The sequence below is a fragment of the Mesoplodon mirus genome (genome assembly GCF_964341445.2).
Source record: "Mesoplodon mirus genome assembly, contig: SUPER_3_unloc_19, whole genome shotgun sequence".
Classification (NCBI taxonomy): Eukaryota; Metazoa; Chordata; class Mammalia; order Artiodactyla; family Ziphiidae; genus Mesoplodon; species Mesoplodon mirus.
This window is the reverse complement of record NW_028295568.1, coordinates 234391-378569: the sequence shown is the minus strand read 5'-3', so window position 1 is coordinate 378569 and position 144179 is coordinate 234391. Positions and strand designations below refer to the sequence as shown.

Here is a 144179-nt window from a genome sequence, read left to right as displayed (position 1 = left end):
TACATTGCTATAGATTTCATCCAGTAGCTGAATTTGGGGGAGGAAAAGAAAAAGGACCCACACAAAACTTTCCCACTTGAAGACATTTTTATTTTGGTAACGCACCTGAGTCCCTGGCAGGATGGGCCTATCCTCCGTGGGGGCAATGGGGTGTTTGGGAGAGGATGGGGGCCCTGCCCTGAGGGGGCAGCTGGGGGATGAGGCAAAGGGCTCTGTGACAGTGATAGGTCACAAAGGGCTTTGTGACACTGATAGGTCACAAAGGGCATCAGAGGATAAATAGGCTGTGCCAGGGGGTTAGGCTGACAAAGTGGTTACTTCTCTCACTAGGACGGAAGTTCACCACAGCCTCTTGGGGAGATAAAAACCCAGAAGCAGAAGTGAGGTGAGGCGGAGGGGGAGCCTACCGTACCTCTCGACACACTTGAAGAGATTCAGCCTGGGCTCCAGGCGCCCTACAGCGTCCCAACTGTGATCATCTGTGCCCCTACACACACCCCTGCCTCTGGGAGACCCGGAGGCAAACGTGGGGGCCTGTGGGGCGGGCTTGGAAGACCTGCCACAGGGCCGCGTGTGTGACGCAGGAGTATCACAGCTCGCTCTTCTGCCAGTGAGGCCGAGGGAGGGAAGGGCCAGGGAGCCGCCTTAACCGCGCTGCCTGTCGTGATCAAAGACAGCCATGAGTGGGGACTCTCTGCTCCCGTATCACACGGCCCGGAGCAGCACCTGGGTGGACCTGTTCAACACCACCACGGGGAAGCTACAGCAGCAACTGCACAAGGGCGAATACGACCATTTCAAGTACGCGTCGATATTCGAGAGCGACTTCATCCAGGTCACGAAGAGGGGAGAAGCGATTGACGTGCACAACTGGGGCAGCCTGGTGACCATGGGCATCACATCCACCAGCCCCGTCCTCCCGCTCCCAGACATCATGCTGCTGGCCCAACGGGCCACCGGCTGTGAAAAGCACGCCGAGCGCAGCCAGGCCACCAAGGGCAAGAGCCACAAGGCTGCAAAGACCTTAGAGCTCACCAGGCTCCTTCCCTTGGAGTTCGTGAGGATCTCCACTCACAATCGTGAGAAACAACAGCTGCGCGTGAAGCTTGCCACTGGCCGCTGCTTCTACCTGCAGCTGTGTCCCCCTCTGGACGTGCGGGAAGACCTCTTCGCCGAGTGGGAACAGCTGATTTACCTCCTGCGACCACCAGTGGACAGTGAAAGCAACACCTATGCCGTTCCCGTCTGGGACATGCCCTGCATGCCTGTGTTCGAGGAGGAGCAGGACGGGAGGAGCCCGGCCGTGGAGGATTTCCAAGGAAAGGGGCATCAGGACCAGGTGAACGTCAGCAGCCTGCACACTTGCCCTGAGGTGGCCGGGGCCACGCCTGCAGCTTTTGCTGGGGGGCACGGAATCCAACTGGACTCCCACAAGCCCGATACCATGCCCGATGTGGCCACTGCGAAAGCAAAACCTACTACAGGGCTCGACAAAGCGTCAGCATCGCAGTCAACGACAAAGTTGGAGACAGCAGGGATGGCAGGAGGCACCGCAGCGGGTACTTTGAGCACGGCAGTGATCAAGTCTCCTGCCGCTGAAGAGCGGAGCACGGCCATAGCAGCCACAGCCAGCGACGGGCCCGGAGGAAGCAAAACCAACAGAGCCACTGGGGACACTGCCACAACATCCCTGAGGAGCGGGAAAACGGCCTTGGCAGGTGCTGAGAACAATTCAGAGTATGCTTCCAGCACGTCCACCAGCCTCTCCCCAGGGGCCGGCATGACTGTGGTCGGAGCAGAACCTACCAGCAAGACTGTCAAAGCAAGAGCCGACAAGGACGATGAGGGGACCCTCGTCTCAAGCTTGCCACAGGAAGGCAAAGTGAGCGAACAGGATGGCAGCTCACAGAGAGTGTCCCAGGCCCGCAAGGGAAGAAGGGAGAGGAGGGAGCACTGGGGAGAGGACAGAGCTCTGACGAGCCCCAAGCTCTGCAGTTCCGTGGAAAGCCACCACAAGGCAGCGGGGAGCAAGACAATCCCCAAAGCAGCTGGCCCGTGCTCAGGTGGCCGCAGAGCCACTAGAGAGGACCAAAAGGCCAAAGGCCACGGCAGCCCGGGAGGCAGCGAGCAGGGCGCTTCTCCCAAAGGCATCAGCCGTGCTCCTATCACCAGTGAGTCCAAGACCTCGCACAAATCGGGCAGGAGCTTATCTCCAGCGCGTTCAGGTCCCACCACCAACATACTCAGCAGGATCAGCTCTTTCTTCAGGAATGTGAGAGCCAGACTTACAAAAAAGACAGTGGCCTCATCACGAAATAAACATGGGAGCATCCTGGCGGAGCCAGTGGAAGGGACCCGAGTGGAGGCCATGACAGAGACAGCAGAGAGTGGCCAGGGCCTGGAAATCACCGGTGTGACATCTGAGACCATGGAGCCAGTGACCGTTGAAGCCCATCAATAGGACCTAGAGCTGGGAGCTGCAAAGGGGACCAGGGCTCTGGGAAATACCCCTGGAGAGCCCATTTCAGCTTCCTTACTGCAATTTAAATAAAAAAACATACAGTCTGAGAACGCATGCAGTGTTTTGTCTGAATTTCTAGGTCCCGAAGCCCAGCCGTAGCCTCACAGTGGATTCTGTGATGTCAGCTGTGCCACAGTCTGAGACCCAGTGTCCAGGCAAGGGCAGCCCCGCCTCACACGCATGCTCAGCGCCAACAGCACTGCTCCATCTGGCTTCCACTCCTTTCTGGCTTTGCCCCCCAGGGCCATGGCTCAAAGTCAGACTATGGTCTGGGAAGCTCTCCTTCACTATCCCGCTATTCTTATTTTTTTTTTTTTTTTTGCGGTACGCGGGCCACTCACTGTTGTGGCCTCTCCCGTCACGGAGCACAGGCTCCGGACGTGCAGGCCCAGCGGCCATGGCTCACGGGCCCAGCCGCTCCGCGCCCTGTGGGATCTTCCAGTACCGGGGCACGAACTCATGTTCCCTGCATCCTCAGGTGGACTCTCAACCACTGCGCCAGCAGGGAATCCACCCCCTATTCTTTTAATAAACACTTATTCCCACTGAAAGTCTGTGAACAGAGCCAGAACAGGACTCATGTCCCCTCGGGCTATTCAGTGGACAGAAATAAGGGCGGCAGTATTAGCTAGCAATCAGAACAGCAAGCACTCTCATCTAGACTTAGCCGTTCCCTGCCCAGGTATATACCCTGGAGAAACACACATGGTCTAAGAAACAACTCTGAGAATGTTCAGAGCAAAAATAACTTAACAGCACAACACGGGCAACAGCCCAAATTTCCATCAGCAGAATTCATACAGCAGGATAGGATGAGATTGGCATATTCAATAGTGAAAAATAAATGAGCTACACACATTAGCATAGATCAACTTCTCATGGTTTTTAAAAACATCAAAAGAATGGGATACAGTTCCACTCATGGAACCATTCTGAAACAAGCTCAAACAACGGATTGCATAGGGTCCATGTTTAAAAAAACGGTAGCTAAACCTGAGGGAAGAGTAAACACAAAATTGAGGACAGTTTACTCTAGGGTGGAAAGGCTAGCTCAAGGAGGTTGACACAAGGCTGTTAGTGCTGCTGGGAATTGTTCTGTCTCTGAAGCAAGATGGTAGGTACACAGGTGTTGTAGTTTTCACATTTTACTAACTCTGAAATCAGGATGGTCCTACAATCACCGTGGCAGTTGTGATGAAGTTATTGGCCAATGCCTTTCTCTTTTAATCACTTGTATTTATGCACAAAAATGATGTCAGAAAGGCTTGGCATCTTTAAAGGACATTTATTTAAGGTAAAGTACAAGAACACTTGTTTGGTTATTAGGAAAAGAAGGAACGATATGCCTATTTTACAGATGAGAACACTGAGGCTCAGAGAAGGTAACCTGCTGCAGTCGCACAATGGGATCTTTGCAGAACAGTGACCCACCAGCCCACTTCTCTATGCAAAGCCCTGTCTGTAGTATGCGAAGGAAGCAAGCAAACAAGCCTGAGCTAGGACCAGCACAAGAACCCGCGGCACCACCATCCTTACCATCATGTTCCAACACTACAGAGATGAGCATCAATTTTACTAGATTGAGGGGAGGGAGGGGTGGGGGCCGGGAGCCGGTTTTCGAACTTCAGTGAGCTCACAGCTCTTAGCTGGCCTTATCTCGAGAGCATCCAGTCCACCCTTGAGCTGTGTCTGGCTCCCAGGCTTCTACCTCTAGCCTCTGGCATGACCCGGGCTGCGGCCAGAAACAGGCTCCCACCTGGAATTCCAGCGTTCACTCCTGGAACGTCCAGCATCCAGTCCTCCTCCAGCCACTAATTCAACTTTTGAATGCCCTGCTCACAAGGGTTTCTCCACACCAAATCTGCAGGAACTTTTTTCTTCTGGGGCTCCAAAACCAAATCCTTAAACCTCACATGAGGGAGAGTATTTGTTAGGTCAGAGCATCCTTGTTGATTGGACCTCCAGTTTGTGACTTCCACAGACCTCATCACGGGAGGCTGGGGAGAGGTCTCTTCTGTTGGTGGACGGAATGGTGGGCACTTGGTGGGGAGCACTGATGAGAAAGGGAGCCAGCCCAAGACCTACACATATGCACTGTTTCCCCTGGCCAAACAAGGTTCCTGACCCCAGAATTAACCCAGAGTTTCCCAGAAGACTAGGAGCTGCAGGGAGCCGCAATTAATGCTTTACTCTCCACCAGCTTTTCCTTGGACCCAAGGAGGAGAAATTACAAAAAGATCACATCACACTCCTTTGATCTCATGATTTCCACACAGGCAAGTGCAGGGAAACACTAGTCTGAAGGAAGAAAATGCATTAAAAACACGTGCACAGGGACTTCCCTGGTGGCGCAGTGATTATGGATCCGCCTGCCGACGCAGGGGACCCAGGTTCGAGCCCTTGTCCAGGAAGATCCCACATGCCACGGAGCAACTAAGCCCGTGCGCCACAACTACTGAGCCTGTGCTCTAGAGCCCGCGAGCCACAACTACCGAAGCCCGCACGCCTAGAGCCCGTGCTCCCCAACAAGAGAAGCCAACAATAAATAATAAAATAAATTTACGGGGAAAACAACACGTGCATAGCCCTTAGCTGTTTATAAAGTTCTTGAATGTGTGTGCCCCCTTCCAATTCTCACGTCTTTCCACTTTGCGGATAAGCAAGCGGAAGTTCAGAGCATTTGAAGGACTTGCTCAAGGTGGCAGGTGATGGTGCAGAGAGGGAGCTACCTCGGTGCAACAACTTTCAGACAGTGTGCCACCCCGGTCCCGCACAGAGGTACACAGATGGTGGAGGAGACAGGACAGCACGAGTCATGATCACAACTCTGAGTGACAAATACAATGAGAGACGTGTGTTTGGGGACTGGATCTATTCAGAGGAGGGGGTCTGGGGCGTGGGAAGGAGTTCTGGGTTAGGGAAGGCTTCACAGGGGAACTGGCACTCACCATCGTCCACGTTTACTGAGATTTTATGAAAGGACAGAGTAAGGACCGCCACTGCCAACTCTGCCCTATTCGATACAATTAAACCATGAGCTTAAATGGTTCAAATTGATCCCATCGTCTTACATTGCTATAGATTTCATCCAGTAGCTGAATTTGGGGGAGGAAAAGAAAAAGGACCCACACAAAACTTTCCCACTTGAAGACATTTTTATTTTGGTAACGCACCTGAGTCCCTGGCACGATGGGCCTGTCCTCCGTGGGGGCAATGGGGTGTTTGGGAGAGGATGGGGGCCCTGCCCTGAGGGGGCAGCTGGGGGATGAGGCAAAGGGCTCTGTGACAGTGATAGGTCACAAAGGGCTTTGTGACACTGATAGGTCACAAAGGGCATCAGAGGATAAATAGGCTGTGCCAGGGGGTTAGGCTGACAAAGTGGTTACTTCTCTCACTAGGACGGAAGTTCACCACAGCCTCTTGGGGAGATAAAAACCCAGAAGCAGAAGTGAGGTGAGGCGGAGGGGGAGCCTACCGTACCTCTCGACACACTTGAAGAGATTCAGCCTGGGCTCCAGGCGCCCTACAGCGTCCCAACTGTGATCATCTGTGCCCCTACACACACCCCTGCCTCTGGGAGACCCGGAGGCAAACGTGGGGGCCTGTGGGGCGGGCTTGGAAGACCTGCCACAGGGCCGCGTGTGTGACGCAGGAGCATCGCAGCTCGCTCTTCTGCCAGTGAGGCCGAGGGAGGGAAGGGCCAGGGAGCCGCCTTAACCGCGCTGCCTGTCGTGATCAAAGACAGCCATGAGTGGGGACTCTCTGCTCCCGTATCACACGGCCCGGAGCAGCACCTGGGTGGACCTGTTCAACACCACCACGGGGAAGCTGCAGCAGCAACTGCACAAGGGCGAATACGACCATTTCAAGTACGCGTCGATATTCGAGAGCGACTTCATCCAGGTCACGAAGAGGGGAGAAGCGATTGACGTGCACAACTGGGGCGGCCTGGTGACCATGGGCATCACATCCACCAGCCCCGTCCTCCCGCTCCCAGACATCATGCTGCTGGCCCAACGGGCCACCGGCTGTGAAAAGCACGCCGAGCGCAGCCAGGCCACCAAGGGCAAGAGCCACAAGGCTGCAAAGACCTTAGAGCTCACCAGGCTCCTTCCCTTGGAGTTCGTGAGGATCTCCACTCACAATCGTGAGAAACAACAGCTGCGCGTGAAGCTTGCCACTGGCCGCTGCTTCTACCTGCAGCTGTGTCCCCCTCGGGACGCGCGGGAAGACCTCTTCGCCGAGTGGGAACAGCTGATTTACCTCCTGCGACCACCAGTGGACAGTGAAAGCAACACCTATGCCGTTCCCGTCTGGGACATGCCCTGCATGCCTGTGTTCGAGGAGGAGCAGGACGGGAGTAGCCCGGCCGTGGAGGATTTCCAAGGAAAGGGGCATCAGGACCAGGTGAACGTCAGCAGCCTGCACACGTGCCCTGAGGTGGCCGGGGCCACGCCTGCAGCTTTTGCTGGGGGGCACGGAATCCAACTGGACTCCCACAAGCCCGATACCATGCCCGATGTGGCCACTGCGAAAGCAAAACCTACTACAGGGCTCGACAAAGCGTCAGCATCGCAGTCAACGATTAAGGTGGAGACAGCAGGGGTGGCAGGAGGCACCGCAGCGGGTGCTTTGAGCATGGCAGTGATCAAGTCTCCTGCCGCTGAAGAGCGGAGCACGGCCATAGCAGCCACAGCCAGCGACGGGCCCGGAGGAAGCAAAACCAACAGAGCCACTGGGGACACTGCCACAACATCCCTGAGGAGCGGGAAAACGGCCTTGGCAGGTGCTGAGAACAATTCAGAGTATGCTTCCAGCACGTCCACCAGCCTCTCCCCAGGGGCCGGCATGACTGTGGTCGGAACAGAACCTACCAGCAAGACTGTCAAAGCAAGAGCCGACAAGGACGATGAGGGGACCCTCGTCTCAAGCTTGCCACAGGAAGGCAAAGTGAGCGAACAGGATGGCAGCTCACAGAGAGTGTCCCAGGCCCGCAAGGGAAGAAGGGAGAGGAGGGAGCACTGGGGAGAGGACAGAGCTCTGACGAGCCCCAAGCTCTGCAGTTCCGTGGAAAGCCACCACAAGGCAGCGGGGAGCAAGACAATCCCCAAAGCAGCTGGCCCGTGCTCAGGCGGCCGCAGAGCCACTAGAGAGGACCAAAAGGCCAAAGGCCACGGCAGCCCGGGGGGCAGTGAGCAGGGCGCTGCTCCCAAAGGCATCAGCCGTGCTCCTATCACCAGTGAGTCCAAGACCTCGCACAAATCGGGCAGGAGCTTATCTCCAGCGCGTTCAGGTCCCACCACCAACATACTCAGCAGGATCAGCTCTTTCTTCAGGAATGTGAGAGCCAGACATACAAAAAAGACAGTGGCCTCATCACGAAATAAACATGGGAGCATCCTGGCGGAGCCAGTGGAAGGGACCCGAGTGGAGGCCATGACAGAGACAGCAGAGAGTGGCCAGGGCCTGGAAATCACCGGTGTGACATCTGAGACCATGGAGCCAGTGACCGTTGAAGCCCATCAATAGGACCTAGAGCTGGGAGCTGCAAAGGGGACCAGGGCTCTGGGAAATACCCCTGGAGAGCCCATTTCAGCTTCCTTACTGCAATTTAAATAAAAAAACATACAGTCTGAGAACGCATGCAGTGTTTTGTCTGAATTTCTAGGTCCCGAAGCCCAGCCGTAGCCTCACAGTGGATTCTGTGATGTCAGCTGTGCCACAGTCTGAGACCCAGTGTCCAGGCAAGGGCAGCCCCGCCTCACACGCATGCTCAGCGCCAACAGCACTGCTCCATCTGGCTTCCACTCCTTTCTGGCTTTGCCCCCCAGGGCCATGGCTCAAAGTCAGACTATGGTCTGGGAAGCTCTCCTTCACTATCCCGCTATTCTTATTTTTTTTTTTTTTTTTTTTTGCGGTACGCGGGCCACTCACTGTTGTGGCCTCTCCCGTCACGGAGCACAGGCTCCGGACGCGCAGGCCCAGCGGCCATGGCTCACGGGCCCAGCCGCTCCGCGGCCTGTGGGATCTTCCAGTACCTGGGCCCGAACTCATGTTCCCTGCATCCTCAAGTGGACTCTCAACCACTGCGCCAGCAGGGAATCCACCCCCTATTCTTTTAATAAACACTTATTCCCACTGAAGGTCTGTGAACAGAGCCAGAACAGGACTCATGTCCCCTCGGGCTATTCAGTGGACAGAAATAAGGGCGGCAGTATTAGCTAGCAATCAGAACAGCAAGCACTCTCATCTAGACTTAGCCGTTCCCTGCCCAGGTATATACCCTGGAGAAACACACATGGTCTAAGAAACAACTCTGAGAATGTTTAGAGCAAAAATAACTTAACAGCACAACACGGGCAACAGCCCAAATTTCCATCAGCAGAATTCATACAGCAGGATAGGATGAGATTGGCATATTCAATAGTGAAAAATAAATGAGCTACACACATTAGCATAGATCAACTTCTCATGGTTTTTAAAAACATCAAAAGAATGGGATACAGTTCCACTCATGGAACCATTCTGAAACAAGCTCAAACAACGGATTGCATAGGGTCCATGTTTAAAAAAACGGTAGCTAAACCTGAGGGAAGAGTAAACACAAAATTGAGGACAGTTTACTCTAGGGTGGAAAGGCTAGCTCAAGGAGGTTGACACAAGGCTGTTAGTGCTGCTGGGAATTGTTCTGTCTCTGAAGCAAGATGGTAGGTACACAGGTGTTGTAGTTTTCACATTTTACTAACTCTGAAATCAGGATGGTCCTACAATCACCGTGGCAGTTGTGATGAAGTTATTGGCCAATGCCTTTCTCTTTTAATCACTTGTATTTATGCACAAAAATGATGTCAGAAAGGCTTGGCATCTTTAAAGGACATTTATTTAAGGTAAAGTACAAGAACACTTGTTTGGTTATTAGGAAAAGAAGGAACGATATGCCTATTTTACAGATGAGAACACTGAGGCTCAGAGAAGGTAACCTGCTGCAGTCGCACAATGGAATCTTTGCAGAACAGTGATCCACCAGCCCACTTCTCTATGCAAAGCCCTGTCTGTAGTATGCGAAGGAAGCAAGCAAACAAGCCTGAGCTAGGACCAGCACAAGAACCCGCGGCACCACCATCCTTACCATCATGTTCCAACACTACAGAGATGAGCATCAATTTTACTAGATTGAGGGGAGGGAGGGGTGGGGGCCGGGAGCCGGTTTTCGAACTTCAGTGAGCTCACAGCTCTTAGCTGGCCTTATCTCGAGAGCATCCAGTCCACCCTTGAGCTGTGTCTGGCTCCCAGGCTTCTACCTCTAGCCTCTGGCATGACCCGGGCTGCGGCCAGAAACAGGCTCCCACCTGGAATTCCAGCGTTCACTCCTGGAACGTCCAGCATCCAGTCCTCCTCCAGCCACTAATTCAACTTTTGAATGCCCTGCTCACAAGGGTTTCTCCACACCAAATCTGCAGGAACTTTTTTCTTCTGGGGCTCCAAAACCAAATCCTTAAACCTCACATGAGGGAGAGTATTTGTTAGGTCAGAGCATCCTTGTTGATTGGACCTCCAGTTTGTGACTTCCACAGACCTCATCACGGGAGGCTGGGGAGAGGTCTCTTCTGTTGGTGGACGGAATGGTGGGCACTTGGTGGGGAGCACTGATGAGAAAGGGAGCCAGCCCAAGACCTACACATATGCACTGTTTCCCCTGGCCAAACAAGGTTCCTGACCCCAGAATTAACCCAGAGTTTCCCAGAAGACTAGGAGCTGCAGGGAGCCGCAATTAATGCTTTACTCTCCACCAGCTTTTCCTTGGACCCAAGGAGGAGAAATTACAAAAAGATCACATCACACTCCTTTGATCTGATGATTTCCACACAGGCAAGTGCAGGGAAACACTAGTCTGAAGGAAGAAAATGCATTAAAAACACGTGCACAGGGACTTCCCTGGTGGCGCAGTGGTTAAGGATCCGCCTGCCGACGCAGGGGACCCAGGTTCGAGCCCTGGTCCAGGAAGATCCCACATGCCACGGAGCAACTAAGCCCGTGCGCCACAACTACTGAGCCTGTGCTCTAGAGCCCGTGAGCCACAACTACCGAAGCCCGCATGCCTAGAGCCCGTGCTCCCCAACAAGAGAAGCCCAAAATAAATAATAAAATAAATTTACGGGAAAAACAACACGTGCATAGCCCTTAGCTGTTTATAAAGTTCTTGAATGTGTGTGCCCCCTTCCGATTCTCACGTCTTTCCACTTTGCGGATAAGCAAGCGGAAGTTCAGAGCATTTGAAGGACTTGCTCAAGGTGGCAGGTGATGGTGCAGAGAGGGAGCTACCTCAGTGCAACAACTTTCAGACAGTGTGCCACCCCGGTCCCGCACAGAGGTACACAGATGGTGGAGGAGACAGGACAGCACGAGTCATGATCACAACTCTGAGTGACAAATACAATGAGAGACGTGTGTTTGGGGACTGGATCTATTCAGAGGAGGGGGTCTGGGGCATGGGAAGGAGTTCTGGGTTAGGGAAGGCTTCACAGGGCAACTGGCACTCACCATCGTCCACGTTTACTGAGATTTTATGAAAGGACAGAGTAAGGACCGCCACTGCCAACTCTGCCCTATTCGATACAATTAAACCATGAGCTTAAATGGTTCAAATTGATCCCATCGTCTTACATTGCTATAGATTTCATCCAGTAGCTGAATTTGGGGGAGGAAAAGAAAAAGGACCCACACAAAACTTTCCCACTTGAAGACATTTTTATTTTGGTAACGCACCTGAGTCCCTGGCACGATGGGCCTGTCCTCCGCGGGGGCAATGGGGTGTTTGGGAGAGGATGGGGGCCCTGCCCTGAGGGGGCAGCTGGGGGATGAGGCAAAGGGCTCTGTGACAGTGATAGGTCACAAAGGGCTTTGTGACACTGATAGGTCACAAAGGGCATCAGAGGATAAATAGGCTGTGCCAGGGGGTTAGGCTGACAAAGTGGTTACTTCTCTCACTAGGACGGAAGTTCACCACAGCCTCTTGGGGAGATAAAAACCCAGAAGCAGAAGTGAGGTGAGGCGGAGGGGGAGCCTACCGTACCTCTCGACACACTTGAAGAGATTTAGCCTGGGCTCCAGGCACCCTACAGCGTCCCAACTGTGATCATCTGTGCCCCTACACACACCCCTGCCTCTGGGAGACCCGGAGGCAAACGTGGGGGCCTGTGGGGCGGGCTTGGAAGACCTGCCACAGGGCCGCGTGTGTGACGCAGGAGCATCGCAGCTCGCTCTTCTGCCAGTGAGGCCGAGGGAGGGAAGGGCCAGGGAGCCGCCTTAACTGCGCTGCCTGTCGTGATCAAAGACAGCCATGAGTGGGGACTCTCTGCTCCCGTATCACACGGCCCGGAGCAGCACCTGGGTGGACCTGTTCAACACCACCACGGGGAAGCTGCAGCAGCAACTGCACAAGGGCGAATACGACCATTTCAAGTACGCGCCGATATTCGAGAGCGACTTCATCCAGGTCACGAAGAGGGGAGAAGCGATTGACGTGCACAACTGGGGCGGCCTGGTGACCATGGGCATCACATCCACCAGCCCCGTCCTCCCGCTCCCAGACATCATGCTGCTGGCCCAACGGGCCACCGGCTGTGAAAAGCACGCCGAGCGCAGCCAGGCCACCAAGGGCAAGAGCCACAAGGCTGCAAAGACCTTAGAGCTCACCAGGCTCCTTCCCTTGGAGTTCGTGAGGATCTCCACTCACAATCGTGAGAAACAACAGCTGCGCGTGAAGCTTGCCACTGGCCGCTGCTTCTACCTGCAGCTGTGTCCCCCTCTGGATGCGCGGGAAGACCTCTTCGCCGAGTGGGAACAGCTGATTTACCTCCTGCGACCACCAGTGGACAGTGAAAGCAACACCTATGCCGTTCCCGTCTGGGACATGCCCTGCATGCCTGTGTTCGAGGAGGAGCAGGACGGGAGGAGCCCGGCCGTGGAGGATTTCCAAGGAAAGGGGCATCAGGACCAGGTGAACGTCAGCAGCCTGCACACGTGCCCTGAGGTGGCCGGGGCCACGCCTGCAGCTTTTGCTGGGGGGCACGGAATCCAACTGGACTCCCACAAGCCCGATACCATGCCCGAATATGGCCACTGCGAAAGCAAAACCTACTACAGGGCTCGACAAAGCATCAGCATCGCAGTCAACGATTAAGGTGGAGACAGCAGGGGTGGCAGGAGGCACCGCAGCGGGTGCTTTGAGCACGGCAGTGATCAAGTCTCCTGCCGCTGAAGAGCGGAGCACGGCCATAGCAGCCACAGCCAGCGACGGGCCCGGAGGAAGCAAAACCAACAGAGCCACTGGGGACACTGCCACAACATCCCTGAGGAGCGGGAAAACGGCCTTGGCAGGTGCTGAGAACAATTCAGAGTATGCTTCCAGCACGTCCACCAGCCTCTCCCCAGGGGCCGGCATGACTGTGGTCGGAGCAGAACCTACCAGCAAGACTGTCAAAGCAAGAGCCGACAAGGACGATGAGGGGACCCTCGTCTCAAGCTTGCCACAGGAAGGCAAAGTGAGCGAACAGGATGGCAGCTCACAGAGAGTGTCCCAGGCCCGCAAGGGAAGAAGGGAGAGGAGGGAGCACTGGGGAGAGGACAGAGCTCTGACGAGCCCCAAGCTCTGCAGTTCCGTGGAAAGCCACCACAAGGCAGCAGGGAGCAAGACAATCCCCAAAGCAGCTGGCCCGTGCTCAGGCGGCCGCAGAGCCACTAGAGAGGACCAAAAGGCCAAAGGCCACGGCAGCCCGGGGGGCAGCGAGCAGGGCGCTGCTCCCAAAGGCATCAGCCGTGCTCCTAACACCAGTGAGTCCAAGATCTCGCACAAATCGGGCAGGAGCTTATCTCCAGCGCGTTCAGGTCCCACCACCAACATACTCAGCAGGATCAGCTCTTTCTTCAGGAATGTGAGAGCCAGACTTACAAAAAAGACAGTGGCCTCATCACGAAATAAACATGGGAGCATCCTGGCGGAGCCAGTGGAAGGGACCCGAGTGGAGGCCATGACAGAGACAGCAGAGAGTGGCCAGGGCCTGGAAATCACCGGTGTGACATCTGAGACCATGGAGCCAGTGACCGTTGAAGCCCACCAATAGGACCTAGAGCTGGGAGCTGCAAAGGGGAACAGGGCTCTGGGAAATACCCCTGGAGAGCCCATTTCAGCTTCCTTACTGCAATTTAAACAGTCTGAGAACGCATGCAGTGTTTTGTCTGAATTTCTAGGTCCCGAAGCCCAGCCATAGCCTCACAGTGGATTCTGTGATGTCAGCTGTGCCACAGTGTGAGACCCAGTGTCCAGGCAAGGGCAGCCCCACCTCACACGCATGCTCAGCGCCAACAGCACTGCTCCATCTGGCTTCCACTCCTTTCTGGCTTTGCCCCCCAGGGCCATGGCTCAAAGTCAGACTATGGTCTGGGAAGCTCTCCTTCACTATCCCGCTATTCATTTTTTTTTTTTTTTTTTTTTTTTGCGGTACGCGGGCCACTCACTGTTGTGGCCTCTCCTGTCACGGAGCACAGGATCCGGACGCGCAGGCCCAGCGGCCATGGCTCACGGCCCCAGCCGCTCCGCGGCCTGTGGGATCTTCCAGTACCGGGGCACGAACTCATGTTCCCTGCATCCTCAGGTGGACTCTCAACCACTGCGCCAGCAGGGAATCCACCCCCTATTCTTTTAATAAGCACTTATTCCCACTGAAGGTCTGTGAACAGAGCCAGAACCGGACTCATGTCCCCTCGGGCTATTCAGTGGACAGAAATAAGGGCGGCAGTATTAGCTAGCAATCAGAACAGCAAGCACTCTCATCTAGACTTAGCCGTTCCCTGCCCAGGTATATACCCTGGAGAAACACACATGGTCTAAGAAACAACTCTGATAATGTTTAGAGCAAAAATATCTTAACAGCACAACACGGGCAACAGCCCAAATTTCCATCAGCAGAATTCATACAGCAGGATAGGATGAGATTGGCATATTCAATAGTGAAAAATAAATGAGCTACACACATTAGCATAGATCAACTTCTCATGGTTTTTAAAAACATCAAAAGAATGGGATACAGTTCCACTCATGGAACCATTCTGAAACAAGCTCAAACAACGGATTGCATAGGGTCCATGTTTAAAAAAACGGTAGCTAAACCTGAGGGAAGAGTAAACACAAAATCGAGGACAGTTTACTCTAGGGTGGAAAGGCTAGCTCAAGGAGGTTGACACAAGGCTGTTAGTGCTGCTGGGAATTGTTCTGTCTCTGAAGCAAGATGGTAGGTACACAGGTGTTGTAGTTTTCACATTTTACTAACTCTGAAATCAGGATGGTCCTACAATCACCGTGGCAGTTGTGATGAAGTTATTGGCCAATGCCTTTCTCTTTTAATCACTTGTATTTATGCACAAAAATGATGTCAGAAAGGCTTGGCATCTTTAAAGGACATTTATTTAAGGTAAAGTACAAGAACACTTGTTTGGTTATTAGGAAAAGAAGGAACGATATGCCCATTTTACAGATGAGAACACTGAGGCTCAGAGAAGGTAACCTGCTGCAGTCGCACAATGGGATCTTTGCAGAACAGTGATCCACCAGCCCACTTCTCTATGCAAAGCCCTGTCTGTAGTATGCGAAGGAAGCAAGCAAACAAGCCTGAGCTAGGACCAGCACAAGAACCCGTGGCACCACCATCCTTACCATCATGTTCCAACACTACAGAGATGAGCATCAATTTTACTAGATTGAGGGGAGGGAGCGGTGGGGGCCGGGAGCCGGTTTTCGAACTTCAGTGAGCTCACAGCTCTTAGCTGGCCTTATCTCGAGAGCATCCAGTCCACCCTTGAGCTGTGTCTGGCTCCCAGGCTTCTATCTCTAGCCTCTGGCATGACCCGGGCTGCGGCCAGAAACAGGCTCCCACCTGGAATTCCAGCGTTCACTCCTGGAACGTCCAGCATCCAGTCCTCCTCCAGCCACTAATTCAACTTTTGAATGCCCTGCTCACAAGGGTTTCTCCACATCAAATCTGCAGGAAGTTTTTTCTTCTGGGGCTCCAAAACCAAATCCTTAAACCTCACATGAGGGAGAGTATTTGTTAGGTCAGAGCATCCTTGTTGATTGGACCTCCAGTTTGTGACTTCCACAGACCTCATCACGGGAGGCTGGGGAGAGGTCTCTTCTGTTGGTGGACGGAATGGTGGGCACTTGGTGGGGAGCACTGATGAGAAAGGGAGCCAGCCCAAGACCTACACATATGCACTGTTTCCCCTGGCCAAACAAGGTTCCTGACCCCAGAATTAACCCAGAGTTTCCCAGAAGACTAGGAGCTGCAGGGAGCCGCAATTAATGCTTTACTCTCCACCAGCTTTTCCTTGGACCCAAGGAGGAGAAATTACAAAAAGATCACATCACACTCCTTTGATCTGATGATTTCCACACAGGCAAGTGCAGGGAAACACTAGTCTGAAGGAAGAAAATGCATTAAAAACACGTGCACAGGGACTTCCCTGGTGGCGCAGTGGTTAAGAATCCGCCTGCCGACGCAGGGGACCCAGGTTCGAGCCCTGGTCCAGGAAGATCCCACATGCCACGGAGCAACTAAGCCCGTGCGCCACAACTACTGAGCCTGTGCTCTAGAGCCCGTGAGCCACAACTACCGAAGCCCGCATGCCTAGAGCCCGTGCTCCCCAACAAGAGAAGCCCAAAATAAATAATAAAATAAATTTACGGGAAAAACAACACGTGCATAGCCCTTAGGTGTTTATAAAGTTCTTGAATGTGTGTGCCCCCTTCCGATTCTCACGTCTTTCCACTTTGCGGATAAGCAAGCGGAAGTTCAGAGCATTTGAAGGACTTGCTCAAGGTGGCAGGTGATGGTGCAGAGAGGGAGCTACCTCAGTGCAACAACTTTCAGACAGTGTGCCACCCCGGTCCCGCACAGAGGTACACAGATGGTGGAGGAGACAGGACAGCACGAGTCATGATCACAACTCTGAGTGACAAATACAATGAGAGACGTGTGTTTGGGGACTGGATCTATTCAGAGGAGGGGGTCTGGGGCATGGGAAGGAGTTCTGGGTTAGGGAAGGCTTCACAGGGGAACTGGCACTCACCATCGTCCACGTTTACTGAGATTTTATGAAAGGACAGAGTAAGGACCGCCACTGCCAACTCTGCCCTATTCGATACAATTAAACCATGAGCTTAAATGGTTCAAATTGATCCCATCGTCTTACATTGCTATAGATTTCATCCAGTAGCTGAATTTGGGGGAGGAAAAGAAAAAGGACCCACACAAAACTTTCCCACTTGAAGACATTTTTATTTTGGTAACGCACCTGAGTCCCTGGCACGATGGGCCTGTCCTCCGCGGGGGCAATGGGGTGTTTGGGAGAGGATGGGGGCCCTGCCCTGAGGGGGCAGCTGGGGGATGAGGCAAAGGGCTCTGTGACAGTGATAGGTCACAAAGGGCTTTGTGACACTGATAGGTCACAAAGGGCATCAGAGGATAAATAGGCTGTGCCAGGGGGTTAGGCTGACAAAGTGGTTACTTCTCTCACTAGGACGGAAGTTCACCACAGCCTCTTGGGGAGATAAAAACCCAGAAGCAGAAGTGAGGTGAGGCGGAGGGGGAGCCTACCGTACCTCTCGACACACTTGAAGAGATTCAGCCTGGGCTCCAGGCACCCTACAGCGTCCCAACTGTGATCATCTGTGCCCCTACACACACCCCTGCCTCTGGGAGACCCGGAGGCAAACGTGGGGGCCTGTGGGGCGGGCTTGGAAGACCTGCCACAGGGCCGCGTGTGTGACGCAGGAGCATCGCAGCTCGCTCTTCTGCCAGTGAGGCCGAGGGAGGGAAGGGCCAGGGAGCCGCCTTAACCGCGCTGCCTGTCGTGATCAAAGACAGCCATGAGTGGGGACTCTCTGCTCCCGTATCACACGGCCCGGAGCAGCACCTGGGTGGACCTGTTCAACACCACCACGGGGAAGCTGCAGCAGCAACTGCACAAGGGCGAATACGACCATTTCAAGTACGCGCCGATATTCGAGAGCGACTTCATCCAGGTCACGAAGAGGGGAGAAGCGATTGACGTGCACAACTGGGGCGGCCTGGTGACCATGGGCATCACATCCACCAGCCCCGTCCTCCCGCTCCCAGACATCATGCTGCTGGCCCAACGGGCCACCGGCTGTGAAAAGCACGCCGAGCGCAGCCAGGCCACCAAGGGCAAGAGCCACAAGGCTGCAAAGACCTTAGAGCTCACCTGGCTCCTTCCCTTGGAGTTCGTGGGGATCTCCACTCACAATCGTGAGAAACAACAGCTGCGCGTGAAGCTTGCCACTGGCCGCTGCTTCTACCTGCAGCTGTGTCCCCCTCTGGATGCGCGGGAAGACCTCTTCACCGAGTGGGAACAGCTGATTTACCTCCTGCGACCACCAGTGGACAGTGAAAGCAACACCTATGCCGTTCCCGTCTGGGACATGCCCTGCATGCCTGTGTTCGAGGAGGAGCAGGACGGGAGGAGCCCGGCTGTGGAGGATTTCCAAGGAAAGGGGCATCAGGACCAGGTGAACGTCAGCAGCCTGCACACGTGCCCTGAGGTGGCCGGGGCCACGCCTGCAGCTTTTGCTGGGGGGCACGGAATCCAACTGGACTCCCACAAGCCCGATACCATGCCCGAATATGGCCACTGCGAAAGCAAAACCTACTACAGGGCTCGACAAAGCATCAGCATCGCAGTCAACGATTAAGGTGGAGACAGCAGGGGTGGCAGGAGGCACCGCAGCGGGTGCTTTGAGCACGGCAGTGATCAAGTCTCCTGCCGCTGAAGAGCGGAGCACGGCCATAGCAGCCACAGCCAGCGACGGGCCCGGAGGAAGCAAAACCAACAGAGCCACTGGGGACACTGCCACAACATCCCTGAGGAGCGGGAAAACGGCCTTGGCAGGTGCTGAGAACAATTCAGAGTATGCTTCCAGCACGTCCACCAGCCTCTCCCCAGGGGCCGGCATGACTGTGGTCGGAGCAGAACCTACCAGCAAGACTGTCAAAGCAAGAGCCGACAAGGACGATGAGGGGACCCTCGTCTCAAGCTTGCCACAGGAAGGCAAAGTGAGCGAACAGGATGGCAGCTCACAGAGAGTGTCCCAGGCCCGCAAGGGAAGAAGGGAGAGGAGGGAGCACTGGGGAGAGGACAGAGCTCTGACGAGCCCCAAGCTCTGCAGTTCCGTGGAAAGCCACCACAAGGCAGCAGGGAGCAAGACAATCCCCAAAGCAGCTGGCCCGTGCTCAGGCGGCCGCAGAGCCACTAGAGAGGACCAAAAGGCCAAAGGCCATGGCAGCCCGGGGGGCAGCGAGCAGGGCGCTGCTCCCAAAGGCATCAGCCGTGCTCCTAACACCAGTGAGTCCAAGATCTCGCACAAATCGGGCAGGAGCTTATCTCCAGCGCGTTCAGGTCCCACCACCAACATACTCAGCAGGATCAGCTCTTTCTTCAGGAATGTGAGAGCCAGACTTACAAAAAAGACAGTGGCCTCATCACGAAATAAACATGGGAGCATCCTGGCGGAGCCAGTGGAAGGGACCCGAGTGGAGGCCATGACAGAGACAGCAGAGAGTGGCCAGGGCCTGGAAATCACCGGTGTGACATCTGAGACCATGGAGCCAGTGACCGTTGAAGCCCATCAATAGGACCTAGAGCTGGGAGCTGCAAAGGGGAACAGGGCTCTGGGAAATACCCCTGGAGAGCCCATTTGAGCTTCCTTACTGCAATTTAAACAGTCTGAGAACGCATGCAGTGTTTTGTCTGAATTTCTAGGTCCCGAAGCCCAGCCATAGCCTCACAGTGGATTCTGTGATGTCAGCTGTGCCACAGTCTGAGACCCAGTGTCCAGGCAAGGGCAGCCCCACCTCACACGCAGGCTCAGCGCCAACAGCACTGCTCCATCTGGCTTCCACTCCTTTCTGGCTTTGCCCCCCAGGGCCATGGCTCAAAGTCAGACTATGGTCTGGGATGCTCTCCTTCACTATCCCGCTATTCATTTTTTTTTTTTTTTTTTTTGCGGTACGCGGGCCACTCACTGTTGTGGCCTCTCCTGTCACGGAGCACAGGCTCCGGACGCGCAGGCCCAGCGGCCATGGCTCACGGCCCCAGCCGCTCCGCGGCCTGTGCGATCTTCCAGTACCGGGGCACGAACTCATGTTCCCTGCATCCTCAGGTGGACTCTCAACCACTGCGCCAGCAGGGAATCCACCCCCTATTCTTTTAATAAACACTTATTCCCACTGAAGGTCTGTGAACAGAGCCAGAACAGGACTCATGTCCCCTCGGGCTATTCAGTGGACAGAAATAAGGGCGGCAGTATTAGCTAGCAATCAGAACAGCAAGCACTCTCATCTAGACTTAGCCGTTCCCTGCCCAGGTATATACCCTGGAGAAACACACATGGTCTAAGAAACAACTCTGAGAATGTTTAGAGCAAAAATAACTTAACAGCACAACACGGGCAACAGCCCAAATTTCCATCAGCAGAATTCATACAGCAGGATAGGATGAGATTGGCATATTCAATAGTGAAAAATAAATGAGCTACACACATTAGCATAGATCAACTTCTCATGGTTTTTAAAAACATCAAAAGAATGGGATACAGTTCCACTCATGGAACCATTCTGAAACAAGCTCAAACAACGGATTGCATAGGGTCCATGTTTAAAAAAACGGTAGCTAAACCTGAGGGAAGAGTAAACGCAAAATGGAGGACAGTTTACTCTAGGGTGGAAAGGCTAGCTCAAGGAGGTTGACACAAGGCTGTTAGTGCTGCTGGGAATTGTTCTGTCTCTGAAGCAAGATGGTAGGTACACAGGTGTTGTAGTTTTCACATTTTACTAACTCTGAAATCAGGATGGTCCTACAATCACCGTGGCAGTTGTGATGAAGTTATTGGCCAATGCCTTTCTCTTTTAATCACTTGTATTTATGCACAAAAATGATGTCAGAAAGGCTTGGCATCTTTAAAGGACATTTATTTAAGGTAAAGTACAAGAACACTTGTTTGGTTATTAGGAAAAGAAGGAACGATATGCCCATTTTACAGATGAGAACACTGAGGCTCAGAGAAGGTAACCTGCTGCAGTCGCACAATGGGATCTTTGCAGAACAGTGATCCACCAGCCCACTTCTCTATGCAAAGCCCTGTCTGTAGTATGCGAAGGAAGCAAGCAAACAAGCCTGAGCTAGGACCAGCACAAGAACCCGTGGCACCACCATCCTTACCATCAGGTTCCAACACTACAGAGATGAGCATCAATTTTACTAGATTGAGGGGAGGGAGCGGTGGGGGCCGGGAGCCGGTTTTCGAACTTCAGTGAGCTCACAGCTCTTAGCTGGCCTTATCTCGAGAGCATCCAGTCCACCCTTGAGCTGTGTCTGGCTCCCAGGCTTCTATCTCTAGCCTCTGGCATGACCCGGGCTGCGGCCAGAAACAGGCTCCCACCTGGAATTCCAGCGTTCACTCCTGGAACGTCCAGCATCCAGTCCTCCTCCAGCCACTAATTCAACTTTTGAATGCCCTGCTCACAAGGGTTTCTCCACACCAAATCTGCAGGAACTTTTTTCTTCTGGGGCTCCAAAACCAAATCCTTAAACCTCACATGAGGGAGAGTATTTGTTAGGTCAGAGCATCCTTGTTGATTGGACCTCCAGTTTGTGACTTCCACAGACCTCATCACGGGAGGCTGGGGAGAGGTCTCTTCTGTTGGTGGACGGAATGGTGGGCACTTGGTGGGGAGCACTGATGAGAAAGGGAGCCAGCCCAAGACCTACACATATGCACTGTTTCCCCTGGCCAAACAAGGTTCCTGACCCCAGAATTAACCCAGAGTTTCCCAGAAGACTAGGAGCTGCAGGGAGCCGCAATTAATGTTTTACTCTCCACCAGCTTTTCCTTGGACCCAAGGAGGAGAAATTACAAAAAGATCACATCACACTCCTTTGATCTGATGATTTCCACACAGGCAAGTGCAGGGAAACACTAGTCTGAAGGAAGAAAATGCATTAAAAACACGTGCACAGGGACTTCCCTGGTGGCGCAGTGGTTAAGGATCCGCCTGCCGACGCAGTGGACCCAGGTTCGAGCCCTGGTCCAGGAAGATCCCACATGCCACGGAGCAACTAAGCCCGTGCGCCACAACTACTGAGCCTGTGCTCTAGAGCCCGCGAGCCACAACTACCGAAGCCCGCACGCCTAGAGCCCGTGCTCCCCAACAAGAGAAGCCAACAATAAATAATAAAATAAATTTACGGGGAAATCAACACGTGCATAGCCCTTAGCTGTTTATAAAGTTCTTGAATGTGTGTGCCCCCTTCCGATTCTCACGTCTTTCCACTTTGCGGATAAGCAAGCGGAAGTTCAGAGCATTTGAAGGACTTGCTCAAGGTGGCAGGTGATGGTGCAGAGAGGGAGCTACCTCGGTGCAACAACTTTCAGACAGTGTGCCACCCCGGTCCCGCACAGAGGTACACAGATGGTGGAGGAGACAGGACAGCACGAGTCATGATCACAACTCTGAGTGACAAATACAATGAGAGACGTGTGTTTGGGGACTGGATCTATTCAGAGGAGGGGGTCTGGGGCATGGGAAGGAGTTCTGGGTTAGGGAAGGCTTCACAGGGGAACTGGCACTCACCATCGTCCACGTTTACTGAGATTTTATGAAAGGACAGAGTAAGGACCGCCACTGCCAACTCTGCCCTATTCGATACAATTAAACCATGAGCTTAAATGGTTCAAATTGATCCCATCGTCTTACATTGCTATAGATTTCATCCAGTAGCTGAATTTGGGGGAGGAAAAGAAAAAGGACCCACACAAAACTTTCCCACTTGAAGACATTTTTATTTTGGTAATGCACGTGAGTCCCTGGCAGGATGGGCCTGTCCTCCGTGGGGGCAATGGGGTGTTTAGGAGAGGATGGGGGCCCTGCCCTGAGGGGGCAGCTGGGGGATGAGGCAAAGGGCTCTGTGAGAGTGATAGGTCACAAAGGGCTTTGTGACACTGATAGGTCACAAAGGGCATCAGAGGATAAATAGGCTGTGCCAGGGGGTTAGGCTGACAAAGTGGTTACTTCTCTCACTAGGACGGAAGTTCACCACAGCCTCTTGGGGAGATAAAAACCCAGAAGCAGAAGTGAGGTGAGGCGGAGGGGAGCCTACCGTACCTCTCGACACACTTGAAGAGATTCAGCCTGGGCTCCAGGCGCCCTACAGCGTCCCAACTGTGATCATCTGTGCCCCTACACACACCCCTGCCTCTGGGAGACCCGGAGGCAAACGTGGGGGCCTGTGGGGCGGGCTTGGAAGACCTGCCACAGGGCCGCGTGTGTGACGCAGGAGCATCACAGCTCGCTCTTCTGCCAGTGAGGCCGAGGGAGGGAAGGGCCAGGGAGCCGCCTTAACCGCGCTGTCTGTCGTGATCAAAGACAGCCATGAGTGGGGACTCTCTGCTCCCGTATCACACGGCCCGGAGCAGCACCTGGGTGGACCTGTTCAACACCACCACGGGGAAGCTGCAGCAGCAACTGCACAAGGGCGAATACGACCATTTCAAGTACGCGCCGATATTCGAGAGCGACTTCATCCAGGTCACGAAGAGGGGAGAAGCGATTGACGTGCACAACTGGGGCGGCCTGGTGACCATGGGCATCACATCCACCAGCCCCGTCCTCCCGCTCCCAGACATCATGCTGCTGGCCCAACGGGCCACCGGCTGTGAAAAGCACGCCGAGCGCAGCCAGGCCACCAAGGGCAAGAGCCACAAGGCTGCAAAGACCTTAGAGCTCACCAGGCTCCTTCCCTTGGAGTTCGTGAGGATCTCCACTCACAATCGTGAGAAACAACAGCTGCGCGTGAAGCTTGCCACTGGCCGCTGCTTCTACCTGCAGCTGTGTCCCCCTCTGGACGCGCGGGAAGACCTCTTCGCCGAGTGGGAACAGCTGATTTACCTCCTGCTACCACCAGTGGACAGTGAAAGCAACACCTATGCCGTTCCCATCTGGGACATGCCCTGCATGCCTGTGTTCGAGGAGGAGCAGGACGGGAGGAGCCCGGCCGTGGAGGATTTCCAAGGAAAGGGGCATCAGGACCAGGTGAACGTCAGCAGCCTGCACACGTGCCCTGAGGTGGCCGGGGCCACGCCTGCAGCTTTTGCTGGGGGGCACGGAATCCAACTGGACTCCCACAAGCCCGATACCATGCCCGATGTGGCCACTGCGAAAGCAAAACCTACTACAGGGCTCGACAAAGCGTCAGCATCGCAGTCAACGAGAAAGGTGGAGACAGCAGGGGTGGCAGGAGGCACCGCAGCGGGTGCTTTGAGCACGGCAGTGATCAAGTCTCCTGCCACTGAAGAGCGGAGCACGGCCATAGCAGCCACAGCCAGCGACGGGCACGGAGGAAGCAAAACCAACAGAGCCACTGGGGACACTGCCACAACATCCCTGAGGAGCGGGAAAACGGCCTTGGCAGGTGCTGAGAACAATTCAGAGTATGCTTCCAGCACGTCCACCAGCCTCTCCCCAGGGGCCGGCATGACTGTGGTCGGAGCAGAACCTACCAGCAAGACTGTCAAAGCAAGAGCCGACAAGGACGATGAGGGGACCCTCGTCTCAAGCTTGCCACAGGAAGGCAAAGTGAGCGAACAGGATGGCAGCTCACAGAGAGTGTCCCAGGCCCGCAAGGGAAGAAGGGAGAGGAGGGAGCACTGGGGAGAGGACAGAGCTCTGACGAGCCCGAAGCTCTGCAGTTCCGTGGAAAGCCACCACAAGGCAGCGGGGAGCAAGACAATCCCCAAAGCAGCTGGCCCGTGCTCAGGCGGCCGCAGAGCCACTAGAGAGGACCAAAAGGCCAAAGGCCACGGCAGCCCGGGGGGCAGCGAGCAGGGCGCTGCTCCCAAAGGCATCAGCCGTGCTCCTATCACCAGTGAGTCCAAGACCTCGCACAAATCGGGCAGGAGCTTATCTCCAGCGCGTTCAGGTCCCACCACCAACATACTCAGCAGGATCAGCTCTTTCTTCAGGAATGTGAGAGCCAGACTTACAAAAAAGACAGTGGCCTCATCACGAAATAAACATGGGAGCATCCTGGCGGAGCCAGTGGAAGGGACCCGAGTGGAGGCCATGACAGAGACAGCAGAGAGTGGCCAGGGCCTGGAAATCACCGGTGTGACATCTGAGACCATGGAGCCAGTGACCGTTGAAGCCCATCAATAGGACCTAGAGCTGGGAGCTGCAAAGGGGACCAGGGCTCTGGGAAATACCCCTGGAGAGCCCATTTCAGCTTCCTTACTGCAATTTAAACAGTCTGAGAACGCATGCAGTGTTTTGTCTGAATTTCTAGGTCCCGAAGCCCAGCCGTAGCCTCACAGTGGATTCTGTGATGTCAGCTGTGCCACAGTCTGAGACCCAGTGTCCAGGCAAGGGCAGCCCCACCTCACACGCATGCTCAGTGCCAACAACACTGCTCCATCTGGCTTCCACTCCTTTCTGGCTTTGCCCCCCAGGGCCATGGCTCAAAGTCAGACTATGGTCGTGGAAGCTCTCCTTCACTATCCCCCTATTCTTTCTTTTTTTTTTTTTTTTTGTGGTACGCAGGCCACTCACTGTTGTGGCCTCTCCCTTCACGGAGCACAGGCTCCAGACGCGCAGGCCCAGCGGCCATGGCTCACGGGCCCAGCCGCTCTGCGGCCTGTGGGATATTCCAGGACCGGGGCATGAACTCATGTTCCCTGCATCCTCAGGTGGACTCTCATCCACTGCGCCAGCAGGGAATGCCCCCCCCCTATTCTTTTTATAAACGCTTATTCCCCCTGAAAGTCTGTGAACAGAGCCAGAACAGGACTCATGTGCCCTCGGGCTATTCAGTGGACAGAAATAAGGGCGGCGGTATTAGCTAGCAATCAGAACAGCAAGCACTCTCATCTAGACTTAGCCGTTCCCTGCCCAGGTATATACCCTGGAGAAACACACATGGTCTAAGAAACAACTCTGAGAATGTTTAGAGCAAAAATAACTTAACAGCACAACACGGGCAACAGCCCAAATTTCCATCAGCAGAATTCATACAGCAGGATAGGATGAGATTGGCATATTCAATAGTGAAAAATAAATGAGCTACACACATTAGCATAGATCAACTTCTCATGGTTTTTAAAAACATCAAAAGAATGGGATACAGTTCCACTCATGGAACCATTCTGAAACAAGCTCAAACAACGGATTGCATAGGGTCCATGTTTAAAAAAGACGGTAGCTAAACCTGAGGGAAGAGTAAACACAAAATTGAGGACAGTTTACTCTAGGGTGGAAAGGCTAGCTCAAGGAGGTTGACACAAGGCTGTTAGTGCTGCTGGGAATTGTTCTGTCTCTGAAGCAAGATGGTAGGTACACAGGTGTTGTAGTTTTCACATTTTACTAACTCTGAAATCAGAATGGTCCTACAATCACCGTGGCAGTTGTGATGAAGTTATTGGCCAATGCCTTTCTCTTTTAATCACTTGTATTTATGCACAAAAATGATGTCAGAAAGGCTTGGCATCTTTAAAGGACATTTATTTAAGGTAAAGTACAAGAACACTTGTTTGGTTATTAGGAAAAGAAGGAACGATATGCCTATTTTACAGATGAGAACACTGAGGCTCAGAGAAGGTAACCTGCTGCAGTCGCACAATGGGATCTTTGCAGAACAGTGATCCACCCGCCCACTTCTCTATGCAAAGCCCTGTCTGTAGTATGCAAAGGAAGCAAGCAAACAAGCCTGAGCTAGGACCAGCACAAGAACCCGCGGCACCACCATCCTTACCATCATGTTCCAACACTACAGAGATGAGCATCAATTTTACTAGATTGAGGGGAGGGAGGGGTGGGGGCCGGGAGCCGGTTTTCGAACTTCAGTGAGCTCACAGCTCTTAGCTGGCCTTATCTCGAGAGCATCCAGTCCACCCTTGAGCTGTGTCTGGCTCCCAGGCTTCTACCTCTAGCCTCTGGCATGACCCGGGCTGCGGCCAGAAACAGGCTCCCACCTGGAATTCCAGCGTTCACTCCTGGAACGTCCAGCATCCAGTCCTCCTCCAGCCACTAATTCAACTTTTGAATGCCCTGCTCACAAGGGTTTCTCCACACCAAATCTGCAGGAACTTTTTTCTTCTGGGGCTCCAAAACCAAATCCTTAAACCTCACATGAGGGAGAGTATTTGTTAGGTCAGAGCATCCTTGTTGATTGGACCTCCAGTTTGTGACTTCCACAGACCTCATCACGGGAGGCTGGGGAGAGGTCTCTTCTGTTGGTGGACGGAATGGTGGGCACTTGGTGGGGAGCACTGATGAGAAAGGGAGCCAGCCCAAGACCTACACATATGCACTGTTTCCCCTGGCCAAACAAGGTTCCTGACCCCAGAATTAACCCAGAGTTTCCCAGAAGACTAGGAGCTGCAGGGAGCCGCAATTAATGCTTTACTCTCCACCAGCTTTTCCTTGGACCCAAGGAGGAGAAATTACAAAAAGATCACATCACACTCCTTTGATCTGATGATTTCCACACAGGCAAGTGCAGGGAAACACTAGTCTGAAGGAAGAAAATGCATTAAAAACACGTGCACAGGGACTTCCCTGGTGGCGCAGTGGTTAAGGATCCGCCTGCCGACGCAGGGGACCCAGGTTCGAGCCCTGGTCCAGGAAGATCCCACATGCCACGGAGCAACTAAGCCCGTGCGCCACAACTACTGAGCCTGTGCTCTAGAGCCCGTGAGCCACAACTACCGAAGCCCGCACGCCTAGAGCCCGTGCTCCCCAACAAGAGAAGCCAACAATAAATAATAAAATAAATTTACGGGAAAAACAACACGTGCATAGCCCTTAGCTGTTTATAAAGTTCTTGAATGTGTGTGCCCCCTTCCGATTCTCACGTCTTTCCACTTTGCGGATAAGCAAGCGGAAGTTCAGAGCATTTGAAGGACTTGCTCAAGGTGGCAGGTGATGGTGCAGAGAGGGAGCTACCTCGGTGCAACAACTTTCAGACAGTGTGCCACCCCGGTCCTGCACAGAGGTACACAGATGGTGGAGGAGACAGGACAGCACGAGTCATGATCACAACTCTGAGTGACAAATACAATGAGAGACGTGTGTTTGGGGACTGGATCTATTCAGAGGAGGGGGTCTGGGGCATGGGAAGGAGTTCTGGGTTAGGGAAGGCTTCACAGGGGAACTGGCACTCACCATCGTCCACGTTTACTGAGATTTTATGAAAGGACAGAGTAAGGACCGCCACTGCCAACTCTGCCCTATTCGATACAATTAAACCATGAGCTTAAATGGTTCAAATTGATCCCATCGTCTTACATTGCTATAGATTTCATCCAGTAGCTGAATTTGGGGGAGGAAAAGAAAAAGGACCCACACAAAACTTTCCCACTTGAAGACATTTTTATTTTGGTAACGCACCTGAGTCCCTGGCAGGACGGGCCTGTCCTCCGTGGGGGCAATGGGGTGTTTGGGAGAGGATGGGGGCCCTGCCCTGAGGGGGCAGCTGGGGGATGAGGCAAAGGGCTCTGTGACAGTGATAGGTCACAAAGGGCTTTGTGACACTGATAGGTCACAAAGGGCATCAGAGGATAAATAGGCTGTGCCAGGGGGTTAGGCTGACAAAGTGGTTACTTCTCTCACTAGGACGGAAGTTCACCACAGCCTCTTGGGGAGATAAAAACCCAGAAGCAGAAGTGAGGTGAGGCGGAGGGGGAGCCTACCGTACCTCTCGACACACTTGAAGAGATTCAGCCTGGGCTCCAGGCGCCCTACAGCGTCCCAACTGTGATCATCTGTGCCCCTACACACACCCCTGCCTCTGGGAGACCCGGAGGCAAACGTGGGGGCCTGTGGGGCGGGCTTGGAAGACCTGCCACAGGGCCGCGTGTGTGACGCAGGAGCATCGCAGCTCGCTCTTCTGCCAGTGAGGCCGAGGGAGGGAAGAGCCAGGGAGCCGCCTTAACCGCGCTGCCTGTCGTGATCAAAGACAGCCATGAGTGGGGACTCTCTGCTCCCGTATCACACGGCCCGGAGCAGCACCTGGGTGGACCTGTTCAACACCACCACGGGGAAGCTGCAGCAGCAACTGCACAAGGGTGAATACGACCATTTCAAGTACGCGCCGATATTCGAGAGCGACTTCATCCAGGTCACGAAGAGGGGAGAAGCGATTGACGTGCACAACTGGGGCGGCCTGGTGACCATGGGCATCACATCCACCAGCCCCGTCCTCCCGCTCCCAGACATCATGCTGCTGGCCCAACGGGCCACCGGCTGTGAAAAGCACGCCGAGTGCAGCCAGGCCACCAAGGGCAAGAGCCACAAGGCTGCAAAGACCTTAGAGCTCACCAGGCTCCTTCCCTTGGAGTTCGTGAGGATCTCCACTCACAATCGTGAGAAACAACAGCTGCGCGTGAAGCTTGCCACTGGCCGCTGCTTCTACCTGCAGCTGTGTCCCCCTCTGGACGCGCGGGAAGACCTCTTCACCGAGTGGGAACAGCTGATTTACCTCTTGCAACCACCAGTGGACAGTGAAAGCAACACCTATGCCGTTCCCGTCTGGGACATGCCCTGCATGCCTGTGTTCGAGGAGGAGCAGGACGGGAGGAGCCCGGCCGTGGAGGATTTCCAAGGAAAGGGGCATCAGGACCAGGTGAACGTCAGCAGCCTGCACACGTGCCCTGAGGTGGCCGGGGCCACGCCTGCAGCTTTTGCTGGGGGGCACGGAATCCAACTGGACTCCCACAAGCCCGATACCATGCCCGATGTGGCCACTGCGAAAGCAAAACCTACTACAGGGCTCGACAAAGCGTCAGCATCGCAGTCAACGATTAAGGTGGAGACAGCAGGGGTGGCAGGAGGCACCGCAGCGGGTGCTTTGAGCATGGCAGTGATCAAGTCTCCTGCCGCTGAAGAGCGGAGCACGGCCATAGCAGCCACAGCCAGCGACGGGCCCGGAGGAAGCAAAACCAACAGAGCCACTGGGGACACTGCCACAACATCCCTGAGGAGCGGGAAAACGGCCTTGGCAGGTGCTGAGAACAATTCAGAGTATGCTTCCAGCACGTCCACCAGCCTCTCCCAAGGGGCCGGCATGACTGTGGTCGGAGCAGAACCTACCAGCAAGACTGTCAAAGCAAGAGCCGACAAGGACGATGAGGGGACCCTCGTCTCAAGCTTGCCACAGGAAGGCAAAGTGAGCGAACAGGATGGCAGCTCACAGAGAGTGTCCCAGGCCCGCAAGGGAAGAAGGGAGAGGAGGGAGCACTGGGGAGAGGACAGAGCTCTGACGAGCCCCAAGCTCTGCAGTTCCGTGGAAAGCCACCACAAGGCAGCGGGGAGCAAGACAATCCCCAAAGCAGCTGGCCCGTGCTCAGGCGGCCGCAGAGCCACTAGAGAGGACCAAAAGGCCAAAGGCCACGGCAGCCCGGGGGGCAGCGAGCAGGGCGCTGCTCCCAAAGGCATCAGCCGTGCTCCTATCACCAGTGAGTCCAAGACCTCGCACAAATCGGGCAGGAGCTTATCTCCAGCGCGTTCAGGTCCCACCACCAACATACTCAGCAGGATCAGCTCTTTCTTCAGGAATGTGAGAGCCAGACTTACAAAAAAGACAGTGGCCTCATCACGAAATAAACATGGGAGCATCCTGGCGGAGCCAGTGGAAGGGACCCGAGTGGAGGCCATGACAGAGACAGCAGAGAGTGGCCAGGGCCTGGAAATCACTGGTGTGACATCTGAGACCATGGAGCCAGTGACCGTTGAAGCCCATCAATAGGACCTAGAGCTGGGAGCTGCAAAGGGGACCAGGGCTCTGGGAAATACCCCTGGAGAGCCCATTTCAGCTTCCTTACTGCAATTTAAATAAAAAAACATACAGTCTGAGAACGCATGCAGTGTTTTGTCTGAATTTCTAGGTCCCGAAGCCCAGCCGTAGCCTCACAGTGGATTCTGTGATGTCAGCTGTGCCACAGTCTGAGACCCAGTGTCCAGGCAAGGGCAGCCCCGCCTCACACGCATGCTCAGCGCCAACAGCACTGCTCCATCTGGCTTCCACTCCTTTCTGGCTTTGCCCCCCAGGGCCATGGCTCAAAGTCAGACTATGGTCTGGGAAGCTCTCCTTCACTATCCCGCTATTCTTATTATTTTTTTTTTTTTTGCGGTACGCGGGCCACTCACTGTTGTGGCCTCTCCCGTCACGGAGCACAGGCTCCGGACGCGCAGGCCCAGCGGCCATGGCTCACAGGCCCAGCCGCTCCGCGGCCTGTGGGATCTTCCAGTACCGGGGCACGAACTCATGTTCCCTGCATCCTCAGGTGGACTCTCAACCACTGCGCCAGCAGGGAATCCACCCCCTATTCTTTTAATAAACACTTATTCCCACTGAAGGTCTGTGAACAGAGCCAGAACAGGACTCATGTCCCCTCGGGCTATTCAGTGGACAGAAATAAGGGCGGCAGTATTAGCTAGCAATCAGAACAGCAAGCACTCTCATCTAGACTTAGCCGTTCCCTGCCCAGGTATATACCCTGGAGAAACACACATGGTCTAAGAAACAACTCTGAGAATGTTTAGAGCAAAAATAACTTAACAGCACAACACGGGCAACAGCCCAAATTTCCATCAGCAGAATTCATACAGCAGGATAGGATGAGATTGGCATATTCAATAGTGAAAAATAAATGAGCTACACACATTAGCATAGATCAACTTCTCATGGTTTTTAAAAACATCAAAAGAATGGGATACAGTTCCACTCATGGAACCATTCTGAAACAAGCTCAAACAACGGATTGCATAGGGTCCATGTTTAAAAAAACGGTAGCTAAACCTGAGGGAAGAGTAAACACAAAATTGAGGACAGTTTACTCTAGGGTGGAAAGGCTAGCTCAAGGAGGTTGACACAAGGCTGTTAGTGCTGCTGGGAATTGTTCTGTCTCTGAAGCAAGGTGGTAGGTACACAGGTGTTGTAGTTTTCACATTTTACTAACTCTGAAATCAGGATGGTCCTACAATCACCGTGGCAGTTGTGATGAAGTTATTGGCCAATGCCTTTCTCTTTTAATCACTTGTATTTATGCACAAAAATGATGTCAGAAAGGCTTGGCATCTTTAAAGGACATTTATTTAAGGTAAAGTACAAGAACACTTGTTTGGTTATTAGGAAAAGAAGGAACGATATGCCTATTTTACAGATGAGAACACTGAGGCTCAGAGAAGGTAACCTGCTGCAGTCGCACAATGGGATCTTTGCAGAACAGTGATCCACCAGCCCACTTCTCTATGCAAAGCCCTGTCTGTAGTATGCGAAGGAAGCAAGCAAACAAGCCTGAGCTAGGACCAGCACAAGAACCCGCGGCACCACCATCCTTACCATCATGTTCCAACACTACAGAGATGAGCATCAATTTTACTAGATTGAGGGGAGGGAGGGGTGGGGGCCGGGAGCCGGTTTTCGAACTTCAGTGAGCTCACAGCTCTTAGCTGGCCTTATCTCGAGAGCATCCAGTCCACCCTTGTGCTGTGTCTGGCTCCCAGGCTTCTACCTCTAGCCTCTGGCATGACCCGGGCTGCGGCCAGAAACAGGCTCCCACCTGGAATTCCAGCGTTCACTCCTGGAACGTCCAGCATCCAGTCCTCCTCCAGCCACTAATTCAACTTTTGAATGCCCTGCTCACAAGGGTTTCTCCACACCAAATCTGCAGGAACTTTTTTCTTCTGGGGCTCCAAAACCAAATCCTTAAACCTCACATGAGGGAGAGTATTTGTTAGGTCAGAGCATCCTTGTTGATTGGACCTCCAGTTTGTGACTTCCACAGACCTCATCACGGGAGGCTGGGGAGAGGTCTCTTCTGTTGGTGGACGGAATGGTGGGCACTTGGTGGGGAGCACTGATGAGAAAGGGAGCCAGCCCAAGACCTACACATATGCACTGTTTCCCCTGGCCAAACAAGGTTCCTGACCCCAGAATTAACCCAGAGTTTCCCAGAAGACTAGGAGCTGCAGGGAGCCGCAATTAATGCTTTACTCTCCACCAGCTTTTCCTTGGACCCAAGGAGGAGAAATTACAAAAAGATCACATCACACTCCTTTGATCTGATGATTTCCACACAGGCAAGTGCAGGGAAACACTAGTCTGAAGGAAGAAAATGCATTAAAAACACGTGCACAGGGACTTCCCTGGTGGCGCAGTGGTTAAGGATCCGCCTGCCGACGCAGGGGACCCAGGTTCGAGCCCTGGTCCAGGAAGATCCCACATGCCACGGAGCAACTAAGCCCGTGCGCCACAACTACTGAGCCTGTGCTCTAGAGCCCGCGAGCCACAACTACCGAAGCCCGCACGCCTAGAGCCCGTGCTCCCCAACAAGAGAAGCCAACAATAAATAATAAAATAAATTTACGGGGAAAACAACACGTGCATAGCCCTTAGCTGTTTATAAAGTTCTTGAATGTGTGTGCCCCCTTCCGATTCTCACGTCTTTCCACTTTGCGGATAAGCAAGCGGAAGTTCAGAGCATTTGAAGGACTTGCTCAAGGTGGCAGGTGATGGTGCAGAGAGGGAGCTACCTCGGTGCAACAACTTTCAGACAGTGTGCCACACCGGTCCTGCACAGAGGTACACAGATGGTGGAGGAGACAGGACAGCACGAGTCATGATCACAACTCTGAGTGACAAATACAATGAGAGACGTGTGTTTGGGGACTGGATCTATTCAGAGGAGGGGGTCTGGGGCATGGGAAGGAGTTCTGGGTTAGGGAAGGCTTCACAGGGGAACTGGCACTCACCATCGTCCACGTTTACTGAGATTTTATGAAAGGACAGAGTAAGGACCGCCACTGCCAACTCTGCCCTATTCGATACAATTAAACCATGAGCTTAAATGGTTCAAATTGATCCCATCGTCTTACATTGCTATAGATTTCATCCAGTAGCTGAATTTGGGGGAGGAAAAGAAAAAGGACCCACACAAAACTTTCCCACTTGAAGACATTTTTATTTTGGTAACGCACCTGAGTCCCTGGCAGGATGGGCCTGTCCTCCGTGGGGGCAATGGGGTGTTTGGGAGAGGATGGGGGCCCTGCCCTGAGGGGGCAGCTGGGGGATGAGGCAAAGGGCTCTGTGACAGTGATAGGTCACAAAGGGCTTTGTGACACTGATAGGTCACAAAGGGCATCAGAGGATAAATAGGCTGTGCCAGGGGGTTAGGCTGACAAAGTGGTTACTTCTCTCACTAGGACGGAAGTTCACCACAGCCTCTTGGGGAGATAAAAACCCAGAAGCAGAAGTGAGGTGAGGCGGAGGGGGAGCCTACCGTACCTCTCGACACACTTGAAGAGATTCAGCCTGGGCTCCAGGCGCCCTACAGCGTCCCAACTGTGATCATCTGTGCCCCTACACACACCCCTGCCTCTGGGAGACCCGGAGGCAAACGTGGGGGCCTGTGGGGCGGGCTTGGAAGACCTGCCACAGGGCCGCGTGTGTGACGCAGGAGCATCGCAGCTCGCTCTTCTGCCAGTGAGGCCGAGGGAGGGAAGAGCCAGGGAGCCGCCTTAACCGCGCTGCCTGTCGTGATCAAAGACAGCCATGAGTGGGGACTCTCTGCTCCCGTATCACACGGCCCGGAGCAGCACCTGGGTGGACCTGTTCAACACCACCACGGGGAAGCTGCAGCAGCAACTGCACAAGGGCGAATACGACCATTTCAAGTACGCGCCGATATTCGAGAGCGACTTCATCCAGGTCACGAAGAGGGGAGAAGCGATTGACGTGCACAACTGGGGCGGCCTGGTGATCATGGGCATCACATCCACCAGCCCCGTCCTCCCGCTCCCAGACATCATGCTGCTGGCCCAACGGGCCACCGGCTGTGAAAAGCACGCCGAGCGCAGCCAGGCCACCAAGGGCAAGAGCCACAAGGCTGCAAAGACCTTAGAGCTCACCAGGCTCCTTCCCTTGGAGTTCGTGAGGATCTCCACTCACAATCGTGAGAAACAACAGATGCGCGTGAAGCTTGCCACTGGCCGCTGCTTCTACCTGCAGCTGTGTCCCCCTCTGGATGCACGGGAAGAACTCTTCGCCGAGTGGGAACAGCTGATTTACCTCCTGCGACCACCAGTGGACAGTGAAAGCAACACCTATGCCGTTCCCGTCTGGGACATGCCCTGCATGCCTGTGTTCGAGGAGGAGCAGGACGGGAGGAGCCCGGCCGTGGAGGATTTCCAAGGAAAGGGGCATCAGGACCAGGTGAACGTCAGCAGCCTGCACACGTGCCCTGAGGTGGCCGGGGCCACGCCTGCAGCTTTTGCTGGGGGGCACGGAATCCAACTGGACTCCCACAAGCCCGATACCATGCCCGATGTGGCCACTGCGAAAGCAAAACCTACTACAGGGCTCGACAAAGCGTCAGCATCGCAGTCAACGATTAAGGTGGAGACAGCAGGGTTGGCAGGAGGCACCGCAGCGGGTGCTTTGAGCATGGCAGTGATCAAGTCTCCTGCCGCTGAAGAGCGGAGCACGGCCATAGCAGCCACAGCCAGCGACGGGCCCGGAGGAAGCAAAACCAACAGAGCCACTGGGGACACTGCCACAACATCCCTGAGGAGCGGGAAAACGGCCTTGGCAGTTGCTGAGAACAATTCAGAGTATGCTTCCAGCACGTCCACCAGCCTCTCCCCAGGGTCCGGCATGACTGTGGTCGGAGCAGAACCTACCAGCAAGACTGTCAAAGCAAGAGCCGACAAGGACGATGAGGGAACCCTCGTCTCAAGCTTGCCACAGGAAGGCAAAGTGAGCGAACAGGATGGCAGCTCACAGAGAGTGTCCCAGGCCCGCAAGGGAAGAAGGGAGAGGAGGGAGCACTGGGGAGAGGACAGAGCTCTGACGAGCCCCAAGCTCTGCAGTTCCGTGGAAAGCCACCACAAGGCAGCGGGGAGCAAGACAATCCCCAAAGCAGCTGGCCCGTGCTCAGGCGGCCGCAGAGCCACTAGAGAGGACCAAAAGGCCAAAGGCCACGGCAGCCCGGGGGGCAGCGAGCAGGGCGCTGCTCCCAAAGGCATCAGCCGTGCTCCTATCACCAGTGAGTCCAAGACCTCGCACAAATCGGGCAGGAGCTTATCTCCAGCGCGTTCAGGTCCCACCACCAACATACTCAGCAGGATCAGCTCTTTCTTCAGGAATGTGAGAGCCAGACTTACAAAAAAGACAGTGGCCTCATCACGAAATAAACATGGGAGCATCCTGGCGGAGCCAGTGGAAGGGACCCGAGTGGAGGCCATGACAGAGACAGCAGAGAGTGGCCAGGGCCTGGAAATCACCGGTGTGACATCTGAGACCATGGAGCCAGTGACCGTTGAAGCCCATCAATAGGACCTAGAGCTGGGAGCTGCAAAGGGGACCAGGGCTCTGGGAAATACCCCTGGAGAGCCCATTTCAGCTTCCTTACTGCAATTTAAATAAAAAAAAACATACAGTCTGAGAACGCATGCAGTGTTTTGTCTGAATTTCTAGGTCCCGAAGCCCAGCCGTAGCCTCACAGTGGATTCTGTGATGTCAGCTGTGCCACAGTCTGAGACCCAGTGTCCAGGCAAGGGCAGCCCCGCCTCACACGCATGCTCAGCGCCAACAGCACTGCTCCATCGGGCTTCCACTCCTTTCTGGCTTTGCCCCCCAGGGCCATGGCTCAATGTCAGACTATGGTCTGGGAAGCTCTCCTTCACTATCCCGCTATTCTTTTTTTTTTTTTTTTTTTTTTTTTTGCGGTACGCGGGCCACTCACTGTTGTGGCCTCTCCCGTCACGGAGCACAGGCTCCGGACACGCAGGCCCAGCGGCCATGGCTCACGGGCCCAGCCGCTCCGCGGCCTGTGGGATCTTCCAGGACCGGGGCACGAACTCATGTTCCCTGCATCCTCAGGTGGACTCTCAATGACTGCGCCACCAGGGAATGCCCACCCCTATTCTTTTAATAAACGCTTATTCCCCCTGAAGGTCTGTAAACAGAGCCAGAACAGGACTCATATCCCCTCGGGCTATTCAGTGGACAGAAATAAGGGCGGCAGTATTAGCTAGCAATCAGAACAGCAAGCACTCTCATCTAGACTTACACATTCCCTGCCCAGGTATATACCCTGGAGAAACACACATGGTCTAAGAAACAACTCTGAGAATGTTTAGAGCAAAAATAACTTAACAGCACAACACGGGCAACAGCCCAAATTTCCATCAGCAGAATTCATACAGCAGGATAGGATGAGATTGGCATATTCAATAGTGAAAAATAAATGAGCTACACACATTAGCATAGATCAACTTCTCATGGTTTTTAAAAACATCAAAAGAATGGGATACAGTTCCACTCATGGAACCATTCTGAAACAAGCTCAAACAACGGATTGCATAGGGTCCATGTTTAAAAAAACGGTAGCTAAACCTGAGGGAAGAGTCAACACAAAATTGAGGACAGTTTACTCTAGGGTGGAAAGGCTAGCTCAAGGAGGTTGACACAAGGCTGTTAGTGCTGCTGGGAATTGTTCTGTCTCTGAAGCAAGATGGTAGGTACACAGGTGTTGTAGTTTTCACATTTTACTAACTCTGAAATCAGGATGGTCCTACAATCACCGTGGCAGTTGTGATGAAGTTATTGGCCAATGCCTTTCTCTTTTAATCACTTGTATTTATGCACAAAAATGATGTCAGAAAGGCTTGGCATCTTTAAAGGACATTTATTTAAGGTAAAGTACAAGAACACTTGTTTGGTTATTAGGAAAAGAAGGAACGATATGCCTATTTTACAGATGAGAACACTGAGGCTCAGAGAAGGTAACCTGCTGCAGTCGCACAATGGGATCTTTGCAGAACAGTGATCCACCAGCCCACTTCTCTATGCAAAGCCCTGTCTGTAGTATGCGAAGGAAGCAAGCAAACAAGCCTGAGCTAGGACCAGCACAAGAACCCGCGGCACCACCATCCTTACCATCATGTTCCAACACTACAGAGATGAGCATCAATTTTACTAGATTGAGGGGAGGGAGGGGTGGGGGCCGGGAGCCGGTTTTCGAACTTCAGTGAGCTCACAGCTCTTAGCTGGCCTTATCTCGAGAGCATCCAGTCCACCCTTGAGCTGTGTCTGGCTCCCAGGCTTCTACCTCTAGCCTCTGGCATGACCCGGGCTGCGGCCAGAAACAGGCTCCCACCTGGAATTCCAGCGTTCACTCCTGGAACGTCCAGCATCCAGTCCTCCTCCAGCCACTAATTCAACTTTTGAATGCCCTGCTCACAAGGGTTTCTCCACACCAAATCTGCAGGAACTTTTTTCTTCTGGGGCTCCAAAACCAAATCCTTAAACCTCACATGAGGGAGAGTATTTGTTCGGTCAGAGCATCCTTGTTGATTGGACCTCCAGTTTGTGACTTCCACAGACCTCATCACGGGAGGCTGGGGAGAGGTCTCTTCTGTTGGTGGACGGAATGGTGGGCACTTGGTGGGGAGCACTGATGAGAAAGGGAGCCAGCCCAAGACCTACACATATGCACTGTTTCCCCTGGCCAAACAAGGTTCCTGACCCCAGAATTAACCCAGAGTTTCCCAGAAGACTAGGAGCTGCAGGGAGCCGCAATTAATGCTTTACTCTCCACCAGCTTTTCCTTGGACCCAAGGAGGAGAAATTACAAAAAGATCACATCACACTCCTTTGATCTGATGATTTCCACACAGGCAAGTGCAGGGAAACACTAGTCTGAAGGAAGAAAATGCATTAAAAACACGTGCACAGGGACTTCCCTGGTGGCGCAGTGGGTAAGGATCCGCCTGCCGACGCAGGGGACCCAGGTTCGAGCCCTGGTCCAGGAAGATCCCACATGCCACGGAGCAACTAAGCCCGTGCGCCACAACTACTGAGCCTGTGCTCTAGAGCCCGCGAGCCACAACTACCGAAGCCCGCACGCCTAGAGCCCGTGCTCCCCAACAAGAGAAGCCAACAATAAATAATAAAATAAATTTACGGGGAAAACAACACGTGCATAGCCCTTAGCTGTTTATAAAGTTCTTGAATGTGTGTGCCCCCTTCCGATTCTCACGTCTTTCCACTTTGCGGATAAGCAAGCGGAAGTTCAGAGCATTTGAAGGACTTGCTCAATGTGGCAGGTGATGGTGCAGAGAGGGAGCTACCTCGGTGCAACAACTTTCAGACAGTGTGCCACCCCGGTCCCGCACAGAGGTACACAGATGGTGGAGGAGATAGGACAGCACGAGTCATGATCACAACTCTGAGTGACAAATACAATGAGAGACGTGTGTTTGGGGACTGGATCTATTCAGAGGAGGGGGTCTGGGGCATGGGAAGGAGTTCTGGGTTAGGGAAGGCTTCACAGGGGAACTGGCACTCACCATCGTCCACGTTTACTGAGATTTTATGAAAGGACAGAGTAAGGACCGCCACTGCCAACTCTGCCCTATTTGAAACAATTAAACCATGAGCTTAAATGGTTCAAATTGATCCCATCGTCTTACATTGCTATAGATTTCATCCAGTAGCTGAATTTGGGGGAGGAAAAGAAAAAGGACCCACACAAAACTTTCCCACTTGAAGACATTTTTATTTTGGTAACGCACCTGAGTCCCTGGCAGGATGTGCCTGTCCTCCGTGGGGGCAATGGGGTGTTTGGGAGAGGATGGGGGCCCTGCCCTGAGGGGGCAGCTGGGGGATGAGGCAAAGGGCTCTGTGACAGTGATAGGTCACAAAGGGCTTTGTGACACTGATAGGTCACAAAGGGCATCAGAGGATAAATAGGCTGTGCCAGGGGGTTAGGCTGACAAAGTGGTTACTTCTCTCACTAGGACGGAAGTTCACCACAGCCTCTTGGGGAGATAAAAACCCAGAAGCAGAAGTGAGGTGAGGCGGAGGGGGAGCCTACCGTACCTCTCGACACACTTGAAGAGATTCAGCCTGGGCTCCAGGCGCCCTACAGCGTCCCAACTGTGATCATCTGTGCCCCTACACACACCCCTGCCTCTGGGAGACCCGGAGGCAAACGTGGGGGCCTGTGGGGCGGGCTTGGAAGACCTGCCACAGGGCTGCATGTGTGACGCAGGAGCATCGCAGCTCGCTCTTCTGCCAGTGAGGCCGAGGGAGGGAAGGGCCAGGGAGCCGCCTTAACCGCGCTGCCTGTCGTGATCAAAGACAGCCATGAGTGGGGACTCTCTGCTCCCGTATCACACGGCCCGGAGCAGCACCTGGGTGGACCTGTTCAACACCACCACGGGGAAGCTGCAGCAGCAACTGCACAAGGGCGAATACGACCATTTCAAGTACGCGCCGATATTCGAGAGCGACTTCATCCAGGTCACGAAGAGGGGAGAAGCGATTGACGTGCACAACTGGGGCGGCCTGGTGACCATGGGCATCACATCCACCAGCCCCGTCCTCCCGCTCCCAGACATCATGCTGCTGGCCCAACGGGCCACCGGCTGTGAAAAGCACGCCGAGCGCAGCCAGGCCACCAAGGGCAAGAGCCACAAGGCTGCAAAGACCTTAGAGCTCACCAGGCTCCTTCCCTTGGAGTTCGTGAGGATCTCCACTCACAATCGTGAGAAACAACAGCTGCGCGTGAAGCTTGCCACTGGCCGCTGCTTCTACCTGCAGCTGTGTCCCCCTCTGGATGCACGGGAAGACCTCTTCGCCGAGTGGGAACAGCTGATTTACCTCCTGCGACCACCAGTGGACAGTGAAAGCAACACCTATGCCGTTCCCGTCTGGGACATGCCCTGCATGCCTGTGTTCGAGGAGGAGCAGGACGGGAGGAGCCCGGCCGTGGAGGATTTCCAAGGAAAGGGGCATCAGGACCAGGTGAACGTCAGCAGCCTGCACACGTGCCCTGAGGTGGCCGGGGCCACGCCTGCAGCTTTTGCTGGGGGGCACGGAATCCAACTGGACTCCCACAAGCCCGATACCATGCCCGATGTGGCCACTGCGAAAGCAAAACCTACTACAGGGCTCGACAAAGCGTCAGCATCGCAGTCAACGATTAAGGTGGAGACAGCAGGGGTGGCAGGAGGCACCGCAGCGGGTGCTTTGAGCACGGCAGTGATCAAGTCTCCTGCCGCTGAAGAGCGGAGCACGGCCATAGCAGCCACAGCCAGCGACGGGCCCGGAGGAAGCAAAACCAACAGAGCCACTGGGGACACTGCCACAACATCCCTGAGGAGCGGGAAAACGGCCTTGGCAGGTGCTGAGAACAATTCAGAGTATGCTTCCAGCACGTCCACCAGCCTCTCCCCAGGGGCCGGCATGACTGTGGTCGGAGCAGAACCTACCAGCAAGACTGTCAAAGCAAGAGCCGACAAGGACGATGAGGGGACCCTCGTCTCAAGCTTGCCACAGGAAGGCAAAGTGAGCGAGCAGGATGGCAGCTCACAGAGAGTGTCCCAGGCCCGCAAGGGAAGAAGGGAGAGGAGGGAGCACTGGGGAGAGGACAGAGCTCTGACGAGCCCCAAGCTCTGCAGTTCCGTGGAAAGCCACCACAAGGCAGCGGGGAGCAAGACAATCCCCAAAGCAGCTGGCCCGTGCTCAGGTGGCTGCAGAGCCACTAGAGAGGACCAAAAGGCCAAAGGCCACGGCAGCCCGGGGGGCAGCGAGCAGGGCGCTGCTCCCAAAGGCATCAGCCGTGCTCCTATCACCAGTGAGTCCAAGACCTCGCACAAATCGGGCAGGAGCTTATCTCCAGCGCGTTCAGGTCCCACCACCAACATACTCAGCAGGATCAGCTCTTTCTTCAGGAATGTGAGAGCCAGACTTACAAAAAAGACAGTGGCCTCATCACGAAATAAACATGGGAGCATCCTGGCGGAGCCAGTGGAAGGGACCCGAGTGGAGGCCATGACAGAGACAGCAGAGAGTGGCCAGGGCCTGGAAATCACCGGTGTGACATCTGAGACCATGGAGCCAGTGACCGTTGAAGCCCATCAATAGGACCTAGAGCTGGGAGCTGCAAAGGGGACCAGGGCTCTGGGAAATACCCCTGGAGAGCCCATTTCAGCTTCCTTACTGCAATTTAAATAAAAAAAACATACAGTCTGAGAACGCATGCAGTGTTTTGTCTGAATTTCTAGGTCCCGAAGCCCAGCCGTAGCCTCACAGTGGATTCTGTGATGTCAGCTGTGCCACAGTCTGAGACCCAGTGTCCAGGCAAGGGCAGCCCCGCCTCACACGCATGCTCAGCGCCAACAGCACTGCTCCATCTGGCTTCCACTCCTTTCTGGCTTTGCCCCCCAGGGCCATGGCTCAAAGTCAGACTATGGTCTGGGAAGCTCTCCTTCACTATCCCGCTATTCTTTTTTTTTTTTTTTTTTTTTTTTTTTTTTGCGGTACGCGGGCCACTCACTGTTGTGGCCTCTCCCGTCACGGAGCACAGGCTCCGGACACGCAGGCCCAGCGGCCATGGCTCACGGGCCCAGCCGCTCCGCGGCCTGTGGGATCTTCCAGGACTGGGGCACGAACTCATGTTCCCTGCATCCTCAGGTGGACTCTCAATGACTGCGCCACCAGGGAATGCCCACCCCTATTCTTTTAATAAACGCTTATTCCCCCTGAAGGTCTGTAAACAGAGCCAGAACAGGACTCATGTCCCCTCGGGCTATTCAGTGGACAGAAATAAGGGCGGCAGTATTAGCTAGCAATCAGAACAGCAAGCACTCTCATCTAGACTTAGCCGTTCCCTGCCCAGGTATATACCCTGGAGAAACACACATGGTCTAAGAAACAACTCTGAGAATGTTTAGAGCAAAAATAACTTAACAGCACAACACGGGCAACAGCCCAAATTTCCATCAGCAGAATTCATACAGCAGGATAGGATGAGATTGGCATATTCAATAGTGAAAAATAAATGAGCTACACACATTAGCATAGATCAACTTCTCATGGTTTTTAAAAACATCAAAAGAATGGGATACAGTTCCACTCATGGAACCATTCTGAAACAAGCTCAAACAACGGATTGCATAGGGTCCATGTTTAAAAAAACGGTAGCTAAACCTGAGGGAAGAGTAAACACAAAATTGAGGACAGTTTACTCTAGGGTGGAAAGGCTAGCTCAAGGAGGTTGACACAAGGCTGTTAGTGCTGCTGGGAATTGTTCTGTCTCTGAAGCAAGATGGTAGGTACACAGGTGTTGTAGTTTTCACATTTTACTAACTCTGAAATCAGGATGGTCCTACAATCACCGTGGCAGTTGTGATGAAGTTATTGGCCAATGCCTTTCTCTTTTATTCACTTGTATTTATGCACAAAAATGATGTCAGAAAGGCTTGGCATCTTTAAAGGACATTTATTTAAGGTAAAGTACAAGAACACTTGTTTGGTTATTAGGAAAAGAAGGAACGATATGCCCATTTTACAGATGAGAACACTGAGGCTCAGAGAAGGTAACCTGCTGCAGTCGCACAATGGGATCTTTGCAGAACAGTGATCCACCAGCCCACTTCTCTATGCAAAGCCCTGTCTGTAGTATGCAAAGGAAGCAAGCAAACAAGACTGAGCTAGGACCAGCACAAGAACCCGCGGCACCACCATCCTTACCATCATGTTCCAACACTACAGAGATGAGCATCAATTTTACTAGATTGAGGGGAGGGAGGGGTGGGGGCCGGGAGCCGGTTTTCGAACTTCAGTGAGCTCACAGCTCTTAGCTGGCCTTATCTCGAGAGCATCCAGTCCACCCTTGAGCTGTGTCTGGCTCCCAGGCTTCTACCTCTAGCCTGTGGCATGACCCGGGCTGCGGCCAGAAACAGGCTCCCACCTGGAATTCCAGCGTTCACTCCTGGAACGTCCAGCATCCAGTCCTCCTCCAGCCACTAATTCAACTTTTGAATGCCCTGCTCACAAGGGTTTCTCCACACCAAATCTGCAGGAACTTTTTTCTTCTGGGGCTCCAAAACCAAATCCTTAAACCTCACATGAGGGAGAGTATTTGTTCGGTCAGAGCATCCTTGTTGATTGGACCTCCAGTTTGTGACTTCCACAGACCTCATCACGGGAGGCTGGGGAGAGGTCTCTTCTGTTGGTGGACGGAATGGTGGGCACTTGGTGGGGAGCACTGATGAGAAAGGGAGCCAGCCCAAGACCTACACATATGCACTGTTTCCCCTGGCCAAACAAGGTTCCTGACCCCAGAATTAACCCAGAGTTTCCCAGAAGACTAGGAGCTGCAGGGAGCCGCAATTAATGCTTTACTCTCCACCAGCTTTTCCTTGGACCCAAGGAGGAGAAATTACAAAAAGATCACATCACACTCCTTTGATCTGATGATTTCCACACAGGCAAGTGCAGGGAAACACTAGTCTGAAGGAAGAAAATGCATTAAAAACACGTGCACAGGGACTTCCCTGGTGGCGCAGTGGTTAAGAATCCGCCTGCCGACGCAGGGGACCCGGGTTCTAGCCCTGGTCCAGGAAGATCCCACATGCCACGGAGCAACTAAGCCCGTGCGCCACAACTACTGAGCCTGTGCTCTAGAGCCCGCGAGCCACAACTACCGAAGCCCGCACGCCTAGAGCCCGTGCTCCCCAACAAGAGAAGCCAAAAATAAATAATAAAATAAATTTACGGGAAAAACAACACGTGCATAGCCCTTAGCTGTTTATAAAGTTCTTGAATGTGTGTGCCCCCTTCCGATTCTCAAGTCTTTCCACTTTGCGGATAAGCAAGCGGAAGTTCAGAGCATTTGAAGGACTTGCTCAAGGTGGCAGGTGATGGTGCAGAGAGGGAGCTACCTCGGTGCAACAACTTTCAGACAGTGTGCCACCCCGGTCCCGCACAGAGGTACACAGATGGTGGAGGAGACAGGACAGCACGAGTCATGATCACAACTCTGAGTGACAAATACAATGAGAGACGTGTGTTTGGGGACTGGATCTATTCAGAGGAGGGGGTCTGGGGCATGGGAAGGAGTTCTGGGTTAGGGAAGGCTTCACAGGGGAACTGGCACTCACCATCGTCCACGTTTACTGAGATTTTATGAAAGGACAGAGTAAGGACCGCCACTGCCAACTCTGCCCTATTCGATACAATTAAACCATGAGCTTAAATGGTTCAAATTGATCCCATCGTCTTACATTGCTATAGATTTCATCCAGTAGCTGAATTTGGGGGAGGAAAAGAAAAAGGACCCACACAAAACTTTCCCACTTGAAGACATTTTTATTTTGGTAACGCACCTGAGTCCCTGGCAGGATGGGCCTGTCCTCCGTGGGGGCAATGGGGTGTTTAGGAGAGGATGGGGGCCCTGCCCTGAGGGGGCAGCTGGGGGATGAGGCAAAGGGCTCTGTGACAGTGATAGGTCACAAAGGGCTTTGTGACACTGATAGGTCACAAAGGGCATCAGAGGATAAATAGGCTGTGCCAGGGGGTTAGGCTGACAAAGTGGTTACTTCTCTCACTAGGACGGAAGTTCACCACAGCCTCTTGGGGAGATAAAAACCCAGAAGCAGAAGTGAGGTGAGGCGGAGGGGGAGCCTACCGTACCTCTCGACACACTTGAAGAGATTCAGCCTGGGCTCCAGGCGCCCTACAGCGTCCCAACTGTGATCATCTGTGCCCCTACACACACCCCTGCCTCTGGGAGACCCGGAGGCAAACGTGGGGGCCTGTGGGGCGGGCTTGGAAGACCTGCCACAGGGCCGCGTGTGTGACGCAGGAGCATCACAGCTCGCTCTTCTGCCAGTGAGGCCGAGGGAGGGAAGGGCCAGGGAGCCGCCTTAACCGCGCTGCCTGTCGTGATCAAAGACAGCCATGAGTGGGGACTCTCTGCTCCCGTATCACACGGCCCGGAGCAGCACCTGGGTGGACCTGTTCAACACCACCACGGGGAAGCTGCAGCAGCAACTGCACAAGGGCGAATACGACCATTTCAAGTACGCGCCGATATTCGAGAGCGACTTCATCCAGGTCACGAAGAGGGGAGAAGCGATTGACGTGCACAACTGGGGCGGCCTGGTGACCATGGGCATCACATCCACCAGCCCCGTCCTCCCGCTCCCAGACATCATGCTGCTGGCCCAACGGGCCACCGGCTGTGAAAAGCACGCCGAGCGCAGCCAGGCCACCAAGGGCAAGAGCCACAAGGCTGCAAAGACCTTAGAGCTCACCAGGCTCCTTCCCTTGGAGTTCGTGAGGATCTCCACTCACAATCGTGAGAAACAACAGCTGCGCGTGAAGCTTGCCACTGGCCGCTGCTTCTACCTGCAGCTGTGTCCCCCTCTGGACGCGCGGGAAGACCTCTTCGCCGAGTGGGAACAGCTGATTTACCTCCTGCGACCACCAGTGGACAGTGAAAGCAACACCTATGCCGTTCCCGTCTGGGACATGCCCTGCATGCCTGTGTTCGAGGAGGAGCAGGACGGGAGGAGCCCGGCCGTGGAGGATTTCCAAGGAAAGGGGCATCAGGACCAGGTGAACGTCAGCAGCCTGCACACGTGCCCTGAGGTGGCCGGGGCCACGCCTGCAGCTTTTGCTGGGGGGCACGGAATCCAACTGGACTCCCACAAGCCCGATACCATGCCCGATGTGGCCACTGCGAAAGCAAAACCTACTACAGGGCTCGACAAAGCGTCAGCATCGCAGTCAACGATTAAGGTGGAGACAGCAGGGGCGGCAGGAGGCACCACAGCGTGTGCTTTGAGCACAGCAGTGATCAAGTCTCCTGCCGCTGAAGAGCGGAGCACGGCCATAGCAGCCACAGCCAGCGACGGGCCCGGAGGAAGCAAAACCAACAGAGCCACTGGGGACACTGCCACAACATCCCTGAGGAGCGGGAAAACGGCCTTGGCAGGTGCTGAGAACAATTCAGAGTATGCTTCCAGCACGTCCACCAGCCTCTCCCCAGGGGCCGGCATGACTGTGGTCGGAGCAGAACCTACCAGCAAGACTGTCAAAGCAAGAGCCGACAAGGACGATGAGGGGACCCTCGTCTCAAGCTTGCCACAGGAAGGCAAAGTGAGCGAACAGGATGGCAGCTCACAGAGAGTGTCCCAGGCCCGCAAGGGAAGAAGGGAGAGGAGGGAGCACTGGGGAGAGGACAGAGCTCTGACGAGCCCCAAGCTCTGCAGTTCCGTGGAAAGCCACCACAAGGCAGCGGGGAGCAAGACAATCCCCAAAGCAGCTGGCCCGTGCTCAGGCGGCCGCAGAGCCACTAGAGAGGACCAAAAGGCCAAAGGCCACGGCAGCCCGGGGGGCAGCGAGCAGGGCGCTGCTCCCAAAGGCATCAGCCGTGCTCCTATCACCAGTGAGTCCAAGACCTCGCACAAATCGGGCAGGAGCTTATCTCCAGCGCGTTCAGGTCCCACCACCAACATACTCAGCAGGATCAGCTCTTTCTTCAGGAATGTGAGAGCCAGACTTACAAAAAAGACAGTGGCCTCATCACGAAATAAACATGGGAGCATCCTGGCGGAGCCAGTGGAAGGGACCCGAGTGGAGGCCATGACAGAGACAGCAGAGAGTGGCCAGGGCCTGGAAATCACCGGTGTGACATCTGAGACCATGGAGCCAGTGACCGTTGAAGCCCATCAATAGGACCTAGAGCTGGGAGCTGCAAAGGGGACCAGGGCTCTGGGAAATACCCCTGGAGAGCCCATTTCAGCTTCCTTACTGCAATTTAAATAAAAAAAACATACAGTCTGAGAACGCATGCAGTGTTTTGTCTGAATTTCTAGGTCCCGAAGCCCAGCCGTAGCCTCACAGTGGATTCTGTGATGTCAGCTGTGCCACAGTCTGAGACCCAGTGTCCAGGCAAGGGCAGCCCCGCCTCACACGCATGCTCAGCGCCAACAGCACTGCTCCATCTGGCTTCCACTCCTTTCTGGCTTTGCCCGCCAGGGCCATGGCTCAAAGTCAGACTATGGTCTGGGAAGCTCTCCTTCACTATCCCACTATTCTTTTTATTTTCTTTTATTTTTTTTTTTTTTTGCGGTACACGGGCCACTCACTGTTGTGGCCTCTCCCGTCACGGAGCACAGGCTCCGGACACGCAGGCCCAGCGGCCATGGCTCACGGGCCCAGCCGCTCCGCGGCCTGTGGGATCTTCCAGGACCGGGGCACGAACTCATGTTCCCTGCATCCTCAGGTGGACTCTCAATGACTGCGCCACCAGGGAATGCCCACACCTATTCTTTTAATAAACGCTTATTCCACCTGAAGGTCTGTAAACAGAGCCAGAACAGGACTCATGTCCCCTCGGGCTATTCAGTGGACAGAAATAAGGGCGGCAGTATTAGCTAGCAATCAGAACAGCAAGCACTCTCATCTAGTCTTACCCATTCCCTGCCCAGGTATATACCCTGGAGAAACACACATGGTCTAAGAAACAACTCTGAGAATGTTTAGAGCAAAAATAACTTAACAGCACAACACGGGCAACAGCCCAAATTTCCATCAGCAGAATTCATACAGCAGGATAGGATGAGATTGGCATATTCAATAGTGAAAAATAAATGAGCTACACACATTAGCATAGATCAACTTCTCATGGTTTTTAAAAACATCAAAAGAATGGGATACAGTTCCACTCATGGAACCATTCTGAAACAAGCTCAAACAACGGATTGCATAGGGTCCATGTTTAAAAAAACGGTAGCTAAACCTGAGGGAAGAGTAAACACAAAATTGAGGACAGTTTACTCTAGGGTGGAAAGGCTAGCTCAAGGAGGTTGACACAAGGCTGTTAGTGCTGCTGGGAATTGTTCTGTCTCTGAAGCAAGATGGTAGGTACACAGGTGTTGTAGTTTTCACATTTTACTAACTCTGAAATCAGGATGGTCCTACAATCACCGTGGCAGTTGTGATGAAGTTATTGGCCAATGCCTTTCTCTTTTAATCACTTGTATTTATGCACAAAAATGATGTCAGAAAGGCTTGGCATCTTTAAAGGACATTTATTTAAGGTAAAGTACAAGAACACTTGTTTGGTTATTAGGAAAAGAAGGAACGATATGCCTATTTTACAGATGAGAACACTGAGGCTCAGAGAAGGTAACCTGCTGCAGTCGCACAATGGGATCTTTGCAGAACAGTGATCCACCAGCCCACTTCTCTATGCAAAGCCCTGTCTGTAGTATGCGAAGGAAGCAAGCAAACAAGCCTGAGCTAGGACCAGCACAAGAACCCGCGGCACCACCATCCTTACCATCATGTTCCAACACTACAGAGATGAGCATCAATTTTACTAGATTGAGGGGAGGGAGGGGTGGGGGCCGGGAGCCGGTTTTCGAACTTCAGTGAGCTCACAGCTCTTAGCTGGCCTTATCTCGAGAGCATCCAGTCCACCCTTGAGCTGTGTCTGGCTCCCAGGCTTCTACCTCTAGCCTCTGGCATGACCCGGGCTGCGGCCAGAAACAGGCTCCCACCTGGAATTCCAGCGTTCACTCCTGGAACGTCCAGCATCCAGTCCTCCTCCAGCCACTAATTCAACTTTTGAATGCCCTGCTCACAAGGGTTTCTCCACACCAAATCTGCAGGAACTTTTTTCTTCTGGGGCTCCAAAACCAAATCCTTAAACCTCACATGAGGGAGAGTATTTGTTAGGTCAGAGCATCCTTGTTGATTGGACCTCCAGTTTGTGACTTCCACAGACCTCATCACGGGAGGCTGGGGAGAGGTCTCTTCTGTTGGTGGACGGAATGGTGGGCACTTGGTGGGGAGCACTGATGAGAAAGGGAGCCAGCCCAAGACCTACACATATGCACTGTTTCCCCTGGCCAAACAAGGTTCCTGACCCCAGAATTAACCCAGAGTTTCCCAGAAGACTAGGAGCTGCAGGGAGCCGCAATTAATGCTTTACTCTCCACCAGCTTTTCCTTGGACCCAAGGAGGAGAAATTACAAAAAGATCACATCACACTCCTTTGATCTGATGATTTCCACACAGGCAAGTGCAGGGAAACACTAGTCTGAAGGAAGAAAATGCATTAAAAACACGTGCACAGGGACTTCCCTGGTGGCGCAGTGGTTAAGGATCCGCCTGCCGACGCAGGGGACCCAGGTTCGAGCCCTGGTCCAGGAAGATCCCACATGCCACGGAGCAACTAAGCCCGTGCGCCACAACTACTGAGCCTGTGCTCTAGAGCCCGCGAGCCACAACTACCGAAGCCCGCACGCCTAGAGCCCGTGCTCCCAAACAAGAGAAGCCAACAATAAATAATAAAATAAATTTACGGGGAAAACAACACGTGCATAGCCCTTAGCTGTTTATAAAGTTCTTGAATGTGTGTGCCCCCTTCCGATTCTCACGTCTTTCCACTTTGCAGATAAGCAAGCGGAAGTTCAGAGCATTTGAAGGACTTGCTCAAGGTGGCAGGTGATGGTGCAGAGAGGGAGCTACCTCGGTGCAACAACTTTCAGACAGTGTGCCACCCCGGTCCCGCACAGAGGTACACAGATGGTGGAGGAGACAGGACAGCACGAGTCATGATCACAACTCTGAGTGACAAATACAATGAGAGACGTGTGTTTGGGGACTGGATCTATTCAGAGGAGGGGGTCTGGGGCATGGGAAGGAGTTCTGGGTTAGGGAAGGCTTCACAGGGGAACTGGCACTCACCATCGTCCACGTTTACTGAGATTTTATGAAAGGACAGAGTAAGGACCGCCACTGCCAACTCTGCCCTATTCGATACAATTAAACCATGAGCTTAAATGGTTCAAATTGATCCCATCGTCTTACATTGCTATAGATTTCATCCAGTAGCTGAATTTGGGGGAGGAAAAGAAAAAGGACCCACACAAAACTTTCCCACTTGAAGACATTTTTATTTTGGTAACGCACCTGAGTCCCTGGCAGGATGGGCCTGTCCTCCGTGGGGGCAATGGGGTGTTTAGGAGAGGATGGGGGCCCTGCCCTGAGGGGGCAGCTGGGGGATGAGGCAAAGGGCTCTGTGACAGTGATAGGTCACAAAGGGCTTTGTGACACTGATAGGTCACAAAGGGCATCAGAGGATAAATAGGCTGTGCCAGGGTGTTAGGCTGACAAAGTGGTTACTTCTCTCACTAGGACGGAAGTTCACCACAGCCTCTTGGGGAGATAAAAACCCAGAAGCAGAAGTGAGGTGAGGCGGAGGGGGAGCCTACCGTACCTCTCGACACACTTGAAGAGATTCAGCCTGGGCTCCATGCACACTACAGCGTCCCAAATGTGATCATCTGTGCCCCTACCCACACCCCTGCCTCTGGGAGACCCGGAGGCAAACGTGGGGGCCTGTGGGGCGGGCTTGGAAGACCTGCCACAGGGCCGCATGTGTGACGCAGGAGCATCGCAGCTCGCTCTTCTGCCAGTGAGGCCGAGGGAGGGAAGGGCCAGGGAGCCGCCTTAACCGCGCTGCCTGTCGTGATCAAAGACAGCCATGAGTGGGGACTCTCTGCTCCCGTATCACACGGCCCGGAGCAGCACCTGGGTGGACCTGTTCAACACCACCACGGGGAAGCTGCAGCAGCAACTGCACAAGGGCGAATACGACCATTTCAAGTACGCGCCGATATTCGAGAGCGACTTCATCCAGGTCACGAAGAGGGGAGAAGCGATTGACGTGCACAACTGGGGCGGCCTGGTGACCATGGGCATCACATCCACCAGCCCCGTCCTCCCGCTCCCAGACATCATGCTGCTGGCCCAACGGGCCACCGGCTGTGAAAAGCACGCCGAGCGCAGCCAGGCCACCAAGGGCAAGAGCCACAAGGCTGCAAAGACCTTAGAGCTCACCAGGCTCCTTCCCTTGGAGTTCGTGAGGATCTCCACTCACAATCGTGAGAAACAACAGCTGCGCGTGAAGCTTGCCACTTGCCGCTGCTTCTACCTGCAGCTGTGTCCCCCTCTGGACGCGCGGGAAGACCTCTTCGCCGAGTGGGAACAGCTGATTTACCTCCTGCGACCACCAGTGGACAGTGAAAGCAACACCTATGCCGTTCCCGTCTGGGACATGCCCTGCATGCCTGTGTTCGAGGAGGAGCAGGACGGGAGGAGCCCGGCCGTGGAGGATTTCCAAGGAAAGGGGCATCAGGACCAGGTGAACGTCAGCAGCCTGCACACGTGCCCTGAGGTGGCCGGGGCCACGCCTGCAGCTTTTGCTGGGGGGCACGGAATCCAACTGGACTCCCACAAGCCCGATACCATGCCCGATGTGGCCACTGCGAAAGCAAAACCTACTACAGGGCTCGACAAAGCGTCAGCATCGCAGTCAACGATTAAGGTGGAGACAGCAGGGGCGGCAGGAGGCACCACAGCGTGTGCTTTGAGCACAGCAGTGATCAAGTCTCCTGCCGCTGAAGAGCGGAGCACGGCCATAGCAGCCACAGCCAGCGACGGGCCCGGAGGAAGCAAAACCAACAGAGCCACTGGGGACACTGCCACAACATCCCTGAGGAGCGGGAAAACGGCCTTGGCAGGTGCTGAGAACAATTCAGAGTATGCTTCCAGCACGTCCACCAGCCTCTCCCCAGGGGCCGGCATGACTGTGGTCGGAGCAGAACCTACCAGCAAGACTGTCAAAGCAAGAGCCGACAAGGACGATGAGGGGACCCTCGTCTCAAGCTTGCCACAGGAAGGCAAAGTGAGCGAACAGGATGGCAGCTCACAGAGAGTGTCCCAGGCCCGCAAGGGAAGAAGGGAGAGGAGGGAGCACTGGGGAGAGGACAGAGCTCTGACGAGCCCCAAGCTCTGCAGTTCCGTGGAAAGCCACCACAAGGCAGCGGGGAGCAAGACAATCCCCAAAGCAGCTGGCCCGTGCTCAGGCGGCCGCAGAGCCACTAGAGAGGACCAAAAGGCCAAAGGCCACGGCAGCCCGGGGGGCAGCGAGCAGGGCGCTGCTCCCAAAGGCATCAGCCGTGCTCCTATCACCAGTGAGTCCAAGACCTCGCACAAATCGGGCAGGAGCTTATCTCCAGCGCGTTCAGGTCCCACCACCAACATACTCAGCAGGATCAGCTCTTTCTTCAGGAATGTGAGAGCCAGACTTACAAAAAAGACAGTGGCCTCATCACGAAATAAACATGGGAGCATCCTGGCGGAGCCAGTGGAAGGGACCCGAGTGGAGGCCATGACAGAGACAGCAGAGAGTGGCCAGGGCCTGGAAATCACCGGTGTGACATCTGAGACCATGGAGCCAGTGACCGTTGAAGCCCATCAATAGGACCTAGAGCTGGGAGCTGCAAAGGGGACCAGGGCTCTGGGAAATACCCCTGGAGAGCCCATTTCAGCTTCCTTACTGCAATTTAAATAAAAAAAACATACAGTCTGAGAACGCATGCAGTGTTTTGTCTGAATTTCTAGGTCCCGAAGCCCAGCCGTAGCCTCACAGTGGATTCTGTGATGTCAGCTGTGCCACAGTCTGAGACCCAGTGTCCAGGCAAGGGCAGCCCCGCCTCACACGCATGCTCAGCGCCAACAGCACTGCTCCATCTGGCTTCCACTCCTTTCTGGCTTTGCCCGCCAGGGCCATGGCTCAAAGTCAGACTATGGTCTGGGAAGCTCTCCTTCACTATCCCACTATTCTTTTTATTTTATTTTATTTTTTTTTTTTTTGCGGTACACGGGCCACTCACTGTTGTGGCCTCTCCCGTCACGGAGCACAGGCTCCGGACACGCAGGCCCAGCGGCCATGGCTCACGGGCCCAGCCGCTCCGCGGCCTGTGGGATCTTCCAGGACCGGGGCACGAACTCATGTTCCCTGCATCCTCAGGTGGACTCTCAATGACTGCGCCACCAGGGAATGCCCACCCCTATTCTTTTAATAAACGCTTATTCCCCCTGAAGGTCTGTAAACAGAGCCAGAACAGGACTCATGTCCCCTCGGGCTATTCAGTGGACAGAAATAAGGGCGGCAGTATTAGCTAGCAATCAGAACAGCAAGCACTCTCATCTAGACTTACCCATTCCCTGCCCAGGTATATACCCTGGAGAAACACACATGGTCTAAGAAACAACTCTGAGAATGTTTAGAGCAAAAATAACTTAACAGCACAACACGGGCAACAGCCCAAATTTCCATCAGCAGAATTCATACAGCAGGATAGGATGAGATTGGCATATTCAATAGTGAAAAATAAATGAGCTACACACATTAGCATAGATCAACTTCTCATGGTTTTTAAAAACATCAAAAGAATGGGATACAGTTCCACTCATGGAACCATTCTGAAACAAGCTCAAACAACGGATTGCATAGGGTCCATGTTTAAAAAAACGGTAGCTAAACCTGAGGGAAGAGTCAACACAAAATTGAGGACAGTTTACTCTAGGGTGGAAAGGCTAGCTCAAGGAGGTTGACACAAGGCTGTTAGTGCTGCTGGGAATTGTTCTGTCTCTGAAGCAAGATGGTAGGTACACAGGTGTTGTAGTTTTCACATTTTACTAACTCTGAAATCAGGATGGTCCTACAATCACCGTGGCAGTTGTGATGAAGTTATTGGCCAATGCCTTTCTCTTTTAATCACTTGTATTTATGCACAAAAATGATGTCAGAAAGGCTTGGCATCTTTAAAGGACATTTATTTAAGGTAAAGTACAAGAACACTTGTTTGGTTATTAGGAAAAGAAGGAACGATATGCCTATTTTACAGATGAGAACACTGAGGCTCAGAGAAGGTAACCTGCTGCAGTCGCACAATGGGATCTTTGCAGAACAGTGATCCACCAGCCCACTTCTCTATGCAAAGCCCTGTCTGTAGTATGCGAAGGAAGCAAGCAAACAAGCCTGAGCTAGGACCAGCACAAGAACCCGCGGCACCACCATCCTTACCATCATGTTCCAACACTACAGAGATGAGCATCAATTTTACTAGATTGAGGGGAGGGAGGGGTGGGGGCCGGGAGCCGGTTTTCGAACTTCAGTGAGCTCACAGCTCTTAGCTGGCCTTATCTCGAGAGCATCCAGTCCACCCTTGAGCTGTGTCTGGCTCCCAGGCTTCTACCTCTAGCCTCTGGCATGACCCGGGCTGCGGCCAGAAACAGGCTCCCACCTGGAATTCCAGCGTTCACTCCTGGAACGTCCAGCATCCAGTCCTCCTCCAGCCACTAATTCAACTTTTGAATGCCCTGCTCACAAGGGTTTCTCCACACCAAATCTGCAGGAACTTTTTTCTTCTGGGGCTCCAAAACCAAATCCTTAAACCTCACATGAGGGAGAGTATTTGTTAGGTCAGAGCATCCTTGTTGATTGGACCTCCAGTTTGTGACTTCCACAGACCTCATCACGGGAGGCTGGGGAGAGGTCTCTTCTGTTGGTGGACGGAATGGTGGGCACTTGGTGGGGAGCACTGATGAGAAAGGGAGCCAGCCCAAGACCTACACATATGCACTGTTTCCCCTGGCCAAACAAGGTTCCTGACCCCAGAATTAACCCAGAGTTTCCCAGAAGACTAGGAGCTGCAGGGAGCCGCAATTAATGCTTTACTCTCCACCAGCTTTTCCTTGGACCCAAGGAGGAGAAATTACAAAAAGATCACATCACACTCCTTTGATCTGATGATTTCCACACAGGCAAGTGCAGGGAAACACTAGTCTGAAGGAAGAAAATGCATTAAAAACACGTGCACAGGGACTTCCCTGGTGGCGCAGTGGTTAAGGGTCCGCCTGCCGACGCAGGGGACCCAGGTTCGAGCCCTGGTCCAGGAAGATCCCACATGCCACGGAGCAACTAAGCCCGTGCGCCACAACTACTGAGCCTGTGCTCTAGAGCCCGCGAGCCACAACTACCGAAGCCCGCACGCCTAGAGCCCGTGCTCCCAAACAAGAGAAGCCAACAATAAATAATAAAATAAATTTACGGGGAAAACAACACGTGCATAGCCCTTAGCTGTTTATAAAGTTCTTGAATGTGTGTGCCCCCTTCCGATTCTCACGTCTTTCCACTTTGCAGATAAGCAAGCGGAAGTTCAGAGCATTTGAAGGACTTGCTCAAGGTGGCAGGTGATGGTGCAGAGAGGGAGCTACCTCGGTGCAACAACTTTCAGACAGTGTGCCACCCCGGTCCCGCACAGAGGTACACAGATGGTGGAGGAGACAGGACAGCACGAGTCATGATCACAACTCTGAGTGACAAATACAATGAGAGACGTGTGTTTGGGGACTGGATCTATTCAGAGGAGGGGGTCTGGGGCATGGGAAGGAGTTCTGGGTTAGGGAAGGCTTCACAGGGGAACTGGCACTCACCATCGTCCACGTTTACTGAGATTTTATGAAAGGACAGAGTAAGGACCGCCACTGCCAACTCTGCCCTATTCGATACAATTAAACCATGAGCTTAAATGGTTCAAATTGATCCCATCGTCTTACATTGCTATAGATTTCATCCAGTAGCTGAATTTGGGGGAGGAAAAGAAAAAGGACCCACACAAAACTTTCCCACTTGAAGACATTTTTATTTTGGTAACGCACCTGAGTCCCTGGCAGGATGGGCCTGTCCTCCGTGGGGGCAATGGGGTGTTTAGGAGAGGATGGGGGCCCTGCCCTGAGGGGGCAGCTGGGGGATGAGGCAAAGGGCTCTGTGACAGTGATAGGTCACAAAGGGCTTTGTGACACTGATAGGTCACAAAGGGCATCAGAGGATAAATAGGCTGTGCCAGGGTGTTAGGCTGACAAAGTGGTTACTTCTCTCACTAGGACGGAAGTTCACCACAGCCTCTTGGGGAGATAAAAACCCAGAAGCAGAAGTGAGGTGAGGCGGAGGGGGAGCCTACCGTACCTCTCGACACACTTGAAGAGATTCAGCCTGGGCTCCATGCACACTACAGCGTCCCAAATGTGATCATCTGTGCCCCTACCCACACCCCTGCCTCTGGGAGACCCGGAGGCAAACGTGGGGGCCTGTGGGGCGGGCTTGGAAGACCTGCCACAGGGCCGCATGTGTGACGCAGGAGCATCGCAGCTCGCTCTTCTGCCAGTGAGGCCGAGGGAGGGAAGGGCCAGGGAGCCGCCTTAACCGCGCTGCCTGTCGTGATCAAAGACAGCCATGAGTGGGGACTCTCTGCTCCCGTATCACACGGCCCGGAGCAGCACCTGGGTGGACCTGTTCAACACCACCACGGGGAAGCTGCAGCAGCAACTGCACAAGGTCGAATACGACCATTTCAAGTACGCGCCGATATTCGAGAGCGACTTCATCCAGGTCACGAAGAGGGGAGAAGCGATTGACGTGCACAACTGGGGCGGCCTGGTGACCATGGGCATCACATCCACCAGCCCCGTCCTCCCGCTCCCAGACATCATGCTGCTGGCCCAACGGGCCACCGGCTGTGAAAAGCACGCCGAGCGCAGCCAGGCCACCAAGGGCAAGAGCCACAAGGCTGCAAAGACCTTAGAGCTCACCAGGCTCCTTCCCTTGGAGTTCGTGAGGATCTCCACTCACAATCGTGAGAAACAACAGCTGCGCGTGAAGCTTGCCACTTGCCGCTGCTTCTACCTGCAGCTGTGTCCCCCTCTGGACGCGCGGGAAGACCTCTTCGCCGAGTGGGAACAGCTGATTTACCTCCTGCGACCACCAGTGGACAGTGAAAGCAACACCTATGCCGTTCCCGTCTGGGACATGCCCTGCATGCCTGTGTTCGAGGAGGAGCAGGACGGGAGGAGCCCGGCCGTGGAGGATTTCCAAGGAAAGGGGCATCAGGACCAGGTGAACGTCAGCAGCCTGCACACGTGCCCTGAGGTGGCCGGGGCCACGCCTGCAGCTTTTGCTGGGGGGCACGGAATCCAACTGGACTCCCACAAGCCCGATACCATGCCCGATGTGGCCACTGCGAAAGCAAAACCTACTACAGGGCTCGACAAAGCGTCAGCATCGCAGTCAACGATTAAGGTGGAGACAGCAGTGGCGGCAGGAGGCACCACAGCGTGTGCTTTGAGCACAGCAGTGATCAAGTCTCCTGCCGCTGAAGAGCGGAGCACGGCCATAGCAGCCACAGCCAGCGACGGGCCCGGAGGAAGCAAAACCAACAGAGCCACTGGGGACACTGCCACAACATCCCTGAGGAGCGGGAAAACGGCCTTGGCAGGTGCTGAGAACAATTCAGAGTATGCTTCCAGCACGTCCACCAGCCTCTCCCAAGGGGCCGGCATGACTGTGGTCGGAGCAGAACCTACCAGCAAGACTGTCAAAGCAAGAGCCGACAAGGACGATGAGGGGACCCTCGTCTCAAGCTTGCCACAGGAAGGCAAAGTGAGCGAACAGGATGGCAGCTCACAGAGAGTGTCCCAGGCCCGCAAGGGAAGAAGGGAGAGGAGGGAGCACTGGGGAGAGGACAGAGCTCTGACGAGCCCCAAGCTCTGCAGTTCCGTGGAAAGCCACCACAAGGCAGCGGGGAGCAAGACAATCCCCAAAGCAGCTGGCCCGTGCTCAGGCGGCCGCAGAGCCACTAGAGAGGACCAAAAGGCCAAAGGCCACGGCAGCCCGGGGGGCAGCGAGCAGGGCGCTGCTCCCAAAGGCATCAGCCGTGCTCCTATCACCAGTGAGTCCAAGACCTCGCACAAATCGGGCAGGAGCTTATCTCCAGCGCGTTCAGGTCCCACCACCAACATACTCAGCAGGATCAGCTCTTTCTTCAGGAATGTGAGAGCCAGACTTACAAAAAAGACAGTGGCCTCATCACGAAATAAACATGGGAGCATCCTGGCGGAGCCAGTGGAAGGGACCCGAGTGGAGGCCATGACAGAGACAGCAGAGAGTGGCCAGGGCCTGGAAATCACCGGTGTGACATCTGAGACCATGGAGCCAGTGACCGTTGAAGCCCATCAATAGGACCTAGAGCTGGGAGCTGCAAAGGGGACCAGGGCTCTGGGAAATACCCCTGGAGAGCCCATTTCAGCTTCCTTACTGCAATTTAAACAGTCTGAGAACGCATGCAGTGTTTTGTCTGAATTTCTAGGTCCCGAAGCCCAGCCGTAGCCTCACAGTGGATTCTGTGATGTCAGCTGTGCCACAGTCTGAGACCCAGTGTCCAGGCAAGGGCAGCCCCACCTCACAGGCATGCTCAGTGCCAAAAACACTGCTCCATCTGGCTTCCACTCCTTTCTGGCTTTGCCCCCCAGGGCCATGGCTCAAAGTCAGACTATGGTCTTGGAAGCTCTCCTTCACTATCCCCCTATTCTTTCTTTCGTTTTTTTTTTTTTTTTGTGGTACGCAGGCCACTCACTGTTGTGCCCTCTCCCTTCACGGGGCACAGGCTCCAGACGCGCAGGCCCAGCGGCCATGGCTCACGGGCCCAGCCGCTCCGCGGCCTGTGGGATCTTCCAGGACCGGGGCACGAACTCATGTTCCCTGCATCCTCAGGTGGACTCTCAACCACTGCGCCAGCAGGGAATGCCCCCCCCCTATTCTTTTTATAAACGCTTATTCCCCCTGAAGGTCTGTAAACAGAGCCAGAACAGGACTCATGTCCCCTCGGGCTATTCAGTGGACAGAAATAAGGGCGGCGGTATTAGCTAGCAATCAGAACAGCAAGCACTCTCATCTAGACTTAGCCGTTCCCTGCCCAGGTATATACCGTGGAGAAACACACATGGTCTAAGAAACAACTCTGAGAATGTTTAGAGCAAAAATAACTTAACAGCACAACACGGGCAACAGCCCAAATTTCCATCAGCAGAATTCATACAGCAGGATAGGATGAGATTGGCATATTCAATAGTGAAAAATAAATGAGCTACACACATTAGCATAGATCAACTTCTCATGGTTTTTAAAAACATCAAAAGAATGGGATACAGTTCCACTCATGGAACCATTCTGAAACAAGCTCAAACAACGGATTGCATAGGGTCCATGTTTAAAAAAGACGGTAGCTAAACCTGAGGGAAGAGTAAACACAAAATTGAGGACAGTTTACTCTAGGGTGGAAAGGCTAGCTCAAGGAGGTTGACACAAGGCTGTTAGTGCTGCTGGGAATTGTTCTGTCTCTGAAGCAAGATGGTAGGTACACAGGTGTTGTAGTTTTCACATTTTACTAACTCTGAAATCAGGATGGTCCTACAATCACCGTGGCAGTTGTGATGAAGTTATTGGCCAATGCCTTTCTCTTTTAATCACTTGTATTTATGCACAAAAATGATGTCAGAAAGGCTTGGCATCTTTAAAGGACATTTATTTAAGGTAAAGTACAAGAACACTTGTTTGGTTATTAGGAAAAGAAGGAACGATATGCCTATTTCAAAGATGAGAACACTGAGGCTCAGAGAAGGTAACCTGCTGCAGTTGCACAATGGGATCTTTGCAGAACAGTGATCCACCAGCCCACTTCTCTATGCAAAGCCCTGTCTGTAGTATGCGAAGGAAGCAAGCAAACAAGCCTGAGCTAGGACCAGCACAAGAACCCGCGGCACCACCATCCTTACCATCATGTTCCAACACTACAGAGATGAGCATCAATTTTACTAGATTGAGGGGAGGGAGGGGTGGGGGCCGGGAGCCGGTTTTCGAACTTCAGTGAGCTCACAGCTCTTAGCTGGCCTTATCTCGAGAGCATCCAGTCCACCCTTGTGCTGTGTCTGGCTCCCAGGCTTCTACCTCTAGCCTCTGGCATGACCCGGGCTGCGGCCAGAAACAGGCTCCCACCTGGAATTCCAGCGTTCACTCCTGGAACGTCCAGCATCCAGTCCTCCTCCAGCCACTAATTCAACTTTTGAATGCCCTGCTCACAAGGGTTTCTCCACACCAAATCTGCAGGAACTTTTTTCTTCTGGGGCTCCAAAACCAAATCCTTAAACCTCACATGAGGGAGAGTATTTGTTCGGTCAGAGCATCCTTGTTGATTGGACCTCCAGTTTGTGACTTCCACAGACCTCATCACGGGAGGCTGGGGAGAGGTCTCTTCTGTTGGTGGACGGAATGGTGGGCACTTGGTGGGGAGCACTGATGAGAAAGGGAGCCAGCCCAAGACCTACACATATGCACTGTTTCCCCTGGCCAAACAAGGTTCCTGACCCCAGAATTAACCCAGAGTTTCCCAGAAGACTAGGAGCTGCAGGGAGCCGCAATTAATGCTTTACTCTCCACCAGCTTTTCCTTGGACCCAAGGAGGAGAAATTACAAAAAGATCACATCACACTCCTTTGATCTGATGATTTCCACACAGGCAAGTGCAGGGAAACACTAGTCTGAAGGAAGAAAATGCATTAAAAACACGTGCACAGGGACTTCCCTGGTGGCGCAGTGGTTAAGGATCCGCCTGCCGACGCAGGGGACCCAGGTTCGAGCCCTGGTCCAGGAAGATCCCACATGCCACGGAGCAACTAAGCCCGTGCGCCACAACTACTGAGCCTGTGCTCTAGAGCCCGCGAGCCACAACTACCGAAGCCCGCACGCCTAGAGCCCGTGCTCCCCAACAAGAGAAGCCAAAAATAAATAATAAAATAAATTTACGGGAAAAACAACACGTGCATAGCCCTTAGCTGTTTATAAAGTTCTTGAATGTGTGTGCCCCCTTCCGATTCTCACGTCTTTCCACTTTGCGGATAAGCAAGCGGAAGTTCAGAGCATTTGAAGGACTTGCTCAAGGTGGCAGGTGATGGTGCAGAGAGGGAGCTACCTCGGTGCAACAACTTTCAGACAGTGTGCCACCCCGGTCCCGCACAGAGGTACACAGATGGTGGAGGAGACAGGACAGCACGAGTCATGATCACAACTCTGAGTGACAAATACAATGAGAGACGTGTGTTTGGGGACTGGATCTATTCAGAGGAGGGGGTCTGGGGCATGGGAAGGAGTTCTGGGTTAGGGAAGGCTTCACAGGGGAACTGGCACTCACCATCGTCCACGTTTACTGAGATTTTATGAAAGGACAGACTAAGGACCGCCACTGCCAACTCTGCCCTATTCGATACAATTAAACCATGAGCTTAAATGGTTCAAATTGATCCCATCGTCTTACATTGCTATAGATTTCATCCAGTAGCTGAATTTGGGGGAGGAAAAGAAAAAGGACCCACACAAAACTTTCCCACTTGAAGACATTTTTATTTTGGTAACGCACCTGAGTCCCTGGCAGGATGGGCCTGTCCTCCGCGGGGGCAATGGGGTGTTTGGGAGAGGATGGGGGCCCTGCCCTGAGGGGGCAGCTGGGGGATGAGGCAAAGGACTCTGTGACAGTGATAGGTCACAAAGGGCTTTGTGACACTGATAGGTCACAAAGGACATCAGAGGATAAATAGGCTGTGCCAGGGGGTTAGGCTGACAAAGTGGTTACTTCTCTCACTAGGACGGAAGTTCACCACAGCCTCTTGGGGAGATAAAAACCCAGAAGCAGAAGTGAGGTGAGGCGGAGGGGGAGTCTACCATACCTCTCGACACACTTGAAGAGATTCAGCCTGGGCTCCAGGCGCCCTACAGCGTCCCAACTGTGATCATCTGTGCCCCTACACACACCCCTGCCTCTGGGAGACCCGGAGGCAAACGTGGGGGCCTGTGGGGCGGGCTTGGAAGACCTGCCACAGGGCCGCGTGTGTGACGCAGGAGCATCGCAGCTCGCTCTTCTGCCAGTGAGGCCGAGGGAGGGAAGGGCCAGGGAGCCGCCTTAACCGCGCTGCCTGTCGTGATCAAAGACAGCCATGAGTGGGGACTCTCTGCTCCCGTATCACACGGCCCGGAGCAGCACCTGGGTGGACCTGTTCAACACCTCCACGGGGAAGCTGCAGCAGCAACTGCACAAGGGCGAATACGACCATTTCAAGTACGCGCCGATATTCGAGAGCGACTTCATCCAGGTCACGAAGAGGGGAGAAGCGATTGACGTGCACAACTGGGGCGGCCTGGTGACCATGGGCATCACATCCACCAGCCCCGTCCTCCCGCTCCCAGACATCATGCTGCTGGCCCAACGGGCCACCGGCTGTGAAAAGCACGCCGAGCGTAGCCAGGCCACCAAGGGCAAGAGCCACAAGGCTGCAAAGACCTTAGAGCTCACCAGGCTCCTTCCCTTGGAGTTCGTGAGGATCTCCACTCACAATCGTGAGAAACAACAGCTGCGTGTGAAGCTTGCCACTGGCCGCTGCTTCTACCTGCAGCTGTGTCCCCCTCTGGACGCGCGGGAAGACCTCTTCGCCGAGTGGGAACTGCTGATTTACCTCCTGCGACCACCAGTGGACAGTGAAAGCAACACCTATGCCGTTCCCGTCTGGGACATGCCCTGCATGCCTGTGTTCGAGGAGGAGCAGGATGGGAGGAGCCCGGCCGTGGAGGATTTCCAAGGAAAGGGGCATCAGGACCAGGTGAACGTCAGCAGCCTGCACACGTGCCCTGAGGTGGCCGGGGCCACGCCTGCAGCTTTTGCTGGGGGGCACGGAATCCAACTGGACTCCCACAAGCCCGATACCATGCCCGATGTGGCCACTGCGAAAGCAGAACCTACTACAGGGCTCGACAAAGCGTCAGCATCGCAGTCAACGAGAAAGGTGGAGATAGCAGGGGTGGCAGGAGGCACCGCAGCGGGTGCTTTGAGCACGGCAGTGATCAAGTCTCCTGCCGCTGAAGAGCAGAGCACGGCCATAGCAGCCACAGCCAGCGACGGGCCCGGAGGAAGCAAAACCAACAGAGCCACTGGGGACACTGCCACAACATCCCTGAGGAGCGGGAAAACGGCCTTGGCAGGTGCTGAGAACAATTCAGAGTATGCTTCCAGCACGTCCACCAGCCTCTCCCCAGGGGCCGGCATGACTGTGGTCGGAGCAGAACCTACCAGCAAGACTGTCAAAGCAAGAGCCGACAAGGACGATGAGGGGACCCTCGTCTCAAGCTTGCCACAGGAAGGCAAAGTGAGCGAACAGGATGGCAGCTCACAGAGAGTGTCCCAGGCCCGCAAGGGAAGAAGGGAGAGGAGGGAGCACTGGGGAGAGGACAGAGCTCTGACGAGCCCCAAGCTCTGCAGTTCCGTGGAAAGCCACCACAAGGCAGCGGGGAGCAAGACAATCCCCAAAGCAGCTGGCCCGTGCTCAGGCGGCCGCAGAGCCACTAGAGAGGACCAAAAGGCCAAAGGCCACGGCAGCCCGGGGGGCAGCGAGCAGGGCGCTGCTCCCAAAGGCATCAGCCGTGCTCCTATCACCAGTGAGTCCAAGACCTCGCACAAATCGGGCAGGAGCTTATCTCCAGCGCGTTCAGGTCCCACCACCAACATACTCAGCAGGATCAGCTCTTTCTTCAGGAATGTGAGAGCCAGACTTACAAAAAAGACAGTGGCCTCATCACGAAATAAACATGGGAGCATCCTGGCGGAGCCAGTGGAAGGGACCCGAGTGGAGGCCATGACAGAGACAGCAGAGAGTGGCCAGGGCCTGGAAATCACCGGTGTGACATCTGAGACCATGGAGCCAGTGACCGTTGAAGCCCATCAATAGGACCTAGAGCTGGGAGCTGCAAAGGGGACCAGGGCTCTGGGAAATACCCCTGGAGAGCCCATTTCAGCTTCCTTACTGCAATTTAAACAGTCTGAGAACGCATGCAGTGTTTTGTCTGAATTTCTAGGTCCCGAAGCCCAGCCGTAGCCTCACAGTGATGTCAGCTGTGCCACAGTCTGAGACCCAGTGTCCAGGCAAGGGCAGCCCCACCTCACAGGCATGCTCAGTGCCAAAAACACTGCTCCATCTGGCTTCCACTCCTTTCTGGCTTTGCCCCCCAGGGCCATGGCTCAAAGTCAGACTATGGTCTTGGAAGCTCTCCTTCACTATCCCCCTATTCTTTCTTTCGTTTTTTTTTTTTTTTTGTGGTACGCAGGCCACTCACTGTTGTGCCCTCTCCCTTCACGGGGCACAGGCTCCGGACGCGCAGGCCCAGCGGCCATGGCTCACGGGCCCAGCCGCTCCGCGGCCTGTGGGATCTTCCAGGACCGGGGCACGAACTCATGTTCCCTGCATCCTCAGGTGGACTCTCAACCACTGCGCCAGCAGGGAATGCCCCCCCCTATTCTTTTTATAAACGCTTATTCCCCCTGAAGGTCTGTAAACAGAGCCAGAACAGGACTCATGTCCCCTCGGGCTATTCAGTGGACAGAAATAAGGGCGGCGGTATTAGCTAGCAATCAGAACAGCAAGCACTCTCATCTAGACTTAGCCGTTCCCTGCCCAGGTATATACCCTGGAGAAACACACATGGTCTAAGAAACAACTCTGAGAATGTTTAGAGCAAAAATAACTTAACAGCACAACACGGGCAACAGCCCAAATTTCCATCAGCAGAATTCATACAGCAGGATAGGATGAGATTGGCATATTCAATAGTGAAAAATAAATGAGCTACACACATTAGCATAGATCAACTTCTCATGGTTTTTAAAAACATCAAAAGAATGGGATACAGTTCCACTCATGGAACCATTCTGAAACAAGCTCAAACAACGGATTGCATAGGGTCCATGTTTAAAAAAGACGGTAGCTAAACCTGAGGGAAGAGTAAACACAAAATTGAGGACAGTTTACTCTAGGGTGGAAAGGCTAGCTCAAGGAGGTTGACACAAGGCTGTTAGTGCTGCTGGGAATTGTTCTGTCTCTGAAGCAAGATGGTAGGTACACAGGTGTTGTAGTTTTCACATTTTACTAACTCTGAAATCAGGATGGTCCTACAATCACCGTGGCAGTTGTGATGAAGTTATTGGCCAATGCCTTTCTCTTTTAATCACTTGTATTTATGCACAAAAATGATGTCAGAAAGGCTTGGCATCTTTAAAGGACATTTATTTAAGGTAAAGTACAAGAACACTTGTTTGGTTATTAGGAAAAGAAGGAATGATATGCCTATTTTACAGATGAGAACACTGAGGCTCAGAGAAGGTAACCTGCTGCAGTCGCACAATGGGATCTTTGCAGAACAGTGATCCACCAGCCCACTTCTCTATGCAAAGCCCTGTCTGTAGTATGCGAAGGAAGCAAGCAAACAAGCCTGAGCTAGGACCAGCACAAGAACCCGCGGCACCACCATCCTTACCATCATGTTCCAACACTACAGAGATGAGCATCAATTTTACTAGATTGAGGGGAGGGAGGGGTGGGGGCCGGGAGCCGGTTTTCGAACTTCAGTGAGCTCACAGCTCTTAGCTGGCCTTATCTCGAGAGCATCCAGTCCACCCTTGTGCTGTGTCTGGCTCCCAGGCTTCTACCTCTAGCCTCTGGCATGACCCGGGCTGCGGCCAGAAACAGGCTCCCACCTGGAATTCCAGCGTTCACTCCTGGAACGTCCAGCATCCAGTCCTCCTCCAGCCACTAATTCAACTTTTGAATGCCCTGCTCACAAGGGTTTCTCCACACCAAATCTGCAGGAACTTTTTTCTTCTGGGGCTCCAAAACCAAATCCTTAAACCTCACATGAGGGAGAGTATTTGTTAGGTCAGAGCATCCTTGTTGATTGGACCTCCAGTTTGTGACTTCCACAGACCTCATCACGGGAGGCTGGGGAGAGGTCTCTTCTGTTGGTGGACGGAATGGTGGGCACTTGGTGGGGAGCACTGATGAGAAAGGGAGCCAGCCCAAGACCTACACATATGCACTGTTTCCCCTGGCCAAACAAGGTTCCTGACCCCAGAATTAACCCAGAGTTTCCCAGAAGACTAGGAGCTGCAGGGAGCCGCAATTAATGCTTTACTCTCCACCAGCTTTTCCTTGGACCCAAGGAGGAGAAATTACAAAAAGATCACATCACACTCCTTTGATCTGATGATTTCCACACAGGCAAGTGCAGGGAAACACTAGTCTGAAGGAAGAAAATGCATTAAAAACACGTGCACAGGGACTTCCCTGGTGGCGCAGTGGTTAAGGATCCGCCTGCCGACGCAGGGGACCCAGGTTCGAGCCCTGGTCCAGGAAGATCCCACATGCCACGGAGCAACTAAGCCCGTGCGCCACAACTACTGAGCCTGTGCTCTAGAGCCCGCGAGCCACAACTACCGAAGCCCGCACGCCTAGAGCCCGTGCTCCCCAACAAGAGAAGCCAAAAATAAATAATAAAATAAATTTACGGGAAAAACACCACGTGCATAGCCCTTAGCTGTTTATAAAGTTCTTGAATGTGTGTGCCCCCTTCCGATTCTCAAGTCTTTCCACTTTGCGGATAAGCAAGCGGAAGTTCAGAGCATTTGAAGGACTTGCTCAAGGTGGCAGGTGATGGTGCAGAGAGGGAGCTACCTCGGTGCAACAACTTTCAGACAGTGTGCCACCCCGGTCCCGCACAGAGGTACACAGATGGTGGAGGAGACAGGACAGCACGAGTCATGATCACAACTCTGAGTGACAAATACAATGAGAGACGTGTGTTTGGGGACTGGATCTATTCAGAGGAGGGGGTCTGGGGCATGGGAAGGAGTTCTGGGTTAGGGAAGGCTTCACAGGGGAACTGGCACTCACCATCGTCCACGTTTACTGATATTTTATGAAACGACAGACTAAGGACCGCCACTGCCAACTCTGCCCTATTCGATACAATTAAACCATGAGCTTAAATGGTTCAAATTGATCCCATCGTCTTACATTGCTATAGATTTCATCCAGTAGCTGAATTTGGGGGAGGAAAAGAAAAAGGACCCACACAAAACTTTCCCACTTGAAGACATTTTTATTTTGGTAACGCACCTGAGTCCCTGGCAGGATGGGCCTGTCCTCCGTGGGGGCAATGGGGTGTTTGGGAGAGGATGGGGGCCCTGCCCTGAGGGGGCAGCTGGGGGATGAGGCAAAGGACTCTGTGACAGTGATAGGTCACAAAGGGCTTTGTGACACTGATAGGTCACAAAGGACATCAGAGGATAAATAGGCTGTGCCAGGGGGTTAGGCTGACAAAGTGGTTAATTCTCTCACTAGGACGGAAGTTCACCACAGCCTCTTGGGGAGATAAAAACCCAGAAGCAGAAGTGAGGTGAGGCGGAGGGGGAGCCTACCATACCTCTCGACACACTTGAAGAGATTCAGCCTGGGCTCCAGGCGCCCTACAGCGTCCCAACTGTGATCATCTGTGCCCCTACACACACCCCTGCCTCTGGGAGACCCGGAGGCAAACGTGGGGGCCTGTGGGGCGGGCTTGGAAGACCTGCCACAGGGCCGCGTGTGTGACGCAGGAGCATCGCAGCTCGCTCTTCTGCCAGTGAGGCCGAGGGAGGGAAGGGCCAGGGAGCCGCCTTAACCGCGCTGCCTGTCGTGATCAAAGACAGCCATGAGTGGGGACTCTCTGCTCCCGTATCACACGGCCCGGAGCAGCACCTGGGTGGACCTGTTCAACACCTCCACGGGGAAGCTGCAGCAGCAACTGCACAAGGGCGAATACGACCATTTCAAGTACGCGCCGATATTCGAGAGCGACTTCATCCAGGTCACGAAGAGGGGAGAAGCGATTGACGTGCACAACTGGGGCGGCCTGGTGACCATGGGCATCACATCCACCAGCCCTGTCCTCCCGCTCCCAGACATCATGCTGCTGGCCCAACGGGCCACCGGCTGTGAAAAGCACGCCGAGCGCAGCCAGGCCACCAAGGGCAAGAGCCACAAGGCTGCAAAGACCTTAGAGCTCACCAGGCTCCTTCCCTTGGAGTTCGTGAGGATCTCCACTCACAATCGTGAGAAACAACAGCTGCGTGTGAAGCTTGCCACTGGCCGCTGCTTCTACCTGCAGCTGTGTCCCCCTCTGGACGCGCGGGAAGACCTCTTCGCCGAGTGGGAACAGCTGATTTACCTCCTGCGACCACCAGTGGACAGTGAAAGCAACACCTATGCCGTTCCCGTCTGGGACATGCCCTGCATGCCTGTGTTCGAGGAGGAGCAGGACGGGAGGAGCCCGGCCGTGGAGGATTTCCAAGGAAAGGGGCATCAGGACCAGGTGAACGTCAGCAGCCTGCACACGTGCCCTGAGGTGGCCGGGGCCACGCCTGCAGCTTTTGCTGGGGGGCACGGAATCCAACTGGACTCCCACAAGCCCGATACCATGCCCGATGTGGCCACTGCGAAAGCAGAACCTACTACAGGGCTCGACAAAGCGTCAGCATCGCAGTCAACGAGAAAGATGGAGACAGCAGGGGTGGCAGGAGGCACCGCAGCGGGTGCTTTGAGCACGGCAGTGATCAAGTCTCCTGCCGCTGAAGAGCGGAGCACGGCCATAGCAGCCACAGCCAGCGACGGGCCCGGAGGAAGCAAAACCAACAGAGCCACTGGGGACACTGCCACAACATCCCTGAGGAGCGGGAAAACGGCCTTGGCAGGTGCTGAGAACAATTCAGAGTATGCTTCCAGCACGTCCACCAGCCTCTCCCCAGGGGCCGGCATGACTGTGGTCGGAGCAGAACCTACCAGCAAGACTGTCAAAGCAAGAGCCGACAAGGACGATGAGGGGACCCTCGTCTCAAGCTTGCCACAGGAAGGCAAAGTGAGCGAGCAGGATGGCAGCTCACAGAGAGTGTCCCAGGCCCGCAAGGGAAGAAGGGAGAGGAGGGAGCACTGGGGAGAGGACAGAGCTCTGACGAGCCCCAAGCTCTGCAGTTCCGTGGAAAGCCACCACAAGGCAGCGGGGAGCAAGACAATCCCCAAAGCAGCTGGCCCGTGCTCAGGCGGCCGCAGAGCCACTAGAGAGGACCAAAAGGCCAAAGGCCACGGCAGCCCGGGGGGCAGCGAGCAGGGCGCTGCTCCCAAAGGCATCAGCCGTGCTCCTATCACCAGTGAGTCCAAGACCTCGCACAAATCGGGCAGGAGCTTATCTCCAGCGCGTTCAGGTCCCACCACCAACATACTCAGCAGGATCAGCTCTTTCTTCAGGAATGTGAGAGCCAGACTTACAAAAAAGACAGTGGCCTCATCACGAAATAAACATGGGAGCATCCTGGCGGAGCCAGTGGAAGGGACCCGAGTGGAGGCCATGACAGAGACAGCAGAGAGTGGCCAGGGCCTGGAAATCACCGGTGTGACATCTGAGACCATGGAGCCAGTGACCGTTGAAGCCCATCAATAGGACCTAGAGCTGGGAGCTGCAAAGGGGACCAGGGCTCTGGGAAATACCCCTGGAGAGCCCATTTCAGCTTCCTTACTGCAATTTAAACAGTCTGAGAACGCATGCAGTGTTTTGTCTGAATTTCTAGGTCCCGAAGCCCAGCCGTAGCCTCACAGTGGATTCTGTGATGTCAGCTGTGCCACAGTCTGAGACCCAGTGTCCAGGCAAGGGCAGCCCCACCTCACAGGCATGCTCAGTGCCAAAAACACTGCTCCATCTGGCTTCCACTCCTTTCTGGCTTTGCCCCCCAGGGCCATGGCTCAAAGTCAGACTATGGTCTTGGAAGCTCTCCTTCACTATCCCCCTATTCTTTCTTTCGTTTTTTTTTTTTTTTTGTGGTACGCAGGCCACTCACTGTTGTGCCCTCTCCCTTCACGGGGCACAGGCTCCAGACGCGCAGGCCCAGCGGCCATGGCTCACGGGCCCAGCCGCTCCGCGGCCTGTGGGATCTTCCAGGACCGGGGCACGAACTCATGTTCCCTGCATCCTCAGGTGGACTCTCAACCACTGCGCCAGCAGGGAATGCCCCCCCCTATTCTTTTTATAAACGCTTATTCCCCCGAAGGTCTGTAAACAGAGCCAGAACAGGACTCATGTCCCCTCGGGCTATTCAGTGGACAGAAATAAGGGCGGCGGTATTAGCTAGCAATCAGAACAGCAAGCACTCTCATCTAGACTTAGCCGTTCCCTGCCCAGGTATATACCCTGGAGAAACACACATGGTCTAAGAAACAACTCTGAGAATGTTTAGAGCAAAAATAACTTAACAGCACAACACGGGCAACAGCCCAAATTTCCATCAGCAGAATTCATACAGCAGGATAGGATGAGATTGGCATATTCAATAGTGAAAAATAAATGAGCTACACACATTAGCATAGATCAACTTCTCATGGTTTTTAAAAACATCAAAAGAATGGGATACAGTTCCACTCATGGAACCATTCTGAAACAAGCTCAAACAACGGATTGCATAGGGTCAATGTTTAAAAAAGACGGTAGCTAAACCTGAGGGAAGAGTAAACACAAAATTGAGGACAGTTTACTCTAGGGTGGAAAGGCTAGCTCAAGGAGGTTGACACAAGGCTGTTAGTGCTGCTGGGAATTGTTCTGTCTCTGAAGCAAGATGGTAGGTACACAGGTGTTGTAGTTTTCACATTTTACTAACTCAGAAATCAGGATGGTCCTACAATCACCGTGGCAGTTGTGATGAAGTTATTGGCCAATGCCTTTCTCTTTTAATCACTTGTATTTATGCACAAAAATGATGTCAGAAAGGCTTGGCATCTTTAAAGGACATTTATTTAAGGTAAAGTACAAGAACACTTGTTTGGTTATTAGGAAAAGAAGGAACGATATGCCTATTTCAAAGATGAGAACACTGAGGCTCAGAGAAGGTAACCTGCTGCAGTCGCACAATGGGATCTTTGCAGAACAGTGATCCACCAGCCCACTTCTCTATGCAAAGCCCTGTCTGTAGTATGCGAAGGAAGCAAGCAAACAAGCCTGAGCTAGGACCAGCACAAGAACCCGCGGCACCACCATCCTTACCATCATGTTCCAACACTACAGAGATGAGCATCAATTTTACTAGATTGAGGGGAGGGAGGGGTGGGGGCCGGGAGCCGGTTTTCGAACTTCAGTGAGCTCACAGCTCTTAGCTGGCCTTATCTCGAGAGCATCCAGTCCACCCTTGAGCTGTGTCTGGCTCCCAGGCTTCTACCTCTAGCCTCTGGCATGACCCGGGCTGCGGCCAGAAACAGGCTCCCACCTGGAATTCCAGCGTTCACTCCTGGAACGTCCAGCATCCAGTCCTCCTCCAGCCACTAATTCAACTTTTGAATGCCCTGCTCACAAGGGTTTCTCCACACCAAATCTGCAGGAACTTTTTTCTTCTGGGGCTCCAAAACCAAATCCTTAAACCTCACATGAGGGAGAGCATTTGTTAGGTCAGAGCATCCTTGTTGATTGGACCTCCAGTTTGTGACTTCCACAGACCTCATCACGGGAGGCTGGGGAGAGGTCTCTTCTGTTGGTGGACGGAATGGTGGGCACTTGGTGGGGAGCACTGATGAGAAAGGGAGCCAGCCCAAGACCTACACATATGCACTGTTTCCCCTGGCCAAACAAGGTTCCTGACCCCAGAATTAACCCAGAGTTTCCCAGAAGACTAGGAGCTGCAGGGAGCCGCAATTAATGCTTTACTCTCCACCAGCTTTTCCTTGGACCCAAGGAGGAGAAATTACAAAAAGATCACATCACACTCCTTTGATCTGATGATTTCCACACAGGCAAGTGCAGGGAAACACTAGTCTGAAGGAAGAAAATGCATTAAAAACACGTGCACAGGGACTTCCCTGGTGGCGCAGTGGTTAAGGATCCGCCTGCCGACGCAGGGGACCCAGGTTCGAGCCCTGGTCCAGGAAGATCCCACATGCCACGGAGCAACTAAGCCCGTGCGCCACAACTACTGAGCCTGTGCTCTAGAGCCCGCGAGCCACAACTACCGAAGCCCGCACGCCTAGAGCCCGTGCTCCCCAACAAGAGAAGCCAAAAATAAATAATAAAATAAATTTACGGGAAAAACACCACGTGCATAGCCCTTAGCTGTTTATAAAGTTCTTGAATGTGTGTGCCCCCTTCCGATTCTCACGTCTTTCCACTTTGCGGATAAGCAAGCGGAAGTTCAGAGCATTTGAAGGACTTGCTCAAGGTGGCAGGTGATGGTGCAGAGAGGGAGCTACCTCGGTGCAACAACTTTCAGACAGTGTGCCACCCCGGTCCCGCACAGAGGTACACAGATGGTGGAGGAGACAGGACAGCACGAGTCATGATCACAACTCTGAGTGACAAATACAATGAGAGACGTGTGTTTGGGGACTGGATCTATTCAGAGGAGGGGGTCTGGGGCATGGGAAGGAGTTCTGGGTTAGGGAAGGCTTCACAGGGGAACTGGCACTCACCATCGTCCACGTTTACTGAGATTTTATGAAAGGACAGAGTAAGGACCGCCACTGCCAACTCTGCCCTATTCGATACAATTAAACCATGAGCTTAAATGGTTCAAATTGATCCCATCGTCTTACATTGCTATAGATTTCATCCAGTAGCTGAATTTGGGGGAGGAAAAGAAAAAGGACCCACACAAAACTTTCCCACTTGAAGACATTTTTATTTTGGTAACGCACCTGAGTCCCTGGCAGGATGGGCCTGTCCTCCGTGGGGGCAATGGGGTGTTTGGGAGAGGATGGGGGCCCTGCCCTGAGGGGGCAGCTGGGGGATGAGGCAAAGGGCTCTGTGACAGTGATAGGTCACAAAGGGCTTTGTGACACTGATAGGTCACAAAGGGCATCAGAGGATAAATAGGCTGTGCCAGGGGGTTAGGCTGACAAAGTGGTTACTTCTCTCACTAGGACGGAAGTTCACCACAGCCTCTTGGGGAGATAAAAACCCAGAAGCAGAAGTGAGGTGAGGCGGAGGGGGAGCCTACCATACCTCTCGACACACTTGAAGAGATTCAGCCTGGGCTCCAGGCGCCCTACAGCGTCCCAACTGTGATCATCTGTGCCCCTACACACACCCCTGCCTCTGGGAGACCCGGAGGCAAACGTGGGGGCCTGTGGGGCGGGCTTGGAAGACCTGCCACAGGGCCGCGTGTGTGACGCAGGAGCATCGCAGCTCGCTCTTCTGCCAGTGAGGCCGAGGGAGGGAAGGGCCAGGGAGCCGCCTTAACCGCGCTGCCTGTCGTGATCAAAGAGAGCCATGAGTGGGGACTCTCTGCTCCCGTATCACACGGCCCGGAGCAGCACCTGGGTGGACCTGTTCAACACCTCCACGGGGAAGTTGCAGCAGCAACTGCACAAGGGCGAATACGACCATTTCAAGTACGCGCCGATATTCGAGAGCGACTTCATCCAGGTCACGAAGAGGGGAGAAACGATTGACGTGCACAACTGGGGCGGCCTGGTGACCATGGGCATCACATCCACCAGCCCCGTCCTCCCGCTCCCAGACATCATGCTGCTGGCCCAACGGGCCACCAGCTGTGAAAAGCATGCCGAGCGCAGCCAGGCCACCAAGGGCAAGAGCCACAAGGCTGCAAAGACCTTAGAGCTCACCAGGCTCCTTCCCTTGGAGTTCGTGAGGATCTCCACTCACAATCGTGAGAAACAACAGCTGCGCGTGAAGCTTGCCACTGGCCGCTGCTTCTACCTGCAGCTGTGTCCCCCTCTGGATGCACGGGAAGACCTCTTCGCCGAGTGGGAACAGCTGATTTACCTCCTGCGACCACCAGTGGACAGTGAAAGCAACACCTATGCCGTTCCCGTCTGGGACATGCCCTGCATGCCTGTGTTCGAGGAGGAGCAGGACGGGAGGAGCCCGGCCGTGGAGGATTTCCAAGGAAAGGGGCATCAGGACCAGGTGAACGTCAGCAGCCTGCACACGTGCCCTGAGGTGGCCGGGGCCACGCCTGCAGCTTTTGCTGGGGGGCACGGAATCCAACTGGACTCCCACAAGCCCGATACCATGCCCGATGTGGCCACTGCGAAAGCAAAACCTACTACAGGGCTCGACAAAGCGTCAGCATCGCAGTCAACGATTAAGGTGGAGACAGCAGGGGTGGCAGGAGGCACCGCAGCGGGTGCTTTGAGCACGGCAGTGATCAAGTCTCCTGCCGCTGAAGAGCGGAGCACGGCCATAGCAGCCACAGCCAGCGACGGGCCCGGAGGAAGCAAAACCAACAGAGCCACTGGGGACACTGCCACAACATCCCTGAGGAGCGGGAAAACGGCCTTGGCAGGTGCTGAGAACAATTCAGAGTATGCTTCCAGCATGTCCACCAGCCTCTCCCCAGGGGCCGGCATGACTGTGGTCGGAGCAGAACCTACCAGCAAGACTGTCAAAGCAAGAGCCGACAAGGACGATGAGGGGACCCTCGTCTCAAGCTTGCCACAGGAAGGCAAAGTGAGCGAACAGGATGGCAGCTCACAGAGAGTGTCCCAGGCCCGCAAGGGAAGAAGGGAGAGGAGGGAGCACTGGGGAGAGGACAGAGCTCTGACGAGCCCCAAGCTCTGCAGTTCCGTGGAAAGCCACCACAAGGCAGCGGGGAGCAAGACAATCCCCAAAGCAGCTGGCCCGTGCTCAGGCGGCCGCAGAGCCACTAGAGAGGACCAAAAGGCCAAAGGCCACGGCAGCCCGGGGGGCAGCGAGCAGGGCGCTGCTCCCAAAGGCATCAGCCGTGCTCCTATCACCAGTGAGTCCAAGACCTCGCACAAATCGGGCAGGAGCTTATCTCCAGTGCGTTCAGGTCCCACCACCAACATACTCAGCAGGATCAGCTCTTTCTTCAGGAATGTGAGAGCCAGACTTACAAAAAAGACAGTGGCCTCATCACGAAATAAACATGGGAGCATCCTGGCGGAGCCAGTGGAAGGGACCCGAGTGGAGGCCATGACAGAGACAACAGAGAGTGGCCAGGGCCTGGAAATCACCGGTGTGACATCTGAGACCATGGAGCCAGTGACCGTTGAAGCCCATCAATAAGACCTAGAGCTGGGAGCTGCAAAGGGGACCAGGGCTCTGGAAAATACCCCTGGAGAGCCCATTTCAGCTTCCTTACTGCAATTTAAATAAAAAAAAACATATAGTCTGAGAACGCATGCAGTGTTTTGTCTGAATTTCTAGGTCCCGAAGCCCAGCCGTAGCCTCACAGTGGATTCTGTGATGTCAGCTGTGCCACAGTCTGGGACCCAGTGTCCAGGCAATGGCAGCCCCGCCTCACACGCATGCTCAGCGCCAACAGCACTGCTCCATCTGGCTTCAACTCCTTTCTGGCTTTGCCCCCCAGGGCCATGGCTCAAAGTCAGACTATGGTCTTGGAAGCTCTCCTTCACTATCCCCCTATTCTTTCTTTCGTTTTTTTTTTTTTTTTGTGGTACGCAGGCCACTCACTGTTGTGCCCTCTCCCTTCACGGGGCACAGGCTCCGGACGCGCAGGCCCAGCGGCCATGGCTCACGGGCCCAGCCGCTCCGCGGCCTGTGGGATCTTCCAGGACCGGGGCACGAACTCATGTTCCCTGCATCCTCAGGTGGACTCTCAACCACTGCGCCAGCAGGGAATGCCCCCCCCCTATTCTTTTTATAAACGCTTATTCCCCCTGAAGGTCTGTAAACAGAGCCAGAACAGGACTCATGTCCCCTCGGGCTATTCAGTGGACAGAAATAAGGGCGGCGGTATTAGCTAGCAATCAGAACAGCAAGCACTCTCATCTAGACTTAGCCGTTCCCTGCCCAGGTATATACCCTGGAGAAACACACATGGTCTAAGAAACAACTCTGAGAATGTTTAGAGCAAAAATAACTTAACAGCACAACACGGGCAACAGCCCAAATTTCCATCAGCAGAATTCATACAGCAGGATAGGATGAGATTGGCATATTCAATAGTGAAAAATAAATGAGCTACACACATTAGCATAGATCAACTTCTCATGGTTTTTAAAAACATCAAAAGAATGGGATACAGTTCCAATCATGGAACCATTCTGAAACAAGCTCAAACAACGGATTGCATAGGGTCCATGTTTAAAAAAGACGGTAGCTAAACCTGAGGGAAGAGTAAACACAAAATTGAGGACAGTTTACTCTAGGGTGGAAAGGCTAGCTCAAGGAGGTTGACACAAGGCTGTTAGTGCTGCTGGGAATTGTTCTGTCTCTGAAGCAAGATGGTAGGTACACAGGTGTTGTAGTTTTCACATTTTACTAACTCAGAAATCAGGATGGTCCTACAATCACCGTGGCAGTTGTGATGAAGTTATTGGCCAATGCCTTTCTCTTTTAATCACTTGTATTTATGCACAAAAATGATGTCAGAAAGGCTTGGCATCTTTAAAGGACATTTATTTAAGGTAAAGTACAAGAACACTTGTTTGGTTATTAGGAAAAGAAGGAACGATATGCCCATTTTACAGATGAGAACACTGAGGCTCAGAGAAGGTAACCTGCTGCAGTCGCACAATGGGATCTTTGCAGAACAGTGATCCACCAGCCCACTTCTCTATGCAAAGCCCTGTCTGTAGTATGCGAAGGAAGCAAGCAAACAAGCCTGAGCTAGGACCAGCACAAGAACCCGCGGCACCACCATCCTTACCATCATGTTCCAACACTACAGAGATGAGCATCAATTTTACTAGATTGAGGGGAGGGAGGGGTGGGGGCCGGGAGCCGGTTTTCGAACTTCAGTGAGCTCACAGCTCTTAGCTGGCCTTATCTCGAGAGCATCCAGTCCACCCTTGTGCTGTGTCTGGCTCCCAGGCTTCTACCTCTAGCCTCTGGCATGACCCGGGCTGCGGCCAGAAACAGGCTCCCACCTGGAATTCCAGCGTTCACTCCTGGAACGTCCAGCATCCAGTCCTCCTCCAGCCACTAATTCAACTTTTGAATGCCCTGCTCACAAGGGTTTCTCCACACCAAATCTGCAGGAACTTTTTTCTTCTGGGGCTCCAAAACCAAATCCTTAAACCTCACATGAGGGAGAGCATTTGTTAGGTCAGAGCATCCTTGTTGATTGGACCTCCAGTTTGTGACTTCCACAGACCTCATCACGGGAGGCTGGGGAGAGGTCTCTTCTGTTGGTGGACGGAATGGTGGGCACTTGGTGGGGAGCACTGATGAGAAAGGGAGCCAGCCCAAGACCTACACATATGCACTGTTTCCCCTGGCCAAACAAGGTTCCTGACCCCAGAATTAACCCAGAGTTTCCCAGAAGACTAGGAGCTGCAGGGAGCCGCAATTAATGCTTTACTCTCCACCAGCTTTTCCTTGGACCCAAGGAGGAGAAATTACAAAAAGATCACATCACACTCCTTTGATCTGATGATTTCCACACAGGCAAGTGCAGGGAAACACTAGTCTGAAGGAAGAAAATGCATTAAAAACACGTGCACAGGGACTTCCCTGGTGGCGCAGTGGTTAAGGATCCGCCTGCCGACGCAGGGGACCCAGGTTCGAGCCCTGGTCCAGGAAGATCCCACATGCCACGGAGCAACTAAGCCCGTGCGCCACAACTACTGAGCCTGTGCTCTAGAGCCCGCGAGCCACAACTACCGAAGCCCGCACGCCTAGAGCCCGTGCTCCCCAACAAGAGAAGCCAAAAATAAATAATAAAATAAATTTACGGGAAAAACACCACGTGCATAGCCCTTAGCTGTTTATAAAGTTCTTGAATGTGTGTGCCCCCTTCCGATTCTCACGTCTTTCCACTTTGCGGATAAGCAAGCGGAAGTTCAGAGCATTTGAAGGACTTGCTCAAGGTGGCAGGTGATGGTGCAGAGAGGGAGCTACCTCGGTGCAACAACTTTCAGACAGTGTGCCACCCCGGTCCCGCACAGAGGTACACAGATGGTGGAGGAGACAGGACAGCACGAGTCATGATCACAACTCTGAGTGACAAATACAATGAGAGACGTGTGTTTGGGGACTGGATCTATTCAGAGGAGGGGGTCTGGGGCATGGGAAGGAGTTCTGGGTTAGGGAAGGCTTCACAGGGGAACTGGCACTCACCATCGTCCACGTTTACTGAGATTTTATGAAAGGACAGAGTAAGGACCGCCACTGCCAACTCTGCCCTATTCGATACAATTAAACCATGAGCTTAAATGGTTCAAATTGATCCCATCGTCTTACATTGCTATAGATTTCATCCAGTAGCTGAATTTGGGGGAGGAAAAGAAAAAGGACCCACACAAAACTTTCCCACTTGAAGACATTTTTATTTTGGTAACGCACCTGAGTCCCTGGCACGATGGGCCTGTCCTCCGTGGGGGCAATGGGGTGTTTGGGAGAGGATGGGGGCCCTGCCCTGAGGGGGCAGCTGGGGGATGAGGCAAAGGGCTCTGTGACAGTGATAGGTCACAAAGGGCTTTGTGACACTGATAGGTCACAAAGGGCATCAGAGGATAAATAGGCTGTGCCAGGGGGTTAGGCTGACAAAGTGGTTACTTCTCTCACTAGGACGGAAGTTCACCACAGCCTCTTGGGGAGATAAAAACCCAGAAGCAGAAGTGAGGTGAGGCGGAGGGGGAGCCTACCATACCTCTCGACACACTTGAAGAGATTCAGCCTGGGCTCCAGGCGCCCTACAGCGTCCCAACTGTGATCATCTGTGCCCCTACACACACCCCTGCCTCTGGGAGACCCGGAGGCAAACGTGGGGGCCTGTGGGGCGGGCTTGGAAGACCTGCCACAGGGCCGCGTGTGTGACGCAGGAGCATCGCAGCTCGCTCTTCTGCCAGTGAGGCCGAGGGAGGGAAGGGCCAGGGAGCCGCCTTAACCGCGCTGCCTGTCGTGATCAAAGACAGCCATGAGTGGGGACTCTCTGCTCCCGTATCACACGGCCCGGAGCAGCACCTGGGTGGACCTGTTCAACACCTCCACGGGGAAGTTGCAGCAGCAACTGCACAAGGGCGAATACGACCATTTCAAGTACGCGCCGATATTCGAGAGCGACTTCATCCAGGTCACGAAGAGGGGAGAAGCGATTGACGTGCACAACTGGGGCGGCCTGGTGACCATGGGCATCACATCCACCAGCCCCGTCCTCCCGCTCCCAGACATCATGCTGCTGGCCCAACGGGCCACAGGCTGTGAAAAGCACGCCGAGCGCAGCCAGGCCACCAAGGGCAAGAGCCACAAGGCTGCAAAGACCTTAGAGCTCACCAGGCTCCTTTCCTTGGAGTTCGTGAGGATCTCCACTCACAATCGTGAGAAACAACAGCTGCGCGTGAAGCTTGCCACTGGCCGCTGCTTCTACCTGCAGCTGTGTCCCCCTCTGGATGCACGGGAAGAACTCTTCGCCGAGTGGGAACAGCTGATTTACCTCCTGTGACCACCAGTGGACAGTGAAAGCAACACCTATGCCATTGCCGTCTGGGACATGCCCTGCATGCCTGTGTTCGAGGAGGAGCAGGACGGGAGGAGCCCGGCCGTGGAGGATTTCCAAGGAAAGGGGCATCAGGACCAGGTGAACGTCAGCAGCCTGCACACGTGCCCTGAGGTGGCCGGGGCCACGCCTGCAGCTTTTGCTGGGGGGCACGGAATCCAACTGGACTCCCACAAGCCCGATACCATGCCCAATGTGGCCACTGCGAAAGCAAAACCTACTACAGGGCTCGACAAAGCGTCAGCATCACGGTCAACGATTAAGGTGGAGACAGCAGGGGTGGCAGGAGGCACCGCAGCGGGTGCTTTGAGCACGGCAGTGATCAAGTCTCCTGCCGCTGAAGAGCGGAGCACAGCCATAGCAGCCACAGCCAGCGACGGGCCCGGAGGAAGCAAAACCAACAGAGCCACTGGGGACACTGCCACAACATCCCTGAGGAGCGGGAAAACGGCCTTGGCAGGTGCTGAGAACAATTCAGAGTGTGCTTCCAGCACGTCCACCAGCCTCTCCCCAGGGGCCGGCATGACTGTGGTCGGAGCAGAACCTACCAGCAAGACTGTCAAAGCAAGAGCCGACAAGGACGATGAGGGGACCCTCGTCTCAAGCTTGCCACAGGAAGGCAAAGTGAGCGAACAGGATGGCAGCTCACAGAGAGTGTCCCAGGCCCGCAAGGGAAGAAGGGAGAGGAGGGAGCACTGGGGAGAGGACAGAGCTCTGACGAGCCCCAAGCTCTGCAGTTCTGTGGAAAGCCACCACAAGGCAGCGGGGAGCAAGACAATCCCCAAAGCAGCTGGCCCGTGCTCAGGCGGCCGCAGAGCCACTAGAGAGGACCAAAAGGCCAAAGGCCACGGCAGCCCGGGGGGCAGCGAGCAGGGCGCTGCTCCCAAAGGCATCAGCCGTGCTCCTATCACCAGTGAGTCCAAGACCTCGCACAGATCGGGCAGGAGCTTATCTCCAGCGCGTTCAGGTCCCACCACCAACATACTCAGCAGGATCAGCTCTTTCTTCAGGAATGTGAGAGCCAGACTTACAAAAAAGACAGTGGCCTCATCACGAAATAAACATGGGAGCATCCTGGCGGAGCCAGTGGAAGGGACCCGAGTGGAGGCCATGACAGAGACAGCAGAGAGTGGCCAGGGCCTGGAAATCACCGGTGTGACATCTGAGACCATGGAGCCAGTGACCGTTGAAGCCCATCAATAGGACCTAGAGCTGGGAGCTGCAAAGGGGACCAGGGCTCTGGGAAATACCCCTGGAGAGCCCATTTCAGCTTCCTTACTGCAATTTAAATAAAAAAAACATACAGTCTGAGAACGCATGCAGTGTTTTGTCTGAATTTCTAGGTCCCGAAGCCCAGCCGTAGCCTCACAGTGGATTCTGTGATGTCAGCTGTGCCACAGTCTGAGACCCAGTGTCCAGGCAAGGGCAGCCCCGCCTCACACGCATGCTCAGCGCCAACAGCACTGCTCCATCTGGCTTCCACTCCTTTCTGGCTTTGCCCCCCAGGGCCATGGCTCAAAGTCAGACTATGGTCTGGGAAGCTCTCCTTCACTATCCCGCTATTCTTTTTTTTTTTTTTTTTTTTTTTTTTTTTGCGGTACACGGGCCACTCACTGTTGTGGCCTCTCCCGTCACGGAGCACAGGCTCCGGACACGCAGGCCCAGCGGCCATGGCTCACGGGCCCAGCCGCTCCGCGGCCTGTGGGATCTTCCAGGACCGGGGCACGAACTCATGTTCCCTGCATCCTCAGGTGGACTCTCAATGACTGCGCCACCAGGGAATGCCCACCCCTATTCTTTTAATAAACGCTTATTCCCCCTGAAGGTCTGTAAACAGAGCCAGAACAGGACTCATGTCCCCTCGGGCTATTCAGTGGACAGAAATAAGGGCGGCAGTATTAGCTAGCAATCAGAATAGCAAGCACTCTCATCTAGACTTACCCATTCCCTGCCCAGGTATATACCCTGGAGAAACACACATGGTCTAAGAAACAACTCTGAGAATGTTTAGAGCAAAAATAACTTAACAGCACAACACGGGCAACAGCCCAAATTTCCATCAGCAGAATTCATACAGCAGGATAGGATGAGATTGGCATATTCAATAGTGAAAAATAAATGAGCTACACACATTAGCATAGATCAACTTCTCATGGTTTTTAAAAACATCAAAAGAATGGGATACAGTTCCACTCATGGAACCATTCTGAAACAAGCTCAAACAACGGATTGCATAGGGTCCATGTTTAAAAAAACGGTAGCTAAACCTGAGGGAAGAGTAAACGCAAAATGGAGGACAGTTTACTCTAGGGTGGAAAGGCTAGCTCAAGGAGGTTGACACAAGGCTGTTAGTGCTGCTGGGAATTGTTCTGTCTCTGAAGCAAGATGGTAGGTACACAGGTGTTGTAGTTTTCACATTTTACTAACTCTGAAATCAGGATGGTCCTACAATCACCGTGGCAGTTGTGATGAAGTTATTGGCCAATGCCTTTCTCTTTTAATCACTTGTATTTATGCACAAAAATGATGTCAGAAAGGCTTGGCATCTTTAAAGGACATTTATTTAAGGTAAAGTACAAGAACACTTGTTTGGTTATTAGGAAAAGAAGGAACGATATGCCTATTTTACAGATGAGAACACTGAGGCTCAGAGAAGTTAACCTGCTGCAGTCGCACAATGGGATCTTTGCAGAACAGTGACCCACCAGCCCACTTCTCTATGCAAAGCCCTGTCTGTAGTATGCGAAGGAAGCAAGCAAACAAGCCTGAGCTAGGACCAGCACAAGAACCCGCGGCACCACCATCCTTACCATCATGTTCCAACACTACAGAGATGAGCATCAATTTTACTAGATTGAGGGGAGGGAGGGGTGGGGGCCGGGAGCCGGTTTTCGAACTTCAGTGAGCTCACAGCTCTTAGCTGGCCTTATCTCGAGAGCATCCAGTCCACCCTTGAGCTGTGTCTGGCTCCCAGGCTTCTACCTCTAGCCTCTGGCATGACCCGGGCTGCGGCCAGAAACAGGCTCCCACCTGGAATTCCAGCGTTCACTCCTGGAACGTCCAGCATCCAGTCCTCCTCCAGCCACTAATTCAACTTTTGAATGCCCTGCTCACAAGGGTTTCTCCACACCAAATCTGCAGGAACTTTTTTCTTCTGGGGCTCCAAAACCAAATCCTTAAACCTCACATGAGGGAGAGTATTTGTTCGGTCAGAGCATCCTTGTTGATTGGACCTCCAGTTTGTGACTTCCACAGACCTCATCACGGGAGGCTGGGGAGAGGTCTCTTCTGTTGGTGGACGGAATGGTGGGCACTTGGTGGGGAGCACTGATGAGAAAGGGAGCCAGCCCAAGACCTACACATATGCACTGTTTCCCCTGGCCAAACAAGGTTCCTGACCCCAGAATTAACCCAGAGTTTCCCAGAAGACTAGGAGCTGCAGGGAGCCGCAATTAATGCTTTACTCTCCACCAGCTTTTCCTTGGACCCAAGGAGGAGAAATTACAAAAAGATCACATCACACTCCTTTGATCTGATGATTTCCACACAGGCAAGTGCAGGGAAACACTAGTCTGAAGGAAGAAAATGCATTAAAAACACGTGCACAGGGACTTCCCTGGTGGCGCAGTGGTTAAGGATCCGCCTGCCGACGCAGGGGACCCAGGTTCGAGCCCTGGTCCAGGAAGATCCCACATGCCACGGAGCAACTAAGCCCGTGCGCCACAACTACTGAGCCTGTGCTCTAGAGCCCGCGAGCCACAACTACCGAAGCCCGCACGCCTAGAGCCCGTGCTCCCCAACAAGAGAAGCCAAAAATAAATAATAAAATAAATTTACGGGGAAAAACAACATGTGCATAGCCCTTAGCTGTTTATAAAGTTCTTGAATGTGTGTGCCCCCTTCCGATTCTCACGTCTTTCCACTTTGCGGATGAGCAAGCGGAAGTTCCAAGCATTTGAAGGACTTGCTCAAGGTGGCAGGTGATGGTGCAGAGAGGGAGCTACCTCGGTGCAACAACTTTCAGACAGTGTGCCACCCCGGTCCCGCACAGAGGTACACAGATGGTGGAGGAGACAGGACAGCACGAGTCATGATCACAACTCTGAGTGACAAATACAATGAGAGACGTGTGTTTGGGGACTGGATCTATTCAGAGGAGGGGGTCTGGGGCATGGGAAGGAGTTCTGGGTTAGGGAAGGCTTCACAGGGGAACTGGCACTCACCATCGTCCACGTTTACTGAGATTTTATGAAAGGACAGAGTAAGGACCGCCACTGCCAACTCTGCCCTATTCGATACAATTAAACCATGAGCTTAAATGGTTCAAATTGATCCCATCGTCTTACATTGCTATAGATTTCATCCAGTAGCTGAATTTGGGGGAGGAAAAGAAAAAGGACCCACACAAAACTTTCCCACTTGAAGACATTTTTATTTTGGTAACGCACCTGAGTCCCTGGCAGGATGGGCCTGTCCTCCGTGGGGGCAATGGGGTGTTTGGGAGAGGATGGGGGCCCTGCCCTGAGGGGGCAGCTGGGGGATGAGGCAAAGGGCTCTGTGACAGTGATAGGTCACAAAGGGCTTTGTGACACTGATAGGTCACAATGGGCATCAGAGGATAAATAGGCTGTGCCAGGGGGTTAGGCTGACAAAGTGGTTACTTCTCTCACTAGGACGGAAGTTCACCACAGCCTCTTGGGGAGATAAAAACCCAGAAGCAGAAGTGAGGTGAGGCGGAGGGGGAGCCTACCGTACCTCTCGACACACTTGAAGAGATTCAGCCTGGGCTCCAGGCGCCCTACAGCATCCCAACTGTGATCATCTGTGCCCCTACACACACCCCTGCCTCTGGGAGACCCGGAGGCAAACGTGGGGGCCTGTGGGGCGGGCTTGGAAGACCTGCCACAGGGCCGCGTGTGTGACGCAGGAGCATCACAGCTCGCTCTTCTGCCAGTGAGGCCGAGGGAGGGAAGGGCCAGGGAGCCGCCTTAACCGCGCTGCCTGTCGTGATCAAAGACAGCCATGAGTGGGGACTCTCTGCTCCCGTATCACACGGCCCGGAGCAGCACCTGGGTGGACCTGTTCAACACCACCACGGGGAAGCTGCAGCAGCAACTGCACAAGGGCGAATACGACCATTTCAAGTACGCACCGATATTCGAGAGCGACTTCATCCAGGTCACGAAGAGGAGAGAATCGATTGACGTGCACAACTGGGGCGGCCTGGTGACCATGGGCATCACATCCACCAGCCCCGTCCTCCCGCTCCCAGACATCATGCTGCTGGCCCAACGGGCCACAGGCTGTGAAAAGCACGCCGAGCGCAGCCAGGCCACCAAGGGCAAGAGCAACAAGGCTGCAAAGACCTTAGAGCTCACCAGGCTCCTTCCCTTGGAGTTCGTGAGGATCTCCACTCACAATCGTGAGAAACAACAGCTGCGCGTGAAGCTTGCCACTGGCCGCTGCTTCTACCTGCAGCTGTGTCCCCCTCTGGATGCACGGGAAGAACTCTTCGCCGAGTGGGAACAGCTGATTTACCTCCTGCGACCACCAGTGGACAGTGAAAGCAACACCTATGCCATTCCCGTCTGGGACATGCCCTGCATGCCTGTGTTCGAGGAGGAGCAGGACGGGAGGAGCCCGGCCGTGGAGGATTTCCAAGGAAAGGGGCATCAGGACCAGGTGAACGTCAGCAGCCTGCACACGTGCCCTGAGGTGGCCGGGGCCACGCCTGCAGCTTTTGCTGGGGGGCACGGAATCCAACTGGACTCCCACAAGCCCGATACCATGCCCGAATATGGCCACTGCGAAAGCAAAACCTACTACAGGGCTCGACAAAGCGTCAGCATCGCGGTCAACGATTAAGGTGGAGACAGCAGGGGTGGCAGGAGGCACCGCAGCGGGTGCTTTGAGCACGGCAGTGATCAAGTCTCCTGCCGCTGAAGAGCGGAGCACGGCCATAGCAGCCACAGCCAGCGACGGGCATGGAGGAAGCAAAACCAACAGAGCCACTGGGGACACTGCCACAACATCCCTGAGGAGCGGGAAAACGGCCTTGGCAGGTGCTGAGAACAATTCAGAGTGTGCTTCCAGCACGTCCACCAGCCTCTCTCCAGGGGCCGGCATGACTGTGGTTGGAGCAGAACCTACCAGCAAGACTGTCAAAGCAAGAGCCGACAAGGACGATGAGGGGACCCTCGTCTCAAGCTTGCCACAGGAAGGCAAAGTGAGCGAACAGGATGGCAGCTCACAGAGAGTGTCCCAGGCCCGCAAGGGAAGAAGGGAGAGGAGGGAGCACTGGGGAGAGGACAGAGCTCTGATGAGCCCCAAGCTCTGCAGTTCCGTGGAAAGCCACCACAAGGCAGCGGGGAGCAAGACAATCCCCAAAGCAGCTGGCCCGTGCTCAGGCGGCCGCAGAGCCACTAGAGAGGACCAAAAGGCCAAAGGCCACGGCAGCCCGGGGGGCAGCGAGCAGGGCGCTGCTCCCAAAGGCATCAGCCGTGCTCCTATCACCAGTGAGTCCAAGACCTCGCACAAATCGGGCAGGAGCTTATCTCCAGCGCGTTCAGGTCCCACCACCAACATACTCAGCAGGATCAGCTCTTTCTTCAGGAATGTGAGAGCCAGACTTACAAAAAAGACAGTGGCCTCATCACGAAATAAACATGGGAGCATCCTGGCGGAGCCAGTGGAAGGGACCCGAGTGGAGGCCATGACAGAGACAGCAGAGAGTGGCCAGGGCCTGGAAATCACCGGTGTGACATCTGAGACCATGGAGCCAGTGACCGTTGAAGCCCATCAATAGGACCTAGAGCTGGGAGCTGCAAAGGGGACCAGGGCTCTGGGAAATACCCCTGGAGAGCCCATTTCAGCTTCCTTACTGCAATTTAAATAAAAAAAAACATACAGTCTGAGAACGCATGCAGTGTTTTGTCTGAATTTCTAGGTCCCGAAGCCCAGCCGTAGCCTCACAGTGGATTCTGTGATGTCAGCTGTGCCACAGTCTGAGACCCAGTGTCCAGGCAAGGGCCGCCCCACATCACACGCATGCTCAGCGCCAACAGCACTGCTCCATCTGGCTTCCACTCCTTTCTGGCTTTGCCCCCCAGGGCCATGGCTCAAAGTCAGACTATGGTCTGGGAAGCTCTCCTTCACTATCCCGCTATTCTTTTTTTTTTTTTTTTTGCGGTACGCGGGCCACTCACTGTTGTGGCCTCTCCCGTCACGGAGCACAGGCTCCGGACACGCAGGCCCAGCGGCCATGGCTCACGGGCCCAGCCGTTCCGCGGCCTGTGGGATCTTCCAGGACCGGGGCTCGAACTCATGTTCCCTGCATCCTCAAGTGGACTCTCAATGACTGCGCCACCAGGGAATGCCCACCCCTATTCTTTTAATAAACGCTTATTCCCCCTGAAAGTCTGTAAACAGAGCCAGAACAGGACTCATGTCCCCTCGGGCTATTCAGTGGACAGAAATAAGGGCGGCAGTATTAGCTAGCAATCAGAACAGCAAGCACTCTCATCTAGACTTAGCCGTTCCCTGCCCAGGTATATACCCTGGAGAAACACACATGGTCTAAGAAACAACTCTGAGAATGTTTAGAGCAAAAATAACTTAACAGCACAACACGGGCAACAGCCCAAATTTCCATCAGCAGAATTCATACAGCAGGATAGGATGAGATTGGCATATTCAATAGTGAAAAATAAATGAGCTACACACATTAGCATAGATCAACTTCTCATGGTTTTTAAAAACATCAAAAGAATGGGATACAGTTCCACTCATGGAACCATTCTGAAACAAGCTCAAACAACGGATTGCATAGGGTCCATGTTTAAAAAAACGGTAGCTAAACCTGAGGGAAGAGTCAACGCAAAATGGAGGACAGTTTTCTCTAGGGTGGAAAGGCTAAGTCAAGGAGGTTGACACAAGGCTGTTAGTGCTGCTGGGAATTGTTCTGTCTCTAAAGCAAGATGGTAGGTACACAGGTGTTGTAGTTTTCACATTTTACTAACTCTGAAATCAGGATGGTCCTACAATCATCGTGGCAGTTGTGATGAAGTTATTGGCCAATGCCTTTCTCTTTTAATCACTTGTATTTATGCACAAAAATGATGTCAGAAAGGCTTGGCATCTTTAAAGGACATTTATTTAAGGTAAAGTACAAGAACACTTGTTTGGTTATTAGGAAAAGAAGGAAAGATATGCCCATTTTACAGATGAGAACACTGAGGCTCAGAGAAGGTAACCTGCTGCAGTCGCACAATGGGATCTTTGCAGAACAGTGATCCACCAGCCCACTTCTCTATGCAAAGCCCTGTCTGTAGTATGCGAAGGAAGCAAGCAAACAAGCCTGAGCTAGGACCAGCACAAGAACCCGCGGCACCACCATCCTTACCATCATGTTCCAACACTACAGAGATGAGCATCAATTTTACTAGATTGAGGGGAGGGAGGGGTGGGGGCCGGGAGCCGGTTTTCGAACTTCAGTGAGTTCACAGCTCTTAGCTGGCCTTATCTCGAGAGCATCCAGTCCACCCTTGAGCTGTGTCTGGCTCCCAGGCTTCTATCTCTAGCCTCTGGCATGACCCGGGCTGCGGCCAGAAACAGGCTCCCACCTGGAATTCCAGCGTTCACTCCTGGAACGTCCAGCATCCAGTCCTCCTCCAGCCACTAATTCAACTTTTGAATGCCCTGCTCACAAGGGTTTCTCCACACCAAATCTGCAGGAACTTTTTTCTTCTGGGGCTCCAAAACCAAATCCTTAAACCTCACATGAGGGAGAGTATTTGTTAGGTCAGAGCATCCTTGTTGATTGGACCTCCAGTTTGTGACTTCCACAGACCTCATCACGGGAGGCTGGGGAGAGGTCTCTTCTGTTGGTGGACGGAATGGTGGGCACTTGGTGGGGAGCACTGATGAGAAAGGGAGCCAGCCCAAGACCTACACATATGCACTGTTTCCCCTGGCCAAACAAGGTTCCTGACCCCAGAATTAACCCAGAGTTTCCCAGAAGACTAGGAGCTGCAGGGAGCCGCAATTAATGCTTTACTCTCCACCAGCTTTTCCTTGGATCCAAGGAGGAGAAATTACAAAAAGATCACATCACACTCCTTTGATCTGATGATTTCCACACAGGCAAGTGCAGGGAAACACTAGTCTGAAGGAAGAAAATGCATTAAAAACACGTGCACAGGGACTTCCCTGGTGGCGCAGTGGTTAAGGATCCGCCTGCCGACGCAGGGGACCCGGGTTCGAGCCCTGGTCCAGGAAGATCCCACATGCCACGGAGCAACTAAGCCCGTGCGCCACAACTACTGAGCCTGTGCTCTAGAGCCCGCGAGCCACAACTACCGAAGCCCGCACGCCTAGAGCCCGTGCTCCCCAACAAGAGAAGCCAACAATAAATAATAAAATAAATTTACGGGAAAAACAACACGTGCATAGCCCTTAGCTGTTTATAAAGTTCTTGAATGTGTGTGCCCCCTTCCGATTCTCACGTCTTTCCACTTTGCGGATAAGCAAGCGGAAGTTCAGAGCATTTGAAGGACTTGCTCAAGGTGGCAGGTGATGGTTGCAGAGAGGGAGCTACCTCGGTGCAACAACTTTCAGACAGTGTGCCACCCCGGTCCTGCACAGAGGTACACAGATGGTGGAGGAGACAGGACAGCTCGAGTCATGATCACAACTCTGAGTGACAAATACAATGAGAGACGTGTGTTTGGGGACTGGATCTATTCAGAGGAGGGGGTCTGGGGCATGGGAAGGAGTTCTGGGTTAGGGAAGGCTTCACAGGGGAACTGGCACTCACCATCGTCCACGTTTACTGAGATTTTATGAAAGGACAGAGTAAGGACCGCCACTGTCCACTCTGCCCTATTCGATACAATTAAACCATGAGATTAAATGGTTCAAATTGATCCCATCGTCTTACATTGCTATAGATTTCATCCAGTAGCTGAATTTGGGGGAGGAAAAGAAAAAGGACCCACACAAAACTTTCCCACTTGAAGACATTTTTATTTTGGTAACGCACCTGAGTCCCTGGCAGGATGGGCCTATCCTCCGTGGGGGCAATGGGGTGTTTGGGAGAGGATGGGGGCCCTGCCCTGAGGGGGCAGCTGGGGGATGAGGCAAAGGACTCTGTGACAGTGATAGGTCACAAAGGGCTTTGTGACACTGATAGGTCACAAAGGGCATCAGAGGATAAATAGGCTGTGCCAGGGGGTTAGGCTGACAAAGTGGTTACTTCTCTCACTAGGACGGAAGTTCACCACAGCCTCTTGGGGAGATAAAAACCCAGAAGCAGAAGTGAGGTGAGGCGGAGGGGGAGCCTACCGTACCTCTCGACACACTTGAAGAGATTCAGCCTGGGCTCCAGGCGCCCTACAGCGTCCCAACTGTGATCATCTGTGCCCCTACACACACCCCTGCCTCTGGGAGACCCGGAGGCAAACGTGGGGGCCTGTGGGGCGGGCTTGGAAGACCTGCCACAGGGCCGCGTGTGTGACGCAGGAGCATCACAGCTCGCTCTTCTGCCAGTGAGGCCGAGGGAGGGAAGGGCCAGGGAGCCGCCTTAACCGCGCTGCCTGTCGTGATCAAAGACAGCCATGAGTGGGGACTCTCTGCTCCCGTATCACACGGCCCGGAGCAGCACCTGGGTGGACCTGTTCAACACCACCACGGGGAAGCTGCAGCAGCAACTGCACAAGGGCGAATACGACCATTTCAAGTATGCGCCGATATTCGAGAGCGACTTCATCCAGGTCACGAAGAGGGGAGAAGCGATTGACGTGCACAACTGGGGCGGCCTGGTGACCATGGGCATCACATCCACCAGCCCCGTCCTCCCGCTCCCAGACATCATGCTGCTGGCCCAACGGGCCACCGGCTGTGAAAAGCACGCCGAGCGCAGCCAGGCCACCAAGGGCAAGAGCCACAAGGCTGCAAAGACCTTAGAGCTCACCAGGCTCCTTCCCTTGGAGTTCGTGAGGATCTCCACTCACAATCGTGAGAAACAACAGCTGCGCGTGAAGCTTGCCACTGGCCGCTGCTTCTACCTGCAGCTGTGTCCCCCTCTGGACGCGCGGGAAGACCTCTTCACCGAGTGGGAACAGCTGATTTACCTCCTGCAACCACCAGTGGACAGTGAAAGCAACACCTATGCCGTTCCCGTCTGGGACATGCCCTGCATGCCTGTGTTCGAGGAGGAGCAGGACGGGAGGAGCCCGGCCGTGGAGGATTTCCAAGGAAAGGGGCATCAGGACCAGGTGAACGTCAGCAGCCTGCACACGTGCCCTGAGGTGGCCGGGGCCACGCCTGCAGCTTTTGCTGGGGGGCACGGAATCCAACTGGACTCCCACAAGCCCGATACCATGCCCGATGTGGCCACTGCAAAAGCAAAACCTGCTACAGGGCTCGACAAAGCATCAGCATCGCAGTCAACGAGAAATGTGGAGACAGCAGGGGTGGCAGGAGGCACCGCAGCGGGTGCTTTGAGCACGGCAGTGATCAAGTCTCCTGCCGCTGAAGAGCGGAGCACGGCCATAGCAGCCACAGCCAGCGACGGGCCCGGAGGAAGCAAAACCAACAGAGCCACTGGGGACACTGCCACAACATCCCTGAGGAGCGGGAAAACGGCCTTGGCAGGTGCTGAGAACAATTCAGAGTATGCTTCCAGCACGTCCACCAGCCTCTCCCCAGGGGCTGGCATGACTGTGGTCGGAGCAGAACCTACCAGCAAGACTGTCAAAGCAAGAGCCGACAAGGACGATGAGGGGACCCTCGTCTCAAGCTTGCCACAGGAAGGCAAAGTGAGCGAACAGGATGGCAGCTCACAGAGAGTGTCCCAGGCCCGCAAGGGAAGAAGGGAGAGGAGGGAGCACTGGGGAGAGGACAGAGCTCTGACGAGCCCCAAGCTCTGCAGTTCCGTGGAAAGCCACCACAAGGCAGCGGGGAGCAAGACAATCACCAAAGCAGCTGGCCCATGCTCAGGCGGCCACAGAGCCACTAGAGAGGACCAAAAGGCCAAAGGCCATGGCAGCCCGGGGGGCAGCGAGCAGGGCGCTGCTCCCAAAGGCATCAGCCATGCTCCTATCACCAGTGAGTCCAAGACCTCGCACAAATCGGGCAGGAGCTTATCTCCAGCGCGTTCAGGTCCCACCACCAACATACTCAGCAGGATCAGCTCTTTCTTCAGGAATGTGAGAGCCAGACTTACAAAAAAGACAGTGGCCTCATCACGAAATAAACATGGGAGCATCCTGGCGGAGGCAGTGGAAGGGACCCGAGTCGAGGCCATGACAGAGACAGCAGAGAGTGGCCAGGGCCTGGAAATCACCGGTGTGACATCTGAGACCATGGAGCCAGTGACCGTTGAAGCCCATCAATAGGACCTAGAGCTGGGAGCTGCAAAGGGGACCAGGGCTCTGGGAAATACCCCTGGAGAGCCCATTTCAGCTTCCTTACTGCAATTTAAACAGTCTGAGAACGCATGCAGTGTTTTGTCTGAATTTCTAGGTCCCGAAGCCCAGCCGTAGCCTCACAGTGGATTCTGTGATGTCAGCTGTGCCACAGTCTGAGACCCAGTGTCCAGGCAAGGGCAGCCCCACCTCACAGGCATGCTCAGTGCCAAAAACACTGCTCCATCTGGCTTCCACTCCTTTCTGGCTTTGCCCCCCAGGGCCATGGCTCAAAGTCAGACTATGGTCTGGGAAGCTCTCCTTCACTATCCCGCTATTCTTTTTTTTTTTTTTTTTTTTGCGGTACGCGGGCCACTCACTGTTGTGGCCTCTCCTGTCACGGAGCACAGGCTCCGGACGCGCAGGCCCAGTGGCCATGGCTCACGGGCCCAGCCGCTCCGCGGCATGTGGGATCTTCCAGTACCGGGGCACGAACTCATGTTCCCTGCATCCTCAGGTGGACTCTCAACCACTGCGCCAGCAGGGAATCCACCCCCTATTCTTTTAATAAACACTTATTCCCACTGAAGGTCTGTGAACAGAGCCAGAACAGGACTCATGTCCCCTCGGGCTATTCAGTGGACAGAAATAAGGGCGGCGGTATTAGCTAGCAATCAGAACAGCAAGCACTCTCATCTAGATTTCGCCCTTCCCTGCCCAGGTATATACCCTGGAGAAACACACATGGTCTAAGAAACAACTCTGAGAATGTTTAGAGCAAAAATAACTTAACAGCACAACACGGGCAACAGCCCAAATTTCCATCAGCAGAATTCATACAGCAGGATAGGATGAGATTGGCATATTCAATAGTGAAAAATAAATGAGCTACACACATTAGCATAGATCAACTTCTCATGGTTTTTAAAAACATCAAAAGAATGGGATACAGTTCCACTCATGGAACCATTCTGAAACAAGCTCAAACAACGGATTGCATAGGGTCCATGTTTAAAAAAACGGTAGCTAAACCTGAGGGAAGAGTCAACGCAAAATGGAGGACAGTTTTCTCTAGGGTGGAAAGGCTAAGTCAAGGAGGTTGACACAAGGCTGTTAGTGCTGCTGGGAATTGTTCTGTCTCTGAAGCAAGATGGTAGGTACACAGGTGTTGTAGTTTTCACATTTTACTAACTCTGAAATCAGGATGGTCCTACAATCATCGTGGCAGTTGTGATGAAGTTATTGGCCAATGCCTTTCTCTTTTAATCACTTGTATTTATGCACAAAAATGATGTCAGAAAGGCTTGGCATCTTTAAAGGACATTTATTTAAGGTAAAGTACAAGAACACTTGTTTGGTTATTAGGAAAAGAAGGAACGATATGCCTATTTTACAGATGAGAACACTGAGGCTCAGAGAAGGTAACCTGCTGCAGTCGCACAATGGGATCTTTGCAGAACAGTGATCCACCAGCCCACTTCTCTATGCAAAACCCTGTCTGTAGTATGCGAAGGAAGCAAGCAAACAAGCCTGAGCTAGGACCAGCACAAGAACCCGCGGCACCACCATCCTTACCATCATGTTCCAACACTACAGAGATGAGCATCAATTTTACTAGATTGAGGGGAGGGAGGGGTGGGGGCCGGGAGCCGGTTTTCGAACTTCAGTGAGCTCACAGCTCTTAGCTGGCCTTATCTCGAGAGCATCCAGTCCACCCTTGAGCTGTGTCTGGCTCCCAGGCTTCTACCTCTAGCCTCTGGCATGACCCGGGCTGCGGCCAGAAACAGGCTCCCACCTGGAATTCCAGCGTTCACTCCTGGAACGTCCAGCATCCAGTCCTCCTCCAGCCACTAATTCAACTTTTGAATGCCCTGCTCACAAGGGTTTCTCCACACCAAATCTGCAGGAACTTTTTTCTTCTGGGGCTCCAAAACCAAATCCTTAAACCTCACATGAGGGAGAGTATTTGTTAGGTCAGAGCATCCTTGTTGATTGGACCTCCAGTTTGTGACTTCCACAGACCTCATCACGGGAGGCTGGGGAGAGGTCTCTTCTGTTGGTGGACGGAATGGTGGGCACTTGGTGGGGAGCACTGATGAGAAAGGGAGCCAGCCCAAGACCTACACATATGCACTGTTTCCCCTGGCCAAACAAGGTTCCTGACCCCAGAATTAACCCAGAGTTTCCCAGAAGACTAGGAGCTGCAGGGAGCCGCAATTAATGCTTTACTCTCCACCAGCTTTTCCTTGGACCCAAGGAGGAGAAATTACAAAAAGATCACATCACACTCCTTTGATCTGATGATTTCCACACAGGCAAGTGCAGGGAAACACTAGTCTGAAGGAAGAAAATGCATTAAAAACACGTGCACAGGGACTTCCCTGGTGGCGCAGTGGTTAAGGATCCGCCTGCCGACGCAGGGGACCCAGGTTCGAGCCCTGGTCCAGGAAGATCCCACATGCCACGGAGCAACTAAGCCCGTGCGCCACAACTACTGAGCCTGTGCTCTAGAGCCCGTGAGCCACAACTACCGAAGCCCGCACGCCTAGAGCCCGTGCTCCCCAACAAGAGAAGCCAACAATAAATAATAAAATAAATTTACGGGGAAAACAACACGTGCATAGCCCTTAGCTGTTTATAAAGTTCTTGAATGTGTGTGCCCCCTTCCGATTCTCACGTCTTTCCACTTTGCGGATAAGCAAGCGGAAGTTCAGAGCATTTGAAGGACTTGCTCAAGGTGGCAGGTGATGGTGCAGAGAGGGAGCTACCTCGGTGCAACAACTTTCAGACAGTGTGCCACCCCGGTCCCGCACAGAGGTACACAGATGGTGGAGGAGAGAGGACAGCACGAGTCATGATCACAACTCTGAGTGACAAATACAATGAGAGACGTGTGTTTGGGGACTGGATCTATTCAGAGGAGGGGGTCTGGGGCATGGGAAGGAGTTCTGGGTTAGGGAAGGCTTCACAGGGGAACTGGCACTCACCATCGTCCACGTTTACTGAGATTTTATGAAAGGACAGAGTAAGGACCGCCACTGCCAACTCTGCCCTATTCGATACAATTAAACCATGAGCTTAAATGGTTCAAATTGATCCCATCGTCTTACATTGCTATAGATTTCATCCAGTAGCTGAATTTGGGGGAGGAAAAGAAAAAGGACCCACACAAAACTTTCCCACTTGAAGACATTTTTATTTTGGTAATGCACGTGAGTCCCTGGCACGATGGGCCTGTCCTCCGCGGGGGCAATGGGGTGTTTGGGAGAGGATGGGGGCCCTGCCCTGAGGGGGCAGCTGGGGGATGAGGCAAAGGGCTCTGTGACAGTGATAGGTCACAAAGGGCTTTGTGACACTGATAGGTCACAAAGGGCATCAGAGGATAAATAGGCTGTGCCAGGGGGTTAGGCTGACAAAGTGGTTACTTCTCTCACTAGGACGGAAGTTCACCACAGCCTCTTGGGGAGATAAAAACCCAGAAGCAGAAGTGAGGTGAGGCGGAGGGGAGCCTACCGTACCTCTCGACACACTTGAAGAGATTCAGCCTGGGCTCCAGGCGCCCTACAGCGTCCCAACTGTGATCATCTGTGCCCCTACACACACCCCTGCCTCTGGGAGACCCGGAGGCAAACGTGGGGGCCTGTGGGGCGGGCTTGGAAGACCTGCCACAGGGCCGCGTGTGTGACGCAGGAGCATCACAGCTCGCTCTTCTGCCAGTGAGGCCGAGGGAGGGAAGGGCCAGGGAGCCGCCTTAACCGCGCTGTCTGTCGTGATCAATGACAGCCATGAGTGGGGACTCTCTGCTCCCGTATCACACGGCCCGGAGCAGCACCTGGGTGGACCTGTTCAACACCACCACGGGGAAGCTGCAGCAGCAACTGCACAAGGGCGAATACGACCATTTCAAGTACGCGTCGATATTCGAGAGCGACTTCATCCAGGTCACGAAGAGGGGAGAAGCGATTGACGTGCACAACTGGGGCGGCCTGGTGACCATGGGCATCACATCCACCAGCCCCGTCCTCCCGCTCCCAGACATCATGCTGCTGGCCCAACGGGCCACCGGCTGTGAAAAGCACGCCGAGCGCAGCCAGGCCACCAAGGGCAAGAGCCACAAGGCTGCAAAGACCTTAGAGCTCACCAGGCTCCTTCCCTTGGAGTTCGTGAGGATCTCCACTCACAATCGTGAGAAACAACAGCTGCGCGTGAAGCTTGCCACTGGCCGCTGCTTCTACCTGCAGCTGTGTCCCCCTCGGGACGCGCGGGAAGACCTCTTCGCCGAGTGGGAACAGCTGATTTACCTCCTGCTAACACCAGTGGACAGTGAAAGCAACACCTATGCCGTTCCCGTCTGGGACATGCCCTGCATGCCTGTGTTCGAGGAGGAGCAGGACGGGAGGAGCCCGGCCGCGGAGGATTTCCAAGGAAAGGGGCATCAGGACCAGGTGAACGTCAGCAGCCTGCACACGTGCCCTGAGGTGGCCGGGGCCACGCCTGCAGCTTTTGCTGGGGAGCACGGAATCCAACTGGACTCCCACAAGCCCGATACCATGCCCGATGTGGCCACTGCGAAAGCAAAACCTACTACAGGGCTCGACAAAGCGTCAGCATCGCAGTCAACGATTAAGGTGGAGACAGCAGGGGTGGCAGGAGGCACCGCAGCGGGTGCTTTGAGCATGGCAGTGATCAAGTCTCCTGCCGCTGAAGAGCGGAGCACGGCCATAGCAGCCACAGCCAGCGACGGGCCCGGAGGAAGCAAAACCAACAGAGCCACTGGGGACACTGCCACAACATCCCTGAGGAGCGGGAAAACGGCCTTGGCAGGTGCTGAGAACAATTCAGAGTATGCTTCCAGCACGTCCACCAGCCTCTCCCCAGGGGCCGGCATGACTGTGGTCGGAGCAGAACCTACCAGCAAGACTGTCAAAGCAAGAGCCGACAAGGACGATGAGGGGACCCTCGTCTCAAGCTTGCCACAGGAAGGCAAAGTGAGCGAACAGGATGGCAGCTCACAGAGAGTGTCCCAGGCCCGCAAGGGAAGAAGGGAGAGGAGGGAGCACTGGGGAGAGGACAGAGCTCTGACGAGCCCCAAGCTCTGCAGTTCCGTGGAAAGCCACCACAAGGCAGCGGGGAGCAAGACAATCCCCAAAGCAGCTGGCCCGTGCTCAGGCGGCCGCAGAGCCACTAGAGAGGACCAAAAGGCCAAAGGCCACGGCAGCCCGGGGGGCAGCGAGCAGGGCGCTGCTCCCAAAGGCATCAGCCGTGCTCCTATCACCAGTGAGTCCAAGACCTCGCACAAATCGGGCAGGAGCTTATCTCCAGCGCGTTCAGGTCCCACCACCAAAATACTCAGCAGGATCAGCTCTTTCTTCAGGAATGTGAGAGCCAGACTTACAAAAAAGACAGTGGCCTCATCACGAAATAAACATGGGAGCATCCTGGCGGAGCCAGTGGAAGGGACCCGAGTGGAGGCCATGACAGAGACAGCAGAGAGTGGCCAGGGCCTGGAAATCACTGGTGTGACATCTGAGACCATGGAGCCAGTGACCGTTGAAGCCCATCAATAGGACCTAGAGCTGGGAGCTGCAAAGGGGAACAGGGCTCTGGGAAATACCCCTGGAGAGCCCATTTCAGCTTCCTTACTGCAATTTAAATAAAAAAACATACAGTCTGAGAACGCATGCAGTGTTTTGTCTGAATTTCTAGGTCCCGAAGCCCAGCCGTAGCCTCACAGTGGATTCTGTGATGTCAGCTGTGCCACAGTCTGAGACCCAGTGTCCAGGCAAGGGCAGCCCCGCCTCACACGCATGCTCAGCGCCAACAGCACTGCTCCATCTGGCTTCCACTCCTTTCTGGCTTTGCCCCCCAGGGCCATGGCTCAAAGTCAGACTATGGTCTGGGAAGCTCTCCTTCACTATCCCGCTATTCTTATTTTATTTTTTTTTTTTTTGCGGTACGCGGGCCACTCACTGTTGTGGCCTCTCCCGTCACGGAGCACAGACTCCGGACGCGCAGGCCCAGCGGCCATGGCTCACGGGCCCAGCCGCTCCGCGGCCTGTGGGATCTTCCAGTACCGGGGCACGAACTCATGTTCCCTGCATCCTCAGGTGGACTCTCAACCACTGCGCCAGCAGGGAATCCACCCCCTATTCTTTTAATAAACACTTATTCCCACTGAAGGTCTGTGAACAGAGCCAGAACAGGACTCATGTCCCCTCGGGCTATTCAGTGGACAGAAATAAGGGCGGCAGTATTAGCTAGCAATCAGAACAGCAAGCACTCTCATCTAGACTTAGCCGTTCCCTGCCCAGGTATATACCCTGGAGAAACACAAATGGTCTAAGAAACAACTCTGAGAATGTTTAGAGCAAAAATAACTTAACAGCACAACACGGGCAACAGCCCAAATTTCCATCAGCAGAATTCATACAGCAGGATAGGATGAGATTGGCATATTCAATAGTGAAAAATAAATGAGCTACACACATTAGCATAGATCAACTTCTCATGGTTTTTAAAAACATCAAAAGAATGGGATACAGTTCCACTCATGGAACCATTCTGAAACAAGCTCAAACAACGGATTGCATAGGGTCCATGTTTAAAAAAACGGTAGCTAAACCTGAGGGAAGAGTAAACACAAAATTGAGGACAGTTTACTCTAGGGTGGAAAGGCTAGCTCAAGGAGGTTGACACAAGGCTGTTAGTGCTGCTGGGAATTGTTCTGTCTCTGAAGCAAGATGGTAGGTACACAGGTGTTGTAGTTTTCACATTTTACTAACTCTGAAATCAGGATGGTCCTACAATCACCGTGGCAGTTGTGATGAAGTTATTGGCCAATGCCTTTCTCTTTTAATCACTTGTATTTATGCACAAAAATGATGTCAGAAAGGCTTGGCATCTTTAAAGGACATTTATTTAAGGTAAAGTACAAGAACACTTGTTTGGTTATTAGGAAAAGAAGGAACGATATGCCTATTTTACAGATGAGAACACTGAGGCTCAGAGAAGTTAACCTGCTGCAGTCGCACAATGGGATCTTTGCAGAACAGTGATCCACCAGCCCACTTCTGTATGCAAAGCCCTGTCTGTAGTATGCGAAGGAAGCAAGCAAACAAGCCTGAGCTAGGACCAGCACAAGAACCCGCGGCACCACCATCCTTACCATCATGTTCCAACACTACAGAGATGAGCATCAATTTTACTAGATTGAGGGGAGGGAGGGGTGGGGGCCGGGAGCCGGTTTTCGAACTTCAGTGAGCTCACAGCTCTTAGCTGGCCTTATCTCGAGAGCATCCAGTCCACCCTTGAGCTGTGTCTGGCTCCCAGGCTTCTACCTCTAGCCTCTGGCATGACCCGGGCTGCGGCCAGAAACAGGCTCCCACCTGGAATTCCAGCGTTCACTCCTGGAACGTCCAGCATCCAGTCCTCCTCCAGCCACTAATTCAACTTTTGAATGCCCTGCTCACAAGGGTTTCTCCACACCAAATCTGCAGGAACTTTTTTCTTCTGGGGCTCCAAAACCAAATCCTTAAACCTCACATGAGGGAGAGTATTTGTTCGGTCAGAGCATCCTTGTTGATTGGACCTCCAGTTTGTGACTTCCACAGACCTCATCACGGGAGGCTGGGGAGAGGTCTCTTCTGTTGGTGGACGGAATGGTGGGCACTTGGTGGGGAGCACTGATGAGAAAGGGAGCCAGCCCAAGACCTACACATATGCACTGTTTCCCCTGGCCAAACAAGGTTCCTGACCCCAGAATTAACCCAGAGTTTCCCAGAAGACTAGGAGCTGCAGGGAGCCGCAATTAATGCTTTACTCTCCACCAGCTTTTCCTTGGACCCAAGGAGGAGAAATTACAAAAAGATCACATCACACTCCTTTGATCTGATGATTTCCACACAGGCAAGTGCAGGGAAACACTAGTCTGAAGGAAGAAAATGCATTAAAAACACGTGCACAGGGACTTCCCTGGTGGCGCAGTGGTTAAGGATCCGCCTGCCGACGCAGTGGACCCAGGTTCGAGCCCTGGTCCAGGAAGATACCACATGCCACGGAGCAACTAAGCCCGTGCGCCACAACTACTGAGCCTGTGCTCTAGAGCCCGTGAGCCACAACTACCGAAGCCCGCACGCCTAGAGCCCGTGCTCCCCAGCAAGAGAAGCCCAAAATAAATAATAAAATAAATTTACGGGAAAAACAACACGTGCATAGCCCTTAGCTGTTTATAAAGTTCTTGAATGTGTGTGCCCCCTTCCGATTCTCACGTCTTTCCACTTTGCGGATAAGCAAGCGGAAGTTCAGAGCATTTGAAGGACTTGCTCAAGGTGGCAGGTGATGGTGCAGAGAGGGAGCTACCTCAGTGCAACAACTTTCAGACAGTGTGCCACCCCGGTCCCGCACAGAGGTACACAGATGGTGGAGGAGACAGGACAGCACGAGTCATGATCACAACTCTGAGTGACAAATACAATGAGAGACGTGTGTTTGGGGACTGGATCTATTCAGAGGAGGGGGTCTGGGGCATGGGAAGGAGTTCTGGGTTAGGGAAGGCTTCACAGGGGAACTGGCACTCACCATCGTCCACGTTTACTGAGATTTTATGAAAGGACAGAGTAAGGACCGCCACTGCCAACTCTGCCCTATTCGATACAATTAAACCATGAGCTTAAATGGTTCAAATTGATCCCATCGTCTTACATTGCTATAGATTTCATCCAGTAGCTGAATTTGGGGGAGGAAAAGAAAAAGGACCCACACAAAACTTTCCCACTTGAAGACATTTTTATTTTGGTAACGCACCTGAGTCCCTGGCAGGATGGGCCTGTCCTCCGCGGGGGCAATGGGGTGTTTGTGAGAGGATGGGGGCCCTGCCCTGAGGGGGCAGCTGGGGGATGAGGCAAAGGGCTCTGTGACAGTGATAGGTCACAAAGGGCTTTGTGACACTGATAGGTCACAAAGGGCATCAGAGGATAAATAGGCTGTGCCAGGGGGTTAGGCTGACAAAGTGGTTACTTCTCTCACTAGGACGGAAGTTCACCACAGCCTCTTGGGGAGATAAAAACCCAGAAGCAGAAGTGAGGTGAGGCGGAGGGGGAGCCTACCGTACCTCTCGACACACTTGAAGAGATTCGGCCTGGGCTCCAGGCACCCTACAGTGTCCCAACTGTGATCATCTGTGCCCCTACACACACCCCTGCCTCTGGGAGACCCGGAGGCAAACGTGGGGGCCTGTGGGGCGGGCTTGGAAGACCTGCCACAGGGCCGCGTGTGTGACGCAGGAGCATCACAGCTCGCTCTTCTGCCAGTGAGGCCGAGGGAGGGAAGGGCCAGGGAGCCGCCTTAACCGCGCTGCCTGTCGTGATCAAAGACAGCCATGAGTGGGGACTCTCTGCTCCCGTATCACACGGCCCGGAGCAGCACCTGGGTGGACCTGTTCAACACCACCACGGGGAAGCTGCAGCAGCAACTGCACAAGGGCGAATACGACCATTTCAAGTACGCGCCGATATTCGAGAGCGACTTCATCCAGGTCACGAAGAGGGGAGAAGCGATTGACGTGCACAACTGGGGCGGCCTGGTGACCATGGGCATCACATCCACCAGCCCCGTCCTCCCGCTCCCAGACATCATGCTGCTGGCCCAACGGGCCACCGGCTGTGAAAAGCACGCCGAGCGCAGCCAGGCCACCAAGGGCAAGAGCCACAAGGCTGCAAAGACCTTAGAGCTCACCTGGCTCCTTCCCTTGGAGTTCGTGAGGATCTCCACTCACAATCGTGAGAAACAACAGCTGCGCGTGAAGCTTGCCACTGGCCGCTGCTTCTACCTGCAGCTGTGTCCCCCTCTGGACGCGCGGGAAGACCTCTTCGCCGAGTGGGAACAGCTGATTTACCTCCTGCGACCACCAGTGGACAGTGAAAGCAACACCTATGCCGTTCCCGTCTGGGACATGCCCTGCATGCCTGTGTTCGAGGAGGAGCAGGACGGGAGGAGCCCGGCCGTGGAGGATTTCCAAGGAAAGGGGCATCAGGTCCAGGTGAACGTCAGCAGCCTGCACACGTGCCCTGAGGTGGCCGGGGCCACGCCTGCAGCTTTTGCTGGGGGGCACGGAATCCAACTGGACTCCCACAAGCCCGATACCATGCCCGATGTGGCCACTGCGAAAGCAAAACCTACTACAGGGCTCGACAAAGCGTCAGCATCGCAGTCAACGATTAAGGTGGAGACAGCAGGGGCGGCAGGAGGCACCGCAGCGGGTGCTTTGAGCACGGCAGTGATCAAGTCTCCTGCCGCTGAAGAGCGGAGCACGGCCATAGCAGCCACAGCCAGCGACGGGCCCGGAGGAAGCAAAACCAACAGAGCCACTGGGGACACTGCCACAACATCCCTGAGGAGCGGGAAAACGGCCTTGGCAGGTGCTGAGAACAATTCAGAGTATGCTTCCAGCACGTCCACCAGCCTCTCCCCAGGGGCCGGCATGACTGTGGTCGGAGCAGAACCTACCAGCAAGACTGTCAAAGCAAGAGCCGACAAGGACGATGAGGGGACCCTCGTCTCAAGCTTGCCACAGGAAGGCAAAGTGAGCGAACAGGATGGCAGCTCACAGAGAGTGTCCCAGGCCCGCAAGGGAAGAAGGGAGAGGAGGGAGCACTGGGGAGAGGACAGAGCTCTGACGAGCCCCAAGCTCTGCAGTTCCGTGGAAAGCCACCACAAGGCAGCGGGGAGCAAGACAATCCCCAAAGCAGCTGGCCCGTGCTCAGGCGGCCGCAGAGCCACTAGAGAGGACCAAAAGGCCAAAGGCCACGGCAGCCCGGGGGGCAGCGAGCAGGGCGCTGCTCCCAAAGGCATCAGCCGTGCTCCTATCACCAGTGAGTCCAAGACATCGCACAAATCGGGCAGGAGCTTATCTCCAGCGCGTTCAGGTCCCACCACCAACATACTCAGCAGGATCAGCTCTTTCTTCAGGAATGTGAGAGCCAGACTTACAAAAAAGACAGTGGCCTCATCACGAAATAAACATGGGAGCATCCTGGCGGAGCCAGTGGAAGGGACCCTAGTGGAGGCCATGACAGAGACAGCAGAGAGTGGCCAGGGCCTGGAAATCACTGGTGTGACATCTGAGACCATGGAGCCAGTGACCGTTGAAGCCCATCAATAGGACCTAGAGCTGGGAGCTGCAAAGGGGAACAGGGCTCTGGGAAATACCCCTGGAGAGCCCATTTCAGCTTCCTTACTGCAATTTAAATAAAAAAACATACAGTCTGAGAACGCATGCAGTGTTTTGTCTGAATTTCTAGGTCCCGAAGCCCAGCCGTAGCCTCACAGTGGATTCTGTGATGTCAGCTGTGCCACAGTCTGAGACCCAGTGTCCAGGCAAGGGCAGCCCCGCCTCACACGCATGCTCAGCGCCAACAGCACTGCTCCATCTGGCTTCCACTCCTTTCTGGCTTTGCCCCCCAGGGCCATGGCTCAAAGTCAGACTATGGTCTGGGAAGCTCTCCTTCACTATCCCGCTATTCTTATTTTTTTTTTTTTTTTTTTGCGGTACGCGGGCCACTCACTGTTGTGGCCTCTCCCGTCACGGAGCACAGACTCCGGACGCGCAGGCCCAGCGGCCATGGCTCACGGGCCCAGCCGCTCCGCGGCCTGTGGGATCTTCCAGTACCGGGGCACGAACTCATGTTCCCTGCATCCTCAGGTGGACTCTCAACCACTGCGCCAGCAGGGAATCCACCCCCTATTCTTTTAATAAACACTTATTCCCACTGAAGGTCTGTGAACAGAGCCAGAACAGGACTCATGTCCCCTCGGGCTATTCAGTGGACAGAAATAAGGGCGGCAGTATTAGCTAGCAATCAGAACAGCAAGCACTCTCATCTAGACTTAGCCGTTCCCTGCCCAGGTATATACCCTGGAGAAACACAAATGGTCTAAGAAACAACTCTGAGAATGTTTAGAGCAAAAATAACTTAACAGCACAACACGGGCAACAGCCCAAATTTCCATCAGCAGAATTCATACAGCAGGATAGGATGAGATTGGCATATTCAATAGTGAAAAATAAATGAGCTACACACATTAGCATAGATCAACTTCTCATGGTTTTTAAAAACATCAAAAGAATGGGATACAGTTCCACTCATGGAACCATTCTGAAACAAGCTCAAACAACGGATTGCATAGGGTCCATGTTTAAAAAAACGGTAGCTAAACCTGAGGGAAGAGTAAACACAAAATTGAGGACAGTTTACTCTAGGGTGGAAAGGCTAGCTCAAGGAGGTTGACACAAGGCTGTTAGTGCTGCTGGGAATTGTTCTGTCTCTGAAGCAAGATGGTAGGTACACAGGTGTTGTAGTTTTCACATTTTACTAACTCTGAAATCAGGATGGTCCTACAATCACCGTGGCAGTTGTGATGAAGTTATTGGCCAATGCCTTTCTCTTTTAATCACTTGTATTTATGCACAAAAATGATGTCAGAAAGGCTTGGCATCTTTAAAGGACATTTATTTAAGGTAAAGTACAAGAACACTTGTTTGGTTATTAGGAAAAGAAGGAACGATATGCCTATTTTACAGATGAGAACACTGAGGCTCAGAGAAGGTAACCTGCTGCAGTCGCACAATGGGATCTTTGCAGAACAGTGATCCACCAGCCCACTTCTCTATGCAAAGCCCTGTCTGTAGTATGCGAAGGAAGCAAGCAAACAAGCCTGAGCTAGGACCAGCACAAGAACCCGCGGCACCACCATCCTTACCATCATGTTCCAACACTACAGAGATGAGCATCAATTTTACTAGATTGAGGGGAGGGAGGGGTGGGGGCCGGGAGCCGGTTTTCGAACTTCAGTGAGCTCACAGCTCTTAGCTGGCCTTATCTCGAGAGCATCCAGTCCACCCTTGAGCTGTGTCTGGCTCCCAGGCTTCTACCTCTAGCCTCTGGCATGACCCGGGCTGCGGCCAGAAACAGGCTCCCACCTGGAATTCCAGCGTTCACTCCTGGAACGTCCAGCATCCAGTCCTCCTCCAGCCACTAATTCAACTTTTGAATGCCCTGCTCACAAGGGTTTCTCCACACCAAATCTGCAGGAACTTTTTTCTTCTGGGGCTCCAAAACCAAATCCTTAAACCTCACATGAGGGAGAGTATTTGTTAGGTCAGAGCATCCTTGTTGATTGGACCTCCAGTTTGTGACTTCCACAGACCTCATCACGGGAGGCTGGGGAGAGGTCTCTTCTGTTGGTGGACGGAATGGTGGGCACTTGGTGGGGAGCACTGATGAGAAAGGGAGCCAGCCCAAGACCTACACATATGCACTGTTTCCCCTGGCCAAACAAGGTTCCTGACCCCAGAATTAACCCAGAGTTTCCCAGAAGACTAGGAGCTGCAGGGAGCCGCAATTAATGCTTTACTCTCCACCAGCTTTTCCTTGGACCCAAGGAGGAGAAATTACAGAAAGATCACATCACACTCCTTTGATCTGATGATTTCCACACAGGCAAGTGCAGGGAAACACTAGTCTGAAGGAAGAAAATGCATTAAAAACACGTGCACAGGGACTTCCCTGGTGGCGCAGTGGTTAAGGATCCGCCTGCCGACGCAGTGGACCCAGGTTCGAGCCCTGGTCCAGGAAGATCCCACATGCCACGGAGCAACTAAGCCCGTGCGCCACAACTACTGAGCCTGTGCTCTAGAGCCCGTGAGCCACAACTACCGAAGCCCGCACGCCTAGAGCCCGTGCTCCCCAGCAAGAGAAGCCCAAAATAAATAATAAAATAAATTTACGGGAAAAACAACACGTGCATAGCCCTTAGCTGTTTATAAAGTTCTTGAATGTGTGTGCCCCCTTCCGATTCTCACGTCTTTCCACTTTGCGGATAAGCAAGCGGAAGTTCAGAGCATTTGAAGGACTTGCTCAAGGTGGCAGGTGATGGTGCAGAGAGGGAGCTACCTCAGTGCAACAACTTTCAGACAGTGTGCCACCCCGGTCCCGCACAGAGGTACACAGATGGTGGAGGAGACAGGACAGCACGAGTCATGATCACAACTCTGAGTGACAAATACAATGAGAGACGTGTGTTTGGGGACTGGATCTATTCAGAGGAGGGGGTCTGGGGCATGGGAAGGAGTTCTGGGTTAGGGAAGGCTTCACAGGGGAACTGGCACTCACCATCGTCCACGTTTACTGAGATTTTATGAAAGGACAGAGTAAGGACCGCCACTGCCAACTCTGCCCTATTCGATACAATTAAACCATGAGCTTAAATGGTTCAAATTGATCCCATCGTCTTACATTGCTATAGATTTCATCCAGTAGCTGAATTTGGGGGAGGAAAAGAAAAAGGACCCACACAAAACTTTCCCACTTGAAGACATTTTTATTTTGGTAACGCACCTGAGTCCCTGGCAGGATGGGCCTGTCCTCCGCGGGGGCAATGGGGTGTTTGTGAGAGGATGGGGGCCCTGCCCTGAGGGGGCAGCTGGGGGATGAGGCAAAGGGCTCTGTGACAGTGATAGGTCACAAAGGGCTTTGTGACACTGATAGGTCACAAAGGGCATCAGAGGATAAATAGGCTGTGCCAGGGGGTTAGGCTGACAAAGTGGTTACTTCTCTCACTAGGACGGAAGTTCACCACAGCCTCTTGGGGAGATAAAAACCCAGAAGCAGAAGTGAGGTGAGGCGGAGGGGGAGCCTACCGTACCTCTCGACACACTTGAAGAGATTCAGCCTGGGCTCCAGGCACCCTACAGTGTCCCAACTGTGATCATCTGTGCCCCTACACACACCCCTGCCTCTGGGAGACCCGGAGGCAAACGTGGGGGCCTGTGGGGCGGGCTTGGAAGACCTGCCACAGGGCCGCGTGTGTGACGCAGGAGAATCACAGCTCGCTCTTCTGCCAGTGAGGCCGAGGGAGGGAAGGGCCAGGGAGCCGCCTTAACCGCGCTGCCTGTCGTGATCAAAGACAGCCATGAGTGGGGACTCTCTGCTCCCGTATCACACGGCCCGGAGCAGCACCTGGGTGGACCTGTTCAACACCACCACGGGGAAGCTGCAGCAGCAACTGCACAAGGGCGAATACGACCATTTCAAGTACGCGCCGATATTCGAGAGCGACTTCATCCAGGTCACGAAGAGGGGAGAAGCGATTGACGTGCACAACTGGGGCGGCCTGGTGACCATGGGCATCACATCCACCAGCCCCGTCCTCCCGCTCCCAGACATCATGCTGCTGGCCCAACGGGCCACCGGCTGTGAAAAGCACGCCGAGCGCAGCCAGGCCACCAAGGGCAAGAGCCACAAGGCTGCAAAGACCTTAGAGCTCACCTGGCTCCTTCCCTTGGAGTTCGTGAGGATCTCCACTCACAATCGTGAGAAACAACAGCTGCGCGTGAAGCTTGCCACTGGCCGCTGCTTCTACCTGCAGCTGTGTCCCCCTCTGGACGCGCGGGAAGACCTCTTCGCCGAGTGGGAACAGCTGATTTACCTCCTGCGACCACCAGTGGACAGTGAAAGCAACACCTATGCCGTTCCCGTCTGGGACATGCCCTGCATGCCTGTGTTCGAGGAGGAGCAGGACGGGAGGAGCCCGGGCGTGGAGGATTTCCAAGGAAAGGGGCATCAGGACCAGGTGAACGTCAGCAGCCTGCACACGTGCCCTGAGGTGGCCGGGGCCACGCCTGCAGCATTTGCTGGGGGGCACGGAATCCAACTGGACTCCCACAAGCCCGATACCATGCCCGAATATGGCCACTGCGGAAGCAAAACCTACTACAGGGCTCGACAAAGCATCAGCATCGCAGTCAACGATTAAGGTGGAGACAGCAGGGGTGGCAGGAGGCACCGCAGCGGGTGCTTTGAGCACGGCAGTGATCAAGTCTCCTGCCGCTGAAGAGCGGAGCACGGCCGTAGCAGCCACAGCCAGCGATGGGCCCGGAGGAAGCAAAACTAACAGAGCCACTGGGGACACTGCCACAACATCCCTGAGGAACGGGAAAACGGCCTTGGCAGGTGCTGAGAACAATTCAGAGTATGCTTCCAGCACGTCCACCAGCCTCTCCCCAGGGGCCGGCATGACTGTGGTCGGAGCAGAACCTACCAGCAAGACTGTCAAAGCAAGAGCCGACAAGGACGATGAGGGGACCCTCGTCTCAAGCTTGCCACAGGAAGGCAAAGTGAGCGAACAGGATGGCAGCTCACAGAGAGTGTCCCAGGCCCGCAAGGGAAGAAGGGAGAGGAGGGAGCACTGGGGAGAGGACAGAGCTCTGACGAGCCCCAAGCTCTGCAGTTCCGTTGAAAGCCACCACAAGGCAGCAGGGAGCAAGACAATCCCCAAAGCAGCTGGCCCGTGCTCAGGCGGCCGCAGAGCCACTAGAGAGGACCAAAAGGCCAAAGGCCACGGCAGCCCGGGGGGCAGCGAGCAGGGCGCTGCTCCCAAAGGCATCAGCCGTGCTCCTAACACCAGTGAGTCCAAGATCTCGCACAAATCGGGCAGGAGCTTATCTCCAGCGCGTTCAGGTCCCACCACCAACATACTCAGCAGGATCAGCTCTTTCTTCAGGAATGTGAGAGCCAGACTTACAAAAAAGACAGTGGCCTCATCACGAAATAAACATGGGAGCATCCTGGCGGAGCCAGTGGAAGGGACCCGAGTGGAGGCCATGACAGAGACAGCAGAGAGTGGCCAGGGCCTGGAAATCACCGGTGTGACATCTGAGACCATGGAGCCAGTGACCGTTGAAGCCCATCAATAGGACCTAGAGCTGGGAGCTGCAAAGGGGACCAGGGCTCTGGGAAATACCCCTGGAGAGCCCATTTCAGCTTCCTTACTGCAATTTAAATAAAAAAACATACAGTCTGAGAACGCATGCAGTGTTTTGTCTGAATTTCTAGGTCCCGAAGCCCAGCCGTAGCCTCACAGTGGATTCTGTGATGTCAGCTGTGCCACAGTCTGAGACCCAGTGTCCAGGCAAGGGCAGCCCCACCTCAAACGCATGCTCAGCGCCAACAGCACTGCTCCATCTGGCTTCCACTCCTTTCTGGCTTTGCCCCCCAGGGCCATGGCTCAAAGTCAGACTATGGTCTGGGAAGCTCTCCTTCACTATCCCGCTATTCTTATTTTTTTTTTTTTTTTTGCGGTACGCGGGCCACTCACTGTTGTGGCCTCTCCCGTCACGGAGCACAGGCTCCGGACGTGCAGGCCCAGCGGCCATGGCTCACGGGCCCAGCCGCTCCGCGGCCTGTGGGATCTTCCAGTACCGGGGCACGAACTCATGTTCCCTGCATCCTCAGGTGGACTCTCAACCACTGCGCCAGCAGGGAATCCACCCCCTATTCTTTTAATAAACACTTATTCCCACTGAAAGTCTGTGAACAGAGCCAGAACAGGACTCATGTCCCCTCGGGCTATTCAGTGGACAGAAATAAGGGCGGCAGTATTAGCTAGCAATCAGAACAGCAAGCACTCTCATCTAGACTTAGCCGTTCCCTGCCCAGGTATATACCCTGGAGAAACACACATGGTCTAAGAAACAACTCTGAGAATGTTTAGAGCAAAAATAACTTAACAGCACAACACGGGCAACAGCCCAAATTTCCATCAGCAGAATTCATACAGCAGGATAGGATGAGATTGGCATATTCAATAGTGAAAAATAAATGAGCTACACACATTAGCATAGATCAACTTCTCATGGTTTTTAAAAACATCAAAAGAATGGGATACAGTTCCACTCATGGAACCATTCTGAAACAAGCTCAAACAACGGATTGCATAGGGTCCATGTTTAAAAAAACGGTAGCTAAACCTGAGGGAAGAGTAAACACAAAATTGAGGACAGTTTACTCTAGGGTGGAAAGGCTAGCTCAAGGAGGTTGACACAAGGCTGTTAGTGCTGCTGGGAATTGTTCTGTCTCTGAAGCAAGATGGTAGGTACACAGGTGTTGTAGTTTTCACATTTTACTAACTCTGAAATCAGGATGGTCCTACAATCACCGTGGCAGTTGTGATGAAGTTATTGGCCAATGCCTTTCTCTTTTAATCACTTGTATTTATGCACAAAAATGATGTCAGAAAGGCTTGGCATCTTTAAAGGACATTTATTTAAGGTAAAGTACAAGAACACTTGTTTGGTTATTAGGAAAAGAAGGAACGATATGCCTATTTTACAGATGAGAACACTGAGGCTCAGAGAAGGTAACCTGCTGCAGTCGCACAATGGGATCTTTGCAGAACAGTGATCCACCAGCCCACTTCTCTATGCAAAGCCCTGTCTGTAGTATGCGAAGGAAGCAAGCAAACAAGCCTGAGCTAGGACCAGCACAAGAACCCGCGGCACCACCATCCTTACCATCATGTTCCAACACTACAGAGATGAGCATCAATTTTACTAGATTGAGGGGAGGGAGGGGTGGGGGCCGGGAGCCGGTTTTCGAACTTCAGTGAGCTCACAGCTCTTAGCTGGCCTTATCTCGAGAGCATCCAGTCCACCCTTGAGCTGTGTCTGGCTCCCAGGCTTCTACCTCTAGCCTCTGGCATGACCCGGGCTGCGGCCAGAAACAGGCTCCCACCTGGAATTCCAGCGTTCACTCCTGGAACGTCCAGCATCCAGTCCTCCTCCAGCCACTAATTCAACTTTTGAATGCCCTGCTCACAAGGGTTTCTCCACACCAAATCTGCAGGAACTTTTTTCTTCTGGGGCTCCAAAACCAAATCCTTAAACCTCACATGAGGGAGAGCATTTGTTAGGTCAGAGCATCCTTGTTGATTGGACCTCCAGTTTGTGACTTCCACAGACCTCATCACGGGAGGCTGGGGAGAGGTCTCTTCTGTTGGTGGACGGAATGGTGGGCACTTGGTGGGGAGCACTGATGAGAAAGGGAGCCAGCCCAAGACCTACACATATGCACTGTTTCCCCTGGCCAAACAAGGTTCCTGACCCCAGAATTAACCCAGAGTTTCCCAGAAGACTAGGAGCTGCAGGGAGCCGCAATTAATGCTTTACTCTCCACCAGCTTTTCCTTGGACCCAAGGAGGAGAAATTACAAAAAGATCACATCACACTCCTTTGATCTGATGATTTCCACACAGGCAAGTGCAGGGAAACACTAGTCTGAAGGAAGAAAATGCATTAAAAACACGTGCACAGGGACTTCCCTGGTGGCGCAGTGGTTAAGGATCCGCCTGCCGACGCAGGGGACCCAGGTTCGAGCCCTGGTCCAGGAAGATCCCACATGCCACGGAGCAACTAAGCCCGTGCGCCACAACTACTGAGCCTGTGCTCTAGAGCCCGCGAGCCACAACTACCGAAGCCCGCACGCCTAGAGCCCGTGCTCCCCAACAAGAGAAGCCCAAAATAAATAATAAAATAAATTTACGGGAAAAACAACACGTGCATAGCCCTTAGCTGTTTATAAAGTTCTTGAATGTGTGTGCCCCCTTCCGATTCTCACGTCTTTCCACTTTGCGGATAAGCAAGCGGAAGTTCAGAGCATTTGAAGGACTTGCTCAAGGTGGCAGGTGATGGTGCAGAGAGGGAACTACCTCGGTGCAACAACTTTCAGACAGTGTGCCACCCCGGTCCCGCACAGAGGTACACAGATGGTGGAGGAGACAGGACAGCACGAGTCATGATCACAACTCTGAGTGACAAATACAATGAGAGACGTGTGTTTGGGGACTGGATCTATTCAGAGGAGGGGGTCTGGGGCATGGGAAGGAGTTCTGGGTTAGGGAAGGCTTCACAGGGGAACTGGCACTCACCATCGTCCACGTTTACTGAGATTTTATGAAAGGACAGAGTAAGGACCGCCACTGCCAACTCTGCCCTATTCGATACAATTAAACCATGAGCTTAAATGGTTCAAATTGATCCCATCGTCTTACATTGCTATAGATTTCATCCAGTAGCTGAATTTGGGGGAGGAAAAGAAAAAGGACCCACACAAAACTTTCCCACTTGAAGACATTTTTATTTTGGTAACGCACCTGAGTCCCTGGCAGGATGGGCCTGTCCTCCGTGGGGGCAATGGGGTGTTTGGGAGAGGATGGGGGCCCTGCCCTGAGGGGGCAGCTGGGGGATGAGGCAAAGGGCTCTGTGACAGTGATAGGTCACAAAGGGCTTTGTGACACTGATAGGTCACAAAGAGCATCAGAGGATAAATAGGCTGTGCCAGGGGGTTAGGCTGACAAAGTGGTTACTTCTCTCACTAGGATGGAAGTTCACCACAGCCTCTTGGGGAGATAAAATCCCAGAAGCAGAAGTGAGGTGAGGCGGAGGGGGAGCCTACCGTACCTCTCGACACACTTGAAGAGATTCAGCCTGGGCTCCAGGCGCCCTACAGCGTCCCAACTGTGATCATCTGTGCCCCTACACACACCCCTGCCTCTGGGAGACCCGGAGGCAAACGTGGGGGCCTGTTGGGCGGGCTTGGAAGACCTGCCACAGGGCCGCGTGTGTGACGCAGGAGCATCGCAGCTCGCTCTTCTGCCAGTGAGGCCGAGGGAGGGAAGGGCCAGGGAGCCGCCTTAACCGCGCTGCCTGTCGTGATCAAAGACAGCCATGAGTGGGGACTCTCTGCTCCCGTATCACACGGCCCGGAGCAGCACCTGGGTGGACCTGTTCAACACCACCACGGGGAAGCTGCAGCAGCAACTGCACAAGGGCGAATACGACCATTTCAAGTACGCGCCGATATTCGAGAGCGACTTCATCCAGGTCACGAAGAGGGGAGAAGCGATTGACGTGCACAACTGGGGCGGCCTGGTGACCATGGGCATCACATCCACCAGCCCCGTCCTCCCGCTCCCAGACATCATGCTGCTGGCCCAACGGGCCACCGGCTGTGAAAAGCATGCCGAGCGCAGCCAGGCCACCAAGGGCAAGAGCCACAAGGCTGCAAAGACCTTAGAGCTCACCAGGCTCCTTCCCTTGGAGTTCGTGAGGATCTCCACTCACAATCGTGAGAAACAACAGCTGCGCGTGAAGCTTGCCACTGGCCGCTGCTTCTACCTGCAGCTGTGTCCCCCTCTGGACGCGCGGGAAGACCTCTTCACCGAGTGGGAACAGCTGATTTACCTCCTGCGACCACCAGTGGACAGTGAAAGCAACACCTATGCCGTTCCCGTCTGGGACATGCCCTGCATGCCTGTGTTCGAGGAGGAGCAGGACGGGAGGAGCCCGGCCGTGGAGGATTTCCAAGGAAAGGGGCATCAGGACCAGGTGAACGTCAGCAGCCTGCACACGTGCCCTGAGGTGGCCAGGGCCACGCCTGCAGCTTTTGCTGGGGGGCACGGAATCCAACTGGACTCTCACAAGCCCGATACCATCCCCGAATATGGCCACTGCGAAAGCAAAACCTACTACAGGGCTCGACAAAGCATCAGCATCGCAGTCAACGATTAAGGTGGAGACAGCAGGGGTGGCAGGAGGCACCGCAGCGGGTGCTTTGAGCACAGCAGTGATCAAGTCTCCTGCCGCTGAAGAGCGGAGCACGGCCATAGCAGCCACAGCCAGCGACGGGCCCGGAGGAAGCAAAACCAACAGAGCCACTGGGGACACTGCCACAACATCCCTGAGGAGCGGGAAAACGGCCTTGGCAGGTGCTGAGAACAATTCAGAGTATGCTTCCAGCACGTCCACCAGCCTCTCCCCAGGGGCCGGCATGACTGTGGTCGGAGCAGAACCTACCAGCAAGACTGTCAAAGCAAGAGCCGACAAGGACGATGAGGGGACCCTCGTCTCAAGCTTGCCACAGGAAGGCAAAGTGAGCGAACAGGATGGCAGCTCACAGAGAGTGTCCCAGGCCCGCAAGGGAAGAAGGGAGAGGAGGGAGCACTGGGGAGAGGACAGAGCTCTGACGAGCCCCAAGCTCTGCAGTTCCGTGGAAAGCCACCACAAGGCAGCGGGGAGCAAGACAATCCCCAAAGCAGCTGGCCCGTGCTCAGGCGGCCGCAGAGCCACTAGAGAGGACCAAAAGGCCAAAGGCCACGGCAGCCCGGGGGGCAGCGAGCAGGGCGCTGCTCCTAAAGGCATCAGCCGTGCTCCTATCACCAGTGAGTCCAAGACCTCGCACAAATCGGGCAGGAGCTTATCTCCAGCGCGTTCAGGTCCCACCACCAACATACTCAGCAGGATCAGCTCTTTCTTCAGGAATGTGAGAGCCAGACTTACAAAAAAGACAGTGGCCTCATCACGAAATAAACATGGGAGCATCCTGGCGGAGCCAGTGGAAGGGACCCGAGTGGAGGCCATGACAGAGACAGCAGAGAGTGGCCAGGGCCTGGAAATCACCGGTGTGACATCTGAGACCATGGAGCCAGTGACCGTTGAAGCCCATTAATAGGACCTAGAGCTGGGAGCTGCAAAGGGGACCAGGGCTCTGGGAAATACCCCTGGAGAGCCCATTTCAGCTTCCTTACTGCAATTTAAATAAAAAAACATACAGTCTGAGAACGCATGCAGTGTTTTGTCTGAATTTCTAGGTCCCGAAGCCCAGCCGTAGCCTCACAGTGGATTCTGTGATGTCAGCTGTGCCACAGTCTGAGACCCAGTGTCCAGGCAAGGGCAGCCCCGCCTCACACGCATGCTCAGCGCCAACAGCACTGCTCCATCTGGCTTCCACTCCTTTCTGGCTTTGCCCCCCAGGGCCATGGCTCAAAGTCAGACTATGGTCTGGGAAGCTCTCCTTCACTATCCCGCTATTCTTATTATTATTTTTTTTTTTTTGCGGTACGCGGGCCACTCACTGTTGTGGCCTCTCCGTCACGGAGCACAGGCTCCGGACGCGCAGGCCCAGCGGCCATGGCTCACGGGCCCAGCCGCTCCGCGGCCTGTGGGATCTTCCAGGACCGGGGCACGAACTCATGTTCCCTGCATCCTCAGGTGGACTCTCAACCACTGCGCCAGCAGGGAATCCACCCCCTATTCTTTTAATAAACACTTATTCCCACTGAAGGTCTGTGAACAGAGCCAGAACAGGACTCATGTCCCCTCGGGCTATTCAGTGGACAGAAATAAGGGCGGCAGTATTAGCTAGCAATCAGAACAGCAAGCACTCTCATCTAGACTTAGCCGTTCCCTGCCCAGGTATATACCCTGGAGAAACACACATGGTCTAAGAAACAACTCTGAGAATGTTTAGAGCAAAAATAACTTAACAGCACAACACGGGCAACAGCCCAAATTTCCATCAGCAGAATTCATACAGCAGGATAGGATGAGATTGGCATATTCAATAGTGAAAAATAAATGAGCTACACACATTAGCATAGATCAACTTCTCATGGTTTTTAAAAACATCAAAAGAATGGGATACAGTTCCACTCATGGAACCATTCTGAAACAAGCTCAAACAACGGATTGCATAGGGTCCATGTTTAAAAAAACGGTAGCTAAACCTGAAGGAAGAGTAAACACAAAATGGAGGACAGTTTACTCTAGGGTGGAAAGGCTAGCTCAAGGAGGTTGACACAAGGCTGTTAGTGCTGCTGGGAATTGTTCTGTCTCTGAAGCAAGATGGTAGGTACACAGGTGTTGTAGTTTTCACATTTTACTAACTCTGAAATCAGGATGGTCCTACAATCACCGTGGCAGTTTTGATGAAGTTATTGGCCAATGCCTTTCTCTTTTAATCACTTGTATTTATGCACAAAAATGATGTCAGAAAGGCTTGGCATCTTTAAAGGACATTTATTTAAGGTAAAGTACAAGAACACTTGTTTGGTTATTAGGAAAAGAAGGAACGATATGCCTATTTTACAGATGAGAACACTGAGGCTCAGAGAAGGTAACCTGCTGCAGTCGCACAATGGGATCTTTGCAGAACAGTGATCCACCAGCCCACTTCTCTATGCAAAGCCCTGTCTGTAGTATGCGAAGGAAGCAAGCAAACAAGCCTGAGCTAGGACCAGCACAAGAACCCGCGGCACCACCATCCTTACCATCATGTTCCAACACTACAGAGATGAGCATCAATTTTACTAGATTGAGGGGAGGGAGGGGTGGGGGCCGGGAGCCGGTTTTCGAACTTCAGTGAGCTCACAGCTCTTAGCTGGCCTTATCTCGAGAGCATCCAGTCCACCCTTGAGCTGTGTCTGACTCCGAGGCTTCTACCTCTAGCCTGTGGCATGACCCGCGCTGCGGCCAGAAACAGGCTCCCACCTGGAATTCCAGCGTTCACTCCTGGAACGTCCAGCATCCAGTCCTCCTCCAGCCACTAATTCAACTTTTGAATGCCCTGCTCACAAGGGTTTCTCCACACCAAATCTGCAGGATCTTTTTTCTTCTGGGGCTCCAAAACCAAATCCTTAAACCTCACATGAGGGAGAATATTTGTTAGGTCAGAGCATCCTTGTTGATTGGACCTCCAGTTTGTGACTTCCACAGACCTCATCACGGGAGGCTGGGGAGAGGTCTCTTCTGTTGGTGGACGGAATGGTGGGCACTTGGTGGGGAGCACTGATGAGAAAGGGAGCCAGCCCAAGACCTACACATATGCACTGTTTCCCCTGGCCAAACAAGGTTCCTGACCCCAGAATTAACCCAGAGTTTCCCAGAAGACTAGGAGCTGCAGGGAGCCGCAATTAATGCTTTACTCTCCACCAGCTTTTCCTTGGACCCAAGGAGGAGAAATTACAAAAAGATCACATCACACTCCTTTGATCTGAAGATTTCCACACAGGCAAGTGCAGGGAAACACTAGTCTGAAGGAAGAAAATGCATTAAAAACACGTGCACAGGGACTTCCCTGGTGGCGCAGTGGTTAAGGATCCGCCTGCCGACGCAGGGGACCCAGGTTCGAGCCCTGGTCCAGGAAGATCCCACATGCCACGGAGCAACTAAGCCCGTGCGCCACAACTACTGAGCCTGTGCTCTAGAGCCCGCGAGCCACAACTACCGAAGCCCGCACGCCTAGAGCCCGTGCTCCCCAACAAGAGAAGCCAACAATAAATAATAAAATAAATTTACGGGAAAAACAACACGTGCATAGCCCTTAGCTGTTTATAAAGTTCTTGAATGTGTGTGCCCCCTTCCGATTCTCACGTCTTTGCACTTTGCGGATAAGCAAGCGGAAGTTCAGAGCATTTGAAGGACTTGCTCAAGGTGGCAGGTGATGGTGCAGAGAGGGAGCTACCTCGGTGCAACAACTTTCAGACAGTGTGCCACCCCGGTCCTGCACAGAGGTACACAGATGGTGGAGGAGACAGGACAGCACGAGTCATGATCACAACTCTGAGTGACAAATACAATGAGAGACGTGTGTTTGGGGACTGGATCTATTCAGAGGAGGGGGTCTGGGGCATGGGAAGGAGTTCTGGGTTAGGGAAGGCTTCACAGGGGAACTGGCACTCACCATCGTCCACGTTTACTGAGATTTTATGAAAGGACAGAGTAAGGACCGCCACTGCCAACTCTGCCCTATTCGATACAATTAAACCATGAGCTTAAATGGTTCAAATTGATCCCATCGTCTTACATTGCTATAGATTTCATCCAGTAGCTGAATTTGGGGGAGGAATAGAAAAAGGACCCACACAAAACTTTCCCACTTGAAGACATTTTTATTTTGGTAACGCACCTGAGTCCCTGGCAGGATGGGCCTGTCCTCCGTGGGGGCAATGGGGTGTTTGGGAGAGGATGGGGGCCCTGCCCTGAGGGGGCAGCTGGGGGATGAGGCAAAGGGCTCTGTGACAGTGATAGGTCACAAAGGGCTTTGTGACACTGATAGGTCACAAAGGGCATCAGAGGATAAATAGGCTGTGCCAGGGGGTTAGGCTGACAAAGTGGTTACTTCTCTCACTAGGACGGAAGTTCACCACAGCCTCTTGGGGAGATAAAAACCCAGAAGCAGAAGTGAGGTGAGGCGGAGGGGGAGCCTACCGTACCTCTCGACACACTTGAAGAGATTCAGCCTGGGCTCCAGGCGCCCTAGAGCGTCCCAACTGTGATCATCTGTGCCCCTACACACACCCCTGCCTCTGGGAGACCCGGAGGCAAACGTGGGGGCCTGTGGGGCGGGCTTGGAAGACCTGCCACAGGGCCGCGTGTGTGACGCAGGAGCATCGCAGCTCGCTCTTCTGCCAGTGAGGCCGAGGGAGGGAAGGGCCAGGGAGCCGCCTTAACCGCGCTGCCTGTCGTGATCAAAGACAGCCATGAGTGGGGACTCTCTGCTCCCGTATCACACGGCCCGGAGCAGCACCTGGGTGGACCTGTTCAACACCACCACGGGGAAGCTGCAGCAGCCACTGCACAAGGGCGAATACGACCATTTCAAGTACGCGCCGATATTCGAGGGCGACTTCATCCAGGTCACAAAGAGGGGAGAAGCGATTGACGTGCACAACTGGGGCGGCCTGGTGACCATGGGCATCACATCCACCAGCCCCGTCCTCCCGCTCCCAGACATCATGCTGCTGGCCCAACGGGCCACCGGCTGTGAAAAGCATGCCGAGCGCAGCCAGGCCACCAAGGGAAAGAGCCACAAGGCTGCAAAGACCTTAGAGCTCACCAGGCTCCTTCCCTTGGAGTTCGTGAGGATCTCCACTCACAATCGTGAGAAACAACAGCTGCGCGTGAAGCTTGCCACTGGCCGCTGCTTCTACCTGCAGCTGTGTCCCCCTCTGGACGTGCGGGAAGACCTCTTCGCCGAGTGGGAACAGCTGATTTACCTCCTGCGACCACCAGTGGACAGTGAAAGCAACACCTATGCCGTTCCCGTCTGGGACATGCCCTGCATGCCTGTGTTCGAGGAGGAGCAGGACGGGAGGAGCCCGGCCATGGAGGATTTCCAAGGAAAGGGGCATCAGGACCAGGTGAACGTCAGCAGCCTGCACACGTGCCCTGAGGTGGCCGGGGCCACGCCTGCAGCTTTTGCTGGGGGGCACGGAATCCAACTGGACTCCCACAAGCCCGATACCATGCCCGATGTGGCCACTGCGAAAGCAAAACCTACTACAGGGCTCGACAAAGCATCAGCATCGCAGTCAACGATTAAGGTGGAGACAGCAGGGGTGTCAGGAGGCACCGCAGCGGGTGCTTTGAGCATGGCAGTGATCAAGTCTCCTGCCGCTGAAGAGCAGAGCACGGCCATAGCAGCCACAGCCAGCGACGGGCCCGGAGGAAGCAAAACCAACAGAGCCACTGGGGACACTGCCACAACATCCCTGAGGAGCGGGAAAACGGCCTTGGCAGGTGCTGAGAACAATTCAGAGTGTGCTTCCAGCACGTCCACCAGCCTCTCCCCAGGGGCCGGCATGACTGTGGTCGGAGCAGAACCTACCAGCAAGACTGTCAAAGCAAGAGCCGACAAGGACGATGAGGGGACCCTCGTCTCAAGCTTGCCACAGGAAGGCAAAGTGAGCAAACAAGATGGCAGCTCACAGAGAGTGTCCCAGGCCCGCAAGGGAAGAAGGGAGAGGAGGGAGCACTGGGGAGAGGACAGAGCTCTGACGAGCCCCAAGCTCTGCAGTTCCGTGGAAAGCCACCACAAGGCAGCGGGGAGCAAGACAATCCCCAAAGCAGCTGGCCCGTGCTCAGGCGGCCGCAGAGCCACTAGAGAGGACCAAAAGGCCAAAGGCCACGGCAGCCCGGGGGGCAGCGAGCAGGGCGCTGCTCCCAAAGGCATCAGCCGTGCTCCTATCACCAGTGAGTCCAAGACCTCGCACAAATCGGGCAGGAGCTTATCTCCAGCGCGTTCAGGTCCCACCACCAACATACTCAGCAGGATCAGCTCTTTCTTCAGGAATGTGAGAGCCAGACTTACAAAAAAGACAGTGGCCTCATCACGAAATAAACATGGGAGCATCCTGGCGGAGCCAGTGGAAGGGACCCGAGTGGAGGCCATGACAGAGACAGCAGAGAGTGGCCAGGGCCTGGAAATCACCGGTGTGACATCTGAGACCATGGAGCCAGTGACCGTTGAAGCCCATCAATAGGACCTAGAGCTGGGAGCTGCAAAGGGGACCAGGGCTCTGGGAAATACCCCTGGAGAGCCCATTTCAGCTTCCTTACTGCAATTTAAATAAAAAAAACATACAGTCTGAGAACGCATGCAGTGTTTTGTCTGAATTTCTAGGTCCCGAAGCCCAGCCGTAGCCTCACAGTGGATTCTGTGATGTCAGCTGTGCCACAGTCTGAGACCCAGTGTCCAGGCAAGGGCAGCCCCGCCTCACACGCATGCTCAGCGCCAACAGCACTGCTCCATCTGGCTTCCACTCCTTTCTGGCTTTGCCCGCCAGGGCCATGGCTCAAAGTCAGACTATGGTCTGGGAAGTTCTCCTTCACTATCCCGCTATTCTTTTTTTTTTTTTTTTTTTTTTTTTTTTTGCGGTACACGGGCCACTCACTGTTGTGGCCTCTCCCGTCACGGAGCACAGGCTCCGGACACGCAGGCCCAGCGGCCATGGCTCACGGGCCCAGCCGCTCCGCGGCCTGTGGGATCTTCCAGGACCGGGGCACGAACTCATGTTCCCTGCATCCTCAGGTGGACTCTCAATGACTGCGCCACCAGGGAATGCCCACCCCTATTCTTTTAATAAACGCTTATTCCCCCTGAAGGTCTGTAAACAGAGCCAGAACAGGACTCATGTCCCCTCGGGCTATTCAGTGGACAGAAATAAGGGCGGCAGTATTAGCGAGCAATCAGAACAGCAAGCACTCTCATCTAGACTTAGCCGTTCCCTGCCCAGGTATATACCCTGGAGAAACACACATGGTCTAAGAAACAACTCTGAGAATGTTTAGAGCAAAAATAACTTAACAGCACAACACGGGCAACAGCCCAAATTTCCATCAGCAGAATTCATACAGCAGGATAGGATGAGATTGGCATATTCAATAGTGAAAAATAAATGAGCTACACACATTAGCATAGATCAACTTCTCATGGTTTTTAAAAACATCAAAAGAATGGGATACAGTTCCACTCATGGAACCATTCTGAAACAAGCTCAAACAACGGATTGCATAGGGTCCATGTTTAAAAAAACGGTAGCTAAACCTGAGGGAAGAGTAAACACAAAATTGAGGACAGTTTACTCTAGGGTGGAAAGGCTAGCTCAAGGAGGTTGACACAAGGCTGTTAGTGCTGCTGGGAATTGTTCTGTCTCTGAAGCAAGATGGTAGGTACACAGGTGTTGTAGTTTTCACATTTTACTAACTCTGAAATCAGGATGGTCCTACAATCACCGTGGCAGTTGTGATGAAGTTATTGGCCAATGCCTTTCTCTTTTAATCACTTGTATTTATGCACAAAAATGATGTCAGAAAGGCTTGGCATCTTTAAAGGACATTTATTTAAGGTAAAGTACAAGAACACTTGTTTGGTTATTAGGAAAAGAAGGAATGATATGCCCATTTTACAGATGAGAACACTGAGGCTCAGAGAAGGTAACCTGCTGCAGTCGCACAATGGGATCTTTGCAGAACAGTGATCCACCAGCCCACTTCTCTATGCAAAGCCCTGTCTGTAGTATGCGAAGGAAGCAAGCAAACAAGCCTGAGCTAGGACCAGCACAAGGACCCGCGGCTCCATCATCCTTACCATCATGTTCCAACACTACAGAGATGAGCATCAATTTTACTAGATTGAGGGGAGGGAGGGGTGGGGGCCGGGAGCCGGTTTTCGAACTTCAGTGAGCTCACAGCTCTTAGCTGGCCTTATCTCGAGAGCATCCAGTCCACCCTTGAGCTGTGTCTGGCTCCCAGGCTTCTACCTCTAGCCTCTGGCATGACCCGGGCTGCGGCCAGAAACAGGCTCCCACCTGGAATTCCAGCGTTCACTCCTGGAACGTCCAGCATCCAGTCCTCCTCCAGCCACTAATTCAACTTTTGAATGCCCTGCTCACAAGGGTTTCTCCACACCAAATCTGCAGGAACTTTTTTCTTCTGGGGCTCCAAAACCAAATCCTTAAACCTCACATGAGGGAGAGTATTTGTTAGGTCAGAGCATCCTTGTTGATTGGACCTCCAGTTTGTGACTTCCACAGACCTCATCACGGGAGGCTGGGGAGAGGTCTCTTCTGTTGGTGGACGGAATGGTGGGCACTTGGTGGGGAGCACTGATGAGAAAGGGAGCCAGCCCAAGACCTACACATATGCACTGTTTCCCCTGGCCAAACAAGGTTCCTGACCCCAGAATTAACCCAGAGTTTCCCAGAAGACTAGGAGCTGCAGGGAGCCGCAATTAATGCTTTACTCTCCACCAGCTTTTCCTTGGACCCAAGGAGGAGAAATTACAAAAAGATCACATCACACTCCTTTGATCTGATGATTTCCACACAGGCAAGTGCAGGGAAACACTAGTCTGAAGGAAGAAAATGCATTAAAAACACGTGCACAGGGACTTCCCTGGTGGCGCAGTGGTTAAGAATCCGCCTGCCGACGCAGGGGACCCAGGTTCGAGCCCTGGTCCAGGAAGATCCCACATGCCACGGAGCAACTAAGCCCGTGTGCCACAACTACTGAGCCTGTGCTCTAGAGCGCGCGAGCCACAACTACCGAAGCCCGCACGCCTAGAGCCCGTGCTCCCCAACAAGAGAAGCCAACAATAAATAATAAAATAAATTTACGGGAAAAACAACACGTGCATAGCCCTTAGCTGTTTATAAAGTTCTTGAATGTGTGTGCCCCCTTCCGATTCTCACGTCTTTCCACTTTGCGGATAAGCAAGCGGAAGTTCAGAGCATTTGAAGGACTTGCTCAAGGTGGCAGGTGATGGTGCAGAGAGGGAGCTACCTCGGTGCAACAACTTTCAGACAGTGTGCCACCCCGGTCCCGCACAGAGGTACACAGATGGTGGAGGAGACAGGACAGCACGAGTCATGATCACAACTCTGAGTGACAAATACAATGAGAGACGTGTGTTTGGGGACTGGATCTATTCAGAGGAGGGGGTCTGGGGCATGGGAAGGAGTTCTGGGTTAGGGAAGGCTTCACAGGGGAACTGGCACTCACCATCGTCCACGTTTACTGAGATTTTATGAAAGGACAGAGTAAGGACCGCCACTGCCAACTCTGCCCTATTCGATACAATTAAACCATGAGCTTAAATGGTTCAAATTGATCCCATCGTCTTACATTGCTATAGATTTCATCCAGTAGCTGAATTTGGGGGAGGAAAAGAAAAAGGACCCACACAAAACTTTCCCACTTGAAGACATTTTTATTTTGGTAACGCACCTGAGTCCCTGGCAGGATGGGCCTGTCCTCCGTGGGGGCAATGGGGTGTTTGGGAGAGGATGGGGGCCCTGCCCTGAGGGGGCAGCTGGGGGATGAGGCAAAGGGCTCTGTGACAGTGATAGGTCACAAAGGGCTTTGTGACACTGATAGGTCACAAAGGGCATCAGAGGATAAATAGGCTGTGCCAGGGGGTTAGGCTGACAAAGTGGTTACTTCTCTCACTAGGACGGAAGTTCACCACAGCCTCTTGGGGAGATAAAAACCCAGAAGCAGAAGTGAGGTGAGGCGGAGGGGGAGCCTACCGTACCTCTCGACACACTTGAAGAGATTCAGCCTGGGCTCCAGGCGCCCTACAGCGTCCCAACTGTGATCATCTGTGCCCCTACACACACCCCTGCCTCTGGGAGACCCGGAGGCAAACGTGGGGGCCTGTGGGGCGGGCTTGGAAGACCTGCCACAGGGCTGCGTGTGTGACGCAGGAGCATCGCAGCTCGCTCTTCTGCCAGTGAGGCCGAGGGAGGGAAGGGCCAGGGAGCCGCCTTAACCGCGCTGCCTGTCGTGATCAAAGACATCCATGAGTGGGGACTCTCTGCTCCCGTATCACACGGCCCGGAGCAGCACCTGGGTGGACCTGTTCAACACCACCACGGGGAAGCTGCAGCAGCAACTGCACAAGGGCGAATACGACCATTTCAAGTACGCGCCGATATTCGAGAGCAACTTCATCCAGGTCACAAAGAGGGGAGAAGCGATTGACGTGCACAACTGGGGCGGCCTGGTGACCATGGGCATCACATCCACCAGCCCCGTCCTCCCGCTCCCAGACATCATGCTGCTGGCCCAACGGGCCACCGGCTGTGAAAAGCACGCCGAGCGCAGCCAGGCCACCAAGGGCAAGAGCCACAAGGCTGCAAAGACCTTAGAGCTCACCAGGCTCCTTCCCTTGGAGTTCGTGAGGATCTCCACTCACAATCGTGAGAAACAACAGCTGCGCGTGAAGCTTGCCACTGGCCGCTGCTTCTACCTGCAGCTGTGTCCCCCTCTGGATGCACGGGAAGACCTCTTCGCCGAGTGGGAACAGCTGATTTACCTCCTGCGACCACCAGTGGACAGTGAAAGCAACACCTATGCCGTTCCCGTCTGGGACATGCCCTGCATGCCTGTGTTCGAGGAGGAGCAGGACGGGAGGAGCCCGGCCGTGGAGGATTTCCAAGGAAAGGGGCATCAGGACCAGGTGAACGTCAGCAGCCTGCACACGTGCCCTGAGGTGGCCGGGGCCACGCCTGCAGCTTTTGCTGGGGGGCACGGAATCCAACTGGACTCCCACAAGCCCGATACCATGCCCGATGTGGCCACTGCGAAAACAAAACCTACTACAGGGCTCGACAAAGCGTCAGCATCGCAGTCAATGATTAAGGTGGAGACAGCAGGGGTGGCAGGAGGCACCGCAGCGGGTGCTTTGAGCACGGCAGTGATCAAGTCTCCTGCCGCTGAAGAGCGGAGCACGGCCATAGCAGCCACAGCCAGCGACGGGCCTGGAGGAAGCAAAACCAACAGAGCCACTGGGGACACTGCCACAACATCCCTGAGGAGCGGGAAAACGGCCTTGGCAGGTGCTGAGAACAATTCAGAGTATGCTTCCAGCACGTCCACCAGCCTCTCCCCAGGGGCCGGCATGACTGTGGTCGGAGCAGAACCTACCAGCAAGACTGTCAAAGCAAGAGCCGACAAGGACGATGAGGGGACCCTCGTCTCAAGCTTGCCACAGGAAGGCAAAGTGAGCGAGCAGGATGGCAGCTCACAGAGAGTGTCCCAGGCCCGCAAGGGAAGAAGGGAGAGGAGGGAGCACTGGGGAGAGGACAGAGCTCTGACGAGCCCCAAGCTCTGCAGTTCCGTGGAAAGCCACCACAAGGCAGCGGGGAGCAAGACAATCCCCAAAGCAGCTGGCCCGTGCTCAGGCGGCCGCAGAGCCACTAGAGAGGACCAAAAGGCCAAAGGCCACGGCAGCCCGGGGGGCAGCGAGCAGGGCGCTGCTCCCAAAGGCATCAGCCGTGCTCCTATCACCAGTGAGTCCAAGACCTCGCACAAATCGGGCAGGAGCTTATCTCCAGCGCGTTCAGGTCCCACCACCAACATACTCAGCAGGATCAGCTCTTTCTTCAGGAATGTGAGAGCCAGACTTACAAAAAAGACAGTGGCCTCATCACGAAATAAACATGGGAGCATCCTGGCGGAGCCAGTGCAAGGGACCCGAGTAGAGGCCATGACAGAGACAGCAGAGAGTGGCCAGGGCCTGGAAATCACCGGTGTGACATCTGAGACCATGGAGCCAGTGACCGTTGAAGCCCATCAATAGGACCTAGAGCTGGGAGCTGCAAAGGGGACCAGGGCTCTGGGAAATACCCCTGGAGAGCCCATTTCAGCTTCCTTACTGCAATTTAAATAAAAAAAAAACATACAGTCTGAGAACGCATGCAGTGTTTTGTCTGAATTTCTAGGTCCCGAAGCCCAGCCGTAGCCTCACAGTGGATTCTGTGATGTCAGCTGTGCCACAGTCTGAGACCCAGTGTCCAGGCAAGGGCAGCCCCGCCTCACACGCATGCTCAGCGCCAACAACACTGCTCCATCTGGCTTCCACTCCTTTCTGGCTTTGCCCCCCAGGGCCATGGCTCAAAGTCAGACTATGGTCTGGGAAGCTCTCCTTCACTATCCCGCTATTCTTTTTTTTTTTTTTTTGCGGTACACGGGACACTCACTGTTGTGGACTCTCCCGTCACGGAGCACAGGCTCCGGACACGCAGGCCCAGCGGCCATGGCCCACGGGCCCAGCCGCTCCGCGGCCTGTGGGATCTTCCAGGACCGGGGCACGAACTCATGTTCCCTGCATCCTCAGGTGGACTCTCAATGACTGCGCCACCAGGGAATGCCCACCCCTATTCTTTTAATAAATGCTTATTCCCCCTGAAGGTCTGTAAACAGAGCCAGAACAGGACTCATGTCCCCTCGGGCTATTCAGTGGACAGAAATAAGGGCGGCAGTATTAGCTAGCAATCAGAACAGCAAGCACTCTCATCTAGACTTACCCATTCCCTGCCCAGGTATATACCCTGTAGAAACACACATGGTCTAAGAAACAACTCTGAGAATGTTTAGAGCAAAAATAACTTAACAGCACAACACGGGCAACAGCCCAAATTTCCATCAGCAGAATTCATACAGCAGGATAGGATGAGATTGGCATACTCAATAGTGAAAAATAAATGAGCTACACACATTAGCATAGATCAACTTCTCATGGTTTTTAAAAACATCAAAAGAATGGGATACAGTTCCACTCATGGAACCATTCTGAAACAAGCTCAAACAACGGATTGCATAGGGTCCATGTTTAAAAAAACGGTAGCTAAACCTGAGGGAAGAGTAAACACAAAATTGAGGACCGTTTACTCTAGGGTGGAAAGGCTAGCTCAAGGAGGTTGACACAAGGCTGTTAGTGCTGCTGGGAATTGTTCTGTCTCTGAAGCAAGATGGTAGGTACACAGGTGTTGTAGTTTTCACATTTTACTAACTCTGAAATCAGGATGGTCCTACAATCACCGTGGCAGTTGTGATGAAGTTATTGGCCAATGCCTTTCTCTTTTAATCACTTGTATTTATGCACAAAAATGATGTCAGAAAGGCTTGGCATCTTTAAAGGACATTTATTTAAGGTAAAGTACAAGAACACTTGTTTGGTTATTAGGAAAAGAAGGAACGATATGCCTATTTTACAGATGAGAACACTGAGGCTCAGAGAAGGTAACCTGCTGCAGTCGCACAATGGGATCTTTGCAGAACAGTGATCCACCAGCCCACTTCTCTATGCAAAGCCCTGTCTGTAGTATGCGAAGGAAGCAAGCAAACAAGCCTGAGCTAGGACCAGCACAAGAACCCGCGGCACCACCATCCTTACCATCATGTTCCAACACTACAGAGATGAGCATCAATTTTACTAGATTGAGGGGAGGGAGGGGTGGGGGCCGGGAGCCGGTTTTCGAACTTCAGTGAGCTCACAGCTCTTAGCTGGCCTTATCTCGAGAGCATCCAGTCCACCCTTGAGCTGTGTCTGGCTCCCAGGCTTCTACCTCTAGCCTCTGGCATGACCCGGGCTGCGGCCAGAAACAGGCTCCCACCTGGAATTCCAGCGTTCACTCCTGGAACGTCCAGCATCCAGTCCTCCTCCAGCCACTAATTCAACTTTTGAATGCCCTGCTCACAAGGGTTTCTCCACACCAAATCTGCAGGAACTTTTTTCTTCTGGGGCTCCAAAACCAAATCCTTAAACCTCACATGAGGGAGAGTATTTGTTAGGTCAGAGCATCCTTGTTGATTGGACCTCCAGTTTGTGACTTCCACAGACCTCATCACGGGAGGCTGGGGAGAGGTCTCTTCTGTTGGTGGACGGAATGGTGGGCACTTGGTGGGGAGCACTGATGAGAAAGGGAGCCAGCCCAAGACCTACACATATGCACTGTTTCCCCTGGCCAAACAAGGTTCCTGACCCCAGAATTAACCCAGAGTTTCCCAGAAGACTAGGAGCTGCAGGGAGCCGCAATTAATGCTTTACTCTCCACCAGCTTTTCCTTGGACCCAAGGAGGAGAAATTACAAAAAGATCACATCACACTCCTTTGATCTGATGATTTCCACACAGGCAAGTGCAGGGAAACACTAGTCTGAAGGAAGAAAATGCATTAAAAACACGTGCACAGGGACTTCCCTGGTGGCGCAGTGGTTAAGGATCCGCCTGCCGACGCAGGGGACCCAGGTTCGAGCCCTGGTCCAGGAAGATCCCACATGCCACGGAGCAACTAAGCCCGTGCGCCACAACTACTGAGCCTGTGCTCTAGAGCCCGCGAGCCACAACTACCGAAGCCCGCACGCCTAGAGCCCGTGCTCCCCAACAAGAGAAGCCAACAATAAATAATAAAATAAATTTACGGGGAAAACAACACGTGCATAGCCCTTAGCTGTTTATAAAGTTCTTGAATGTGTGTGCCCCCTTCCGATTCTCACGTCTTTCCACTTTGCGGATAAGCAAGCGGAAGTTCAGAGCATTTGAAGGACTTGCTCAAGGTGGCAGGTGATGGTGCAGAGAGGGAGCTACCTCGGTGCAACAACTTTCAGACAGTGTGCCACCCCGGTCCCGCACAGAGGTACACAGATGGTGGAGGAGACAGGACAGCACGAGTCATGATCACAACTCTGAGTGACAAATACAATGAGAGACGTGTGTTTGGGGACTGGATCTATTCAGAGGAGGGGGTCTGGGGCATGGGAAGGAGTTCTGGGTTAGGGAAGGCTTCACAGGGGAACTGGCACTCACCATCATCCACGTTTACTGAGATTTTATGAAAGGACAGAGTAAGGACCGCCACTGCCAACTCTGCCCTATTCGATACAATTAAACCATGAGCTTAAATGGTTCAAATTGATCCCATCGTCTTACATTGCTATAGATTTCATCCAGTAGCTGAATTTGGGGGAGGAAAAGAAAAAGGACCCACACAAAACTTTCCCACTTGAAGACATTTTTATTTTGGTAACGCACCTGAGTCCCTGGCAGGATGGGCCTGTCCTCCGTGGGGGCAATGGGGTGTTTGGGAGAGGATGGGGGCCCTGCCCTGAGGGGGCAGCTGGGGGATGAGGCAAAGGGCTCTGTGACAGTGATAGGTCACAAAGGGCTTTGTGACACTGATAGGTCACAAAGGGCATCAGAGGATAAATAGGCTGTGCCAGGGGGTTAGGCTGACAAAGTGGTTACTTCTCTCACTAGGACGGAAGTTCACCACAGCCTCTTGGGGAGATAAAAACCCAGAAGCAGAAGTGAGGTGAGGCGGAGGGGGAGCCTACCGTACCTCTCGACACACTTGAAGAGATTCAGCCTGGGCTCCATGCACACTAGAGCGTCCCAACTGTGATCATCTGTGCCCCTACCCACACCCCTGCCTCTGGGAGACGCGGAGGCAAACGTGGGGGCCTGTGGGGCGGGCTTGGAAGACCTGCCACAGGGCCGCGTGTGTGATGCAGGAGCATCGCAGCTCGCTCTTCTGCCAGTGAGGCCGAGGGAGGGAAGGGCCAGGGAGCCGCCTTAACCGTGCTGCCTGTCGTGATCAAAGACAGCCATGAGTGGGGACTCTCTGCTCCCGTATCACACGGCCCGGAGCAGCACCTGGGTGGACCTGTTCAACACCACCACGGGGAAGCTGCAGCAGCAACTGCACAAGGGCGAATACGACCATTTCAAGTACGCGCCGATATTCGAGAGCGACTTCATCCAGGTCACGAAGAGGGGAGAAGCGATTGACATGCACAACTGGGGCGGCATGCTGACCATGGGCATCACATCCACCAGCCCCGTCCTCCCGCTCCCAGACATCATGCTGCTGGCCCAACGGGCCACCGGCTGTGAAAAGCACGCCGAGCGCAGCCAGGCCACCAAGGGCAAGAGCCACAAGGCTGCAAAGACCTTAGAGCTCACCAGGCTCCTTCCCTTGGAGTTCGTGAGGATCTCCACTCACAATCGTGAGAAACAACAGCTGCGCGTGAAGCTTGCCACTGGCCGCTGCTTCTACCTGCAGCTGTGTCCCCCTCTGGATGCACGGGAAGACCTCTTCGCCGAGTGGGAACAGCTGATTTACCTCCTGCGACCACCAGTGGACAGTGAAAGCAACACCTATGCCGTTCCCGTCTGGGACATGCCCTGCATGCCTGTGTTCGAGGAGGAGCAGGACGGGAGGAGCCCGGCCGTGGAGGATTTCCAAGGAAAGGGGCATCAGGACCAGGTGAACGTCAGCAGCCTGCACACGTGCCCTGAGGTGGCCGGGGCCACGCCTGCAGCTTTTGCTGGGGGGCACGGAATCCAACTGGACTCCCACATGCCCGATACCATGCCCGATGTGGCCACTGTGAAAGCAAAACCTACTACAGGGCTCGACAAAGCATCAGCATCGCAGTCAATGATTAAGGTGGAGACTGCAGGGGTGGCAGGAGGCACCGCAGCGGGTGCTTTGAGCACGGCAGTGATCAAGTCTCCTGCCGCTGAAGAGCGGAGCACGGCCATAGCAGCCACAGCCAGCGACGGGCCCGGAGGAAGCAAAACCAACAGAGCCACTGGGGACACTGCCACAACATCCCTGAGGAGCGGGAAAACGGCCTTGGCAGGTGCTGAGAACAATTCAGAGTATGCTTCCAGCACGTCCACCAGCCTCTCCCCAGGGGCCGGCATGACTGTGGTCGGAGCAGAACCTACCAGCAAGACTGTCAAAGCAAGAGCCGACAAGGACGATGAGGGGACCCTCGTCTCAAGCTTGCCACAGGAAGGCAAAGTGAGCGAACAGGATGGCAGCTCACAGAGAGTGTCCCAGGCCCGCAGGGGAAGACGGGAGAGGAGGGAGCACTGGGGAGAGGACAGAGCTCTGACGAGCCCCAAGCTCTGCAGTTCCGTGGAAAGCCACCACAAGGCAGCGGGGAGCAAGACAATCCCCAAAGCAGCTGGCCCGTGCTCAGGCGGCCGCAGAGCCACTAGAGAGGACCAAAAGGCCAAAGGCCACGGCAGCCCGGGGGGCAGCGAGCAGGGCGCTGCTCCCAAAGGCATCAGCCGTGCTCCTATCACCAGTGAGTCCAAGACCTCGCACAAATCGGGCAGGAGCTTATCTCCAGCGCGTTCAGGTCCCACCACCAACATACTCAGCAGGATCAGCTCTTTCTTCAGGAATGTGAGAGCCAGACTTACAAAAAAGACAGTGGCCTCATCACGAAATAAACATGGGAGCATCCTGGCGGAGCCAGTGGAAGGGACCCGAGTGGAGGCCATGACAGAGACAGCAGAGAGTGGCCAGGGCCTGGAAATCACCGGTGTGACATCTGAGACCATGGAGCCAGTGACCGTTGAAGCCCATCAATAGGACCTAGAGCTGGGAGCTGCAAAGGGGACCAGGGCTCTGGGAAATACCCCTGGAGAGCCCATTTCAGCTTCCTTACTGCAATTTAAATAAAAAAAACATACAGTCTGAGAACGCATGCAGTGTTTTGTCTGAATTTCTAGGTCCCGAAGCCCAGCCGTAGCCTCACAGTGGATTCTGTGATGTCAGCTGTGCCACAGTCTGAGACCCAGTGTCCAGGCAAGGGCAGCCCCGCCTCACACGCATGCTCAGCGCCAACAGCACTGCTCCATCTGGCTTCCACTCCTTTCTGGCTTTGCCCCCCAGGGCCATGGCTCAAAGTCAGACTATGGTCTGGGAAGCTCTCCTTCACTATCCCGCTATTCTTATTATTATTTTTTTTTTTTTGCGGTACGCGGGCCACTCACTGTTGTGGCCTCTCCGTCACGGAGCACAGGCTCCGGACGCGCAGGCCCAGCGGCCATGGCTCACGGGCCCAGCCGCTCCGCGGCCTGTGGGATCTTCCAGGACCGGGGCACGAACTCATGTTCCCTGCATCCTCAGGTGGACTCTCAACCACTGCGCCAGCAGGGAATCCACCCCCTATTCTTTTAATAAACACTTATTCCCACTGAAGGTCTGTGAACAGAGCCAGAACAGGACTCATGTCCCCTCGGGCTATTCAGTGGACAGAAATAAGGGCGGCAGTATTAGCTAGCAATCAGAACAGCAAGCACTCTCATCTAGACTTAGCCGTTCCCTGCCCAGGTATATACCCTGGAGAAACACACATGGTCTAAGAAACAACTCTGAGAATGTTTAGAGCAAAAATAACTTAACAGCACAACACGGGCAACAGCCCAAATTTCCATCAGCAGAATTCATACAGCAGGATAGGATGAGATTGGCATATTCAATAGTGAAAAATAAATGAGCTACACACATTAGCATAGATCAACTTCTCATGGTTTTTAAAAACATCAAAAGAATGGGATACAGTTCCACTCATGGAACCATTCTGAAACAAGCTCAAACAACGGATTGCATAGGGTCCATGTTTAAAAAAACGGTAGCTAAACCTGAAGGAAGAGTAAACACAAAATGGAGGACAGTTTACTCTAGGGTGGAAAGGCTAGCTCAAGGAGGTTGACACAAGGCTGTTAGTGCTGCTGGGAATTGTTCTGTCTCTGAAGCAAGATGGTAGGTACACAGGTGTTGTAGTTTTCACATTTTACTAACTCTGAAATCAGGATGGTCCTACAATCACCGTGGCAGTTGTGATGAAGTTATTGGCCAATGCCTTTCTCTTTTAATCACTTGTATTTATGCACAAAAATGATGTCAGAAAGGCTTGGCATCTTTAAAGGACATTTATTTAAGGTAAAGTACAAGAACACTTGTTTGGTTATTAGGAAAAGAAGGAACGATATGCCCATTTTACAGATGAGAACACTGAGGCTCAGAGAAGGTAACCTGCTGCAGTCGCACAATGGGATCTTTGCAGAACAGTGATCCACCAGCCCACTTCTCTATGCAAAGCCCTGTCTGTAGTATGCGAAGGAAGCAAGCAAACAAGCCTGAGCTAGGACCAGCACAAGAACCCGCGGCACCACCATCCTTACCATCATGTTCCAACACTACAGAGATGAGCATCAATTTTACTAGATTGAGGGGAGGGAGGGGTGGGGGCCGGGAGCCGGTTTTCGAACTTCAGTGAGCTCACAGCTCTTAGCTGGCCTTATCTCGAGAGCATCCAGTCCACCCTTGAGCTGTGTCTGGCTCCGAGGCTTCTACCTCTAGCCTGTGGCATGACCCGCGCTGCGGCCAGAAACAGGCTCCCACCTGGAATTCCAGCGTTCACTCCTGGAACGTCCAGCATCCAGTCCTCCTCCAGCCACTAATTCAACTTTTGAATGCCCTGCTCACAAGGGTTTCTCCACACCAAATCTGCAGGATCTTTTTTCTTCTGGGGCTCTAAAACCAAATCCTTAAACCTCACATGAGGGAGAATATTTGTTAGGTCAGAGCATCCTTGTTGATTGGACCTCCAGTTTGTGACTTCCACAGACCTCATCACGGGAGGCTGGGGAGAGGTCTCTTCTGTTGGTGGACGGAATGGTGGGCACTTGGTGGGGAGCACTGATGAGAAAGGGAGCCAGCCCAAGACCTACACATATGCACTGTTTCCCCTGGCCAAACAAGGTTCCTGACCCCAGAATTAACCCAGAGTTTCCCAGAAGACTAGGAGCTGCAGGGAGCTGCAATTAATGCTTTACTCTCCACCAGCTTTTCCTTGGACCCAAGGAGGAGAAATTACAAAAAGATCACATCACACTCCTTTGATCTGATGATTTCCACACAGGCAAGTGCAGGGAAACACTAGTCTGAAGGAAGAAAATGCATTAAAAACACGTGCACAGGGACTTCCCTGGTGGCGCAGTGGTTAAGGATCCGCCTGCCGACGCAGGGGACCCAGGTTCGAGCCCTGGTCCAGGAAGATCCCACATGCCACGGAGCAACTAAGCCCGTGCGCCACAACTACTGAGCCTGTGCTCTAGAGCCCGCGAGCCACAACTACCGAAGCCCGCACGCCTAGACCCCGTGCTCCCCAACAAGAGAAGCCAAAAATAAATAATAAAATAAATTTACGGGAAAAACAACACGTGCATAGCCCTTAGCTGTTTATAAAGTTCTTGAATGTGTGTGCCCCCTTCCGATTCTCACGTCTTTCCACTTTGCGGATAAGCAAGCGGAAGTTCAGAGCATTTGAAGGACTTGCTCAAGGTGGCAGGTGATGGTGCAGAGAGGGAGCTACCTCGGTGCAACAACTTTCAGACAGTGTGCCACCCCGGTCCCGCACAGAGGTACACAGATGGTGGAGGAGACAGGACAGCACGAGTCATGATCACAACTCTGAGTGACAAATACAATGAGAGACGTGTGTTTGGGGACTGGATCTATTCAGAGGAGGGGGTCTGGGGCATGGGAAGGAGTTCTGGGTTAGGGAAGGCTTCACAGGGGAACTGGCACTCACCATCGTCCACGTTTACTGAGATTTTATGAAAGGACAGAGTAAGGACCGCCACTGCCAACTCTGCCCTATTCGATACAATTAAACCATGAGCTTAAATGGTTCAAATTGATCCCATCGTCTTACATTGCTATAGATTTCATCCAGTAGCTGAATTTGGGGGAGGAAAAGAAAAAGGACCCACACAAAACTTTCCCACTTGAAGACATTTTTATTTTGGTAACGCACCTGAGTCCCTGGCAGGATGGGCCTGTCCTCCGTGGGGGCAATGGGGTGTTTGGGAGAGGATGGGGGCCCTGCCCTGAGGGGGCAGCTGGGGGATGAGGCAAAGGGCTCTGTGACAGTGATAGGTCACAAAGGGCTTTGTGACACTGATAGGTCACAAAGGGCATCAGAGGATAAATAGGCTGTGCCAGGGGGTTAGGCTGACAAAGTGGTTACTTCTCTCACTAGGACGGAAGTTCACCACAGCCTCTTGGGGAGATAAAAACCCAGAAGCAGAAGTGAGGTGAGGCGGAGGGGGAGCCTACCGTACCTCTCGACACACTTGAAGAGATTCAGCCTGGGCTCCATGCACACTAGAGCGTCCCAACTGTGATCATCTGTGCCCCTACCCACACCCCTGCCTCTGGGAGACGCGGAGGCAAACGTGGGGGCCTGTGGGGCGGGCTTGGAAGACCTGATACAGGGCCGCGTGTGTGATGCAGGAGCATCGCAGCTCGCTCTTCTGCCAGTGAGGCCGAGGGAGGGAAGGGCCAGGGAGCCGCCTTAACCGCGCTGCCTGTCGTGATCAAAGACAGCCATGAGTGGGGACTCTCTGCTTCCGTATCACACGGCCCGGAGCAGCACCTGGGTGGACCTGTTCAACACCACCACGGGGAAGCTGCAGCAGCAACTGCACAAGGGCGAATACGACCATTTCAAGTACGCGCCGATATTCGAGAGCGACTTCATCCAGGTCACGAAGAGGGGAGAAGCGATTGACGTGCACAACTGGGGCGGCATGCTGACCATGGGCATCACATCCACCAGCCCCGTCCTCCCGCTCCCAGACATCATGCTGCTGGCCCAACGGGCCACCGGCTGTGAAAAGCACGCCGAGCGCAGCCAGGCCACCAAGGGCAAGAGCCACAAGGCTGCAAAGACCTTAGAGCTCACCAGGCTCCTTCCCTTGGAGTTCGTGAGGATCTCCACTCACAATCGTGAGAAACAACAGCTGCGCGTGAAGCTTGCCACTGGCCGCTGTTTCTACCTGCAGCTGTGTCCCCCTCTGGACGCGCGGGAAGACCTCTTCGCCGAGTGGGAACAGCTGATTTACCTCCTGCGACCACCAGTGGACAGTGAAAGCAACACCTATGCCGTTCCCGTCTGGGACATGCCCTGCATGCCTGTGTTCGAGGAGGAGCAGGACGGGAGGAGCCCGGCCGTGGAGGATTTCCAAGGAAAGGGGCATCAGGACCAGGTGAACGTCAGCAGCCTGCACACGTGCCCTGAGGTGGCCGGGGCCACGCCTGCAGCTTTTACTGGGGGGCACGGAATCCAACTGGACTCCCACAAGCCCGATACCATGCCCGATGTGGCCACTGCGAAAGCAAAACCTACTACAGGGCTCGACAAAGCGTCAGCATCGCAGTCAACGATTAAGTTGGAGACAGCAGGGGTGGCAGGAGGCACCGCAGCGGGTGCTTTGGGCACGGCAGTGATCAAGTCTCCTGCCGCTGAAGAGCGGAGCACGGCCATAGCAGCCACAGCCAGCAACGGGCCCGGAGGAAGCAAAACCAACAGAGCCACTGGGGACACTGCCACAACATCCCTGAGGAGCGGGAAAACGGCCTTGGCAGGTGCTGAGAACAATTCAGAGTATGCTTCCAGCACGTCCACCAGCCTCTCCCCAGGGGCCGGCAAGACTGTGGTCGGAGCAGAACCTACCAGCAAGACTGTCAAAGCAAGAGCCGACAAGGACGATGAGGGGACCCTCGTCTCAAGCTTGCCACAGGAAGGCAAAGTGAGCGAACAGGATGGCAGCTCACAGAGAGTGTCCCAGGCCCGCAAGGGAAGAAGGGAGAGGAGGGAGCACTGGGGAGAGGACAGAGCTCTGACGAGCCCCAAGCTCTGCAGTTCCGTGGAAAGCCACCACAAGGCAGCGGGGAGCAAGACAATCCCCAAAGCAGCTGGCCCGTGCTCAGGCGGCCGCAGAGCCACTAGAGAGGACCAAAAGGCCAAAGGGCACGGCAGCCCGGGGGGCAGCGAGCAGGGCGCTGCTCCCAAAGGCATCAGCCGTGCTCCTATCACCAGTGAGTCCAAGACCTCGCACAAATCGGGCAGGAGCTTATCTCCAGCGCGTTCAGGTCCCACCACCAACATACTCAGCAGGATCAGCTCTTTCTTCAGGAATGTGAGAGCCAGACTTACAAAAAAGACAGTGGCCTCATCACGAAATAAACAAGGGAGCATCCTGGCGGAGCCAGTGGAAGGGACCCGAGTGGAGGCCATGACAGAGACAGCAGAGAGTGGCCAGGGCCTGGAAATCACTGGTGTGACATCTGAGACCATGGAGCCAGTGACCGTTGAAGCCCATCAATAGGACCTAGAGCTGGGAGCTGCAAAGGGGACCAGGGCTCTGGGAAATACCCCTGGAGAGCCCATTTCAGCTTCCTTACTGCAATTTAAATAAAAAAAAACATACAGTCTGAGAACGCATGCAGTGTTTTGTCTGAATTTCTAGGTCCCGAAGCCCAGCCGTAGCCTCACAGTGGATTCTGTGATGTCAGCTGTGCCACAGTCTGAGACCCAGTGTCCAGGCAAGGGCAGCCCCGCCTCACACGCATGCTCAGCGCCAACAACACTGCTCCATCTGGCTTCCACTCCTTTCTGGCTTTGCCCCCCAGGGCCATGGCTCAAAGTCAGACTATGGTCTGGGAAGCTCTCCTTCACTATCCCGCTATTCTTTTTTTTTTTTTTTTTTTTTTTTTTTTTTTGCGGTACACGGGCCACTCACTGTTGTGGACTCTCCCGTCACGGAGCACAGGCTCCGGACACGCAGGCCCAGCGGCCATGGCCCACGGGCCCAGCCGCTCCGCGGCCTGTGGGATCTTCCAGGACCGGGGCACGAACTCATGTTCCCTGCATCCTCAGGTGGACTCTCAATGACTGCGCCACCAGGGAATGCCCACCCCTATTCTTTTAATAAACGCTTATTCCCCCTGAAGGTCTGTAAACAGAGCCAGAACAGGACTCATGTCCCCTCGGGCTATTCAGTGGACAGAAATAAGGGCGGCAGTATTAGCTAGCAATCAGAACAGCAAGCACTCTCATCTAGACTTAGCCGTTCCCTGCCCAGGTATATACCCTGGAGAAACACACATGGTCTAAGAAACAACTCTGAGAATGTTTAGAGCAAAAATAACTTAACAGCACAACACGGGCAACAGCCCAAATTTCCATCAGCAGAATTCATACAGCAGGATAGGATGAGATTGGCATATTCAATAGTGAAAAATAAATGAGCTACACACATTAGCATAGATCAACTTCTCATGGTTTTTAAAAACATCAAAAGAATGGGATACAGTTCCACTCATGGAACCATTCTGAAACAAGCTCAAACAACGGATTGCATAGGGTCCATGTTTAAAAAAACGGTAGCTAAACCTGAGGGAAGAGTAAACACAAAATTGAGGACAGTTTACTCTAGGGTGGAAAGGCTAGCTCAAGGAGGTTGACACAAGGCTGTTAGTGCTGCTGGGAATTGTTCTGTCTCTGAAGCAAGATGGTAGGTACACAGGTGTTGTAGTTTTCACATTTTACTAACTCTGAAATCAGGATGGTCCTACAATCACCGTGGCAGTTGTGATGAAGTTATTGGCCAATGCCTTTCTCTTTTAATCACTTGTATTTATGCACAAAAATGATGTCAGAAAGGCTTGGCATCTTTAAAGGACATTTATTTAAGGTAAAGTACAAGAACACTTGTTTGGTTATTAGGAAAAGAAGGAACGATATGCCCATTTTACAGATGAGAACACTGAGGCTCAGAGAAGGTAACCTGCTGCAGTCGCACAATGGGATCTTTGCAGAACAGTGATCCACCAGCCCACTTCTCTATGCAAAGCCCTGTCTGTAGTATGCGAAGGAAGCAAGCAAACAAGCCTGAGCTAGGACCAGCACAAGAACCCGCGGCACCACCATCCTTACCATCATGTTCCAACACTACAGAGATGAGCATCAATTTTACTAGATTGAGGGGAGGGAGGGGTGGGGGCCGGGAGCCGGTTTTCGAACTTCAGTGAGCTCACAGCTCTTAGCTGGCCTTATCTCGAGAGCATCCAGTCCACCCTTGAGCTGTGTCTGGCTCCCAGGCTTCTACCTCTAGCCTCTGGCATGACCCGGGCTGCGGCCAGAAACAGGCTCCCACCTGGAATTCCAGCGTTCACTCCTGGAACGTCCAGCATCCAGTCCTCCTCCAGCCACTAATTCAACTTTTGAATGCCCTGCTCACAAGGGTTTCTCCACACCAAATCTGCAGGAACTTTTTTCTTCTGGGGCTCCAAAACCAAATCCTTAAACCTCACATGAGGGAGAGTATTTGTTAGGTCAGAGCATCCTTGTTGATTGGACCTCCAGTTTGTGACTTCCACAGACCTCATCACGGGAGGCTGGGGAGAGGTCTCTTCTGTTGGTGGACGGAATGGTGGGCACTTGGTGGGGAGCACTGATGAGAAAGGGAGCCAGCCCAAGACCTACACATATGCACTGTTTCCCCTGGCCAAACAAGGTTCCTGACCCCAGAATTAACCCAGAGTTTCCCAGAAGACTAGGAGCTGCAGGGAGCCGCAATTAATGCTTTACTCTCCACCAGCTTTTCCTTGGACCCAAGGAGGAGAAATTACAGAAAGATCACATCACACTCCTTTGATCTGATGATTTCCACACAGGCAAGTGCAGGGAAACACTAGTCTGAAGGAAGAAAATGCATTAAAAACACGTGCACAGGGACTTCCCTGGTGGCGCAGTGGTTAAGGATCCGCCTGCCGACGCAGGGGACCCGGGTTCGAGCCCTGGTCCAGGAAGATCCCACATGCCACGGAGCAACTAAGCCCGTGCGCCACAACTACTGAGCCTGTGCTCTAGAGCCCGCGAGCCACAACTACCGAAGCCCGCACGCCTAGAGCCCGTGCTCCCCAACAAGAGAAGCCAACAATAAATAATAAAATAAATTTACGGGAAAAACAACACGTGCATAGCCCTTAGCTGTTTATAAAGTTCTTGAATGTGTGTGCCCCCTTCCGATTCTCACGTCTTTCCACTTTGCGGATAAGCAAGCGGAAGTTCAGAGCATTTGAAGGACTTGCTCAAGGTGGCAGGTGATGGTGCAGAGAGGGAGCTACCTCGGTGCAACAACTTTCAGACAGTGTGCCACCCCGGTCCCGCACAGAGGTACACAGATGGTGGAGGAGACAGGACAGCACGAGTCATGATCACAACTCTGAGTGACAAATACAATGAGAGACGTGTGTTTGGGGACTGGATCTATTCAGAGGAGGGGGTCTGGGGCATGGGAAGGAGTTCTGGGTTAGGGAAGGCTTCACAGGGGAACTGGCACTCACCATCGTCCACGTTTACTGAGATTTTATGAAAGGACAGAGTAAGGACCGCCACTGCCAACTCTGCCCTATTCGATACAATTAAACCATGAGCTTAAATGGTTCAAATTGATCCCATCGTCTTACATTGCTATAGATTTCATCCAGTAGCTGAATTTGGGGGAGGAAAAGAAAAAGGACCCACACAAAACTTTCCCACTTGAAGACATTTTTATTTTGGTAACGCACCTGAGTCCCTGGCAGGAAGGGCCTGTCCTCCGTGGGGGCAATGGGGTGTTTGGGAGAGGATGGGGGCCCTGCCCTGAGGGGGCAGCTGGGGGATGAGGCAAAGGGCTCTGTGACAGTGATAGGTCACAAAGGGCTTTGTGACACTGATAGGTCACAAAGGGCATCAGAGGATAAATAGGCTGTGCCAGGGGGTTAGGCTGACAAAGTGGTTACTTCTCTCACTAGGACGGAAGTTCACCACAGCCTCTTGGGGAGATAAAAACCCAGAAGCAGAAGTGAGGTGAGGCGGAGGGGGAGCCTACCGTACCTCTCGACACACTTGAAGAGATTCAGCCTGGGCTCCAGGCGCCCTACAGCGTCCCAACTGTGATCATCTGTGCCCCTACACACACCCCTGCCTCTGGGAGACCCGGAGGCAAACGTGGGGGCCTGTGGGGCGGGCTTGGAAGACCTGCCACAGGGCCGCGTGTGTGACGCAGGAGCATCGCAGCTCGCTCTTCTGCCAGTGAGGCCGAGGGAGGGAAGGGCCAGGGAGCCGCCTTAACCGCGCTGCCTGTCGTGATCAAAGACAGCCATGAGTGGGGACTCTCTGCTCCCGTATCACACGGCCCGGAGCAGCACCTGGGTGGACCTGTTCAACACCACCACGGGGAAGCTGCAGCAGCAACTGCACAAGGGCGAATACGACCATTTCAAGTACGCGCCGATATTCGAGAGCGACTTCATCCAGGTCATGAAGAGGGGAGAAGCGATTGACGTGCACAACTGGGGCGGCCTGGTGACCATGGGCATCACATCCACCAGCCCCGTCCTCCCGCTCCCAGACATCATGCTGCTGGCCCAACGGGCCACCGGCTGTGAAAAGCACGCCGAGCGCAGCCGGGCCACCAAGGGCAAGAGCCACAAGGCTGCAAAGACCTTAGAGCTCACCAGGCTCCTTCCCTTGGAGTTCGTGAGGATCTCCACTCACAATCGTGAGAAACAACAGCTGCGCGTGAAGCTTGCCACTGGCCGCTGCTTCTACCTGCAGCTGTGTCCCCCTCTGGATGCACGGGAAGACCTCTTCGCCGAGTGGGAACAGCTGATTTACCTCCTGCGACCACCAGTGGACAGTGAAAGCAACACCTATGCCGTTCCCGTCTGGGACATGCCCTGCATGCCTGTGTTCGAGGAGGAGCAGGACGGGAGGAGCCCGGCCGTGGAGGATTTCCAAGGAAAGGGGCATCAGGACCAGGTGAACGTCAGCAGCCTGCACACGTGCCCTGAGGTGGCCGGGGCCACGCCTGCAGCTTTTGCTGGGGGGCACGGAATCCAACTGGACTCCCACAAGCCCGATACCATGCCCGATGTGGCCACTGCGAAAGCAAAACCTACTACAGGGCTCGACAAAGCGTCAGCATCGCAGTCAACGATTAAGGTGGAGACAGCAGGGGTGGCAGGAGGCACCGCAGCGGGTGCTTTGAGCACGGCAGTGATCAAGTCTCCTGCATCTGAAGAGCGGAGCACGGCCATAGCAGCCACAGCCAGCGACGGGCCCGGAGGAAGCAAAACCAACAGAGCCACTGGGGACACTGCCACAACATCCCTGAGGAGCGGGAAAACGGCCTTGGCAGGTGCTGAGAACAATTCAGAGTATGCTTCCAGCACGTCCACCAGCCTCTCCCCAGGGGCCGGCATGACTGTGGTCGGAGCAGAACCTACCAGCAAGACTGTCAAAGCAAGAGCCGACAAGGACGATGAGGGGACCCTCGTCTCAAGCTTGCCACAGGAAGGCAAAGTGAGCGAACAGGATGGCAGCTCACAGAGAGTGTCCCAGGCCCGCAAGGGAAGAAGGGAGAGGAGGGAGCACTGGGGTGAGGACAGAGCTCTGACGAGCCCCAAGCTCTGCAGTTCCATGGAAAGCCACCACAAGGCAGCGGGGAGCAAGACAATCCCCAAAGCAGCTGGCCCGTGCTCAGGCGGCCGCAGAGCCACTAGAGAGGACCAAAAGGCCAAAGGCCACGGCAGCCCGGGGGGCAGCGAGCAGGGCGCTGCTCCCAAAGGCATCAGCCGTGCTCCTATCACCAGTGAGTCCAAGACCTCGCACAAATCGGGCAGGAGCTTATCTCCAGCGCGTTCAGGTCCCACCACCAACATACTCAGCAGGATCAGCTCTTTCTTCAGGAATGTGAGAGCCAGACTTACAAAAAAGACAGTGGCCTCATCACGAAATAAACATGGGAGCATCCTGGCAGAGCCAGTGGAAGGGACCCGAGTAGAGGCCATGACAGAGACAGCAGAGAGTGGCCAGGGCCTGGAAATCACCGGTGTGACATCTGAGACCATGGAGCCAGTGACCGTTGAAGCCCATCAATAGGACCTAGAGCTGGGAGCTGCAAAGGGGACCAGGGCTCTGGGAAATACCCCTGGAGAGCCCATTTCAGCTTCCTTACTGCAATTTAAATAAAAAAAACATACAGTCTGAGAACGCATGCAGTGTTTTGTCTGAATTTCTAGGTCCCGAAGCCCAGCCGTAGCCTCACAGTGGATTCTGTGATGTCAGCTGTGCCACAGTCTGAGACCCAGTGTCCAGGCAAGGGCAGCCCCGCCTCACACGCATGCTCAGCGCCAACAGCACTGCTCCATCTGGCTTCCACTCCTTTCTGGCTTTGCCCCCCAGGGCCATGGCTCAAAGTCAGACTATGGTCTGGGAAGCTCTCCTTCACTATCCCGCTATTCTTTTTTTTTTTTTTTTTTTTTTTTTTTTGCGGTACGCGGGCCACTCACTGTTGTGGCCTCTCCCGTCACGGAGCACAGGCTCCGGACACGCAGGCCCAGCGGCCATGGCTCACGGGCCCAGCCGCTCCGCGGCCTGTGGGATCTTCCAGGACCGGGGCACGAACTCATGTTCCCTGCATCCTCAGGTGGACTCTCAATAACTGCGCCACCAGGGAATGCCCACCCCTATTCTTTTAATAAACGCTTATTCCCCCTGAAGGTCTGTAAACAGAGCCAGAACAGGACTCATGTCCCCTCGGGCTATTCAGTGGACAGAAATAAGGGCGGCAGTATTAGCTAGCAATCAGAACAGCAAGCACTCTCATCTAGACTTAGCCGTTCCCTGCCCAGGTATATACCCTGGAGAAACACACATGGTCTAAGAAACAACTCTGAGAATGTTTAGAGCAAAAATAACTTAACAGCACAACACGGGCAACAGCCCAAATTTCCATCAGCAGAATTCATACAGCAGGATAGGATGAGATTGGCATATTCAATAGTGAAAAATAAATGAGCTACACACATTAGCATAGATCAACTTCTCATGGTTTTTAAAAACATCAAAAGAATGGGATACAGTTCCACTCATGGAACCATTCTGAAACAAGCTCAAACAACGGATTGCATAGGGTCCATGTTTAAAAAAACGGTAGCTAAACCTGAGGGAAGAGTAAACACAAAATTGAGGACAGTTTACTCTAGGGTGGAAAGGCTAGCTCAAGGAGGTTGACACAAGGCTGTTAGTGCTGCTGGGAATTGTTCTGTCTCTGAAGCAAGATGGTAGGTACACAGGTGTTGTAGTTTTCACATTTTACTAACTCTGAAATCAGGATGGTCCTACAATCACCGTGGCAGTTGTGATGAAGTTATTGGCCAATGCCTTTCTCTTTTAATCACTTGTATTTATGCACAAAAATGATGTCAGAAAGGCTTGGCATCTTTAAAGGACATTTATTTAAGGTAAAGTACAAGAACACTTGTTTGGTTATTAGGAAAAGAAGGAACGATATGCCCATTTTACAGATGAGAACACTGAGGCTCAGAGAAGGTAACCTGCTGCAGTCGCACAATGGGATCTTTGCAGAACAGTGATCCACCAGCCCACTTCTCTATGCAAAGCCCTGTCTGTAGTATGCGAAGGAAGCAAGCAAACAAGCCTGAGCTAGGACCAGCACAAGAACCCGTGGCACCACCATCCTTACCATCATGTTCCAACACTACAGAGATGAGCATCAATTTTACTAGATTGAGGGGAGGGAGGGGTGGGGGCCGGGAGCCGGTTTTCGAACTTCAGTGAGCTCACAGCTCTTAGCTGGCCTTATCTCGAGAGCATCCAGTCCACCCTTGAGCTGTGTCTGGCTCCCAGGCTTCTACCTCTAGCCTCTGGCATGACCCGGGCTGCGGCCAGAAACAGGCTCCCACCTGGAATTCCAACGTTCACTCCTGGAACGTCCAGCATCCAGTCCTCCTCCAGCCACTAATTCAACTTTTGAATGCCCTGCTCACAAGGGTTTCTCCACACCAAATCTGCAGGAACTTTTTT

At 53.8% G+C, this 144179-nt stretch overlaps 2 protein-coding genes across 2 annotated transcripts; both read left to right on the top strand.

The window, feature by feature from the left end:
* Positions 1-28603: 28603 nt before the first annotated feature.
* On the top strand, positions 28604-116046 carry LOC309801647 (Golgi-associated RAB2 interactor protein 4-like; the record flags this gene model as incomplete). The annotated part of the gene is made up of 3 exons (XM_082646728.1): positions 28604-29421; positions 112521-113100; positions 116035-116046. 3 exons carry the CDS (start codon positions 28604-28606, stop codon positions 116044-116046), a joined length of 1410 nt encoding a protein of 469 aa, XP_082502854.1.
* A 13210-nt stretch (positions 116047-129256) lies between these two features.
* On the top strand, positions 129257-131038 carry LOC309801646 (Golgi-associated RAB2 interactor protein 4-like; the record flags this gene model as incomplete). Its single annotated transcript, XM_082646727.1, has 2 exons — positions 129257-129979; positions 130328-131038. 2 exons carry the CDS (start codon positions 129257-129259, stop codon positions 131036-131038), a joined length of 1434 nt encoding a protein of 477 aa, XP_082502853.1.
* Positions 131039-144179: the final 13141 nt, after the last annotated feature.